At 36.6% G+C, this 144,179-nt stretch overlaps 1 protein-coding gene across 1 annotated transcript; it reads left to right on the forward strand.

Moving 5' to 3' along the window:
• Positions 1–9,516: 9,516 nt before the first annotated feature.
• On the forward strand, positions 9,517–82,593 carry LOC123869471 (zwei Ig domain protein zig-8-like). The gene is made up of 7 exons (XM_045912394.1): positions 9,517–9,870; positions 62,645–62,737; positions 69,101–69,309; positions 70,832–71,042; positions 76,326–76,453; positions 78,714–78,882; positions 81,354–82,593. The coding sequence occupies exons 2-7, from the start codon at positions 62,677–62,679 to the stop codon at positions 81,464–81,466; spliced, it is 891 nt and encodes a 296-aa protein (XP_045768350.1). The 5' UTR covers positions 9,517–9,870; positions 62,645–62,676; the 3' UTR covers positions 81,467–82,593.
• The last annotated feature ends 61,586 nt before the right edge of the window (positions 82,594–144,179 follow it).

Here is a 144,179-nt window from a genome sequence, read left to right on the forward strand (position 1 = left end):
TGCATACGTTTAATAAGGCAGGTTATAGCCCTCTATTTTTAATTTCCGATGTCTGTCTCCTAACTTTTCTTGTCAAAACAATTTATCTTCAACGGGTAAACCCACAGCTGTCACAAAATTACTTAAATATTCTAAAAGGGTCTCAACCATAACTTTCAATTATATTAGGAGGTGAATTTATCATCGCATCTCAAGCGTGAGACAGTCACTCAAGTTTATGAATCGCGGTTTTGCGTGCTTACTACACTACCCTTAAGGTCGATTCACACCACTTGCGTACACTTGACACGTACGTAGTGACGCGCGTAAACCCCTAACACACCGGGTTACGCATACGTCTACGCTTTACGCAAGCGGTGTGCAATGTTTCATACAGTTCCATACATTACAACGCAATGGTACGCGCTACGTCTACGCTTACGCAGCCTGTGTGACGAGCTATTAGGGTTGATTCCTACTGACAAAACGCAAAACGAACCAAAACGGCACAAGGTACATTTAATGCACTTTCTAGTTTCTACTAAGTAGGTACCATCGTTCGTACAAGAAACAACGATTTTTAGTTTTTTTTTAAATTGCTTGGTGTCCATTTTGATTTTTTTATTATTAATTGTTGTCATGGCGGCAATAGTAATACATACTCTGTGAAAATTTCAATTCTCTACCTATTACGGTTCATGAGATAGGCACAACCCGCTGAAAACAGACAGACAAACAGACGGACGGACAGATGGGCGTAGCGTTGTTCACCCCTCGGTTACGGAACCCTAAAAGATATTTACCTTTACCAATCGGTTCGATCACGTAACTTCGACGTATAACTGATTGAGGCAGATTAAAATGTCCGTAAAAAGGTTTATCTGATGTATACGTCTGCCGCATTCAATTCGTTAAATTACAACCGGGCGGATGTTTTGATTGAGAATTGAGTTAATGTCGTAAAAACTGATCGAAAATTCCCAAATATTTGGGCCAGAGGACAATAATAATTCTTCTCCCTATAATAATTTAATAACATCTTCAAAAATACAAGATATATACTATGTAGGTACTGAAACGCGTCAAGTATGTTGGCGCAAAACTAAGTTGTGAGCTGTTGTGAGTTACAACTTTGTAAAATTTTCCTTTAATTAGCAGATAAACACTTTTTAACCGACTTCCAAAAAAAGAGGAGGTTCTCAATTCGTCGGAATCTTTTTTTATGTATGTTCCCCGATTACTCAAAGACCCCTGGACCGATTTGGAATTTTTTTTTTTTTGTTTGAAAGGGTATACTGTGCAGGTGTCCCATATAAAGGCGAAGATCTGATGAATATCTTCGGAGATGGAGAACAGAACTCCTCAATGGATAAGAGCAAATTGCTCGCGATCAATGCAATAGCTTACTTAGTAAACACTAGGGTTTTAACTGGGCATAGAATATTAAGCTACAGTGGGGCCACTAAAAATTGTAAAATAAAAAAAAATCAAAAGAAAAAATTTTTTTGAAAATTTTTATAAGACTAGGAACTGTATAATTTTGAAAGAAATCCTCTAAACAAAGCTTTCCGCATTTACCTATTTATAAAACTAAACATGCTATTTCATGTGCTTCAAGTACCTATTACAGTTTTCTATTCTTCAGCAGGGTTTTAGATTACTTCGATGAATGGTTTCCCTTAGACCTAGGTCAGGGTAAAGTAACTATTACTTAGCACATACGACGACCCTTATTTGCATATTAATTTCCTCGCTTGTGACAGCGTGAGCAATATTGTGGTGAGACGTTGTCCTATTCATAATATTATACGTAGGTACATAGCTGACCGTGTGTAAGGCAAGGGATAATTGACCTTATATATTCTATTTACTTCATCATGTCAGCTTAAGGATGTCCATTATTGGGCATATAAAGATTTTCGTGTATCTAATTACACCTGACCTGGTCCTCAGTTTCCTAAACTCTACCTACTTAAGTTATATATCGATAACCCAAAGTAGTTGGAAATGGTTCTAGAAAGCACCCTATATCCTTTTCTCTGCTTTTCTAAATATACAAAAGAAAAACCTGAGTGACTGCCTGTCTATAAACTGAACAACAACATGTCTAAGCATGGTCTGCCCTTGGGCATAATTCCCAGATGCAAAAAGTTTTCTATCTATACATTCCCTCTTTAAGGGTCTGTACATCTCAAACTAGACTTAGTAGTCTGAATTGTTCGTTGATTTATTAGTCAGTCAGTTAGGTACTCCCTTTATACATATTATAGGTACTGAAACATGACAATCTAAACGAGAAAGCTCCGTTTTAATGGTTTCATGAGCGCAAAATACTTCAATGTGTCAGTGAAATAGGCCCAGTTTGTGTCAAACGCAGGATTTTAATCACTGCACGAGACAGCTTGCTGTAGCATATCCCACGTTTTGTAACTAGGCATTGGATACGGAACAATTATTCTGCTCAGTTAAACTGATACGAGCTTCGAGTACAGATAAGGCTGAAATAAACAGAAAGCGAAATGGCAGGAATTTCTGTAAAATTCAGATAGAAGCTGGCCCTTGACTGCAATCTCACCTGGTGGTAAGTATGATTGGTATAATGTAGTCTAAGATGTAAGCAGGCTAACCTAGAAGGGGTATGGCAGTTTTAATTAAATTCATACCCATTTGGTTTTTACACGGCATCTTACCGGAACGCTAGAAAAACTACAGACTATAACAACATAAATTCAGTGAACTGTTTTGCCTCCCAAAAAAACCGGACAAGTGCAAGTCAGACTCGCGCACTAAGGGTTCCGTACTCGGGTATTTTTTCCAACATTTTGCACGATAAATCAAAAACTATTATAAATAAAAATCTGTTATAGGATGTAAGGTAAAGCCCTTTCATATGATACCCCACTTGGTATAGTTATCTTATTTTGAAAATTGAAACACATTTTAATTTTTTTTTAATGATGTAATCACAAATTCGCGGTTTTCAGATTTATTCTTGTAGGTACCTACTTATGCTATAAGACTTACCTACCTACCGAATTTCATGATGCTAGGTCAACGGGAAGTATCCTTTAGTTTTCTTGACAGACAGACAGACAACAAAGTATAAGGGTTCCATTTTTCCTTTTGAGGTACGGAACCCTAAAAATTAATTATACTTTTTCTTATAAATCGACATAATTAAATAATAAGTCCAATTAAACAACAAGCAATTTATTTTCTGTCGCAGGGCTTAAAAATATACATCAGCGAGGGTGAAACGGAAAGTGCCTTGCCCTTTTAAAGCCCTAAGAAAGGCCTATCTAATTGAATTGTACGGAGAGTAGGGCCTTTCATCTCTTGAGTGAATTGGGCGAATTCTTAACGTAAGTTCGAGACTCAATTGTTTCTTATACCAATATTGTGTATTGATGAAACGTCGAAATGGAATTTCGGTGTATATTTTTCTACCGCTCATTATTTTGCAAATGTGCAGAATAATGTGGTTTCCTTTTAAGTTGAAGTGGGCTATAAATCTTTGTTTGCAATCCATACTTATACAATATACATACAATATATTATTTTATACCGGACTAGAGGAGGTCCGAGACTTCGTCCGCGAGGATATGGGATTTAATCTTGCGAGAACTATTTGATTTTCCAGCATAAAATGTAGCTTATGTGCTAACGGTGCAAACTATCTCTATACTAAGGGTGAAGGTAACAGTAATAACTAGAAAAGAGCTGATAACTTTCAAACGGCTGAACCGATTTTCTTGGATTATAGCTAAGAACACTTTCGATCAAGCCACCTTTCAAACAAAAAAACAAAATAAAATCGGTTCATTAGTTTAGGAGCTAAGATGCCACAGACAGATACACACGTCAAACTTATAACACCTCTCTTTTTTGGGTCGGGGGTTAAAAATAGGTAACTAGCTCGCCTTTCAGTATTCAAGTACGTACGCAAGTAGAATACCTTATATGTTACCAAGTTTATGTTGTTTATAAGAGAAACTCAGTAAATAGGTAAAGAGAATAAGTGGTGAACTACCTGTAAATGTGTCATTAGGGAGTGCTTACGGGGATTAACTAGGGCGGTTATTGCGAGACGACAAGCTTTATTACAATTTCTTTCGGGATAAAAGTATTCCAGGTATCCTTGGCAATTGGAGTTGTTCAAACGAGCGTTGAAAGATTAATAATCCCGTGGGAAGTCTTTGTTTTTCAGGGATAGCGAGTATTCCTTGTACATCACCTAGAAGGTCTATCCTACCTAGCTATCTAATTAGTTAGTTAGTTTTGACGACCTCCCTGGAAGAGTGGTGAGCGCCGTGATCTTACAAACGGCAGGTCCCGGTTCGATTCCTGGTAGGAGCTAAAAATCCCGAGGGAAATCTTTGATTTTCCGGGATAAACAGTAGCCTATGTTACTCTCATGGTTTTTAACTATACCCATGCAAAAAATCACGTTGATCCGTTGCTCCGTTGCGACGTGATTGAAGGACAAACCAATGAACCAACAAACAAATACAGATATGGGTAGTGATTAGTATGGATTCCTCATGATTATTAATGATCAAAGTAGTTTTGCTTCCGTACTTTCTTTATCTTCTGGATTTCAAGAAAATTAACTCAACCACTCAATATTTCTAGACTAGACAGTCAAACATTCAAAACTATCAAGTTATTCATATTATATCGGAAGCCACTTCATCTAACATTCATCACTAAACAATCAATACTGACCAGGCTAGCTGAATTGGCAGATGTCCAGAACGCGTTATCATACTACAAAACTAAGTATTGAACCTTCGTGAACTTCACTAAGGTCTATTAGACCCCTCTTCTATTCTAACATCATATCTGGAATTTCTATGAAAGATCTGGTATTAATCTGAAAAGTGTATCGGCTATTCTTTCGCCTTTGAAGAAAGTGGTAGGTTGGATTTTAATCTGTCTTGTTTTTAACAATTAAAAAAACCGGCCAAGTGCGAGTCAGACTCATGCACTGAGGGTTCCGTACTCGGGTATTTTTTCAAACATTTTGCACGATAAATTATTATACATAAAAACGTCCGCCGGGCGGACGGACGGACGGACGGACAGACAAACAGACAACAAAGTGATCCTATAAGAGTTCCATTTTTCCTTTTGAGGTACGGAACCCTAAAAATTAACTGTCTTATCATATCACAGAATACTTAAACGACCGTTGGACGCGTGGTTATTATATTTTAACTTGACAGATTTCCCGTACAAAAACTGTCAAAACATCGATTTTCCATACAAATACAATAAAAATGTCGATTTAGGCGTCTGTTTAACTTGTTTGTGGTAAGACGGTAATTCCGTCCGGTAGTTACCACAATCAATGAAACTAATTGATAACTAAATAGATGTTTTGACAGTTTTGGAATGGAAAATCAGTCAGGTTTATTCTAAACATGCGTTCAAGGAGGTAACATCGTTGTTTAATACAAGAAACTAGACAACTAAATTAATACCTAACCGACCATTACAATAACGTGCCTGGAGCAAACATACAAACCCATTACTTTAATATCGTGAAACTCCATTGTTTTAAAGTTCTCGTTTCATTTTAACAAAGCTTCCCTATTCATCACAGACTTCGTTCATATTAAATTTGATACGCTCATTATTACTCCGCGCGCTAAAGTGTGAAACACACAAAATGCGCGACGACACGGCGGTGTGAAGGAAAATATGCATTGTCTCCAAGAAGTTATATGTATAACAATCAAAAACTGTTTGCTTCAATTATTATGCAATGAGCTTAATTCAATGTCTTTTAAGCTTTTTTGAATTATTTTATCAAAGTACGTTTCAAATCAAAAATGAAGAGTTCCATAGGAGAACCAGAGTAACCGACATAGTTCAGCGGGTTCCGAAGCTAAAGTGGCAATAGACAGGACACATAGTGCGAAAAACCGATAGACGTCAATTAGACTTTTACAAGTACTTTTGAGTCGTCAAGAGCATCTACCACTGGTTCGGAATGTCTTTCCTACCGAGAAGAACCAGCAAGAAACTCGGCGGAAGAAAAAATTACAATCGCACAAAGTGTAATGTACAACAAAAAGAAGTGTACTTGTAGAAGTTAAAGTATGCGTCTGTTTAGTGTGACGTCGCGCATTGTGTGTATTTTGTGTGTATCTTACTAAAGATCGCGAGACACCATAAATAAATGATGTGTACCCATAAACAACAGCTGCTTTTCATATTCCTGCTTTAATCTTGACTTTAAATAAAATGTGAATAATTTAAGTTTTTAAGAAGATCCTTGAAATATCGTTCAGTGAGGCGACTTTTTCCTTTTATATAAGTAATATTAGTATGGATTTGAGTAGATTAGTATGTTCATAAGTACTTTACACCAAGCGTACCAACATTGTAACCAAGTATTAAATATCGTACAAACGTGAGTTACAAACAACTGCAAACGCCAGCAGTTGGATGCGAATAATTGATATTCAGGGAGCGTGGAGCCGCAAACGAGACCACGTGTGAAACTGTGCGGAAAACAAACTATTGTTTTTGCTAATAGATGCCTTCTTCCTTGTTATTGGTGAGGAATTGGTTTGCGTAGTATTTGCTCATTACTTAAGTTCGTGACCGTAAAAGGTTATTTTAATAACTAGCTTATGCCTACGGCTTCGTCCGCGTGGACTATACATTTTTCAACCCCTATTTTACCTCCTTAGTGCTTGAATTTTCAAAAATCCTTTCTTAGCAAATGTATACGCCATTTAATAGCTATATGCAAGGCTCGATAGCTCAACAGGTTAAGGAGTGGACTGAATTCCGAAAGGTTGGCGGTTCGAACCCCACCCGTTGTACTATTGTCGTACCCACTCCTGGCAAAAGCTTTACTCTTAATTGGAGGGGAAAGGGGAGTATAATTAGTCATGATTAGCATGGCTAATATACTTTATTTGAAAAAAAAAAATTCAGCCCGATCCGTCCAATAGATTAGGCTGTGCTGTGCGTTAATAGATCATTCAGTCAGTCATTCAGTCAGCATTCCTTTTTTAAACGTGAGTTCCAATAATTGATACTCAGGGAGCGTGGAGCCGCAAACGAGACCACGTGTGAAACTGTGCGGAAAACAAACTATTGTTTTTGCTAATAGATGCCTTCTTCGCTGTTATTGGTGAGGAATTGGTTGGCGAATAATATTTACTCATTGCTGAAGGTTGTAACATGTGATCCTTTCCAATAATGGTAATGATTTTCTTGGGATAATAATGCGGGTGTTGCCAGATTATTTTACATTCGACTGGATTAAGTACGATATCGACTTTTAACCCCCGACCCAAAAAGAGGGGTGTTATAAGTTTGATGTGTGTATCTGTGTATCTGTCTGTCGCATCGTAGCTCCTAAACTAATGAACCGATTTTAATTTAGTTTTTTTTGTTTGAAAGGTGGCTTGATCGAGAGTGTTCTTAGCTATAATCCAAGAAAATCGGTTCAGCCGTTTGAAAGTTATCAGCTCTTTTCTAGTTACTGTAACCTTCACTTGTCGGGGGTGTTATAAATTATTAATTTATACTTGTTAAATTATGAAACTACAACAGGACTGTTGTGTCCAGGACAGTCTGAGTTTGTTTGTTTTGAAATAGAAGACTATCTAAATAAAAGGACAATACCCATTTTTAACCCCCGACCCAAAAAGAGGGGTGTTATAAGTTTGACGTGTGTATCTGTGTATCGGTGTATCTGTGTATCTGTCTGTGGCATCGTAGCTCTTAAACTAATGAACCGATTTTAATTTAGTTTTTTTTGTTTGAAAGGTGGCTTGATCGAGAGTGTTCTTAGCTATCATCCAAGAAAATCGGTTCAGCCGTTTGAAAGTTATCAGCTTTTTTCTAGTTACTGTAACTTTCACTTGTCGGGGGTGTTATAAATTTTTAATTTACACTTGTAACTTATAAGATTATCCTTAGTACTTATCCGTACACAATATTTTCCCTTTTCCGTTTTGTATGGATAAAAAACTTGTCTTTTCAGAATAACATGCCAAAAAATTGGCCAGTAAAAAGAGGTTTAGCATTACGAAGATAATCATTATCTTTGACTAGGACCCTTCGGGTCTATAAAGCCCTTACTTTGGTTCTTTGTAATAGAAAGAAAAAAAGATTTCAGAGTAACGAGAGGCCAAACCGTCCGTAAAGACCCGTTCGATCCGACCATTGGACCATGATTATTAAGGTACTTTACACTAGTCTCTACTAAACTTACTAGCAAAGAATTTAGCCCAAATTTCAAAAATTGGAAAATTTTTGACCGAACCGAATTCTTGGTTCGTAATTTTGATAAGTTTGTTATTTTTTGGCTGCACAAATATCAGTAAACCGGCGTTTAAATCTTCTAATGAGCTTCTCTCAGTTCATCTTGAAGTTTAAACCAACAATGTGAAAGGGCTTTTATTACTCCACCAACCTTTATTAATCTTTATCGTCAACGCCTTTGAAATGAAATGAAATGAAATGAAATGATTCTTTATTTTGACCGAAAAATGTTGGTCTAGAACTGTCCTGAAAGTCTTAAGCACTTTAACGATTCAGCTATTAAAGACAGTTTTGTCGGCAATCAAAAACTTTGTGCGAATCTACTTCTGTATCACAATGGATTGCTAACTTTGGTTGTTATAAGTTGTGAATTGAATGTCACATATTATATTGCTGTAATCTAAACAACTTACCGATCTATACTGATATTATAAATGTGAAAGTAATAGACTGGTAGTCCGTCTTTTAGACGCCGTTTCAGCCGATTTTGAAATTTGGTACAGAGTCGGCTTGCATCCCTCCTCTGCCGTATCAGCTATTTTACTAAATGCTTAATTGTAAACAAGTGTAAATTAAAAATTAATAACACCCCCGACAAGTGAAGGTTACAGTAATTAGAAAAGAGCTGATAACTTTCAAACGGCTGAACCGATTTTCTTGGATTATAGCTAAGAACACACTCGACCAAGCCACCTTTCAATCAAAAAAAAACTAAACTAAGATCGGTTCATTCGTTTAGGAGCTACGATGCCATAGACAGATACACAGGTACACACGACAAACTCCCCTCTTTTTGGGTCGGGGGTTAACTAGCCAACATGACTGGATTGACAACACGGGTGGGCCTAAATATTCTGTAGACCGAATATGTTTTTATTGACTACGGCTTAGCCTTCCTCATTCTAAGAGGGAAGTTAGCTTAGAGGTTTATATCCAGGTATTCATATTATTATACTTGAACGTAAATTAAACTGTTTCAACATTACGACACCATCCTAACACTCTAGCTGTAATTACGTTGTAGCTCATAAAATGATTCCTGTCTGTACAGGTGTCTTATAGCTACACAATGCAATATATTTTATACTACAAAATTTAATTCCGCCACCATACCAGGTTAACACTTGGAAATGTAATTGAGTATAGAGCAGGGATTAATTGAAGCAGAAATGTATCATGGGTGCAGATATACCCCGCGGTAGAAATTTACGCAGGCGCGTTTCATACCAATCTCACAGTACCGTACCTCCTAGCACTAGAGACGCCCGTTCTTATCACGGCAAACTCTATCTCCGAACGCTTATCGCAAAAAGTGACACTTCGTAATAAAAATAAACAATGGTAAAACGCGTTCAGAAATTCGAGTAAAGACCGAACAAGAAAAGTGAAGTGACTTCGACGTTTTTTTTTTGTTTACTTTGGGGTCTATTTGTGCCAAGTGTATTGTTTCTGAGTGTTGAAAAGTGTACGAGAAATTAAATGGGACACCGAGTGATTAATTTGCCGAGTTGCGAAGTTGAAAACAGTTTTTGCAGTGCAGAATGCTTTTGTAAAGAACTTGAGTTGGGGATTTTTGTTGAAAGCACGAGGAAAGATTATCCGGTAAGCTTGTTTTTTTGGGAAACTCTAGTTTTGGTTGCATTTTAGCTTTATTTGTATTATACTGTGTCTGTTTGTCTTTACCTTCATTCCGAGGGTCGTAACTCCTGTCTATCATATCTATAATTAATCACATAATGATAGGAGTTTGGGGACAATAATGCAGTGGACTCCTGTACACAGATGCTTAACATTATCCTTAAGACTGCTTAGTACCTATTTAAGTTATTTAAAGGTATGTTTTTGAAATTAAATGAATGAATGTGTTATTTTGTACTCTATGTAAAGTACACCTAGGGGCTAGGAGTATCTATAATCTGTTACCTATCTATGCACATAAAAGACGTCCTGAGTCCTGACTGCCTGAGCGATCTATCAAATCGCTAGGGTTAGAAATTTGAACTTTTGACAGTTAGTTTTTTTATACCTAATGCGCTTACGAAACGATATTTGGCAGTTCAAAGAGAGTTAAAGAGGAGAAGAAGAGGAGATGATTTTTTTGATAAGTCGTAATTTTTCATGTTAGGATCATAAAGTATGTATTAATTACTATTTTTGGAAATTCCATCCTTAAGAGGATCATTGTCAACGATCCCCCGTCGATTTCCTACGTATGATATTATTGTTCTCATCTCTATCTGCCCTGGTTCGTGTATTCTCGGTTCCTAGATCGGTGCATTTGTGATAACCAATTCTAATTGCTGTGATTGGCTGAATTTACCATGTTCTTGCTGCGACAGTGAGTTTGAGCCACTAGCGGAACAATGTTAGCCGGTCAGAAATGATTGCAATTAGTCAACCTGTATGACGTCCGTGTTCTGTTTTTGATTACAAAAAAGAAAAAATTGTTGTTGCAATCATCAATTTTAGCAAATAGTGAAAGAGAGTCGACCAATCAGAGGTCACAACTACCGTCACACTTTCTGTGAAACTATGGCAGTAGGCTTACCGAGTAATGAAAACAATTTTTCATTCTGTAATGTCATGTGGCAAGTAGGGTTGCCACCTGCCTCTTTTTGATTTACAGGCTACCACCATCAAAAATACGGGGTTTAGATTTGAAGAAATTTAAAAATTTGAAGTATTTGAAGAAATAGGCGGTGGTTCTCTCTGAAATGCATGGAAAGCCTATTTAGATATTTCAGTTTATTTGTAAGTTTTGTATTTTTTCTCTGTATGTTGCCGTGTCTTGATTGGTGAACTGTGTTTGCAATGTGATTTTAAATAAAAGATTTATTTATTTAAATAGCTTTTAAAAACTCTAGTTTTGTAAAGCAAAATGTTATACATTTCATGCATACAATCTTTGCATTTTAACTTAAATTTACATTTAACTTGTAATTCCACCTTCACAGTACCAATACTATGGCCGTAGCCAGGAATCGATTTCGGGAGAGGTTTTATCAGGGCCGGAACTGAATCCTGTCATGAGGAAAAAAACATTCGCTCAACTTTATGGGCTAATTACCTGGTTAGTGGAATATCGCCTTTCAATTTGACAGTGAGATAAAATACAACAATAAAAAAGCGCGAGCGCAGTGAGCGTAAGTGTTTTTGGTTCAATTACAGAAAGAATTAAAGTGAAAGGGAAACGAGTTTAGCCATAGCAAGATTTTATTTTTAAAGCTCCCTATCCATACTAATATTACAAATACGACAGTATATCTATTTGCCTATCTATTTGTTACCCTTTCACGGCCCATCTTCTTTACCAAAATTTTGGTACTTACTATTCAGAGGTAACTTGCATCCCAGACATAAACTTTTTAGCCCGGAAAATCCCCCACGGAATTTTTAAAACTCTAAATTCATGCAAACGAAATTGCGGGGCTTACACCAAGTAATACAAATTCAAAGCGCGAGTGAAGTGAGCGCTAAATGTTTGATATATTTCCAAAAAAAAAATTGGTAAGCAAATGCAAGAAATAGTGTAAGTATTATTTTAGGCTTAGGTTTTTGACGGCTTCCCAGGCGCAGTCGCCATTTCAAAATTTCTGGTCTGGTGGGAGGCTTCGGTCATGGCTAGTTATATGGTTAGTATGGCCCTAACGGCCAAGAAATTAGACTGCATCATCACTTACCACTAGAAAAGATTAAAGTCACGGGCTAACTTGTATAAAAAAAAATAAAACCGACTTCAAAAACGACAAACACTAAAAAGTAAAAAATAACTTTTGTTTAGCTACACGTGTAATGCACCTAGGTATGAAGTCGAGCGAGCATATTAAAACAAAATTAGAAATCCAAGAGTGAAGCTCGCCCGACTTCATACCTAGGTGCATTACACGTGTAGCTAAACAAAAGTTATTTTTTACTTTTTAGTGTTTGTCGTTTTTGAAGTCGGTTTTATTTTTCTTTTGAAAATTTTTTATTTCACAATTTTTAGTGGCCCCACTGTACTATAATATGCTGTGCCCAGTTAAAACCCTACTGTTTACTAAGCTATTACACTGATCGCGAGCAATTTGCTCCTATCCATTGAGGAGTTCTGTTCTTCATCTCCGAAGATATTCATCAGATCTTCACCAAATTTATATGGGACCACCTGCACAGTATACCCTTTCAAACAAAAAAAAAAATTTCCAAATCGGTCCAGGGGTCTTTGAGTGATCGGGGAACATACATAAAAAATATAAAAAAAAAAAAAAAAAAAAAAAAAAAAAAGATCCCGACGAATTGAGAACCTCCTCCTTTTTTGGAAGTCGGTTAAAAAGGCTAACATCCTCAAACCAAGCCCCGCCGCCTTGGCTACGACCATGATCAATATCGAGTGGGTTTCGGCTACGCATTGCCGCAAAAGGAAAATATTCTTTCTACTGGACATAACGTCAGTGTTCGGTTTCGCCAGCCAAGTGCGAGTCAGACTCACGCACCGAGGGTTCCGATCCGGGTATTTTTTTCGACATTTTACACGAGAAATCAAAAACTGTTATGCATTAAAAAAAATATGCATAAAAATAAATAAAAATCTGTTTTAGAATGAACAGGTAAAGCCCTTTCATATGATAACCCACTTGATATATGTAGTTATCTTACTTTGAAAATTGAAAATACTAATATTTGTTCATGAACACATGACAGACGGATAGAAGGACAGATGGACAGACGGACAGACGGAAAGACAGACAGACTGATAGACAACGAAGTGATCCTATAAGAGTTCTTTTTGCTTTTGAGTTACGGAACCCTAAAAATATTTAGTTTTATTTGCCCCGTATTTTATTTTCATAATTACCGGTTTCTCTATCCTGACATACGGGGTAATCAGTAAAATACGGGGCCTCTGGCAACCCTATTCGGAAAACACTGTCACATTCAAGTTAATGTCAAATATTTTGTTTTCAATTACAGAAAGCTGCATCAATCATTATTACAATATTTTCTTTGTTGTGATTGGCTGAATTTTTGAGTTTCAGCCAATAAACAGACTGTTTGCCAATTAAACGTCATAACAATATAAATGCCAGAAAGTTTAACCAAATAAAACAAACTTAATGAGAACCTAGTGAGAATGCAAACGGCACACAATTTATAATACATATTATGTTAGTCGTATATAATAGACTAGTTTTTGCTCGGTGCGCGAGCTGCTAAAGCAGCTCACGTGACGTGGTAAGGTTAACTTTATTATATAAAACCAAATTGATTTATTAAGATACATAATTCACCCCGAAAACCCCCATAAAATGACAGGCATTTCTATCTTTTGTAGAAAATGTAAGTCCGCCATCTTGGATTTGAAAATAAATGTCATTATCAAAATCAGCACCCTGGAAAACCCTGAAAACGATATCCATATTATTTTTTTGTAAATTAGGATAATAATTTAGTAGGGTGCGTGGGTGCGCGGACCACTAAAGTGGTCCGCGAGCATGCAGAGTTTGTTTCACCGAGTAGACCTTCGGACCCTGATCATCTTTTGCCAAGAAACCACTCTTCCATCTTTTATAGCCTCCGAGATAGACACCTACGAAATTTGTACGGCGGCCATCTTGTTTTTCCAAAATTTTCCACTTTTTCTATTAATCGTTTACTACATTCTTCAAAGATTGCGAGTTTCAACGAAATCGGTTGGAAAACAAAAGAGTTGCAAAAATCATATAGGCCGCCATCTTGTTTTTCTGAAATGTCATAATTTTTCCCTACTCATATTGCGCACCAAAACATATCTCCCCTACATTATCGTATCGTTATCCGTCTCTTTCTAGGAGAATGAGGCATTCAATATTCGCCATACAAAATGTATGGAAAAATAAATTCCGCCATTTTGATTTTTTTTTCTATTCATCGAGTAAACCTTTGGATCCTGATCCTCTTTTGCCAAGAAACCGCACCTCCATCTTTTATACCCTCCGAGCTGGACGCCGGCGAAATTTGTATGGCGGCCATCTTTTCTTCGCCATTTTGAATTTTTTTTCAGCTTTTTGGCAATTGGATGATGTCATGAATGACATTTGGTCGAGCACCCCCCACCTATCTTCAATACCTTGAGCGGACCCTTCACCCGTCTCCGACATCCTCGATCATCAGCTATTTCCAAATTTTTCCTCGATTTTTTTTTTGTTTTCTATACGAAACCATCAGTGGAAAAAAAAATTTCATACAAAATTTTACAGGAGGAGTTTTTGGGGAGAATCTCGAAAATCTCCCCAAATGTGGCAACACTGTTTACATATTTCGATACTGCTGGTTGAGTCACACAATCGATTCATACATACTGACTTTCCAAAATGTTGCCAACTGCCTCAAAAACGTGGTCAAAATTTCGAAAACTAAAAAAAAATACAAAATGGCCGCCAACTCGTTTCACAGAAAGATTTTACACGGTTTCATAATTTTCCTATTAACTACAGGATATACCGCGCCCGATGACGTTTCAATCTTTCCTCTCGCTCGCACCCACGCGAAAGGGGATACCGTGAAAAAGACCGTGTCGAAAATCACTTTTACTTTGATAAATTCCAGTGTTGCCAGTCTCCGGCAACAAAAATACCCAAATGTCATTTGTACGAGCAAAACACGTAATCGCTCATACTCGGATTTTTCAAAAAGCCCGTATTTCGATTTTTTACAATTTCCCGAAAATCTTGAAATTTCCCTGAAAAATGGGGTAATTTTTTTCCTCCAATCTATACCTCGAGCCTATACGTACAATCGCTTCATAGAAGCCGAATCGCTCCGATGTTGCCAACTTTGAGATATTTAACTTTTAAAATTGCGTTTTTTCATACCTCTAACATAACGGCCGCCATGACAGCCGCCATCTTGAATTTTTAAAAATCACTCCCATTCTGTCAAAATACAGGATAATTGTGGGCGAAACACGAAAAAATAATTATCCTCGACTACCCCGTCTCGGATCTGTGGCGCCGCGGTTCGGGGTCGAAAAATCAAAATTTTCAAAACGCTGCGGCTCGGCCGCCATCTTGTTTTTCCAATTTTTTCTACATTTTCTATTAACCGTTTACTACTTTCTTCAAAGTTTGCAAAATTCAACGAAATCGGTTGGAAAACAACGGAGGTGCAAAAATCACATCGGCCGCCATCTTGTTTTTCTGAAATGTCATAATTTTTCCCCAGAGGGTTCCCGAATCCAAACACAACTCCCCTACATCATTATATCATTTTCCGTCTCTTTCTAGGAGAACAATTATGTCAATGAGTCAGTGAGTCAGTGAGTGGTAATCGAGCTATATATAGTATAATAACTAGTTTTTCGCTCGGTGCGCGAGCTGCTAAAGCAGCTCGCGTGACGTGGTAATGTTTAGCTTTATTGTATTAAACCGAATCGAGTTATTAAGATACAAAATTCACCGCGAAAACACCATAAAACGACACCCATATCGATTTTTTTCTTAAAAAAGGCATGTCCGCCATCTTGGATTTCAAAATAAATGTCTTTATCAAAATCAGCACCCTGGAAAACTCTGAAAACGACATCCATATCATTTTTTGTAAAAACGGGGTAGTTGAGGGTAATAAAGTAGGGTGCGTGGGTGCGCGGACCACTAAAGTGGTCCGCGAGCATGCAGAGTTTGTTCCACCGAGTAGACCTTCGGACCCTGATCATCTTTTGCCAAGAAACCACTCTTCCATCTTTTATAGTCTCCGAGATAGACACCGACGAAATTTGTACGGCGGCCATCTTGTTTTTCCAAAATTTTCCACTTTTTCTATTAATCGTTTACTACATTCTTCAAAGATTGCGAGTTTCAACGAAATCGGTTGGAAAACAAAAGAGTTGCAAAAATCATATAGGCCGCCATCTTGTTTTTCTGAAATGTCATAATTTTTCCCTACTCATATCGCGCTTCAAAACATATCTCCCCTACATTATCGTATCGTTTTTAGTCTCTTTCTAGGAGAATGAGACATTCAATATTCGCCATACAAAATGTATGGGAAAATAAATTCCGCCATTTTGAATTTTTTTTCTATTCATCGAGTAGACCTTTGGATCCTGATCCTCTTTTGCCAAGAAACCACACCTGCATCTTTTATACCCTCCGAGCTGGACGCCGGCGAAATTTGTATGGCGGCCATCTTTTCTTCGCCATTTTGAATTTTTTTTCAGCTTTTTGGCAATTGGATGATGTCATGAATGACATTTGGTCGAGCACCCCCCACCTATCTTCAATACCTTGAGCGGACCCTTCACCCGTCTCCGAAACCCTCAATCATCAGCTCTCTCCATAATTTTGGCTTACTAAGTTTTTGTTTTCTATACGACACCATCAGTGAAAAAAAATTTTTTCATACAAAATTTTACAGGAGTTTTCTAGTTGAAAATCTCGAAAATCTCCCCAAAAGTGGCAACACCGGTTGCATATCTTCATACTGCCAGCCGAGATACACAATCGATTCATACATACTGACTTTCCAAAATGTTGCCAACTGCCTCAAAAACGTGATCAAAATTTCGAAAAATTAAAAAAAATACAAAATGGCCGCCAACTCGTTTTGCAGAAATAAATTACATCGTTGTACAACTTTTCCAATAACTACAGGATATACCGCTCCCGATGACGTTTCAATCTCTCCTCTCGCTCACACCCACGCGAAACGATCGCCCCTAAAAAAAGACCACGTCGAAAATCATTTTTTCTTTGATAAATTCCAGTGTTGCCAGTCTCCGGCGACAAAAATACCCAAATGTCATTTGTATGATCAAAACACATAATCGGTCATACTCGAATTTTGCGAAAAGTCCGTATTTCGATTTTTTTCAATTTCCTGAAAATCTTGAAATTCCCCAAAAAATGGGGTAATTTCTTTCCTCCAATCTATACCTCGAGCCTATACGTACAATCGCTTCATAGAAGCCGAATCGCTCCGATGTTGCCAACTTTGAGATATTTAACTTTTAAAATTGCGTTTTTTCGTACCTCTAACATAATGGCCGCCACGACAGCCGCCATCTTGAATTTTTAAAAACCACTCCCATTCCGTCAAAATTCAGGATAATCATAGACGAAACCAGAAAAAAATAATTATTATCGATTTCCCGTTTCGGATCTGTGGCGCCGCGGTTCGGGGTCGAAAAATCAAAATTTTGAAAACGCTACGGTTCGGCCGCCATCTTGTTTTTCCAATTTTTTCCACATTTTCTGTTAACCGTTTATTACATTCTTTAATAGTTGCGAGTTTGAACGGAATCCCTTAAAAATCAAAGGAGCTGCAAAAATCACCTCGGCCGCCATCTTGTTTTTCCGAAATGTCATAATTTTTCCCCAGTCGAATTCCCCACCCAAACACATTTCCCCTACATCATTATATCATTTTCCGTCTCTTTCTAGGAGAACAATTATGTCAATGAGTCAGTGAGTGAGTGAGTGGTAATCGAGCTATATATAGTATAATATTATAGTAGTCGTTCACTTTGGTAATAGTCAGATTGTCATCAGTAAAATTGATATTGGTCGATGTATCGTAAATTATTGTTTCGGTGACAAATATTTTTATTATCTATTTATCTTTGAACAGAATGGAAAAGAATGAAATGGAATGGAATACAATGATAAATTTTTATTCCTGTAAACTTTTAGGTAAACTTCAAAGTGTTTTTGGATGGTCAGAAAAATTTACCACTGGTTCGGAATGCCGTTCCTACGTTTTCTAGGGTTTCGTACCTCAAAATGAAAAACGGAACTCTTATAGGATCACTTTGTTGTCTATCTCTCTGTCTGTCGTGTGTGTCAAGAAAACCTCTAGGGTACTTCCCGTTGACTCAAAACCATGAAATTTGGCAGGTAACCTAACTGCGTAATTTTGGGTAGTTTTTTTAATCGATAAAGAAAGTTTGCGACATTGTTCAATAAAAAATTTGGATTCCAACTCCTCAATCCTGATGTTGCAGGGGACCTGACTACTAAAGCTAATGGGATTTAAAAAGTGTCGATTATTAATTGATATTGAAGGTATCTATACCAAGTAAATACTTTGTCGTTGACCTCAACCCTGATGCTGTAAGAAATTGCATTCCTAAATCCTGGTGATCCCTCGGGATTTGAAAAGGATCATCTGTTTAAATGTTCTTACGTGATACAGAAACAAGTTGCATCCCGGGGACGGGCTATTACGGAGAGGCAACTTTTGCTCTGGGAAATGAAAGGATCGGGATTTTTAAAAACCTAAATCCACGCGAGCGAAGCTGCGGGCATTAGCTAGTTGTAAATATGTTTAGAAGCTACTATAAGATAATAGATAAGGTACTTATTTCCTTATATTTTTAATGTATGGCAGCGCGCGGTTTTAAATTATAAATTGCACGTCCTGTCCTTTTCTGTAATACATTTTTTTCTCAATATCTACCGCTTTATCTCATAGCAAGAGTCTGTAAGACATAATACAGTGAAAATAGTCAAAATATACAATTTTTGCAGTTTCCACGTCAGTACCTGTCGAATTTTTCTAACAGTGTAAGCAGCAGAGCTGAGTTTACCATCAAGTGTTGATATGTGGGTGTTCCATAGAAGCTTTGCATCTAACATTATACTGAGAAACACGGGGTTCTCCTTTATTTTCAACATATGATTATTTATCAATGAATTTATGTCATTTAAGGTCCTGGTATTGGGCAGTGTGAATTCAACACACTTAGATTTCTTTGCATTTGGAAGTAAATTGTTAGCAATAAATCAGAGAGTGACCTGTGATATGGCATTACATATAGTATACATTGTCAAAAATTATAATATTAAAGCTGTGCGTATTGCGTGAGGAATAGGTTGCAAGAGAGTTGCAACTTGCAGGGTTTGATGCATACGCTATATATATTTATCTACAGGCAACGTCTGAGTAGGTAACGCATACGTCTAACGCAAGTTGAAATGTATTTAGTTAGACCTATCGACAAGTTTGGAGTCGGGTGCAGTCTAAATGTGGCCCGTGTGTTTAGACTGTCCGTTTCTGTCAGTTTCACGTGTCGTCCCCCGCACTTCACCACCCCGCTTGCACAAATCGAGACAGCACGAAATTTTCAAGATTTCTGGATGTAATTTCTGGTTTTCGTAGTTCCCACATAATTATAACAATATAAAATATATAACGATAATTTTTTTACTACATAATATTCATTAAATTTTCTAGGTCTGTGGTTTTTCCAAATTTCATTAAATTGCTTCGTTGTCTAGAAAAACGAGCACAAAGTTGGGCCTTTTTTTAAAGAAAAATACAAATCTTTGAGCCCCTGTAATTTTAAAACTACATATTTTTAGAAAAATCTAAAACACCACAGACACAGATATTAGTTTCTAGACTATGTCTGCAAAATTTCATGGACTTTGGTTGCTTAATATTCAAATGAAATGGGAACTACGATTGTATGGAGTAAGTGACGGAGAGAGCTCTGTTAAGAGGGTTCGGTAAAGCAAATTGATAGCTAGTTGGGCTTTCGGTCAAAAATTAAAAATTTCAGGATTTTCGGAAATTCCACTTCTCGCCAACTTTCAAAAATCCACTCGAGCAAAGCCAGAGTGGGTTAGTTAGTAATTAATATGGTAACAGATATCCATAGGTACTTACTTAATATTATAAATGCGAAAGTGTGCCTTAGCCCATCCACTGAACCGATTTTGACGTTTGGTAGTCTATAGGTTGAATTGTAGGGAGAAGGGTTGAACATAGGCTTTTTATGCCGGAAAAACAAAGAGTTCCCACAGGATTTTTTGAAAACCTAAATCCATGCGGATGAAGTTAGTTATAGATATTAAGTAGGGTCAGCAACAAATCTAAGTTTGCACCCGCCAAGTTTTTGCAAGTTTGTTTTTGCCTAAAACGAGACAATGTAAATACTTAGAAATAATTTTGTACTTAGATGTTACTTAACTATTCCCCAAGACTTTCTGATCTCTTTGTTTAAAAATACATCTTTTTATCATTTTCTTTTTCTTTTTCGTAATTTTAAAGACTTCTTCTTTAAGTACTTAAAACGTTACTCGACTATTCCCCAAAACTTTCTCTTCTCTTTGTTTAAAAATACATCTTCGTAACATATTTTTTTTCGTGAAAAATAAAGCCCTGTTTACGCACTGATCAGCATTAAAACTTGGTCTAAAAATTGTAGGTAAAACATTTTATACTCTAACAATAAGAATTCAAAAGAACTTCTTTCTCGGAACAAATCGGATTATATTTTGTTCTCATACAAAATTCCTTTTGCGACAGCGCAGCCTTCTAGCAGCGTGCATTGTAGCATGAAATTGACTTTTGTCTCTTTATTTATGACATGTTGGAAGTAACAAACATGCACTGGTTAGTAGCAAGAAGTAGTAGATAAGCAATTAAATATTAACTTTAACAGGGCTCTCTCCGTCACTTACTCCATACAATCGTAGTTCCAATTTCATTTGAATATTAAGCAACCAAAGTCCATGAAATTTTGCAGACATATTCTAGAAACTAATATCTGTGCTTGTGGTGTTTTAGATTTTTCTAAAAATATGTAGTTTTAAAATTACAGGGGCTCAAAGATTTGTATGTGAATTTTTTAGACCGCGTAACTTTGAAACAACTAATATTTTAACAGAAATCTGGAAAACCACATTCATAGATATTAGTTTCTAGAATATGTCTACATTTCATGGACTTTGGTTGCTTAATATTCAAATGAAATTGGAACTACGTTTGTATGGAGCGAGTGATGGAGAGACCCCTCTTAACGGTGAAGGAAAACATTATGAGAAAACCTGCATGCCTCCATAATATCAGAGTGAACTACGACAGTTAGGGAACTTGTAACAAAACGTTGAAGCTTCGACGTCACTGGCAGGCGTCAAATGTTACCTACCTTTGAGGCTAGGTAGGCTATGAAATGACTAAATTTTTCTTTGATTTCACGTCACCCATAGCCACCTGATTCAGGATATAACAGAGAGTTTCCTAATTGTTTTAAAGAATACCTATTTGTAGGAATATCTACTCATGTGTTTGTAGGATATAAAATTACAAGCGCATATATTCAGCTGGTAGGTACATAACTTTTTTTAATTAGGAATTAAATTATCTGCTTTGTGTTTTGAATGGGCGTGAAAAAGCTGCCGATATTTTAATTTTATTCTGACATCATGACGTCAGTATATTCTATTTTGGGATCGACTCGTGACATTCATGACGGATAAAGCTGATATTGGATTTTCAAAAGCTCTGAAGGGAGTTTGGTGATTTGCATTATTGGCGTGTTAGCTTAGTAAATTGGGAGGTTGGTAAACAAAAACGGCCCTCCCTTCATGTTTACCGAGAATAGAAGGTAAGGAAGGATGTTGGTACCTAAGGATATCTAAGATCTAAATAACCCAAGGACTCCGTCTGTGTTGGTGTTTGCTGGCGCGCGTGCTCTGCCATTTGGAGTGTTTTTTTTTTGCTAAAAGTGGCCCGGTTTTGTGGTTTACTGGTGTTTTTGGTGTTGGAACTGACTGAGAAGCACTCTAAAGGGGCGCTACGCGTGTGTTGGCGAGCGCCGCGCCGGCACAGACGAAGTCCATGGACTTATATAGTTTTCCTAACTTGTAAATAAGTACAATCTTGACATTGGCTAATCTTTGTAAAGCCAGACGAGAGAGAAAAAAAAATAACCCAATGCTTATCTCAATTCTCAAGAAACCCCCCACCATTATCAATCAATGGAAGAAAAAAATGGTCACATGACTAATGCATGACCCACAATAATGAAGTTCACGACATAGGTCATAGACAGAAACGGTTGGGTTTTCTGAATCTTTCGAGCAAGGTTTTGACTTTTGGGTTAGAGATGGCATTAGGCGTAGGTAAATCTCTATGGTGCACTCAATCCATTAAATAAAACTAATTTCTTTTCGGACAATAGTGTAAAGCGATTGTTAAAAAGATTTTTTTTTTCAAAAGACGGTTAAAGAATGGAATTTCTTAATATAAATTATCGCAATTAGTGCGATAGTTAACAATTCTAAATTAAGATCGTTAATTCGGAAGAATTAAAGTATGAAGAAAAAAGAAAAAGTAAGGCACATCTATCTCGAGCAAACACTACCATGCTTCAAATTGATATTTACACAAGTGTAAATTAAAATTTTATAACACCCCCGACAAGTGAAGGTTACAGTAACTAGAAAAGAGCTGATAACTTTCAAACGGCTGAACCGATTTTCTTGGATTACAGCTAAGAACACTCTCGATCAAGCCACCTTTCAAACAAAAATAACTAAATTAAAATCAGTTCATTAGTTTCGGAGCTACGATGCCACAGACAGATATACACGTCAAACTTATAACACCCTTCTTTTTGGGCCGAGGGTTTAAAAACAATTAAATATGCACTTGGCCAGCATGATAAGCTATGGTCAAGCCCTTCTCATTCTGAGAGATGATTCGTGTTCAATAGTGAGCTGGCGATGATGATGAAACAATCTTTAAACAAAATTGATTATTTAAGTATAAGTACATAGAAAATGGGGCCTGAGTTTATTTTTATCAGCAAAATAAGTATAACACTGCTGCGAAGTACCTAGTAAACCACACGACTCTTCAATACATACGCTTCAGTTAACCCGCTCGAACGATATCTTACTCGAATAGTAACATAAATAAACTGGAGAGTGACATATTGCATCGTCTGGCGTCCGTGAAATAAAATTCACATTTAAAAATACATTTTCACTTTAGAATTTTTTAACTCCGACTTCACTAGCTTTTTTAACTAGAAGAATGTTACATTTCACTTACAATTTTATTTTATTCAACGTAATTACTACTTTTCATATTCAGTAATGAGCGTACTTGCATAACTCAGCATATTTTTCATAGATCGCGTAGATTAGATAGATGTGCATTTGAATAGGAAACTTTCCCATTGTAGCTCTCTTCTCAAGCAAAGTATCGTAATATTTTACTCCCTAATCATTTTCAGTTCGAAAGTGATAGTTCTTCCAATCAATTTTTAAGTTTTGTCGTAGGTACTGTCACCGTAACCACTATTTTTACCTAAATTGAGAAAAACAATAATAATATATAACAACAAAAATAATAATTTTATGAAATACATATATTGGAGTGGAGAAAACTTCATTATGTTTCACCCACAGTCACTAATATATCAGATTCTTGCATCAATGGTTACCAATATTCTTATACTTAACAAAAATTTAATAGTTCTATCTTCAAAATTTGCATTTTCAAAATCTTAATGGTATCTCAGAAAAAGTTCATTTAAATCATAGTTGTTAACCTCGTAAATTTTATATTATGCACTCCTATGAGAAAAAGTAATGTACAAAAATTATGCCATCATTAAAACGTGCTTCACAATATTCTTCCATATAATGTTCAGAACCTCTATTTCAGGCGACTTTAATTTTATACTCACGTTTTAAATTAACGAGATAAAAATAGACGGTTATTTAAATTAGATTATAATGCATAAAGTAGAAATTATAGGAGTCAGTCTCATAGGAGTTCCGTATTATATAAAACAAAGAAAGCTTCAATTTTCAATTTTCAACGAGTGACGGAGAGAGCCCTCTTAAAAGGGCTCTCTCCGTCACTCGTTTCATACAATCGTAGTTCCAATTTCATTTGAATATTAAGCAACCAAAGTCCATGAAATTTTGCAGACATATTCTAGAAACTAATATCTATGTCTGTGGTTTTCCAGATTTCTGTTAAAATATTCGGTTTCAAACTTACGCGGTCTTAAAAATTTTCATACAAATCTTTGAGCCCCTGTAATTTTAAAACTACATATTTTTAGAAAAATCTAAAACACCACAGACACAGATATTAGTTTCTAGAATATGTCTGCAAAATTTCATGGACTTTGGTTGCTTAATATTCAAATGAAATTGGAACTACGATTGTATGAAACGAGTGACGGAGAGAGCCCTGTTAAAACAAGCTACAAGCAATCCATAACGCTGGCTGCATTATGAATAAATCAGATGTTAAAGTATAAAATATATTGTTGTTTTTCACACTCCTTACATTCATTGTGGATGGGGTGGTATCAGAGACAATGTTACATTAGTATTAAACGTGTTATGTTTGTGACAACATTAATGGATATATGATTTTTCTCTCTTTTCTGTCTTTCTTTCGCTCTTTATAATAACACTATAATTATAAATATTTCTTTCCTTGAAATCGTCGCTTTAAATGCTCAAATCTCATAAGTATTGTACGAATTTTCACTTTTGGTTTCACTAATAAGTATAGAACGTATATATCAACATCTTAATCCATAAAACCACCATTACGAAGCCAAGGCTATAAATCTATTTAAATATATTATACAAGTGTAAATTAAAAATTTATAACACCCCCGACAAGTGAAGGTTACAGTAACTAGAAAAGAGCTGATAACTTTCAAACGGCTAAACCGATTTTCTTGGATTATAGCTAAGAACACTCTTGATCAAGCCACCTTTCGAACAAAAAAAAACTAAATTAAAATCGGTTCATTCGTTTAGGAGCTACGATGCCACAGACAGATACACGCGTCAAAGTTATAACACGCCTCTTTTAGGGTCGGGGGTTAAAAAGGAAAAGATGACTGACTGATTGATCTATCAACGCACAGCTCAAACTACTCGATGGACAGGGCAGCTGGGCATGCAGATAGCCATTATATGACGTAGACATCCGCTAAGAAAATTTATATCCACGCGGGCGAAGTCACGGGCATGAGCTAGTAAAAAATAAAACAGTGAAAAGCTCCGCTTCAAAATAATGGTTAAAAAAATAAAATTGCAAACTCAAACGTTTTAACATAAAGACTCTGTAATGGAAGATCTAAGCCAAGAAAGGACCAACATGCAGCCAATATTTGCTTTGTTCAGGTTTTGGCATCCATCTCGGGGAAATGTCCATGCCAATAAAGACTTTCTAAAGAATGGGTGTAGCTATCAAGTTAGATTTGGCACGCTTCACTTGCATACAATATGGATGGGAAGGATGGAAACCGGGAGAACGTGAAGAAAAATTGAATATTTAGATCTTTGGTGTTTGTGAGGCGTCGATGCGTCGATCTAAATAGAATTTGAATAAAGTATTACCTACTTTACAGCTTTAGTGCTTTATTGTGCGTATAGAGATAAAAAACTGGCCAAGTGCAAGTCAGACTCGCGCACCGAGGGTTCCTTACTCGGGTATTTTTCCAACATTTTGCACGATAAATCAAATAGGCATAAAAATAAAAAAAATCTGTTTTAGAATGTACAGGTAAAGCCCTTTCATATAATGCACCACTTGGTATCTTATTTTGAAAATTCAAAATATTAGTTATTTTTAAATGAACACATTTTTGTTTTTTGTGGTGTAAACACAAATTCACGGTTTTTAGGTTTTCCTTTTTAAGTGTGCTATAAGACCTACCTACCTGCCAAATTTCATAATTCCAGGTCAACTAGGTCAACCCTATGGGTTTCTTGACAGATAACGAAGTGATCCTATAAGGGTTCCTTTTTCCTTTTGAGGTACGGAACCCTAAAAACTGATTAATTATTTTTATTACTATGCAAATTCGCAATAACTAAGCTGTTTGAAGCCTGCGGACTGATTTTATAGAGATCTGAAAGGACAAGTTGAAATGGTGATGAATCATTGTCATCCAATTATTATTTTCTCAAAATGCTCTCATATATTACAAAATGCATCAAAATACAACGGCGACTAAAAGCTAGTTATTTTAAAAATGCACAAATATTCAAGAACGTGTACATCTCAAGAAAATCGTTCAAAATACCGATACCACGGAAGTGGTTCTCGAGGTCTATCGAGAGATGATTGATCGCCATCGGAGCGATGCCGCTTTATGCGATGAGTGGTTATTACAAGGCTTAGGTACACGTACTTTGCTCGCTCTAGCACTAATAAGATGTGTGAAGAATCGATTAAACGCGCATTGGAAATTGGAATAGAATGAAGTTCGAAGCCTCAGTTGAATCAATGGTTAGAGAAAGAATAATAGAAAGGTATCAAAGCCCACCCTTAGAAAGAAACGTTTAGAAAGAAAGAAAAACATTTATTTACTAAATTACCTATGCCACACATCTCTTGTTTTATCTATGTGATGAGTGGTTATCACAAGGCTTAGATAGACGTACTTTGCTCGCTCTAGCACTAATAAGATGTGTGAAGAATCGATTAAAGGCGAATTGGAAATTGGAATAGAATAAAGTTCGAAGAATCAGTTGAATCAACGGTTAGAGAAGCTAAGGAAGATTCAAAATCATCAAAACCACCCATTAGAAACAAACGTTTAGAAAGAAAGAAAAACATTTATTACTTAAATTACCTATGCCACACATCACATGTTATAACAGCTAAGAGTTGGTTATCCCGGCATTTCCTCCACTTGAGCTTTAAAACCACATTAAAGCCAACATGCCTCTAGCAAAGAAGCGCTGGGGTAAACTGTGTCATGAGTGTGAGGCGCAACACGAAAAAGATTCATAATAATTATTATAACTTATAGTTACTTCTAGCACAAGTTTTACGTTTAGTTAGAGGAGTAAGCTGTATGTTTACAAGTGTAAATTAAAAATTTATAACACCCCCGACAAGTGAATGTTACAGTAACTAGAAAAGAGCTGATAACTGTCAAACGGCTGAACCGATTTTCTTCGCTTACAGCTAAGAACTCTCTGGCTCAAGCCACCTTTCAAATAAAAAAAACTAAACTAAAATCGGTTCATTCGTTTAGGAACTACGATGCCACAGACAGATACACAGATATACAGATACACACGTCAAACTTATAATACCCCTATTTTCGGGTCGGGGGTTAAAAATGATATAAGTATATGAAATGATAAGTATTTGAAGTTTTTTAACATTGACAGATTCATCTCGCCAAAACCTTGGTACTTTAACAATTGGCCAAATGTTAAAGAAATTCATTCTATTTTTTTTGGTGGCAAGTTACCAGTTAACTCTGATCTTATCAGCTAGGTAGTTAACATGGAAGTTGTCATTATCATATTGTGATAATCGTTAAATAGAAGAAAATTTGTATGGATGAGTAATGAGGAGAAATAAATAAATTCATTCATTCATAGATAACTCAAGTACTATTATTAGTAGCCAATATTATGTGACTAGTTCTGTAAAGTAGGCTATGTCAACTTCATTACGATAAAAGGTCTAGGAAAGAAGACAGGGGCCATAAAATCGGTTTTATAAGCCGTTTTGTATCCGTTTACTTTACGAGCTATGTACAGGGTGTTACAGCTATCTTATGTTTTATGTGGTCATTGCTGTGTCCTTGGCTTCGGAGGCTGTAATACTATAGATTAGTGTAATAAGTATTTTATGGATCTCGTATAATTAGCTATCTGCTTTCGCTTATTGTCTTAATCTGAAGTAGCATGTTAGGAGTTTGAATAAGATGAAGTGAACCTGACTACTATGAATTAGAACTCTGACTGATACCAGTTGCATAAGGGTTTATTGATTTAGGAAATCTGCTTGATAATTACTTTCCTATGTGTTAGATAATAATTAATGATTGCGATAACAGTATTATTATCAAGGGGCATATTTATCTCGATAATTTCCGTCCCTGGTAGGTGCATAATTTTATTCTGTACCTATTATTATATAAACAGTAGGTACCTTCTATCGTATAGGGTAAGTACCTACTATTCTATGTTCTGTGGTAGGTACCTACTACGTTTTACCTACACCCTACTGGCAAAGCCGTACCGCCAAGCGATTTAGCGTACCGGTACGATGCCGAGTAGAAACCAAAGGAGAATTACCAGGTTAGCCCGCTTCCATCTTAGACTGCATCCTCACTTAGGTACCACCAGGTGAGATTGCAGTCAAGGATTAACTTGTATCTGAATTAAAAAAAAACATATGATGTTATCTTTTATAACCAGACCGCAGCACACCTCCAATGCGAAATAAGATAAACAGCCACCATAAAAGTCGCCATAAAATTAAGATAAATACCATAATAGCCATATTTCCCCTGAAATATTCAACAGACACGCAACCTGCGCACTACGGAATGCGAAATGGTACCATTGCCTATATTATGCAAAAATGTGCCAATGGCATTGCCACATTCCTGCATATAATATAGGCACCCACTGTATTAAAAAGGTTAGTACTTAAGGCGCTTACAGACTACCAATATTTCTGCTCGTGTTGAACTCATCATTATCTTCCTTTGAAATTGAAAATACTAATTTATTTCTTCATGAATACATTTTTTTTACAAATTCACGGTTTTCGGAGTTTTCCGTTTACTTGTGCTATAAGACCTACCTACCCGTCAAATGTCATGATTCTAGGACAACGGGAAGTACCCTATAGATTTTCTTGACAGACATGACAGACGAACAGACAGACAGATAGACAGACAGACAACAAAGTGATCCTATAAGGGTTCCGCTTTTCCTTTTGAGGTACGCAACCCTAAAATTTAACAACAGTGATCGGAACATCGTATAAAGTCAAAATATAAGATTTTCTCTTTTTATTTTATTTATCTTTGGAAAACTGTATTGCACACATAAACATATATGTACAGAAAACATTAGAACTTGGAAGAAACTTTACTCTTTTTCTTAGGATCATTCCAAAATGTTAGTAAAGTTGGCAAGTTTTTTCTTCAACAGTTGATTAATTATACTCTGAGAAATAACGTGCTTCCTTACTTTGAGACTGAAATTTCCTCTGTGCAATCATAACAACACAGTACATTTAGCGCAAACTCAAGCTTCTACGACCTTCCGTGATTTTGTAAACTTTTGCCGGACTTTTGCGCATAAATTTACATAAAAGAGCAAATGAAACTTCAGTAAGGATAATAATTAACCACTCATTAACCTTAAAATAACTTGGGTTCTTTTAATACCGATTTGGATTTCATTTGGTAATTTTTCTGGACTAAAAAATGCTTGTTTTATTAACTGTAAAAGTTTTGTAGTAGGAACAGAAAAACAATTCATTGTGTTTAGATTTTTTCCATATTGAGTCATAATATGAAAAAGATATTTTGCGTGGCATAAAGTTGAACTCTACATATTATCGTTAAAATTAGAAAGATAAAATTAAAAGAAATGAATATAAGACTATCATATTGCATATCAGATGGTTAAAGCTACGTTATGGTTACTAATAAATTTTGTCCAGCAGAAAAAGCAGTAAATCATAATGCATAAGCCATATTCGTACTCCATGATAAAGGTTTTATGGTCTAAAGCTCCCAAGCAGAAGCGCCGGAATAACAGTTTCGTTAATGACACACCAGAAAAAAGTCCCAGCTTATTATAATGCTGTATGGCCCTTGAACCAACACAAAAACATTCAGCTCTGATTTTCAGCTGCACCCTCCGTTGGCGCCACGGAATTTCACGAATTATCAATATCAAAGCTAATATTTCAAGTTTACAAATATTTATCACAGTAGATATTCATTAATAACTTGCAGTAACTGAGCATTGCAAGTATGATGAATCGTTAAAGAACCCATCACTCTTGTTTACGTTCCGGCAAATTGGTTCATCCGCGCGCAACGGGACGTAATGGCGCCCATATTTTATGCAAGTCCGCTGAAATGCCAGGTAGCTGGAATATGAATTAATGTTATTGCACTTCTTGAACACTATTCTTACGATGAACCATTTGTACCGACTTTTGATGTAGGAACAAGATTCGGAATTAAAAATAAGATGGACTGTTGCAACTGCACCCCGAACTTTACGAATCTATGTGCGTTTGAATTACTTGCTTTACCGGTGAAGGAAAACATCGTGAGAAAAACTGCATGCCTAATAAGTTCTCCATAATGGTCTCAAAGGCAATCAATCTTCACTTAACCAGCGTGATAAACTATAGCGAAAATGTTAATGAAATGATCTTTGAAACTGTAAGACTACAATAATGTTAAGCATAGTAGACTATCTGTTCCTGAAAATAAATAGTCCGTGTGGGCAGAAAATAAAACAAGCTAGATAAATTGAGTCTAGAATTTAGATAAAGAAAATGTTGCGGTTGTGATCGAAGGCTCTTAAACTGGGTCAGGAATTCAAATCTTTTCAAAATTATTCTGTTCAGATTAGGTCAGATTTTTAATCATCATCATAGATGTCCACGGCTGAACATAAGTCTCTTGTAAGGACTTCCACATGCCACGGTCTTACGCTAACTTAATCCAGCCATTTAGTGAGAGGTCTTCCAGTGCTGCGCTTTCAGGTGCGCGGTCGTTATTTCAGCCTCTTGGGACCCTCATCGGTTTCTGAACCATGTGCCCTGCCCATTGCCACTCCAACGTCATAACCCACTCAGCTATATTGGTCTGGTTCTCCTATGGATCTCCTCATTTCTGATTTGATCACGTAGAGAAACTCCAAGTATAGCTCTCTCCATCGCCTGCTGAGTGACAAGTTGAGCTTTCTTATGAGTACCATAGTTTTTTTTTTTTTTTTAAAGAATATTAGCCATGTTAAATGACTAATATTCCCCTTTCCTCTCCAACTAAGCGTCAGGCTTGTGCCAGGAGTAGGTACGACAATTATAGTGCAACGGGCGGGGTTTGAACCGTTGACCTTCCGGTTTTCAGTCCACTCCTTTACCGGTTGAGCTATTGAGGCTCTCAATTAGCGAATTAAATAGTTAGCGACCATGTCCTGGATAAATTCCATATGGTATCACTGAGAACAGGCACTGTTCGAAGACTTTAGTCTCCAAGCAGGAATTTTGGATGAGAAGATTTTTTTAATACAATAATAGTATGGTTAATGAACTGCAAGTTACGGGGTCGATTAGAGCGTCACAAGTATGATGAATCGTTAGGGAAGCCAACAGTCTTATTCGTGTTCCGACAAATTTGATAATTCCCGTGGCAAGGTCTAATTGCGGCCATGTTTTATGCCAGTCTACTAAAACGCCAGTTAGCTAAAATGTAGTAATTTTTAAATATAATTTATACCATCGACATACTTTAAAGTTTACATAAATCTTCATCTCAGATCAACCCACTAGAAGAAACAAAATTAAAATATCTTGTGATATTCTTAGAATTTGGAAATAATTAAAAGTAACACTAATCCTTTTAGTTTAGAACAAATATCCTCAGCTTGAAACCTTGCTCATAATAAATCTATAAGTAATAGTTTACGATACTTTTCATACAAAACAAAATTAAACTGCGATTACGTTAAACCACCGCTAAGCTGTGCTGAAACTGTAAGTTTATCGGTCGATTCTGTAACTGGAGCAGAAAGATCTTAGCTCTAAGTTTATGGCAACATTAGTGTACCAACTTAACCTACTTTGTTTGTGACTGGCAAAGATACTTTCTCAGAAGTTTTGGCATCGACGGGTCGATAAATCGTGGTACTAGGTTCGACGGTTAAGCATGCCGGACGCCGGTATTAATAATTTTTAATATCATCGCCATCGTCATCAGCTGATAGAAGTCCACTGCTGGACATAATATGTGTCTAGGTAAGTAGGTAAGTCTTGCACCCCTGTATCCAATGGCTCCGTGCGACTCGTTTATTGCTGTTTGCCCACCTAATGACTAGGGGGTCTGCTAATGCTGTGCTCTCCGGTGCAAGGTTCTATAACAGCAACTTGAGACCACAACGACTACCGGTTCTTTGAACTATGTGCCCCGCCCATTGCTACTTCAGCTTTTTGAAAATATGAACTTACCTATTTAAAATTGAAAAAAAAATTGGCAGCCTTCCATTCTTCAACCTATAACATATTATGTCAACTTCGCAGCTCGTTGAGAATCTCCACATTTTTAATTTGATCACGACTTCGATTATGGCTCTGAGTGACTCTGAACTTTCTTATTAGGTAGATCAACATAGCGACCTTATATCGGAGCTGTAAAGGCTGTTTTTCACTCTGGAGCAACAACATGCTACAAATGGCCATTTTACGCATTTGGACCCTAGTAGCTTTAGTTTCAAGTTTACGTAATTGATTATCAGTATTACATAAATTATCTCACAAATTCGACAATAATTGACAATCAAAGAGTGAATCATAATGGATTTTTTTTTTTTTTTTTGTTGACGCTGGGGAATGCATTTACGCATCCCCCCCGGAGGGAGGGTATGTGGGACTCGCCGGCCGAGAGGCGACCGGAATACCCACTAAACCCCAGCGGCGCTACTGCGCGTCGCCTGGCGACTGGGTCACGGGAACGGCCGAAGCAAACGACCGCGACCCAGCCAGCGACGTCTGCTAAGGCAGACCCTCCACCGGGGACCTGCTCGGTCCCCATCGACGCACCTCCGGGACGCACCAACGAAGTGCGTCCCCCGACCTTGGGACGCGCACGTCGCCCGCGTCCCATCCTCCGCTTCATCCACTGTGCCCTCTGCTAGTCAGAGGGACACGCGGAGAAACCTCCCCCCCTGCCAGGTCATTAGCCATAGCCAACAATATCTCCGAAGAGAAATTATTAGCCATGTTACCGGGGCGCACCGGCCCGAACACTGCTCTTCCCCTCGGACGCATCCAAAAGGGACCAGCAGCATCCAGGCACACTGGGAGGTTACCTGGCTGGCGCCCCGAATCATAATGGATACTACTAATTGATGGTACATTGAATAAATGATTACTTTGAATATAATATGACTGAAATATATCCAGATTGATGAAAATTATTCATATACCTACCTATCAGGTATACGAAAAATTCTCGTCCAATTATATTGTGTAGCCTTCATCCAGCGCAGGAAAACATGTCAAAGCATTTTATCAATGACATGACGTTAACGCCTGACTACGCTCTTGCACAACGTAGTGACATAATTCGACGTTTGTTTCATAAATCTTTCATATAACTTTTATGGATGAAGGCGAAATATGCACAAAGTTAAGCTGTATATCACGATAACTTACCTGAAAGTTGACAGCTCCTTGTTTGCATTTTGCGTAAGTTTATCCATATAAAATCGTTAAAGCAGAAATTGTTTGTCCTGACAAATATCACTTTGAAACTACTGGAAATACTACGAAATAAATCACAAAGGCAGCCGCGGTTTTGAAAATTGTCATACAAGTTTTATTAAAAACATGGTGATGTTGCGTTTTCTATCGGTTCACATAAATGTTGGACATACTTTACATATACCTAAACCAAAAATCTGTTAGAATTTTGAGTGGCAGTAACGATAAATCGTTAAAGTGACATTATTTAATTGCTTAATTAATACAACAATTTTTGTAATTGGACCTGTTGGAAGTTAATTAATAAATATTAGGCTCATAGATGTCTAGGAGAGAAAACTTAGTAAAATCCTACGTACTTGTAGGTACGATTATAATAAGCTTTGGGAATTGAGCGCCGCAGCCAATTACCTCTTCTGATGTCAGGAAGAGCTGGTCCATTTGTTGCGCAAAGAACTAGCCTGGCTGTTCAGCGCGGAAGTGCAGCCAGAATTCAAGATAGGTATAACATATTTAGTAGTGGGGTAATGTTTAGATTATACTAACTATACACCTATTCTTACGTGTTGGGTACTGTAGCTACTGCAACTTTTTCAAAATTTTGTTTTAACGATTTCGAATACCTATTTCAATGAATATGGAAACTACGCTTGGATACAGAATATACTTCGTAGCGTTGTTACAAAACGTTTCCACACAATAACTCAAACCGAATAAATCGCTTACAAAGTTTTACCGCTCCGGTTAAAGCGGTAGATAGAATTCTATAGGAATTCCTATAGAACGCTCTGAGCGCAGTTTACAATGTAGAACTTTAGTGTAAAGCTCTATTTTTTATTAACAAGTTTGCGCATGTTCCAGTGGGTTTCACTTTGGCCCAAGGCATAAGTAATCGTATCGTAGAAGGCGTAAGTATCGTAGAATCAAAGTGACCATTTCTAACAAGTTTTTTTCCCTGGTACTTTTCACTGTCTGACGTGTTGGCCGGAGACTTATAAAATGTTTCAAAACAGAATGAACTAACTTGTTAGCTACCCTATTTACGCACATAAGTTTTTTTCTTTGTTCAAAATATTTTTTTAAAGTATAGTTAGAGAGAGCGCACACTGCAGTGCGGCGAGTTGCGGTGCGTTTTACAACCCGTACAGATTAATCCGGAGTGCGCGCGTAGTTCTATAGTTCACAGATTTTGCGGAAAAAAACGTACGGAAATTCACCGTGGTGCCCTAAAAGTAGCACTAAAAGTATAAAAAACTGAATTAGTCGGATTTATAAACAGCTTAGAAAACACTTAAATCAAAAACAGCTTAAAATTGAAAAAAAAAATTAAAACAAAAAAATGTATTGTAAGTATTTTAATAAAATAAATAAGAATGTTTGAAATGTGTATGTGTAACTAACCAATTTTATGGTCGTAATAAAAAGTAATAAAGTAGTCAGTGTCATCAACAGTAATTTCATTTGATAGCTCAACGGTTGAGGAGCGGATTGAATTCCGAAAGGTCGGCGGTTCAAACCCCACCCGTTGCACTATTGTCGTACCCACTCCTGGCACAAGCTTTACGCTTAATTGGAGGGGAAGGGGGAGTATTAGTCATGATTAGCTTGGCTAATATTCTTAAAAAAAAAAAAAACAAAAAAAAATTATCTACTTGTTGTATTTAGGAAGGTAGAGTACGTATTGTAAGGAATCTAAACCAAAGTAGCCTAGCTATGCCATTACACTCTCTACGCGCTTACATAGCGTTTCTGTAATGCAGTTAGCTTTGTTTTAAATTTAATATTGTGCACTGCTAACCCTAGTTTACTAAGCTTCATAACGTTTTGTAACTGTACAAAGTTTGTTTCACTCGCTCAAAGAAACTTCGAGGCAACGCGCAAACAACCACTCTCCTGACTTTTTTCAGTATTTTTTCAAGATTTATTAAAATATGTTTTTAACTAACTTCAGGAGATTACCCTGTATAACAGTCTACACCCAAAAACCACTTAACGAAATATTAAAGTTATAGTATTTATAGTTTTCTAATAGAAAACTTTCAAAAGACGCATGCATAGACGAACTGTTTATACAATATTACTTACCTAACTTATTTCAAATTCTGTGATTATTATTTAAATTTATTATGTAAGTCATTAGGTAAAATTTACTAATAAGTATTAATTAAATCCAAACTTTACGATAGGCATTAGATAAATTTTGAAAACAGAACTTCGCCAATTAAGTCGTACAACTTTTAATAAATCTCTAAGGAGCTATACCAATTTATTGTTGCGCAACTTATATTAAAGGTACTTTTTTAGGGTTCCGTACCCAGACGGTGCCAACGGGACCCTATAACTTAGAATCCGCTGTCCTTCCGTCCGTCCGCCCGTCTGTCTGTCTTGAACCGGGTGGTCTGTATCTCATGAACCTTATATAAATGAGTTGAAATTTTCACGGAGTATGTGTTTCTATTGCCACTATCACAACAATTTTTTTTTTAAATAACCGCCATAGGTATTTAAAAAATTAAAAAGTAGATAGCACTATATTTATGGTACAATACGGAACCCTTCGTATGTGAGACCGATTCACTCTGGGCCGGTTTTTGCTACTTCAATATTGTAGAAAGGTTCCCAGGTGGAAAAACTTTCACACCTAAAATATTTTCCTTAAAGTCTTGCTCTTTAAATGGAAGGGCATTTTCCGTGAACTTGGTGTTAAGAGTAAAACTTCTAGGCGTTTCCCTGTACACTGTTACACTAGCAGCTTTACGGTCTTTATAAATGTTGTATTTTATTCCACCGACATAATATCTATAATAAAACACTTTCTTATTTCATTTTTAGGGCTCCGCACCTCAAAAGGAAAAACGGAACCCCTATAGGATCACGTCCGTCTTTCCGTCTGTCCGTCTGTCCGTCTGTCCTTCTGTCCGTCTGTCCGTCTGTCGTATCTATCTAGAAAACTTATAGGGTACTTATCCGTTTACTTAACTGATTTTTATTCATTTTTATGTATAGTAAATAGTTTTTGATTTATCGTGCAAAATTTTGAAAAAAGTACTAGTACGAAACCCTCGGTGCGCGAGTCTGCCTCGCACTTGGTCGGTTTTTTTTAATATTTTTGAGATATTTTCCTTACGAACAAGGGTCGGAATAAGATATCCAATTAAAGCTGGAAATACCTTAGGTATTATAGGTAGATACTTACATTTTACTCTTCTTAAGACGATTATATAGGTCTCATAATTAATTTTTATTATACTAGATGATGTCCGCGACTTCGTCCACTTAGATTTAAGTTTTTAAATCTTGTGGGAACTCTTTGCTTTTCCGGGATAAAAAGAGCCTAGCTATCTCTGAACCAATTTTCGTCAAAATCGGTTACGCAACAGATGTCTCGTGAAAATCTGACAGAGAGACAGACACACTTTTGCTTTGTAATATTAGTACATATAAGTACCTAAATAGATATATATGTTAAATCACTACCCATATTAGGTATACATATAATATGCAAAAGTGTGTTTGAAGAAAGAAGAAGTGATTAGCTTGATTTACTATGTTTGTTTGTTAGTTCGTCATCTTTGGCATGGTTCTAGTTAAAGACATGACAAGTGTAAATTAAAAATTTAAAACACCCCCGACAAGTGAAGGTTACAGTAACTAGAAAAGAGCTGATAACTTTCAAACGGCTGAACCGATTTTTTTGAATTATAGCTAAGAACATTCTCGATCAAGCCACTTTTCAAACAAACAAAACTAAATTAAAATCAGTTCATTAGTTTAGGAGCTACGATGCCACAGACAGATACACAGATACACCGATACACAGATACACAGATACACACGTCAAACTTATAACACCCCTCTTTTTTGGGTCGGGGGTTAAAAAATAAATTCCGCCATTTTGATTTTTTTTTCTATTCATCGAGTAAACCTTTGGATCCTGATCCTCTTTTGCCAAGAAACCGCACCTCCATCTTTTATACCCTCCGAGCTGGACGCCGGCGAAATTTGTATGGCGGCCATCTTTTCTTCGCCATTTTGAATTTTTTTTCAGCTTTTTGGCAATTGGATGATGTCATGAATGACATTTGGTCGAGCACCCCCCACCTATCTTCAATACCTTGAGCGGACCCTTCACCCGTCTCCGACATCCTCGATCATCAGCTATTTCCAAATTTTTCCTCGATTTTTTTTTTGTTTTCTATACGAAACCATCAGTGGAAAAAAAAATTTCATACAAAATTTTACAGGAGGAGTTTTTGGGGAGAATCTCGAAAATCTCCCCAAATGTGGCAACACTGTTTACATATTTCGATACTGCTGGTTGAGTCACACAATCGATTCATACATACTGACTTTCCAAAATGTTGCCAACTGCCTCAAAAACGTGGTCAAAATTTCGAAAACTAAAAAAAAATACAAAATGGCCGCCAACTCGTTTCACAGAAAGATTTTACACGGTTTCATAATTTTCCTATTAACTACAGGATATACCGCGCCCGATGACGTTTCAATCTTTCCTCTCGCTCGCACCCACGCGAAAGGGGATACCGTGAAAAAGACCGTGTCGAAAATCACTTTTACTTTGATAAATTCCAGTGTTGCCAGTCTCCGGCAACAAAAATACCCAAATGTCATTTGTACGAGCAAAACACGTAATCGCTCATACTCGGATTTTTCAAAAAGCCCGTATTTCGATTTTTTACAATTTCCCGAAAATCTTGAAATTTCCCTGAAAAATGGGGTAATTTTTTTCCTCCAATCTATACCTCGAGCCTATACGTACAATCGCTTCATAGAAGCCGAATCGCTCCGATGTTGCCAACTTTGAGATATTTAACTTTTAAAATTGCGTTTTTTCATACCTCTAACATAACGGCCGCCATGACAGCCGCCATCTTGAATTTTTAAAAATCACTCCCATTCTGTCAAAATACAGGATAATTGTGGGCGAAACACGAAAAAATAATTATCCTCGACTACCCCGTCTCGGATCTGTGGCGCCGCGGTTCGGGGTCGAAAAATCAAAATTTTCAAAACGCTGCGGCTCGGCCGCCATCTTGTTTTTCCAATTTTTTCTACATTTTCTATTAACCGTTTACTACTTTCTTCAAAGTTTGCAAAATTCAACGAAATCGGTTGGAAAACAACGGAGGTGCAAAAATCACATCGGCCGCCATCTTGTTTTTCTGAAATGTCATAATTTTTCCCCAGAGGGTTCCCGAATCCAAACACAACTCCCCTACATCATTATATCATTTTCCGTCTCTTTCTAGGAGAACAATTATGTCAATGAGTCAGTGAGTCAGTGAGTGGTAATCGAGCTATATATAGTATAATAACTAGTTTTTCGCTCGGTGCGCGAGCTGCTAAAGCAGCTCGCGTGACGTGGTAATGTTTAGCTTTATTGTATTAAACCGAATCGAGTTATTAAGATACAAAATTCACCGCGAAAACACCATAAAACGACACCCATATCGATTTTTTTCTTAAAAAAGGCATGTCCGCCATCTTGGATTTCAAAATAAATGTCTTTATCAAAATCAGCACCCTGGAAAACTCTGAAAACGACATCCATATCATTTTTTGTAAAAACGGGGTAGTTGAGGGTAATAAAGTAGGGTGCGTGGGTGCGCGGACCACTAAAGTGGTCCGCGAGCATGCAGAGTTTGTTCCACCGAGTAGACCTTCGGACCCTGATCATCTTTTGCCAAGAAACCACTCTTCCATCTTTTATAGTCTCCGAGATAGACACCGACGAAATTTGTACGGCGGCCATCTTGTTTTTCCAAAATTTTCCACTTTTTCTATTAATCGTTTACTACATTCTTCAAAGATTGCGAGTTTCAACGAAATCGGTTGGAAAACAAAAGAGTTGCAAAAATCATATAGGCCGCCATCTTGTTTTTCTGAAATGTCATAATTTTTCCCTACTCATATCGCGCTTCAAAACATATCTCCCCTACATTATCGTATCGTTTTTAGTCTCTTTCTAGGAGAATGAGACATTCAATATTCGCCATACAAAATGTATGGGAAAATAAATTCCGCCATTTTGAATTTTTTTTCTATTCATCGAGTAGACCTTTGGATCCTGATCCTCTTTTGCCAAGAAACCACACCTGCATCTTTTATACCCTCCGAGCTGGACGCCGGCGAAATTTGTATGGCGGCCATCTTTTCTTCGCCATTTTGAATTTTTTTTCAGCTTTTTGGCAATTGGATGATGTCATGAATGACATTTGGTCGAGCACCCCCCACCTATCTTCAATACCTTGAGCGGACCCTTCACCCGTCTCCGAAACCCTCAATCATCAGCTCTCTCCATAATTTTGGCTTACTAAGTTTTTGTTTTCTATACGACACCATCAGTGAAAAAAAATTTTTTCATACAAAATTTTACAGGAGTTTTCTAGTTGAAAATCTCGAAAATCTCCCCAAAAGTGGCAACACCGGTTGCATATCTTCATACTGCCAGCCGAGATACACAATCGATTCATACATACTGACTTTCCAAAATGTTGCCAACTGCCTCAAAAACGTGATCAAAATTTCGAAAAATTAAAAAAAATACAAAATGGCCGCCAACTCGTTTTGCAGAAATAAATTACATCGTTGTACAACTTTTCCAATAACTACAGGATATACCGCTCCCGATGACGTTTCAATCTCTCCTCTCGCTCACACCCACGCGAAACGATCGCCCCTAAAAAAAGACCACGTCGAAAATCATTTTTTCTTTGATAAATTCCAGTGTTGCCAGTCTCCGGCGACAAAAATACCCAAATGTCATTTGTATGATCAAAACACATAATCGGTCATACTCGAATTTTGCGAAAAGTCCGTATTTCGATTTTTTTCAATTTCCTGAAAATCTTGAAATTCCCCAAAAAATGGGGTAATTTCTTTCCTCCAATCTATACCTCGAGCCTATACGTACAATCGCTTCATAGAAGCCGAATCGCTCCGATGTTGCCAACTTTGAGATATTTAACTTTTAAAATTGCGTTTTTTCGTACCTCTAACATAATGGCCGCCACGACAGCCGCCATCTTGAATTTTTAAAAACCACTCCCATTCCGTCAAAATTCAGGATAATCATAGACGAAACCAGAAAAAAATAATTATTATCGATTTCCCGTTTCGGATCTGTGGCGCCGCGGTTCGGGGTCGAAAAATCAAAATTTTGAAAACGCTACGGTTCGGCCGCCATCTTGTTTTTCCAATTTTTTCCACATTTTCTGTTAACCGTTTATTACATTCTTTAATAGTTGCGAGTTTGAACGGAATCCCTTAAAAATCAAAGGAGCTGCAAAAATCACCTCGGCCGCCATCTTGTTTTTCCGAAATGTCATAATTTTTCCCCAGTCGAATTCCCCACCCAAACACATTTCCCCTACATCATTATATCATTTTCCGTCTCTTTCTAGGAGAACAATTATGTCAATGAGTCAGTGAGTGAGTGAGTGGTAATCGAGCTATATATAGTATAATATTATAGTAGTCGTTCACTTTGGTAATAGTCAGATTGTCATCAGTAAAATTGATATTGGTCGATGTATCGTAAATTATTGTTTCGGTGACAAATATTTTTATTATCTATTTATCTTTGAACAGAATGGAAAAGAATGAAATGGAATGGAATACAATGATAAATTTTTATTCCTGTAAACTTTTAGGTAAACTTCAAAGTGTTTTTGGATGGTCAGAAAAATTTACCACTGGTTCGGAATGCCGTTCCTACGTTTTCTAGGGTTTCGTACCTCAAAATGAAAAACGGAACTCTTATAGGATCACTTTGTTGTCTATCTCTCTGTCTGTCGTGTGTGTCAAGAAAACCTCTAGGGTACTTCCCGTTGACTCAAAACCATGAAATTTGGCAGGTAACCTAACTGCGTAATTTTGGGTAGTTTTTTTAATCGATAAAGAAAGTTTGCGACATTGTTCAATAAAAAATTTGGATTCCAACTCCTCAATCCTGATGTTGCAGGGGACCTGACTACTAAAGCTAATGGGATTTAAAAAGTGTCGATTATTAATTGATATTGAAGGTATCTATACCAAGTAAATACTTTGTCGTTGACCTCAACCCTGATGCTGTAAGAAATTGCATTCCTAAATCCTGGTGATCCCTCGGGATTTGAAAAGGATCATCTGTTTAAATGTTCTTACGTGATACAGAAACAAGTTGCATCCCGGGGACGGGCTATTACGGAGAGGCAACTTTTGCTCTGGGAAATGAAAGGATCGGGATTTTTAAAAACCTAAATCCACGCGAGCGAAGCTGCGGGCATTAGCTAGTTGTAAATATGTTTAGAAGCTACTATAAGATAATAGATAAGGTACTTATTTCCTTATATTTTTAATGTATGGCAGCGCGCGGTTTTAAATTATAAATTGCACGTCCTGTCCTTTTCTGTAATACATTTTTTTCTCAATATCTACCGCTTTATCTCATAGCAAGAGTCTGTAAGACATAATACAGTGAAAATAGTCAAAATATACAATTTTTGCAGTTTCCACGTCAGTACCTGTCGAATTTTTCTAACAGTGTAAGCAGCAGAGCTGAGTTTACCATCAAGTGTTGATATGTGGGTGTTCCATAGAAGCTTTGCATCTAACATTATACTGAGAAACACGGGGTTCTCCTTTATTTTCAACATATGATTATTTATCAATGAATTTATGTCATTTAAGGTCCTGGTATTGGGCAGTGTGAATTCAACACACTTAGATTTCTTTGCATTTGGAAGTAAATTGTTAGCAATAAATCAGAGAGTGACCTGTGATATGGCATTACATATAGTATACATTGTCAAAAATTATAATATTAAAGCTGTGCGTATTGCGTGAGGAATAGGTTGCAAGAGAGTTGCAACTTGCAGGGTTTGATGCATACGCTATATATATTTATCTACAGGCAACGTCTGAGTAGGTAACGCATACGTCTAACGCAAGTTGAAATGTATTTAGTTAGACCTATCGACAAGTTTGGAGTCGGGTGCAGTCTAAATGTGGCCCGTGTGTTTAGACTGTCCGTTTCTGTCAGTTTCACGTGTCGTCCCCCGCACTTCACCACCCCGCTTGCACAAATCGAGACAGCACGAAATTTTCAAGATTTCTGGATGTAATTTCTGGTTTTCGTAGTTCCCACATAATTATAACAATATAAAATATATAACGATAATTTTTTTACTACATAATATTCATTAAATTTTCTAGGTCTGTGGTTTTTCCAAATTTCATTAAATTGCTTCGTTGTCTAGAAAAACGAGCACAAAGTTGGGCCTTTTTTTAAAGAAAAATACAAATCTTTGAGCCCCTGTAATTTTAAAACTACATATTTTTAGAAAAATCTAAAACACCACAGACACAGATATTAGTTTCTAGACTATGTCTGCAAAATTTCATGGACTTTGGTTGCTTAATATTCAAATGAAATGGGAACTACGATTGTATGGAGTAAGTGACGGAGAGAGCTCTGTTAAGAGGGTTCGGTAAAGCAAATTGATAGCTAGTTGGGCTTTCGGTCAAAAATTAAAAATTTCAGGATTTTCGGAAATTCCACTTCTCGCCAACTTTCAAAAATCCACTCGAGCAAAGCCAGAGTGGGTTAGTTAGTAATTAATATGGTAACAGATATCCATAGGTACTTACTTAATATTATAAATGCGAAAGTGTGCCTTAGCCCATCCACTGAACCGATTTTGACGTTTGGTAGTCTATAGGTTGAATTGTAGGGAGAAGGGTTGAACATAGGCTTTTTATGCCGGAAAAACAAAGAGTTCCCACAGGATTTTTTGAAAACCTAAATCCATGCGGATGAAGTTAGTTATAGATATTAAGTAGGGTCAGCAACAAATCTAAGTTTGCACCCGCCAAGTTTTTGCAAGTTTGTTTTTGCCTAAAACGAGACAATGTAAATACTTAGAAATAATTTTGTACTTAGATGTTACTTAACTATTCCCCAAGACTTTCTGATCTCTTTGTTTAAAAATACATCTTTTTATCATTTTCTTTTTCTTTTTCGTAATTTTAAAGACTTCTTCTTTAAGTACTTAAAACGTTACTCGACTATTCCCCAAAACTTTCTCTTCTCTTTGTTTAAAAATACATCTTCGTAACATATTTTTTTTCGTGAAAAATAAAGCCCTGTTTACGCACTGATCAGCATTAAAACTTGGTCTAAAAATTGTAGGTAAAACATTTTATACTCTAACAATAAGAATTCAAAAGAACTTCTTTCTCGGAACAAATCGGATTATATTTTGTTCTCATACAAAATTCCTTTTGCGACAGCGCAGCCTTCTAGCAGCGTGCATTGTAGCATGAAATTGACTTTTGTCTCTTTATTTATGACATGTTGGAAGTAACAAACATGCACTGGTTAGTAGCAAGAAGTAGTAGATAAGCAATTAAATATTAACTTTAACAGGGCTCTCTCCGTCACTTACTCCATACAATCGTAGTTCCAATTTCATTTGAATATTAAGCAACCAAAGTCCATGAAATTTTGCAGACATATTCTAGAAACTAATATCTGTGCTTGTGGTGTTTTAGATTTTTCTAAAAATATGTAGTTTTAAAATTACAGGGGCTCAAAGATTTGTATGTGAATTTTTTAGACCGCGTAACTTTGAAACAACTAATATTTTAACAGAAATCTGGAAAACCACATTCATAGATATTAGTTTCTAGAATATGTCTACATTTCATGGACTTTGGTTGCTTAATATTCAAATGAAATTGGAACTACGTTTGTATGGAGCGAGTGATGGAGAGACCCCTCTTAACGGTGAAGGAAAACATTATGAGAAAACCTGCATGCCTCCATAATATCAGAGTGAACTACGACAGTTAGGGAACTTGTAACAAAACGTTGAAGCTTCGACGTCACTGGCAGGCGTCAAATGTTACCTACCTTTGAGGCTAGGTAGGCTATGAAATGACTAAATTTTTCTTTGATTTCACGTCACCCATAGCCACCTGATTCAGGATATAACAGAGAGTTTCCTAATTGTTTTAAAGAATACCTATTTGTAGGAATATCTACTCATGTGTTTGTAGGATATAAAATTACAAGCGCATATATTCAGCTGGTAGGTACATAACTTTTTTTAATTAGGAATTAAATTATCTGCTTTGTGTTTTGAATGGGCGTGAAAAAGCTGCCGATATTTTAATTTTATTCTGACATCATGACGTCAGTATATTCTATTTTGGGATCGACTCGTGACATTCATGACGGATAAAGCTGATATTGGATTTTCAAAAGCTCTGAAGGGAGTTTGGTGATTTGCATTATTGGCGTGTTAGCTTAGTAAATTGGGAGGTTGGTAAACAAAAACGGCCCTCCCTTCATGTTTACCGAGAATAGAAGGTAAGGAAGGATGTTGGTACCTAAGGATATCTAAGATCTAAATAACCCAAGGACTCCGTCTGTGTTGGTGTTTGCTGGCGCGCGTGCTCTGCCATTTGGAGTGTTTTTTTTTTGCTAAAAGTGGCCCGGTTTTGTGGTTTACTGGTGTTTTTGGTGTTGGAACTGACTGAGAAGCACTCTAAAGGGGCGCTACGCGTGTGTTGGCGAGCGCCGCGCCGGCACAGACGAAGTCCATGGACTTATATAGTTTTCCTAACTTGTAAATAAGTACAATCTTGACATTGGCTAATCTTTGTAAAGCCAGACGAGAGAGAAAAAAAAATAACCCAATGCTTATCTCAATTCTCAAGAAACCCCCCACCATTATCAATCAATGGAAGAAAAAAATGGTCACATGACTAATGCATGACCCACAATAATGAAGTTCACGACATAGGTCATAGACAGAAACGGTTGGGTTTTCTGAATCTTTCGAGCAAGGTTTTGACTTTTGGGTTAGAGATGGCATTAGGCGTAGGTAAATCTCTATGGTGCACTCAATCCATTAAATAAAACTAATTTCTTTTCGGACAATAGTGTAAAGCGATTGTTAAAAAGATTTTTTTTTTCAAAAGACGGTTAAAGAATGGAATTTCTTAATATAAATTATCGCAATTAGTGCGATAGTTAACAATTCTAAATTAAGATCGTTAATTCGGAAGAATTAAAGTATGAAGAAAAAAGAAAAAGTAAGGCACATCTATCTCGAGCAAACACTACCATGCTTCAAATTGATATTTACACAAGTGTAAATTAAAATTTTATAACACCCCCGACAAGTGAAGGTTACAGTAACTAGAAAAGAGCTGATAACTTTCAAACGGCTGAACCGATTTTCTTGGATTACAGCTAAGAACACTCTCGATCAAGCCACCTTTCAAACAAAAATAACTAAATTAAAATCAGTTCATTAGTTTCGGAGCTACGATGCCACAGACAGATATACACGTCAAACTTATAACACCCTTCTTTTTGGGCCGAGGGTTTAAAAACAATTAAATATGCACTTGGCCAGCATGATAAGCTATGGTCAAGCCCTTCTCATTCTGAGAGATGATTCGTGTTCAATAGTGAGCTGGCGATGATGATGAAACAATCTTTAAACAAAATTGATTATTTAAGTATAAGTACATAGAAAATGGGGCCTGAGTTTATTTTTATCAGCAAAATAAGTATAACACTGCTGCGAAGTACCTAGTAAACCACACGACTCTTCAATACATACGCTTCAGTTAACCCGCTCGAACGATATCTTACTCGAATAGTAACATAAATAAACTGGAGAGTGACATATTGCATCGTCTGGCGTCCGTGAAATAAAATTCACATTTAAAAATACATTTTCACTTTAGAATTTTTTAACTCCGACTTCACTAGCTTTTTTAACTAGAAGAATGTTACATTTCACTTACAATTTTATTTTATTCAACGTAATTACTACTTTTCATATTCAGTAATGAGCGTACTTGCATAACTCAGCATATTTTTCATAGATCGCGTAGATTAGATAGATGTGCATTTGAATAGGAAACTTTCCCATTGTAGCTCTCTTCTCAAGCAAAGTATCGTAATATTTTACTCCCTAATCATTTTCAGTTCGAAAGTGATAGTTCTTCCAATCAATTTTTAAGTTTTGTCGTAGGTACTGTCACCGTAACCACTATTTTTACCTAAATTGAGAAAAACAATAATAATATATAACAACAAAAATAATAATTTTATGAAATACATATATTGGAGTGGAGAAAACTTCATTATGTTTCACCCACAGTCACTAATATATCAGATTCTTGCATCAATGGTTACCAATATTCTTATACTTAACAAAAATTTAATAGTTCTATCTTCAAAATTTGCATTTTCAAAATCTTAATGGTATCTCAGAAAAAGTTCATTTAAATCATAGTTGTTAACCTCGTAAATTTTATATTATGCACTCCTATGAGAAAAAGTAATGTACAAAAATTATGCCATCATTAAAACGTGCTTCACAATATTCTTCCATATAATGTTCAGAACCTCTATTTCAGGCGACTTTAATTTTATACTCACGTTTTAAATTAACGAGATAAAAATAGACGGTTATTTAAATTAGATTATAATGCATAAAGTAGAAATTATAGGAGTCAGTCTCATAGGAGTTCCGTATTATATAAAACAAAGAAAGCTTCAATTTTCAATTTTCAACGAGTGACGGAGAGAGCCCTCTTAAAAGGGCTCTCTCCGTCACTCGTTTCATACAATCGTAGTTCCAATTTCATTTGAATATTAAGCAACCAAAGTCCATGAAATTTTGCAGACATATTCTAGAAACTAATATCTATGTCTGTGGTTTTCCAGATTTCTGTTAAAATATTCGGTTTCAAACTTACGCGGTCTTAAAAATTTTCATACAAATCTTTGAGCCCCTGTAATTTTAAAACTACATATTTTTAGAAAAATCTAAAACACCACAGACACAGATATTAGTTTCTAGAATATGTCTGCAAAATTTCATGGACTTTGGTTGCTTAATATTCAAATGAAATTGGAACTACGATTGTATGAAACGAGTGACGGAGAGAGCCCTGTTAAAACAAGCTACAAGCAATCCATAACGCTGGCTGCATTATGAATAAATCAGATGTTAAAGTATAAAATATATTGTTGTTTTTCACACTCCTTACATTCATTGTGGATGGGGTGGTATCAGAGACAATGTTACATTAGTATTAAACGTGTTATGTTTGTGACAACATTAATGGATATATGATTTTTCTCTCTTTTCTGTCTTTCTTTCGCTCTTTATAATAACACTATAATTATAAATATTTCTTTCCTTGAAATCGTCGCTTTAAATGCTCAAATCTCATAAGTATTGTACGAATTTTCACTTTTGGTTTCACTAATAAGTATAGAACGTATATATCAACATCTTAATCCATAAAACCACCATTACGAAGCCAAGGCTATAAATCTATTTAAATATATTATACAAGTGTAAATTAAAAATTTATAACACCCCCGACAAGTGAAGGTTACAGTAACTAGAAAAGAGCTGATAACTTTCAAACGGCTAAACCGATTTTCTTGGATTATAGCTAAGAACACTCTTGATCAAGCCACCTTTCGAACAAAAAAAAACTAAATTAAAATCGGTTCATTCGTTTAGGAGCTACGATGCCACAGACAGATACACGCGTCAAAGTTATAACACGCCTCTTTTAGGGTCGGGGGTTAAAAAGGAAAAGATGACTGACTGATTGATCTATCAACGCACAGCTCAAACTACTCGATGGACAGGGCAGCTGGGCATGCAGATAGCCATTATATGACGTAGACATCCGCTAAGAAAATTTATATCCACGCGGGCGAAGTCACGGGCATGAGCTAGTAAAAAATAAAACAGTGAAAAGCTCCGCTTCAAAATAATGGTTAAAAAAATAAAATTGCAAACTCAAACGTTTTAACATAAAGACTCTGTAATGGAAGATCTAAGCCAAGAAAGGACCAACATGCAGCCAATATTTGCTTTGTTCAGGTTTTGGCATCCATCTCGGGGAAATGTCCATGCCAATAAAGACTTTCTAAAGAATGGGTGTAGCTATCAAGTTAGATTTGGCACGCTTCACTTGCATACAATATGGATGGGAAGGATGGAAACCGGGAGAACGTGAAGAAAAATTGAATATTTAGATCTTTGGTGTTTGTGAGGCGTCGATGCGTCGATCTAAATAGAATTTGAATAAAGTATTACCTACTTTACAGCTTTAGTGCTTTATTGTGCGTATAGAGATAAAAAACTGGCCAAGTGCAAGTCAGACTCGCGCACCGAGGGTTCCTTACTCGGGTATTTTTCCAACATTTTGCACGATAAATCAAATAGGCATAAAAATAAAAAAAATCTGTTTTAGAATGTACAGGTAAAGCCCTTTCATATAATGCACCACTTGGTATCTTATTTTGAAAATTCAAAATATTAGTTATTTTTAAATGAACACATTTTTGTTTTTTGTGGTGTAAACACAAATTCACGGTTTTTAGGTTTTCCTTTTTAAGTGTGCTATAAGACCTACCTACCTGCCAAATTTCATAATTCCAGGTCAACTAGGTCAACCCTATGGGTTTCTTGACAGATAACGAAGTGATCCTATAAGGGTTCCTTTTTCCTTTTGAGGTACGGAACCCTAAAAACTGATTAATTATTTTTATTACTATGCAAATTCGCAATAACTAAGCTGTTTGAAGCCTGCGGACTGATTTTATAGAGATCTGAAAGGACAAGTTGAAATGGTGATGAATCATTGTCATCCAATTATTATTTTCTCAAAATGCTCTCATATATTACAAAATGCATCAAAATACAACGGCGACTAAAAGCTAGTTATTTTAAAAATGCACAAATATTCAAGAACGTGTACATCTCAAGAAAATCGTTCAAAATACCGATACCACGGAAGTGGTTCTCGAGGTCTATCGAGAGATGATTGATCGCCATCGGAGCGATGCCGCTTTATGCGATGAGTGGTTATTACAAGGCTTAGGTACACGTACTTTGCTCGCTCTAGCACTAATAAGATGTGTGAAGAATCGATTAAACGCGCATTGGAAATTGGAATAGAATGAAGTTCGAAGCCTCAGTTGAATCAATGGTTAGAGAAAGAATAATAGAAAGGTATCAAAGCCCACCCTTAGAAAGAAACGTTTAGAAAGAAAGAAAAACATTTATTTACTAAATTACCTATGCCACACATCTCTTGTTTTATCTATGTGATGAGTGGTTATCACAAGGCTTAGATAGACGTACTTTGCTCGCTCTAGCACTAATAAGATGTGTGAAGAATCGATTAAAGGCGAATTGGAAATTGGAATAGAATAAAGTTCGAAGAATCAGTTGAATCAACGGTTAGAGAAGCTAAGGAAGATTCAAAATCATCAAAACCACCCATTAGAAACAAACGTTTAGAAAGAAAGAAAAACATTTATTACTTAAATTACCTATGCCACACATCACATGTTATAACAGCTAAGAGTTGGTTATCCCGGCATTTCCTCCACTTGAGCTTTAAAACCACATTAAAGCCAACATGCCTCTAGCAAAGAAGCGCTGGGGTAAACTGTGTCATGAGTGTGAGGCGCAACACGAAAAAGATTCATAATAATTATTATAACTTATAGTTACTTCTAGCACAAGTTTTACGTTTAGTTAGAGGAGTAAGCTGTATGTTTACAAGTGTAAATTAAAAATTTATAACACCCCCGACAAGTGAATGTTACAGTAACTAGAAAAGAGCTGATAACTGTCAAACGGCTGAACCGATTTTCTTCGCTTACAGCTAAGAACTCTCTGGCTCAAGCCACCTTTCAAATAAAAAAAACTAAACTAAAATCGGTTCATTCGTTTAGGAACTACGATGCCACAGACAGATACACAGATATACAGATACACACGTCAAACTTATAATACCCCTATTTTCGGGTCGGGGGTTAAAAATGATATAAGTATATGAAATGATAAGTATTTGAAGTTTTTTAACATTGACAGATTCATCTCGCCAAAACCTTGGTACTTTAACAATTGGCCAAATGTTAAAGAAATTCATTCTATTTTTTTTGGTGGCAAGTTACCAGTTAACTCTGATCTTATCAGCTAGGTAGTTAACATGGAAGTTGTCATTATCATATTGTGATAATCGTTAAATAGAAGAAAATTTGTATGGATGAGTAATGAGGAGAAATAAATAAATTCATTCATTCATAGATAACTCAAGTACTATTATTAGTAGCCAATATTATGTGACTAGTTCTGTAAAGTAGGCTATGTCAACTTCATTACGATAAAAGGTCTAGGAAAGAAGACAGGGGCCATAAAATCGGTTTTATAAGCCGTTTTGTATCCGTTTACTTTACGAGCTATGTACAGGGTGTTACAGCTATCTTATGTTTTATGTGGTCATTGCTGTGTCCTTGGCTTCGGAGGCTGTAATACTATAGATTAGTGTAATAAGTATTTTATGGATCTCGTATAATTAGCTATCTGCTTTCGCTTATTGTCTTAATCTGAAGTAGCATGTTAGGAGTTTGAATAAGATGAAGTGAACCTGACTACTATGAATTAGAACTCTGACTGATACCAGTTGCATAAGGGTTTATTGATTTAGGAAATCTGCTTGATAATTACTTTCCTATGTGTTAGATAATAATTAATGATTGCGATAACAGTATTATTATCAAGGGGCATATTTATCTCGATAATTTCCGTCCCTGGTAGGTGCATAATTTTATTCTGTACCTATTATTATATAAACAGTAGGTACCTTCTATCGTATAGGGTAAGTACCTACTATTCTATGTTCTGTGGTAGGTACCTACTACGTTTTACCTACACCCTACTGGCAAAGCCGTACCGCCAAGCGATTTAGCGTACCGGTACGATGCCGAGTAGAAACCAAAGGAGAATTACCAGGTTAGCCCGCTTCCATCTTAGACTGCATCCTCACTTAGGTACCACCAGGTGAGATTGCAGTCAAGGATTAACTTGTATCTGAATTAAAAAAAAACATATGATGTTATCTTTTATAACCAGACCGCAGCACACCTCCAATGCGAAATAAGATAAACAGCCACCATAAAAGTCGCCATAAAATTAAGATAAATACCATAATAGCCATATTTCCCCTGAAATATTCAACAGACACGCAACCTGCGCACTACGGAATGCGAAATGGTACCATTGCCTATATTATGCAAAAATGTGCCAATGGCATTGCCACATTCCTGCATATAATATAGGCACCCACTGTATTAAAAAGGTTAGTACTTAAGGCGCTTACAGACTACCAATATTTCTGCTCGTGTTGAACTCATCATTATCTTCCTTTGAAATTGAAAATACTAATTTATTTCTTCATGAATACATTTTTTTTACAAATTCACGGTTTTCGGAGTTTTCCGTTTACTTGTGCTATAAGACCTACCTACCCGTCAAATGTCATGATTCTAGGACAACGGGAAGTACCCTATAGATTTTCTTGACAGACATGACAGACGAACAGACAGACAGATAGACAGACAGACAACAAAGTGATCCTATAAGGGTTCCGCTTTTCCTTTTGAGGTACGCAACCCTAAAATTTAACAACAGTGATCGGAACATCGTATAAAGTCAAAATATAAGATTTTCTCTTTTTATTTTATTTATCTTTGGAAAACTGTATTGCACACATAAACATATATGTACAGAAAACATTAGAACTTGGAAGAAACTTTACTCTTTTTCTTAGGATCATTCCAAAATGTTAGTAAAGTTGGCAAGTTTTTTCTTCAACAGTTGATTAATTATACTCTGAGAAATAACGTGCTTCCTTACTTTGAGACTGAAATTTCCTCTGTGCAATCATAACAACACAGTACATTTAGCGCAAACTCAAGCTTCTACGACCTTCCGTGATTTTGTAAACTTTTGCCGGACTTTTGCGCATAAATTTACATAAAAGAGCAAATGAAACTTCAGTAAGGATAATAATTAACCACTCATTAACCTTAAAATAACTTGGGTTCTTTTAATACCGATTTGGATTTCATTTGGTAATTTTTCTGGACTAAAAAATGCTTGTTTTATTAACTGTAAAAGTTTTGTAGTAGGAACAGAAAAACAATTCATTGTGTTTAGATTTTTTCCATATTGAGTCATAATATGAAAAAGATATTTTGCGTGGCATAAAGTTGAACTCTACATATTATCGTTAAAATTAGAAAGATAAAATTAAAAGAAATGAATATAAGACTATCATATTGCATATCAGATGGTTAAAGCTACGTTATGGTTACTAATAAATTTTGTCCAGCAGAAAAAGCAGTAAATCATAATGCATAAGCCATATTCGTACTCCATGATAAAGGTTTTATGGTCTAAAGCTCCCAAGCAGAAGCGCCGGAATAACAGTTTCGTTAATGACACACCAGAAAAAAGTCCCAGCTTATTATAATGCTGTATGGCCCTTGAACCAACACAAAAACATTCAGCTCTGATTTTCAGCTGCACCCTCCGTTGGCGCCACGGAATTTCACGAATTATCAATATCAAAGCTAATATTTCAAGTTTACAAATATTTATCACAGTAGATATTCATTAATAACTTGCAGTAACTGAGCATTGCAAGTATGATGAATCGTTAAAGAACCCATCACTCTTGTTTACGTTCCGGCAAATTGGTTCATCCGCGCGCAACGGGACGTAATGGCGCCCATATTTTATGCAAGTCCGCTGAAATGCCAGGTAGCTGGAATATGAATTAATGTTATTGCACTTCTTGAACACTATTCTTACGATGAACCATTTGTACCGACTTTTGATGTAGGAACAAGATTCGGAATTAAAAATAAGATGGACTGTTGCAACTGCACCCCGAACTTTACGAATCTATGTGCGTTTGAATTACTTGCTTTACCGGTGAAGGAAAACATCGTGAGAAAAACTGCATGCCTAATAAGTTCTCCATAATGGTCTCAAAGGCAATCAATCTTCACTTAACCAGCGTGATAAACTATAGCGAAAATGTTAATGAAATGATCTTTGAAACTGTAAGACTACAATAATGTTAAGCATAGTAGACTATCTGTTCCTGAAAATAAATAGTCCGTGTGGGCAGAAAATAAAACAAGCTAGATAAATTGAGTCTAGAATTTAGATAAAGAAAATGTTGCGGTTGTGATCGAAGGCTCTTAAACTGGGTCAGGAATTCAAATCTTTTCAAAATTATTCTGTTCAGATTAGGTCAGATTTTTAATCATCATCATAGATGTCCACGGCTGAACATAAGTCTCTTGTAAGGACTTCCACATGCCACGGTCTTACGCTAACTTAATCCAGCCATTTAGTGAGAGGTCTTCCAGTGCTGCGCTTTCAGGTGCGCGGTCGTTATTTCAGCCTCTTGGGACCCTCATCGGTTTCTGAACCATGTGCCCTGCCCATTGCCACTCCAACGTCATAACCCACTCAGCTATATTGGTCTGGTTCTCCTATGGATCTCCTCATTTCTGATTTGATCACGTAGAGAAACTCCAAGTATAGCTCTCTCCATCGCCTGCTGAGTGACAAGTTGAGCTTTCTTATGAGTACCATAGTTTTTTTTTTTTTTTTAAAGAATATTAGCCATGTTAAATGACTAATATTCCCCTTTCCTCTCCAACTAAGCGTCAGGCTTGTGCCAGGAGTAGGTACGACAATTATAGTGCAACGGGCGGGGTTTGAACCGTTGACCTTCCGGTTTTCAGTCCACTCCTTTACCGGTTGAGCTATTGAGGCTCTCAATTAGCGAATTAAATAGTTAGCGACCATGTCCTGGATAAATTCCATATGGTATCACTGAGAACAGGCACTGTTCGAAGACTTTAGTCTCCAAGCAGGAATTTTGGATGAGAAGATTTTTTTAATACAATAATAGTATGGTTAATGAACTGCAAGTTACGGGGTCGATTAGAGCGTCACAAGTATGATGAATCGTTAGGGAAGCCAACAGTCTTATTCGTGTTCCGACAAATTTGATAATTCCCGTGGCAAGGTCTAATTGCGGCCATGTTTTATGCCAGTCTACTAAAACGCCAGTTAGCTAAAATGTAGTAATTTTTAAATATAATTTATACCATCGACATACTTTAAAGTTTACATAAATCTTCATCTCAGATCAACCCACTAGAAGAAACAAAATTAAAATATCTTGTGATATTCTTAGAATTTGGAAATAATTAAAAGTAACACTAATCCTTTTAGTTTAGAACAAATATCCTCAGCTTGAAACCTTGCTCATAATAAATCTATAAGTAATAGTTTACGATACTTTTCATACAAAACAAAATTAAACTGCGATTACGTTAAACCACCGCTAAGCTGTGCTGAAACTGTAAGTTTATCGGTCGATTCTGTAACTGGAGCAGAAAGATCTTAGCTCTAAGTTTATGGCAACATTAGTGTACCAACTTAACCTACTTTGTTTGTGACTGGCAAAGATACTTTCTCAGAAGTTTTGGCATCGACGGGTCGATAAATCGTGGTACTAGGTTCGACGGTTAAGCATGCCGGACGCCGGTATTAATAATTTTTAATATCATCGCCATCGTCATCAGCTGATAGAAGTCCACTGCTGGACATAATATGTGTCTAGGTAAGTAGGTAAGTCTTGCACCCCTGTATCCAATGGCTCCGTGCGACTCGTTTATTGCTGTTTGCCCACCTAATGACTAGGGGGTCTGCTAATGCTGTGCTCTCCGGTGCAAGGTTCTATAACAGCAACTTGAGACCACAACGACTACCGGTTCTTTGAACTATGTGCCCCGCCCATTGCTACTTCAGCTTTTTGAAAATATGAACTTACCTATTTAAAATTGAAAAAAAAATTGGCAGCCTTCCATTCTTCAACCTATAACATATTATGTCAACTTCGCAGCTCGTTGAGAATCTCCACATTTTTAATTTGATCACGACTTCGATTATGGCTCTGAGTGACTCTGAACTTTCTTATTAGGTAGATCAACATAGCGACCTTATATCGGAGCTGTAAAGGCTGTTTTTCACTCTGGAGCAACAACATGCTACAAATGGCCATTTTACGCATTTGGACCCTAGTAGCTTTAGTTTCAAGTTTACGTAATTGATTATCAGTATTACATAAATTATCTCACAAATTCGACAATAATTGACAATCAAAGAGTGAATCATAATGGATTTTTTTTTTTTTTTTTGTTGACGCTGGGGAATGCATTTACGCATCCCCCCCGGAGGGAGGGTATGTGGGACTCGCCGGCCGAGAGGCGACCGGAATACCCACTAAACCCCAGCGGCGCTACTGCGCGTCGCCTGGCGACTGGGTCACGGGAACGGCCGAAGCAAACGACCGCGACCCAGCCAGCGACGTCTGCTAAGGCAGACCCTCCACCGGGGACCTGCTCGGTCCCCATCGACGCACCTCCGGGACGCACCAACGAAGTGCGTCCCCCGACCTTGGGACGCGCACGTCGCCCGCGTCCCATCCTCCGCTTCATCCACTGTGCCCTCTGCTAGTCAGAGGGACACGCGGAGAAACCTCCCCCCCTGCCAGGTCATTAGCCATAGCCAACAATATCTCCGAAGAGAAATTATTAGCCATGTTACCGGGGCGCACCGGCCCGAACACTGCTCTTCCCCTCGGACGCATCCAAAAGGGACCAGCAGCATCCAGGCACACTGGGAGGTTACCTGGCTGGCGCCCCGAATCATAATGGATACTACTAATTGATGGTACATTGAATAAATGATTACTTTGAATATAATATGACTGAAATATATCCAGATTGATGAAAATTATTCATATACCTACCTATCAGGTATACGAAAAATTCTCGTCCAATTATATTGTGTAGCCTTCATCCAGCGCAGGAAAACATGTCAAAGCATTTTATCAATGACATGACGTTAACGCCTGACTACGCTCTTGCACAACGTAGTGACATAATTCGACGTTTGTTTCATAAATCTTTCATATAACTTTTATGGATGAAGGCGAAATATGCACAAAGTTAAGCTGTATATCACGATAACTTACCTGAAAGTTGACAGCTCCTTGTTTGCATTTTGCGTAAGTTTATCCATATAAAATCGTTAAAGCAGAAATTGTTTGTCCTGACAAATATCACTTTGAAACTACTGGAAATACTACGAAATAAATCACAAAGGCAGCCGCGGTTTTGAAAATTGTCATACAAGTTTTATTAAAAACATGGTGATGTTGCGTTTTCTATCGGTTCACATAAATGTTGGACATACTTTACATATACCTAAACCAAAAATCTGTTAGAATTTTGAGTGGCAGTAACGATAAATCGTTAAAGTGACATTATTTAATTGCTTAATTAATACAACAATTTTTGTAATTGGACCTGTTGGAAGTTAATTAATAAATATTAGGCTCATAGATGTCTAGGAGAGAAAACTTAGTAAAATCCTACGTACTTGTAGGTACGATTATAATAAGCTTTGGGAATTGAGCGCCGCAGCCAATTACCTCTTCTGATGTCAGGAAGAGCTGGTCCATTTGTTGCGCAAAGAACTAGCCTGGCTGTTCAGCGCGGAAGTGCAGCCAGAATTCAAGATAGGTATAACATATTTAGTAGTGGGGTAATGTTTAGATTATACTAACTATACACCTATTCTTACGTGTTGGGTACTGTAGCTACTGCAACTTTTTCAAAATTTTGTTTTAACGATTTCGAATACCTATTTCAATGAATATGGAAACTACGCTTGGATACAGAATATACTTCGTAGCGTTGTTACAAAACGTTTCCACACAATAACTCAAACCGAATAAATCGCTTACAAAGTTTTACCGCTCCGGTTAAAGCGGTAGATAGAATTCTATAGGAATTCCTATAGAACGCTCTGAGCGCAGTTTACAATGTAGAACTTTAGTGTAAAGCTCTATTTTTTATTAACAAGTTTGCGCATGTTCCAGTGGGTTTCACTTTGGCCCAAGGCATAAGTAATCGTATCGTAGAAGGCGTAAGTATCGTAGAATCAAAGTGACCATTTCTAACAAGTTTTTTTCCCTGGTACTTTTCACTGTCTGACGTGTTGGCCGGAGACTTATAAAATGTTTCAAAACAGAATGAACTAACTTGTTAGCTACCCTATTTACGCACATAAGTTTTTTTCTTTGTTCAAAATATTTTTTTAAAGTATAGTTAGAGAGAGCGCACACTGCAGTGCGGCGAGTTGCGGTCCGTTTTACAACCCGTACAGATTAATCCGGAGTGCGCGCGTAGTTCTATAGTTCACAGATTTTGCGGAAAAAAACGTACGGAAATTCACCGTGGTGCCCTAAAAGTAGCACTAAAAGTATAAAAAACTGAATTAGTCGGATTTATAAACAGCTTAGAAAACACTTAAATCAAAAACAGCTTAAAATTGAAAAAAAAAATTAAAACAAAAAAATGTATTGTAAGTATTTTAATAAAATAAATAAGAATGTTTGAAATGTGTATGTGTAACTAACCAATTTTATGGTCGTAATAAAAAGTAATAAAGTAGTCAGTGTCATCAACAGTAATTTCATTTGATAGCTCAACGGTTGAGGAGCGGATTGAATTCCGAAAGGTCGGCGGTTCAAACCCCACCCGTTGCACTATTGTCGTACCCACTCCTGGCACAAGCTTTACGCTTAATTGGAGGGGAAGGGGGAGTATTAGTCATGATTAGCTTGGCTAATATTCTTAAAAAAAAAAAAAACAAAAAAAAATTATCTACTTGTTGTATTTAGGAAGGTAGAGTACGTATTGTAAGGAATCTAAACCAAAGTAGCCTAGCTATGCCATTACACTCTCTACGCGCTTACATAGCGTTTCTGTAATGCAGTTAGCTTTGTTTTAAATTTAATATTGTGCACTGCTAACCCTAGTTTACTAAGCTTCATAACGTTTTGTAACTGTACAAAGTTTGTTTCACTCGCTCAAAGAAACTTCGAGGCAACGCGCAAACAACCACTCTCCTGACTTTTTTCAGTATTTTTTCAAGATTTATTAAAATATGTTTTTAACTAACTTCAGGAGATTACCCTGTATAACAGTCTACACCCAAAAACCACTTAACGAAATATTAAAGTTATAGTATTTATAGTTTTCTAATAGAAAACTTTCAAAAGACGCATGCATAGACGAACTGTTTATACAATATTACTTACCTAACTTATTTCAAATTCTGTGATTATTATTTAAATTTATTATGTAAGTCATTAGGTAAAATTTACTAATAAGTATTAATTAAATCCAAACTTTACGATAGGCATTAGATAAATTTTGAAAACAGAACTTCGCCAATTAAGTCGTACAACTTTTAATAAATCTCTAAGGAGCTATACCAATTTATTGTTGCGCAACTTATATTAAAGGTACTTTTTTAGGGTTCCGTACCCAGACGGTGCCAACGGGACCCTATAACTTAGAATCCGCTGTCCTTCCGTCCGTCCGCCCGTCTGTCTGTCTTGAACCGGGTGGTCTGTATCTCATGAACCTTATATAAATGAGTTGAAATTTTCACGGAGTATGTGTTTCTATTGCCACTATCACAACAATTTTTTTTTTAAATAACCGCCATAGGTATTTAAAAAATTAAAAAGTAGATAGCACTATATTTATGGTACAATACGGAACCCTTCGTATGTGAGACCGATTCACTCTGGGCCGGTTTTTGCTACTTCAATATTGTAGAAAGGTTCCCAGGTGGAAAAACTTTCACACCTAAAATATTTTCCTTAAAGTCTTGCTCTTTAAATGGAAGGGCATTTTCCGTGAACTTGGTGTTAAGAGTAAAACTTCTAGGCGTTTCCCTGTACACTGTTACACTAGCAGCTTTACGGTCTTTATAAATGTTGTATTTTATTCCACCGACATAATATCTATAATAAAACACTTTCTTATTTCATTTTTAGGGCTCCGCACCTCAAAAGGAAAAACGGAACCCCTATAGGATCACGTCCGTCTTTCCGTCTGTCCGTCTGTCCGTCTGTCCTTCTGTCCGTCTGTCCGTCTGTCGTATCTATCTAGAAAACTTATAGGGTACTTATCCGTTTACTTAACTGATTTTTATTCATTTTTATGTATAGTAAATAGTTTTTGATTTATCGTGCAAAATTTTGAAAAAAGTACTAGTACGAAACCCTCGGTGCGCGAGTCTGCCTCGCACTTGGTCGGTTTTTTTTAATATTTTTGAGATATTTTCCTTACGAACAAGGGTCGGAATAAGATATCCAATTAAAGCTGGAAATACCTTAGGTATTATAGGTAGATACTTACATTTTACTCTTCTTAAGACGATTATATAGGTCTCATAATTAATTTTTATTATACTAGATGATGTCCGCGACTTCGTCCACTTAGATTTAAGTTTTTAAATCTTGTGGGAACTCTTTGCTTTTCCGGGATAAAAAGAGCCTAGCTATCTCTGAACCAATTTTCGTCAAAATCGGTTACGCAACAGATGTCTCGTGAAAATCTGACAGAGAGACAGACACACTTTTGCTTTGTAATATTAGTACATATAAGTACCTAAATAGATATATATGTTAAATCACTACCCATATTAGGTATACATATAATATGCAAAAGTGTGTTTGAAGAAAGAAGAAGTGATTAGCTTGATTTACTATGTTTGTTTGTTAGTTCGTCATCTTTGGCATGGTTCTAGTTAAAGACATGACAAGTGTAAATTAAAAATTTAAAACACCCCCGACAAGTGAAGGTTACAGTAACTAGAAAAGAGCTGATAACTTTCAAACGGCTGAACCGATTTTTTTGAATTATAGCTAAGAACATTCTCGATCAAGCCACTTTTCAAACAAACAAAACTAAATTAAAATCAGTTCATTAGTTTAGGAGCTACGATGCCACAGACAGATACACAGATACACCGATACACAGATACACAGATACACACGTCAAACTTATAACACCCCTCTTTTTTGGGTCGGGGGTTAAAAAGTGCCATGAAGCCACGTTTTATGTCAAAAATCAAGAGTTACCACAAGATTTTTAAAAACCTAAATCCACGCGGATGAAGTCGCGATGCATTAGCTAGTAAACTTTGTATTTTTATCCCTGTTGTTAATTAGTTCAAGATATACCTAGATGTATTTTTCTAAAAGAATAGCTTTGACTAGTGCAATCTGCAATCGTTTACCCGGGATGATCTACATTCAGCTCGGAGTCTACTTTATTTACTGAGAACAAAAGGCCAGATGGTCCCTTTGAGCAGTTATTAACGCTGGCTTTGTTCCACCGACGATGACCCCTGGCCCCGGGGGCTTGTGAGCGATGACGGGGACCCAGACCTCTTAACGGTCCATTTTCTTTCTCATACGTTATTTTTCAAGAAAATTTGGTATTTTTCTATAAAAAATCCATAGGTAGGTAATAACTAATAACTTCCAAACTTAATAATATTTTAAATGCGAAAGTGTAGTTTCTGTTTGTCTTGTCTTTGTATCTGCTAGATTTCACGGCCCATCCGTTCAACGGATTTTGACGAAATTTTGTAAGATAGCTTGCATCCCGGGGATGAACATGGGCTACTTTTCATCCCGGAAAATCAAAGACTTCCGCAAGCCAAGTCTTACATCGCCTGAATTCAGCAGCTCGCTGCCTATATATCAAGGTCAAAATCGAATTTCAAAGTTACATCACTCATAAATGCTTTTGGTCAGTCAGTTGCACCTTGGCATATCCAATGGGATATACAGGGTGGTCAAAAAGTCGTGGATCAAACGCAATAGGGAGATAGAAGAGGTCATTTTCAGCAAAAAAGTTTTCTACAGCATGGCCATATTTAAATTGCCCTAAGAGTTATGAATATTTTTGGGTTTTTTAACAAAATACCAGATTCTCTTACAATTAGACTAATTTAAAAAAAATGAGATAAATAACAATAAAACAAATGATGTTGTGTCATTACTAGATAATGTATCAGCACTACAAACCTTCTACTGAGGCTCTGGCTATCAAATTACAAGAGCAATTAATTTTTTTCCAAAACTTTTAAAGCGTTACCAAAAATTAAGTGTCACTTTAAAAGCGCACTGTGAAAAAAAAATGTACTACGGAAAAGTGACCCTGTATCAGAAAAACTTGCAGATTTAATGCCAATTTAAATGAGGTATAACACATTACTCTTTGTTTCGTAATTCTGGTATTATAATCGTTTTTTTATATCAAGGTGCAAATTTCAGTAGATTAGTTTAATGCAAAATAATTTTGAAGATTATCATGCTGCTAGTTAAACTGCTAGTTTTTTGTACGTTGGAATGCTAGAAACATCACTGTGCTTGTCACACTTAAAATTTGTGAAAAGAACAGAAACTCTTCACTACCACCACATGCCAGAACTACCCAGAACGACCGTCTTGCAAGTAGTTCATCTTTTCTAGGAAACAAAAGGATAAAGAAACTATGCCTCTCGTTCACACTAATCATCCTTTCTATTTGCATTGTTGGAATAAGGAAGGATGTGAAAGAGAGGCATAGTTTTTTTTTATCCTTTTGTTTCCTAGAAAAGAAGGCGTTCTGGGTAGTTCTGGCACGTGGTGGTAGTGAAGAGTTTCTGTTCTTTTCACAAAAAGTGTGACAAGCACAGTGATGTTTCTAGCATTCCAACGTACAAAAAACTAGCAGTTTAACTAGCAGCATGATAATCTTCAAAATTATTTTGAATTAAACTAATCTACTGAAATTTGCACCTTGATATGAAAAAACGATTATAATACCAGAATTACGAAACAAAGAGTAATGTGTTATACCTCATTTAAATTGGCATTAAATCTGCAAGTTTTTCTGATACAGGGTCACTTTTTCGTAGTACATTTTTTTTTTCACAGTGCGCTTTTAAAGTGACACTTAATTTTTGGTAACGCTTTAAAAGTTTTGGAAAAAAATTAATTGCTCTTGTAATTTGATAGCCAGAGCCTCAATAGAAGGTTTGTAGTGCTGATACATTATCTAGTAATGACACAACATCGTTTGTTTTATTGTTTTTTATCTCATTTTTTTTTTAATTAGTCTAATTGTAAGAGAATCTGGTATTTTGTTAAAAAAACCCAAAAATATTCATAACTCTTAGGGCAATTTAAATATGGCCATGCTGTAGAAAACTTTTTTGCTGGAAATGACCTCCTCTATCTCCCTATTTCGTTTGATCCACGACTTTTTGACCACCCTGTATATGGGAATTATTTATGGGAATTAGTGACTAGATAAACCGAAGATTGCCAATGGGCACTCTTCGGTTTATCGGTATTTAGAAACGTCATAAAGCAAGGTATAAATATTGCTGTAAACCAAAGAGGTTGTCGAAAATAATCTCTCTAACGTTACTGCGACCTACATAATGCACTCTATTCGGCGTCTTGTTTATTTAGTCGAAACAAAAGACCAAAAGGTGTCTTTGAGGAGTTATTAACGTGGTCTTTGTTTCAGGAACGATGAACCCTTTCCCCGAGGGGCTGTGAATGATGGCGCGTGCTCCAGCCGCCTGCCTCTTTACGGTCCATTTTCTCTCGTGCATTATTGGTGAGTTATACGCACTTTACCCTCGTTTCCGAGAACCGCCGCGAGCAATTTTGTATCTTATGTACTCTTTTATGCAACGCCCCTGTACGTAAGGAACATGAGAATTTATGTGCAAATTTTCGGTGAACGTGCCCTGTACGTGGAGATTATTTTAGTTTATTAAATTTAATAGACCGTAACGTGAAAGTGACTAGTAGGTGACCCTACTAGTTACTTGATTTTCAGGGTTCCGTACCCGAAGGGTGCCAATGGGACTCTAAACATCCGTCCGTCTGTCTGTCAGCGGGCTGTATCTCGTGAACCATAATTTAGAGTAGAGAGTTGAAATTTCCACAGAATGTGTATTTCTATTGCCGCTATAACAACAAATATTAAACATTTCAAAATGGCCGCCCTGAAAATCAAATAAAATTAAAAAAGTTATTTCTTGTACGATGGTACGGAACCCTTTGCGTGTGAGTGCGACTCGCACTTGACCGGGTTTTCCTCCATTTGTTGTAACAAAAGTGTAATGTTTACGTTCGCGACTTGTCACAGATTGCGCATGTCGTAAACCGTCACTCCACGCCCGTCTCCGCCGAGGATCATAAATTAAAATTTAACACTTAATCAAGCTTGTGACAATCCAGGGATTTACGTTCCGCCAAATATCATCCATTTTCCGTGTTTTCTTCCCACATTTTAAGATTCTACTATCTACAGCTCTTTTTAGAGTTCTGAACCCGAAGAGTGCCGACGCGGACGGTGCTCTACTGTCCCTCCGGCCGTCCGTCTGTCTGTCAGCGGGCTGTATCTTGTGAACCGTAATAGGTAGAGAGTTGAAATTTTCACAGAATGTGTATTTTTATTTCCGCTATGACAAAAATAATCAATATTTCAAATTGGCTGCCATGAAAATTAAAAAATTGTTCTTGTACGATGATACGGAACCCTTTGTGTGCGAGTGCGAATCGCACTCGACCGTTTTTTTCTCTCTGCAAAATAGGTTTGTGAGCATCGTGATCTGTTCTGTTAATTACATGATGGTGAAAATTTTCTTGGAAAAATAATACCTACTGTTCTGCTTACAGCTACTTATGGGCTTTCGAGTAAAAATGAAGAAGTAGATACTTAAGTACTTAAATATTTCAGGTTTTTGAAAATTCCATCCCTTAACATCGATTTTCATAAATTCCACTTGAGCGAAGCCAGGGTAAAAAGCTGTGATAGCCTAGTGGTTAGAACATCCGCCTCCTAATCGGAGGTCGGGGGTTCGATCCCGGGCACGCACAACTAACTTTTCAGTTATGTGCGTTTTAAGCAATTAAATTTCACATGCTTTAACGGTGAAGGAAAACATCGCGAGGAAACCTGCATGCCTGAGAGTTCCCCATGTTCTCAAAGGTGTGTAAAGTCTGCCAATCCGCATTGGGCCAGCGTGGCAGACTATGGCCTAAACCCTTCTCATTCTGAGAGGAGACCCGTACTCAGTAGTGGGGCGGAAATGGGTTGATCATGATGAAGCCAGGGTGGTTCAGCTAGTAAAGACAAAAGGTCTGTGTCCAGTACTTTGACCATGAAAAAGTAACCAACAGAAAGACAACGCTTCTAGAGTTACGATGTAAGTTGACGTGGTGTTGACATCCGTTGAACACTTCGTGAAATCCTCGCCTCACATCACTGCAAAGTATCACTTCGCAGGAATTATGATTTAAAATTTAACGCTTAATCAAACCGATGACAATCTCCGGATTTACGTCTCCCTGGGGATCGTCTATTTTCCACGTCGCCTCTTTCCATCTTTACTGTAACATGATTAATTTTATTCAAGCTCAAATACCTAGTAATGTAAGTAATAAGTTTATGACCCTGACGATTAATTTATTATCATCCGATTTTGACATAATAATCTATTACCTATTATATAGTTCTAAGTATATATTTTAACCCCCGACCCAAAAAGAGGGGTGTTATAAATGTGACGTATGTATCTGTGTACCTATCTGTCTGTGGCATCGTAGGTAGCTCCTAAACTAATGAACCGATTTTAATTTAGTTTATTTTTGTTTGCAAGGTGGCTTGATCAAGAGTGTTCTTAGCTATAATCCAAGAAAATCGGTTGAGCCGTTTGAAAGTAATCAGCTCTTTTCTAGTTACTGTAACCTTCACTTGTCGGAGGTGTTAAAATTTTTTAATTAACACTTGTTGGTATCAACACTAATCGATAAATCGACAGTGTTTGTAATCGATAAAATCTGAAACCAATTTTAATCATTTTTTCACCACTAGGTAGCAACTTTATCTTAAAATAACATAACGTATGACTTCACTAAGAAGGGAGGAATTCAAAGACACAAGAAAAAACTACCAAAATCATAGAACATCGTGGGCAAAGGCTTGACAAATAAATTGAGCATTTGGATACAAAATATTTATTTAAAAGACTAATAAGGGAGGTATTTATTAACGTCCAGTCTAACTTGTTCTCTGAAAATTTGTAGGGATGAATGTTTATTTTGTTTGAACATTATTTGTAGTAAAGCCTTATTAATTCGGGACCCATGTAGCTTATAAAATAAAATGAGAGGATCCTTTGTTCGGTTACGATTTTAATGGCGAACATTATTACGATAATATTTTATGAATACCCTCTTTTTTAGGGAGTGGTAGCTCTTGTTAAAGAAGTGATTAGATTTGTTGTTGTGGACTGTTATCCATACTATCCATACTAATATTATAAATGCAAAAGTGTGCCTGTCTGTCTGACTGTCTGTCTGTCTGTCTACTACCTTTTCACGGCCCAACAGTTTAACCGATTCTGATGAAATTTGGTACAGGGTTAGCTTATATCCCGGGGACGGACAAAGGCTACTTTTTATCGAGGAAAATCAAAGAGTTCCCACGGGATTCCTAAAGACCCATCTGCTTAACCGATTTATATGAAATTCTGTACCGAGGTAGCTTGCGTCCCTGTGATTGATATAGGCAACTTTTTATCCCGGAAAATCTAACAGTTCCCACGGGATCTTTAAAAACCTAAATCCACGCAGACAAAGTCGCGGGCATTCTCTAATGTTCAATAAATAAATAGCGTTTATTATGGGTAATCAAAAAGCGGTGACAGCCTAGTGGTAAAGTGGTTAAGACGCGTCGGCCTCTTAGTCTTAGGAAGTGTCCGGGGTTCCATCCATTTTTCGGAGTTACGTCCGTTTTAATGCAATTAAGTACTGTAACTGAACTAACGGGGTCCTAAAAAACTCTACCCTATTTTTCCTTCGGATCTTTCTAAAGATTACATTTTAAAACAATTTCTTTAAAGTGGCACGTGTATCGTATAGCGGTAGGACCCTTTGTGATGTTGTGTCCATAGTAAACCAAGAACTTTTAGAGCGTCGGAAATAATGAGTTCATCAGACTTAAACGACTTTACGGAGTTCAAGTATTGAAAATGTGTGATTGCGTATAATATCTCCCATGCATTCGGTCCTGTAAGACTATCGCCAGTGCTAACTGAGTTCGAGTATTGAAAATGTGTTGTTTGTGTATGAATACTTATTTAGTATTTGGTCTGATAAGACAAATGCTGGTTCGAGAATTAAAATATGTGTTCCGCATAGGAACGCATTAAAATATGAAAGGATCATGAGACAGCTCTTACAAGACAACACTTCATATAGAGCCCTACTTATTAGACGTGTGTGTGTGAGTGTGCTTCTTCCTTCGAAAGGAAGAAGTTGTGTGCGGCATCATTCGCTCCAGTTGGCGTAAAAGGGGTTTAGAGTGAATGATGGTACGTAGCTCCACCACGCCACGTACGGTGAGCTTCTGCCTTCCCTTGGTATCCCATCGTCATACTGGGACCCTCGATAAATCAAGAGATCAATATGGCACATAAAATACCAATGAACAGTAGCTCCCCCCCCCACACACGTCATCATCCATATAAACAGCGCAGCGTATGCAAGCATACTATAGGAAGTGGTGCGTGCCACTTATGATCCCACGTTGCAGCCAAAGCTGAAATAGCATTTTTATAGTGGTGCCCTCCCACTACAGACCTGTAATAGGTTTCAAGGACGGGTCAGACTCACTGCGGGAATATCCACAGGCCTTAACCCAACCTTCAGTATATATGCATTAGCGTTATTTTGTATGGGTATGTTATTGATATTGGGTAACCACCACAAGGCGGTTAAGTATTCCAACAAATGTCAGAATACAAACAGAACAGCAGCATTACCTGCCCTCTGTGGTCAGTCTGTTATTAAAGCACATTAGAATCATCTCAGCAAAGGTTTCACAAAGCGCCCAAGACACTAGGGCTCTCCTTAGTTAGGATTGACAAAGCATCAAAGGCACCAGGGTACTCCCTCGCATAAGTTTCTTCCAACGCGCTCTGTCATATGTCAGATAGTTAGTTAATATCACCGAAAGCCATCTCAAGCAAAGATCACCGAACATCCGGAGGACACGCGGTTCTCCCCGCCTGAGCAGCCACGTCGTCAACAGTTCAAACATAAATCGCTTTTAGATCTTAGGAGGTATCGCCCCTATATAACAAATATATCTGTGTAATTAAAGTGGTCCCTTCTATTCGAGTGTTTGCTTAGAATGTTTCTCTCCAAACACTAACTTGGTCCGAGTCTCAACTCAGTATTCTTTAATATAAACTTTATGTATCGCCCCAGTACAGAATTTAAACAAATTAATTATCTCCGCGCATTACGACGTCCGCGCAGGCACCGCCCGCCGACGCAAATGCACGCGGTCCCGCTGTGCGAGCTACTTCGTTCACGTTCTGATTTCGACTCTGCTCCGAGCGCTACGACGCCCGCGCACACATCACTCGCCAACGCAATTCGACCGCGGTCGATCGCGTCTCTGCATCACCGACATGCGAAACGGTGTTTGCCTCTTTTCGAAAATTCAAAAATTAATATTATGTTCATATGTGTAAGTACATGTCTACAAGTATTCACTGACCTGATTTTGATAAAATTGAAGTAAAAATAAATTTTAATTTTTTTTTTTTTTTTTTAAATATTATTTTGTAACACTTTGGTGTAAAATGTAGGGTCGTTACAGTACTTAGAAAACATCGTAAAGAAACCTGCATACGTGTCAGTTTTCCATGAATTGTTATCCAAGGTGTTGAAGTCTGCCAATCCGCACTTGACCAGTGAGGTGATCTTTCAACATATTACGGTTCACGAGCTAAAACCTGCTGCCAGACAGGCAGACAGACGGCCGCTAAGCGAATCCATAGAATTCCATTAGCATCTTTCGGGTAAGGAAACCCAAAAAGGTGTTCACAATCAAAATGTTGAATCGAATACTTTGTACCCATTATAGGTATCTATACAATAACGTAGTTCACAATACAGCTCTTCCAGAAAGAAGCAGATTTCACCCATAAGTCATCTGGCATACGGCGTCATGACCTGCCCAGTCTCATTTAAGTAAAGTGGGTTCTTACTGTATTATATTAGTATAGTTGCTTTCATTACACTTCAATCTACACTAGCGGCCTAGCAGGACAAAGTTATGACGAGGGTGACCTATTATTATTCCTTTGAGGGCGACAAAGTTTTGATAGGTTTCTAATATGTAGGATGTGTTTGTGACCAGGCTGTCAATGTAATTACGATAAAGTTAATGAATTCCTAGTAATTACGAAAGTAACCTTTACTTACTTAATTATTTTAAACTCAGATACAGTCAAAATGCAATATCACCTAGTGGTAGGTATGTGATAATGCAGTTTAAAATGGAAACGGGTTAACCTAACTGGAAGGGACATGGAAATTTAGTCCTTACCCCTAAAACCCTGGGGAGATGGCTACAGCAAAGACCTCAGAGCCTCCAAGAGGTGCTGCAATCGTGGACACACACACACACACAGTAATATTATAAAGGTGAAAGTTTGTGTGTATGTCTGTAGGTTTGGTTACTCTTTCACGCAAAAACTACTGGACGGATTTGGCCGAAACTTAGAATGGAGATAGATCATACCCTGGATTAACACATAGGCTACTTTTTATCCCGGAAAACTAGAGTTCCTACGGGATTTTTAAAAACCTATATCCACACGAACGAAGTCGCGGGCATCAGCTAGTGTTTAATCCATACTTAATAATATTATAAAGCGCGAAAGTGTGTCTGTCTGTCTGTCTGTCTATCCGTCTGCTACCTTTTCACGGCCCAACAGTGTAACCGATTCTGAGGAAATTTGGTACAGGGTTAGCTTATATCCCGGGGACGGACATAGGCTACTTTTTATCCCAGAAAATCACACAGTTCCCACGGGATCTATAAAAATCTAAATTCACGCAGACGAAGTCGTCAGGCATCCTCTAGTAATGCATAATTTTTCACTTGTTGCAGTATGTCGTCAGGACAGCGGTAGCAATCGGCCGCGGGACCAGAGCACGGTCTCCGAGTCCTCCCGCCGGTTCCGTACAGAGTTCTTAGAGGACTGGCCGCAGACCCCCGGGGCGCCATACTTCGACCCTAGCACGCCGGACAACGTGACCGGCCTAGTTGGACACCCCGTCACTTTGTTATGCAAAGTGAAGAATCTTCAGAATCGTACTGTTAGTTCATTTACTGTTACCAAGCTTTTTTCATATTGACGGCACCTCTGACGCATTTTGCCATCTTTTTTAAAGAATATGCATACTCTTTTTAACACCTTAGAGATGGAATTTCCAAAAATTAATTCTTGGTAGGCCTAATTTTGATTTGTGGAAAAGAATTTTAATTTTTTAAAAGGAAAAAGACTTAATTTGTGGAAGCAATAATATAATATTATTCGTACACAATTGGACTTCGAATACGCTTCCGAGTATAATAAACAAAAATTGTTATCTCTGATAGGTATGCCACTCAGACCTGAGAAATAACGTCAATTTAAAAATATATTCCACCAATATGCCGATTACGGGTAACCTCGCAAAATGATATTTTACAAATTCTTTTTACGGTTATAATAAATGTTTCAAAGGATATGGAAATGGCGAATATTCCCGTATGATATTCTATTATGCATTTTCAGTCGAAATTTGGCAGCTGTGCTCTCTTCCCCATTTCGTATGCAGCAAACCTACGATATATTATTTTAATACATAAGTAAGCTATGAACATAAATATGTTATAGAAAATTCGATATGTAGGAACATTTTTCGTATTTTATTTGGTACAAGGGTACAAGCATGCTTATGTTCGCAACTTTGGCGGCGAGGATAACAAAAACTTTCAACAATCCCATTGGAACCCTTTGCTCTCTCGAGATTAAAAGTATCATCCACTCCTTGCTAGTTCTTTACTTGTCTGAGACAGTTCCATCAAAATCTTTTCAGCCATCTCACACAAAACAAATTGAATTGTGAAAAATGGTTATTTATGAAATTAAAGAAAAAAGTAAACCGTCTTCGAAAGCACTGAATATATTTTGATAATGTCAGGGCTTCTTAAAAAAGTTTTATTCACAATATAGAATGATGTACGTATACCAGTAGGTAGGTATAGCATGAAATACATAGCTCAGGCCTCAGCCATCACGGATTCCAATCACAATCTCCAGATAGCAAGCACCGAGAGCCCTTTGTTGTGAAGTGAAACATTAAATAGGCTTTACATACGAGTAGGTAGACGCTTCACGGCTTTGCATGATATCCCGCTGCGCCGTGTGGCTTTGTGTGGGCCACAGAAATACTTGCGGCTTTAGTTTAATTGGTAAGCTTGGTTAGCCTGTGAAAACCTAGCAGACATACAGAGTACAGACAAACGCTTTCGCATTTATGATATTAGAAATAGATCGATTTGAATGTGTTACACTTTGATTAGGTCAAAAAGATCAGCTCCCTGCAATGGCTCCGTGAATATATCGTGCGTGCATTTTGAGAACGCACACACCATAATATTTGCTCTATATGTCAAATGTCATGTCAAAAGTACGATTTTAGTCCTTAATCCCGTACTTTTGACATGACAGTTGACACATCAAGCTAAATGGCGATTGCGTTCTCAAAATATATGCATTTTACTACTACTTAGTACTACTTATGAAACTACTACTACTACTTATGCTACTACTTATCAAATTTTTCTGTTCAGGTCTCATGGGTGCGACACCGTGACATCCACCTACTGACAGTGGGACGGTACACGTATACATCAGACCAGCGCTTCGAAGCGCAGCACAAGCCTCGCTCCGAAGAGTGGGCGCTGAGGATCCGAAGCCCACAGAAGAGAGACTCCGGGCAGTACGAGTGCCAGATCTCAACCACACCGCCTATAGGGCACGCGGTGTATCTTAATATAGTAGGTAAGTGGTAAACCTCATGATGGATGCTTCTGCTCTTCAGACACCTGGCAAAAAGTTTAGCACCTCCTGAATGAGTGCCATCGCTTTAAGCTCGTAGCTTAGGTTTGAGCTCAAGTTCGATGTTGACGCAGAAATCAAAACCTCGAACGGGAATTTCCTCTTATGTGGTTGGTCATTATAAGTTAAGTCTTTCGGACGATATACACGGGGAATCTATCGTCCTAAAAGAATCCAGTCCTCGAGTAGGCAGGCGCACCTTTGGTCCATTGGTCCTCTGAGGGGGGGTTATGTTCTACTTAATATTAGGTATATAAACACCGGTCGAGTGCAAGTCATACTCACACAAGGGTTCTGTAGCATTGTACAAAAAATAACACTCATAATGTTTTTGTGATATAACCACAAAACGATTTTCAGTTTTTTGCTTTATTTGTGCTATAAGACAAAGCTATCTGCCTAATTTCATGGTTCTAGGTCAACGGGAAGTACCCTATAGGCTCCCTACACGGTTCTTGACAGACGCGACAGTCGGACATACGAACAGACAAACAAGTGATCCGGTAAGGGTTCCTTTTCTTTTTGAGGTACGACGCTAAAAACGAAGACCTAGAGCGAAAAACGATCTAAAAGAATTATAAAAGCAAAATTCTTCGTCCATTTATACGAGTACCTTTGAAGTCAACTGGCTCAAATAACCAATATGGGAAGTGGTTACAAAAAATCTGCGACAAATTCTATTTTATCACAGCGTAATAAAAATTCCATTCCACGCTTCCATTACTCTGATTAAGTACTTACCTCCCTATTTACTTATTGTGAAAGCAAGTATTTCATAGACAGGAAGGTACCTACATAGGTTCGATATTAGCTTAATTACAGTAGTTACCTTCAAGACACCGAAGAATTATGATGGATGTCATTGTCAGTTTATCATTTTAAATACATGGCCAAACCATTTACTTACCTAATATTACCAATATATCAATATCTACTTACCTACTAATATTACAAATACGAAAGTGTGTCTGTCTGTCTGTCTGTATGTCTGCTAGCTTTTAACGGCCCAACAGTTTAACCGATTTTGATGAAATTTGGTATAGAAGGAGAGGTTTGATGAAATTTGGCTGTAAGGGCTTACATCCCGGGGACCCAAACCCAGAAACCCAAAAAGTTCCCACGGGACTCTTCGAACCCCGTCCGTTTAAAGGATTTCTATGGGCACAAGGTAGCTTGCGTCCCGGAAATTGATATAGGAAAGTTTTTATCCCGGAAATCAAAGTGCTCACACAGGATTTTTAAAAAACCAAAATCCACGCGAACGAAATCGTAGGCATAATCCAATTATACCTACCTACCTACTATATTTTTATTTTTTTTGAAAAAAGAATATTAGCCATGTTAAATGACTAATATTCCCCTTTCCTCTCCAACTAAGCGTCAGGCTTGTGCTAGGAGTAGGTACGACAATAGTGCAACGGGCGGGGTTTGAACCGTCGACCTTTCGGTTTTCAGTCCACTCCTTTACCGGTTGAGCTATTGAGGCTCAAAATTGACGATTTACACCCGAAATTAATATAAAATCAATCTTTTGGCATCTTCGAAAAGTTGCTTAGCAAGATTCCTTGTTATTTTATCGAAGTATAGTACGCGACGGGTCGAGATGGCAATTGGGGTATGAGGTGGGGGGACGCCCCACACAGCCGCACGTCACCCGCGCTATCCCGCACCGAGTTAGCACGAGGGATGTGCGGGGTGTCACCTCCCCGATTGCCATCTCGACCTGTCGCGAATTATACACACACATACAAATTTTTAATAAATAACAATGTTGCTAAGTAATAATTTATCGACATTTATCGATCTCTTTCTCGAAATAAAATACAGCCTATGTGCCTCAGGAATAATGCAGCTTTCTACTGGTGAAAGAATTTTCAAAATCGGTTCAGTAGGTAGTTCCAGAAATTACCCCCTACAAACATTCTTACAAACTTTACCTCTTTATTATATTAATTACTTATAGATAACAGACAGGAATAATAATAATCAATGTTATCTGTAATTGTCTGTCGGTCCCGTTGGCACCATTCTGGTACGGAACTCTAAAAAATATAATATCCATATTGATGTAAGAGGAATGGTTTTACCTTTACCTATCTCCGAACATACCAAATAGGCCAGCAGGCTAATTAGTGTAAAATTTTACACCTCACCAACGTTGATAGAATTCGAGCGTCGAAATTCAACGAGCGAATTCAACGTTCAAATAAAATCAAACTCACGTCCCTTGTTTTAAGGTTTAAGTTCGCCCATACATCTACAGCCAGCGGAAACCATCGGAAACCAAATTAAATCAGTTGTGGAAGGAACCTTATTATTTCAGATCAAGGTCCATTATAGGTTTATTTTAATATTGTAAGTTGTGACGATGTGTTTCCACGAATACGAATTTTATCAACGTTGGCGAAACGTAAAATCCCTTACGCACTCTAGAAAGAATTGGTATTATTTGTTTTCCCTCTCGTCATCCGAAAAAAATCCTTTATTTACCTTCGAGCGATGTCAAAGAGCTAATCTCATAGCAAATATTGGCTACTTACCCAATAGAAAATCTTTTCAATATTCTCTTAGGCGCAATGCCCATCTGCAGAGCAGAATGTTGTTGAAGCAACCCAAAGTAAGCTTTATTTTCAGCAAAAAGGCCTTTATTATTTTGAACACAATAACTAACTCGGATGCTAAATGTTATGTCCCACTAAAGTCAGCACTCGGTCCATACCTAATACACCCATCCATGTACAGACTTGTGTTAAAGTTACTTAATCAATGCAATCTATTGCTATTATGCGCTGGCGCAACTGATACACCACGCGTAATTTTTAGACTAGTAGGTATGACCAAGAACCAAAAAAATAATATTAGGTAAAATTCTTGCTTGAAAAAACTTGCTTCTTTTTTAAAGTCGGTTAAAAAATATTACTTTATTAAAACTTTATGTAGATATTTTAATTTAAATGACTAATGTTAAAATTAATAAATTTATTTAATTTGGTTTACATAAAATAAATAAACGTCACCAGATTCAACAATGTGTTTATAAAATTACCAAAAAGTAATTAAAGAATCCATTTTTATGTTTTTTTCACAACAAACTCAATTTACTATTACAATTCCGTAAACGATGAAAAAAACAGAATCTAAAAAACTTTAATAAATAACATTTTATTAGCAAAAGTCCTAACTCGCGCTATGGAAGTTTTTACAAGTTTGTGATATATATACGCTCGTTTATCTTAAGTGTTCGGGGAGTCCGTTTCTACACAGTACGGCAGTGATGACGGAGCGCTGCGCTAATCTCCGTATTCGGTATCGCGCAGTTTGCGGTTGCTGCACGCGATTATTCGTTGCATTAGTCTCTGGAGTTCAAGTCTCTGGCTATGCAGTCTCGGCACCAGACGTTGGTGATCATTGAACGCCCCGAGTGGCTCTTTGTGTTAACGCCCAGTATGGGTCAGGCCCCGAGTGGCTCTTGTGTTAACGCCTAGTATGGCGCAGTATAGTATGCCCACAGCGGCACTATGTCATTGCAGGAAAATTGTTCCTCGCCCCCACTGTTGTAGAAGATTTGACTCCCTTTTGTTATTTTTTTTTAAAGTACTAGAGGATGCCCGCAATTTCGTCTGCGTGGGAATTTAGGTTTTGTAAAAATTTGATTTTCTGGTATTAAAAATTAATGTTCGGTATGAAAGTTATCTTTTTACTATTACTTGATGCCCGCGACTTCGTCCACCTGGATTTAGGTTTTTTAAAAATCCCGTGGAATCTGTTTGATTTTTCGTGTCAAAAAGTAAGTAGCCTATCGTCGTCGGTGGGAATAAGCTAACTCTGTACCACATCAAAATCGGTTGAACGGATGGACCGACACCGTGAAAAGGTAGCAGACAGACAGACACACTTTTGCATTTGCGGAAACACTTGCGTGTGTTTATAAACGATTTTAACCCATATGGTCATATAGATAAGGTGTAACATCGCTTGTAGCAGTGGGACACTTTGATAATAATAATTATAATCAGTCTCATGGCCAATACCAAGTGTCACATTCTGAATCTCGTTCAGCCGTCTCGTCAATGCATATTTTTCTGATGACGTCACAGTCAAACGAGTTTGTGTGCGCAGACGCCTTTATCACGTTGACGACGTCACCCTTATCTAATGGAACACTCACTCATACGAAACACACAGATTCCGTAGTTCAATAAGTAGGATACTACACAAACAAGAAGTTACTTTGTATCTATGTAAAATAAGGTCGATATTTAAATATCCGCAGATATTATGGCCGTTATATTTTACAATTTTGTCTTTGCTATACATATTATTATAACTAGCTGTACCCGCGACTTGGTTCGCGTGGAATAGTGACTTTTCGGGCAGCATATTTTTTAAATTGACATAACTTTTTTATTTATGAACCGATTTACATGAAATAAACACTAAATGTTAAGTGAAGCTTACTACAATATACCTATTAGTGAAAACCGTATCTAAATCGAATAAGCCGTTTCTGATATTAACGTGCACAAACACACAGACAAACAGACAAACAGACAAAAAAAAAATTAATTACAATTTCGGGTTCGGCATCGATATAATAACAACCCTTGCTACTTTTTTTATATATATTTCCATTGTACAGACACCACTTTTCTACAATTTTATTATATGTATAGATATCATTCTTATGTGTTGTGTTGCGTTTATACGCATCAGTCATCACGTCACCTGCTGCAAAGTAAGAATACTATGCCCCTAAACACTCGATGTACCTATTTACTTGTAAGTAAATATATGCCAAAGGGTGCTGGTTTTCTTCTTCGAGTTACTAAGTGCGTACATATTCGTACTATAGGGGTTCCTATAAGGGTTCCGTTTTTTCCTTTTGAGGAACCCTAAGAAACTGTTTAGGTCAAAAACATGGATATTTAGACGCTGTAACTTTAACATAAGCAATATTTCTTTAAAATTAAAACGTACGAGCATAGTACTTCATTATATCTACATTTCTAAAAATTATGAAAATTGGACTACATTAACGGGAAGGAAATCGCTTTTTGTATGAAAATTTACAACTAGACGATCATCTTAAAGCAAGTAATATAATTTAATTACATCCCGTTTTCCCGAATAAATGGCGGCTATCTTTCACGGCTCTAAACATAACAATGTGAAGTTATACCCACCTAAGTATTTTTCTCTTAAAGTAACATTTTTTTTTTCCAACAGAACCAGAAACCGAAATAATGGGTGGTCCAGATCTATTCATCTACGCCGGATCAACGATAAACCTGACATGTATAGTGAGGCACACGCCTGAGCCGCCCAGTACCATTAATTGGACGCATCGAGGAAAGGTATGCAAATTTTATCATAATTAAGTAAGTATTGGTTGTGAAGCTGAAGTGGCAATAGTTAGGGTACATAGTTGGAAAAACATACACACATATAATATACATATACATACATACATAGACTGCTAAAATCATAACCCTTCCTTTCGGATTTGCCGTAGTCGGGTAAAAACCGATAGAGGATGGGGTCCCAAGGTACTATAATGGAGATATTTAATAACGTTCTATACATAAACATCTCAATTACTTAAATTAAATGTGTGCCACCCCGCGGATTTTTTTTTGTAATATTTTTAAAATGTGAAGGAAAAATGTAAGAATGGGCATTCCATTTCATATCCGAAATAATGGTTTATTGTGCGAACTATGTGGAGCGGAGCCGGCCTAAAAGTCCAAGATAATAATATGCAAATGCATTACCATAATCATGCGAGATTGTGATATTTCAGAAGTATTTTTTTTTTTGTTTTAACTTGCAACTTTTGTCATGCTGCATGTAATCGAGAGTAGGTGCGTTAGATACAGTAAGCCGAAGATTCAGTAATATTCCTGGTGAATTGACATTGAAGGCACAATGAGTAGATATTGTATTGTAGGTATCAAGGAAGGAATTCCTGATTGAAGTCCAAGACATCAACCCTGATGATGCTACAGTACTCCTAACAGGTAGATGTTCAGGAACTGTTAATCGCGAAATAATATTTTAGGTGCTGAACCTTAACTTAGACGACCTATAGTTTTTCACAAGCACAAAATATTAGAACGAAAGTTTAAGCACCCTTTTCTTGAAGCTGCCTTTTCCAGCTTTTCGGACTTGCCTACTGCCCCTCAGTAAGTAGGTATTGCAGTAATAACTAGCAGACCTGCTCGGCTATGCATTTCCGCGCTGGAAAGTCAGGCTGATCCTATGCGTATCAAATGAGGCCACGGTGAAATATCTCATAAGATATTTTTGTAACTCTCGATAAGAGAGGCATACTTGCACCTTTTCAGCTTTGCTTTGCTGTAAAACTGAGGTACCTAAAGTCTGTATACCCCTAGGTTCTAAACTGGTAAATTAGAAGTTTATTTGTAAGCGTTTTCTCCGATCGACTCAAAATAGGATCATTACGTACATTTACAGCCGGAAGTCGAGCATGCTGTACACAATTGTGTTTCTACGAGTCACAATAGCATGTAAATTCGATGATTTCAGAGTAACCCACGGTTATTGGACCGCCATTAGATATTCCGTTTTCACCGAATAGTTACGCCATGTTAGAATAAGAGCTTGTCAATAGTTTCTTGCAAATATTTGATACAAAAATCCGGACTTGTCAAATTATATTCTTGTACAATCCGAAAAATTCCTGCAATTTAAAAAGAAAAATCATATTGTAGCAGTCATTTTTAGGTTAACATAATACTAAGTTATGATATCGTCCGCGTGGATTTAAGTTTAAAAATGACGTGGGAATTCTTAGATTTTTCTAGGATAAAAACTACTCTCCAGGACTTTAACTACCTAACTATATCCACGCAAAAAATCATTTTGACCTGATACTCCCATATCTATGGATACTCTATTGCGGCGTTATTTTTCCAAGTAATTCCTCAACATCTCTATAACTTTGACATCTCAACCTATCGTTGTCGATCCACTACTGAGCATTGAACACGTATCTTCTCTCACAGTAGGAAGTGTTTAGGTCATAGTCATCTGAATATTACGGAGAACTCTCAGGCATGAAGCTTTCCTCACGATGTTTTCCTTCGTCGTTAAAGTAGTCTAATTTTACAAATACACCGAAGATATCGTATTCTATTATATCCAAATATTGCTAAAGTTTAGACTATCTGTGTAGCATTGTATGCAAAAGTCAAAATTCAAACTCATGAATATGTAGTAGTATGTAGAGCGGTTCGTAACTCCGTCTCCGCGATAATGCTTGACAGCACACGAAGTTTACACATTATTTCGACACGTGTTGTATTCACAGTTTACAATGTTCATAGGTACCTTACATTACAATATGATAATGGTATCTGTGAATCGCCTGTGAACAAAATGCTGGCATGACAATAAATGTCATGAAAATATTATTATTAATTTGTACCGTTATATTAACGTTAAAACGTAACGATAAAAAAAAAACGATGTACAAAACGCAATGCATTGCATCGGTTCGCATTGCAGTTGGAGGAGCTTGTTGAAATTTTTTTAAATTACTTATGTTTTCACCTTATGTGAAAATATATTCATAAAACTATTTTTTGTCCTTAGACGATAAACTTCGACTCAACACGCGGTGGCATTTCACTGGTCACCGAAAAGGGGATACACAGTAGCAGTAGACTCCTTGTCCAAGCGGCGCGCACCTCGGACGCGGGCGCGTACCAGTGCGTGCCTGACAACGCGCAATCAGCGACGGCGCGCGTACACGTGCTCACTGGTAAGATAAACTCATGATTGCTAGGTAAGAGACGCTTAATGCAAGTGGTGCGCACGTCGAACGCTTATCAGTGCGTGGCGGACAACGTGCAACAAGTGATGGCGCGCGTATCCGTGTTCACCAATAAGATAAGTTCAAGATTTATAACTATAGCGTGGTAAGAGAAACCTTACAAGCGGTGCGCAAGTCGGACGCGGGCGCATGCCAGTGCGTGCCGGAAAACGCGCAATTAGCGACAGCGCGCGTACACGTGCTCACTGGTAAGATAGTTTACAATTCATAATGTAGCCTAGCAAGAGAACTCGTGTCGCGTGGACGCGTATTAGTGCGAACAACGCGCAAGACACAAGCGGGTAGGTCATCAGTGCGTACCTGATAGATCAGCGGCTCGTATCAGACACTTTTTGAAAAAAACTCTTCGTACGAGCTGGTTATGACACGACCACGACACGACAGATGCCAATGCTCACGGTTTGTCGCTGTTTAATCGTAGAACAGTAGATAGAATATTGAAGGAGAAACTATCGACAGAGGCTGACATCGATGAGATTCTACAACATTTTACTAAATTCGCAATAAACGACGATATCATGCATGTAAATATCACCCGCTTATCCATACTTAACATTATAAATGCGAAAGTGTGTCTGTCTGTCTGTCTGTCTGCTACCTTTTCACGGCCCAACAGTTTAACCGATTCCGACGAAATCTGGTACAGGGTTAGCGTATATCCCGGGGACGGACATAGGCTATTTTTTATCCCGGAAAATCAAAGAGTTCCCACGGGATTCCCAAAAACCCATCCGCTTAACCGATTTGTGTGAAATTTGGTACCGAGGTGCGTCCCTGTAATTGACATAGGCAACTTTTCATCCCGGAAAATCAAACAGTTCCCACGGGATCTTTAAATCCACGCGGACGAAGTAGCGGGCATTCTCTAATGTACTGATAAATTAAATTAATTTTTGAACTTTTAAACTTCATTAGAACGTGTATGAATTTTAATTAAAACGCTTTTCATTTTGTTTAAACGTCAACTAACTAAGTACTTACTTACTCTAAAATGTCAGATGAATTTTGTAATAACTATTAACTAGGATAATGAGATAAAGTGAACGTAGACTAACACTAGCTAGATTTCTGAATTTTAGTTAAAAACTGGTTATTAGATTCGAGCTTTAATTAAGCTAGAACATCATGGTAGGTATGTACTGCAAATGTTCATGGAAGGCGGTAATCAATCTGGTATCAATATGGTAATCTTCTGGTAATGCATGATTTTAGTATAACTCTCTACTATCTTCCTTTAGATAGATACCTATTTTATCTTTCACAGAAATTTAATCACGTACTCACGCACTTTACATAAAAAATTGTACTCGTACGTTACAAATTAGAATATTTTTGCTTGCTTTATTTTAATCATAACATACGAGTACTAATTTTTATGTAAATAAGTGGACCTACGTGATTAAATTCCTTTGAAAGACTAACTCTGTAAAGTAAATTGTACTGAATAAAAAATGCGTGACTGAATTTCATAAAGTGAAATTAATTTCTACACAACCTGTTATTACACCTAAATGAAACTTTGTTTCACATTATTTTCATTTATACGTTAGCTCACATTTTTATTTGTTCAAAAGTGGTTTATTATTAGCTTTTATGTGGTTTTCCTTTTGAAGGCTTTGTTTACTTAGCGGCGAGGTTGTTACACTATCTTTATTGCTATTTTAATTCGAATAAATTTATCACGTGAAATTGTAAATAGAATTTTCCTAGAAAACTTACTATGGTGAATAAATAGGTCATTGATAAAAATAATGACTTCATAATATTGTGTTGAAATAGAAACTTGGATAAAAGTGTCTGATAATACATAATTGGTGTATAGGTACGAATTAATTATAGTAAAATGTACTTGCGTTGGTCATAACAGGCTTACATAATGACTTTTTCATAAAAAAATATGAACGAGACGTAATTATAACTTTCATGTACTTACCTATCTAGTAATTTATGCTAGACCATGTCGTCTTCGTAGTTCGTACCCAGTCCAAACGCTTATTCTTTAAAAAAAATATTATAGTCCGGCCATAGTACAGCATGCCTCATGCCATTGATGTATCCAGCTATCTGTGTGGCTTAGGAACGAAACTCATTACCGCGACGCGTCTTAAAAACCCGTGACGTGAGTCGCGTCGCAATACCATCTACTCGTGTGGGAATACGCTTCGCTCGGGCAGCAAGATGCCTTGTGGCGCGAAATCGCGAAGCACGATTTTACGCACTACGCTTTGTGGATTTACTCGTGGTTTTGAGTTAAGGCCCCTATCGAGACTTAAATACCTACCTGGTAGTAAGCCAGGTAAAATTACAACAAAATGAATAATAATTCACACCTTATCAATACTCGTGGCGCGTCTTGTTATATAAATAGAAATACTCATCTAATTTTTTTTTGTCAACAGGAGAAACTCCAGCTGCCATGCAGGGCAACGCACACTGTGCAAGAAGCCTGACATTACCTTCGGTGTTGTGTGTCACCAGCATTATATTATATTTAGCCATTTTTGTGATATAAAAGAGAGAGTAACGCAAATTAATATCGAAAACATAATATTATATCAACCGATCTCTCTTTGTAAAATATATTTTATAGTAATTAATTAAGTTTGAAATGGATACGAGAATGCAGGTTTTATTAAAAATATTGTATAGTAGAGCTCGAAGGAATTTACCATGTTATTTCAACATATTACATGACAGTTTAATTGGGTGATTTTATTAATAACTGGCCCTCTTCGACTTCACTGAAGTGGAAACGCCGAGAAACCTTTCTCAGTAGGGATTTACGCTTTAGAGAAACACTTTACACACATAATATGTTTCCACTTTCTAGACCTCAGTACGTAGACAATTATATCAGTCAATCAATTATTTTTTATAATCTTACTGCCAGAGAGTAAGTTTTACAAACTACTCTGTCTCGGGGTGAAAAATGTTTTTATGAGCAAATTGACCCTATAACCACTCTAAGCTGCCTTCAAATTACTTAGTACGCGTTGTAAAAACATATTCGCAATAATACCTTTAGAGGTATTTCTCGCAGTGACTAGTTAAAACACTTAGGCTAAAGGCATATTGGGACAGAATTTAGTAACGCGTATTTTCTTAAATATTCCAAATTATATAGCTTCTTTATTGTAATATTATTATCAAGTACTTATCAACGTTATATACAGTATGTACCTATAACAAAATGAAAGACTTTGAAAAGGATAAATAATAATTAGTTCCATACACTTATTATTACATTATTTTAGTAGAAAGTTCAAGTTTATGCAGGGGAAGACCGATATGCTTTTGGCCTTAGTGGCACTAAACTGGTAATAGTCTGATATGATTTTAAGTTGATCATCGTACTTAGAACAATAGTTTGCGTGTTAAAATCGCTTTATTATTTTGTATGCGATTTGTGAACTCTGTAAAACAATTGACTATGATATACGAATACGTTATTTGATAAATTTTAAAAAGTAATGTAAATATTTATAAAATAATTACCTACTATAAAATTTGAAATGTTTGTTTACGGTTGAGAGTTTATTTATATTGTAAAAGTGTGTGTTGTAAATAAAATTGAGATAAAGTCGTAGTTGTGTACTAGACAACCAATGTAACTAAATAGATGCATTATTTTATTAACAAATGAGTTAGGTGTCACTAAAAAGTGTTTTGTACACATGAATGCACGCGCAACGACACTTAATTTCTTAAATGTTTTATGGATAAAGATTTTAGAAAATAGGCCGGCTGCGCTTCTCTCACCAATATGGCTTGAGCCTTAGATGCTAATTGTACGATTCTTAAGTTCTCCTTAGGATAAGAACAAACTGCTCAAGAATCGTCGCACATTTCTCTGACAGATAATTAAATATCGTCCTTATCCAATTAGAGTTATAAATTAGAAAATAAGAATTTGTTTCATCTTTCATAATTGGTTCTGTCTTGCATAGCATTTCCGAGGGAAAGACGTCAGAAAATAATAAGATGGTTTTCGCAAATCCTAGCTTTTGTAGGAAGAAGAAAAAAATATAATGATATTCAATGTTAAACTTTTACAGTGTAAAAAAATACCAGAGAGAGCAACATTGTATTGTCCTCCATAATATTCTTCTTATTATTATCCTTCTTGTTATTAATAACGTCACTCGATCCATTTATCTAGTTACATTGGTCTAAGGTTGGGTGCACACCCGCTGTTATTGTCTGAGCGGTCGTTTCTTTTCAGCAGCTAAGCGTGTGTTGTTTAGCAGCTAGCTTAGTCGGACATACAAACTGAAGCTTTAAGGGTCAGTTAATTTAAACCATTGATTTTATCATAACGTGCGTTGGTTAAAATTTAATAAATCAATAATTTTTCATTAACAGTTCGTTAGCGCCATGTCACTGGTAAAATATTATACATTAGTAATAGTATTAGTATTACCTATTGATACAACTGGCCCTCAGTATATCAGCTGTCAAGAGGAAGCTTGAGCTGAAATTTTAGATGCGATTACGTTCCGACTCTAGCAGCCAACTTACAGAATATTTCGTAGAAGTGCAACTGATTTTGTTACTGAAATGCCGTAAAGTTTTTAAAGTCTCGTTAATTAAAGATGTAAGACATCGAATTAAATATTATATTATAATAATTATAATAAAAGGCATCTGTGCCAACTGTCGTTTAGGGTAATCCATTATATCCTAAGTACCAGGGTAAAAGTGGTTAAAAGATTATTCGATCTAATCTTAGGCTATCTGCACATTAGCTACTATAACTTGAGTCATATACCCCGTAGTTCAGATATTTTTTTGCGATCAACCATCGCACAGTTATATTTGAGAAAGGTTAAACGATCGCATCTAAACTGAGTGGTTGCTCAAGCCATAGACGATAGAATTCGTCTGTGGCTCAATCCAAAATAAATTTATGGTTGATTTATCATTGTGATCAAGGAATCTTCTAGGCAAGCGCGATCTTTCTCAGACTGCAATTGCAAGCAGGTTTGATTGCAGCTAAGCACTAGGTAATAAAGTAATAAAAAGTTACATTAACGATATTGTACTGTTTGATTTCCTTGGAATAATTATTATTATTTATCTAAAAAAAACAACAAAATTGGTCATGCTGGTGTCTTTATAGAAGCGAAAACTATCTAGACAAAATGCAATCGCTCCTGTACGGAGCCTATAAAAAATAAAATAAAATGGTTACTAATAGCTCAAGTGATATAGTAGCCAATGTGCGGCCAGCGTTATAATATACATTGGAATATTTCTAATGTTAAATTCAATTCCATTGTTGTATTATATTAAAATAGTACCTATTAATAATTACGTAGTACGATTTAAGGCATAATTTAGCAACATTGTTTTTAAAACTTGACGTTGATTTAAATAAAAGACCATTTTTTTAATACTCGTTGTTTCATTTATATTTCTTTAGCAAATCGTTTGGATGGATTCACTTTACGATTCAAAGCCAAGATGCTTTTACATTGACGGTGCTTTTACAAAAACCACGAAGGACATGGGAACTTTCTAATGGCATTATGATAGGATAGTCATACTTGCATTATAATTTTTTTTGTAGAAATATTTATTGCACACACATAAATACAAGAAAACTAGCAACTGCAAAAGTGACCTTAGGGCCGGCGCACATAATATGGCGGAGCGCAGCGCAGAGCATGCCCGCGAAGTTTTCTAATCGCGTGAATTTGTACCAGACAAATGCGCAAACACGCGCGGGACTGCGCGCGGCTGCGCGAGTATCCGCACGGATGCACAATTGATTTTAGATATTTTTTCTATGAGGATAATGTCGATAATATTTTGACTGTGAAAAATGCTCTGCGCTGCGCTTCGCCATATTATGTGCCCCGGCCCTTATTGTTATGTCGTGTTTTCGTCGTTATTTATTTTTATTTTATTTATTATTTATTTATTTTATTAATTAATTTCAATTAATTCATAGCTAATTTCAAGCCTTTTTAGAACATTTAATAGTTTTACTTTTAACTTAGCCTACTTCAAAAAGTTAAAAATGTGTATATTTAAGTAAATAACTTCTAAATCTATTGATTAAAGTATTAGGGCCGGTAAAATAGCCGCTATTATAATTATTAATCGGAGGTACATTAAGCTAATGCTTGGGGTAATTAATGCCGGCGTTTAGACCGGTAACCGCAAATACGCGTCTATTCGATCCTGCGGTGTTTAACGGTTAATCTTATATATCACTAGAGGATGCCCGCGACTTCGTACGCGTGGATTTAGGTTTTTTAAGGTCCCGTGGGAACTGTTTGATTCCGGGATAAAAAGTTGCCTATGTCAATTACAGGGACGCAAGCTACCTCGGTACCGAATTTCATACAAATCGGTTGAGCGGATGGGTTTTTGGGAATCCCGTGGGAGCTCTTTGATTTTCCGGGATAAAAAGTAGCCTATGTTCGTCCCCGGAATATAAGCTAACCCTGTACCAAATTTCGTCAGAATCGGTTAAACTGTGGCCGTGAAAAGGTAGCAGACAGACAGACAGACAGACGCACTTTCGCATTTATAATATTAGTATGGAGTATGGATTACGGCACCATGTTAGTTATTATATTGTAGTAGTAGTATAAGTATATGAAGTGAAAACTTTTATAGTTTAGACGTTGTCATATTGTGATCTACAGAAACTGTGCATTTTTATTTCAATAATTTATAGCCTATTAGCGACACGCCCCGGTTTCGCGCGGTCATTTAGAGTTGTAATTTTTAACCGACGTCAAAAAAAAGAGGAGGTTCTCAAGTCGTCGGAATCTTTTTTATACTTAATGAAACAAAACAACATTAAAGTATAAGTAAGTATAACTCTGTCCCCTCTGTCCCCGACATGCAAGCTATATCTGTACCTTTCGTCAAAATCGGTTAAACAGATGATGAAATTCTAGCAGACAGACACACTTCCGCATTTATAGTATTAGCACAGGTATTAGAATGGATTGTTATGAATAGGATGGATAACACTCCAGCTCTCGCCATTGTGCAAGGGAGATTGGCTATTTTTAATGTACATTTTTATGTTTCAACAAGGACATTGAAGCGGTGAGCCGGTGGAGTGCCTATTTATCATTTTAATATTGTCAAGTCAGCCGCAAGAAAGAATATAACACAATACCTTTTGTAGACAAGGCGGCTATTGTATAGTGAGGTATTTAAGGTAAGTATATTTTACCGCAGGCCTTTTATACGCAGGTAAATAATATTAATAATGGATAAAAAAAACAAAAATAAAATAAAAACCGACTTCAATAGCCACAAACACTAAAAAGCAAAAAGCAATTTAATTTATTATTGGGTAGGTATATTATGGACATACAAAAGTTAATATAGTTTCATACATTTTTTGAAGCCGGTGCCAATTTGCCGCACGAACCATTTATGTGGTGAGTACTTCATATTATTGTTTGTGACTCCACATTGGCACCTCATTGGCACTTTATTTGTAAAATGACTGTAGGTAACAGACAGACAGACGGACAGATGGACAGGTGGACTGGATAAAAGTATCCTATGGTGTTTCATAACCTTATCGTAATCAAGATTTTTAATACTATAGGTACTATACCTATTACCTACTCTACATTTATTAATACAATCTATCCATCATGATAAGAGTATAAAGCCAGCTTATGTTGAGAAAGGATTAAAATAAGCTCAAAATAATAATGACCTAATCCTTCAAACCACTCAAGGGGAACCGAATCGAAGTACTTAAGTATTGATAATGTAATCTAGCAGACCTCAATCCATCCGACCTCACACTGGGCACGTAGCGAGGGAATAATGCCATGGGAAAATCGCTAACACAACAAGTTAAGGAAAGAAAATACTTTCAGTTTCAGCAGGATATTAGGTATATTTTATTTGGCGTTTTACTACTGGGTTCTACTAGGGTACCAATGTGTTTTAGGGTTCCGTAGTAGGTAAAAGAAAGAACGCTTACATTCGTCCAGTCCATCTGTCTGTCTGTCTATCATAGCCATTTGATTGAGAATATATTAAAGAGAAAATCCAAGCATCCTTTTTCAGAATCAGAAAAAGGATAGATAGATAGATAGACAGAAGTCTGTATTGCACACAAAAACACATGTAAAGGAACACAACACAGAAAAAAGAAAACAAAAAACACGCGTCAATGCCACGTCGTAGGTGGTGTATTGACCCGAGTTTTGCACACTCTACAATGTGCGTTTGAAAAATACTAAATGACTAAAACTCCAAGACAAGTCAAATGGTTATTGGCATTGGATTGTATTGAGGTAGTATAATAATAAAACTAAGTTTTGCTAGCGTTCTGGTTACCCTGTATAAAAATCCGCCTAGTTCGTTCGTTTTCCCCGAACCTTTTACAGGTTTGAGGGTGGCAACTACAAAGGTCCTGAGGCCTTGCCGGAGGCAGGACGCGGATGAATAGAGCTAATCGAGACCCAGTCAATGGAAAAGTGCTTCGGGGAGCTGTCAATGGCTCGAGTTTCAATAGTGTAACCTCCTGTGTGCTTACGAGGGTAAAACGTTGGGACTTGGGGCGTTGGAGTTTTGCTGTTTATTTTCTGTTTGTTTATAGCACACTACACAAAGTACACTAGCTGCCCGCTTTAGCATCGCTCCAGTAGAATTTCTAAAAATATTTCGTTACTATAGGAGTCATCATTTAATTTTTTTTTAGTTATCACAATTTTTTTACAGTGAAAATATCATGCTAATCGTTAATTAATGCTAATTTTAGCTTTCTAATCATGACGAATATTCCCTGTTTCGCTCGAACTAGGTGTAAGCTTGTACTAAGAGTAGGTACGACAATAGTGCAACTGGTGGGGTTTGAACCGCCGACCTTTCGGAACTCAGTCCGCTCCTCAACCGTTGAGCTATTGAGGCTATTATTTTGATACAATCAATGAAATGTTACTATTAAGTTAATAATGTAAAATTGTTAGATATAAAGTCGATAAAGCTTCCTAACTACTCTATCATACATCGACACCTCCCACGTAAGTTGTTGTATCCCCAAAACTACAACTTTTCAGTAGAGCGTTTTAAAGATATAAATTGAAATTAAAGCTCCATTTTTCAATATATTTTTGTGAAATTCGGTATTTAGTTATAGTTTACAGTACTTTCACATATTCTGAAAGATAATTTATAGAAATACTTCACATTTCTGAGATTTTGTTCATACAACATTTTACGGCGTGTTTCATCTTTGTAAAATGTTGTATAAGATACTTACAACAAATTACGCTGGACAAAACGGGTTGAGTGTCATCGTATGTGTTAAATACAACAGTGTACGTTGCTTAAAATTTAAAAAAAATGTAGTATGTGTAGTCCGATTCATCATTTCCCCCCAATGGATGTCCACTACTGGACATAGGTCTCTTGTAGGGACTTCTATATGCCACGGTCTTGCACCACCTGAATCCAGTGGCTCCTTGTGACTCGTTTGATGTCCTCTGTGCACCTAGTGAGAGTCTGTCAACGCTGCGCCTTACAGTGCGAGGTTCCAGCACCTTGGGACCTCAACGTCTATGGGTCGTTCGAATTATGTGCCCCGGCCATTTACACTTCAGCTTCGCAACCCATTTATGCCAGTTACTCTGATTTTCCAACCGATATCCACATTCCAGATTCGATCACGTAGAGAAACTTCAAATATAGCTCTCTAATTGCCCGCTTAGTGACTCTGAACTTTCTTATGAATTCCATTATAATATGTGACCATATTCTCTCGGATCCATAATATGTCATCATTGGTAACACGCACTGTTCGAAGACTAATTTAGTTTCCGTACGCTGCCGCCGCGTCGGATTCTTTGGCTGACCTGTTTCTTGAAATTGCACCTACCTACCTGGTCCAGGTACCTGTTCCAGACTTAAACACTTTTCTATAATTTCGAGTGCAGAGCCCTCAACGATTACTGGGTGGGCCGAGACATAAGAATTAGACATAATTTTCGTCTTACTCATGTTCATTTTCAGGCCCATCTGTTGTGAAACTTTGCAAAGGTCATTGAGCTGTAAATGTAGAAACTCTGAGAAACCTAATGAGGTTTCCCAGAGTTTCTGCGATAGTGACTATGTCATCGACAAATCGAAGGTGAATTTCTTTTGATGTTAATGTCAAGTTCATTCCAATCCAAGCTTAAAGATAAGGACGTCTTCCAAAGTAGCGGTAAAGAGTTTCAGAGAATTACGTCTCAATGTGCACTCTGTCACTGCAATTGGACTGGCCTAGTCTGGTCCTATATGTCGACTGACATGATGTTTTCGTACAGGATTCTATTTCAGCATTTGTATGAACAAGCAATTGTTTCAGCATCTCAATAGCGACCTTAATACAGCCCCAGTTTCCACCAAATCAAAAACTTTCTCATAGTTTACAAACGCTTAGCAAAGAGGCAGATTATTATAATAGTCTTCAGTTATAATATGCATAACATATCGCAGCTTATGAATGTGACCTATAGTGCTTAAGCTTTTTCAGAATCAAGCTTGTTAGGGATGCTGAAAGTCATCGAACTTATTGTTGTGACGATTCATAATGACTTACGATAACAACAGCTTATAGACATGGCTTAGCAGCGAGATGAGTCTATGACTCTTCTTGAGTAATGTTTGTAACTTTGTAATTTCGTTATGCAATGAACTAGATTAATTTGAATATAAGATTCACTAACCTTTTGTGCCCACATTGCAACAAATAAACCATTACTTATTATTTATTACGGCATTATCGCCATGACGGGATTGAAAATCCCGTCATGGCGATTGGAAAATCGCTGAAAGACCTTAAGTACTGGTTTTCCACCCGCTTTCAGGAATTCTACTGTGATTCTGATATCACCGAGCGAATTTTTATCCTTGAGTTGTTTGAGAGCCATACTTATCTCGTATAAACTGGCATCTGGGATATCTTGGGTATAGTGTCCCGTCAATTTAGCTCTGGGGTCTTTAGCCAAATCTTCAACAAGTCTTTGTATTGTGGTGTATAACTGTCCATAGAACTTCTCCACTTATTTCAAGAGCTCAAGTTTAGCTGAAATGAGGTGTGGTCAGTTTTTGTCGTATGAGCAGGCCCTGTTTAGTAGACAGATCTTTCGTGAATACTTTTGAGTTCCTGTTCCGCTCTATGGTATCTTTAAAACGAAATTAAAGATCCATAAGTCACGTGTTTGTACAATAGAGATCTGCCAGTAAGTAGGTGCATCTGCTGAAGACTACAGTATAATTTCTGGCCTTTTTCTGGCCATGAGCTTTAAAATCATAAAAAATATTTGTTATTTTTGGACGGTAGGCCGTAAAGAAATTGGACTCCACCATCTGGCAGGTTCTACCAACCTATTTATTGGAAAGGTAGGCTCTGAAATAATATATTGTAGTAGTGATTTTTTTGTTAATTATATGGTAACCTAGTGGTATGATGAGCCGATTAGTTATTTCATTGACTATCATAGGTTTACGTCGCCATCAAACTAAATTTTTACATAGTTTTATTGTATACAATGTCGTATGTAAGAAAAAAAACAATGTCATAGCAACGTAAAATATAGCATGTAATCATACAACAAAATTTTGAGAAATAAATGCCGAAGTAAAATGTTGTATGTATCACTTAATACAAAATTTATTATAATTCTGCAACGTAAACGGTTGTATGTCATCATACAATACTGTTTTTGGGTGTCCTTAACGACGTAAATTGTTGTATGTAATCTATACAATGGTTTAGCTTGGCATCACTATTAAATTACTAAAATACGATAATGAAATAAAAAAATGCAAACACAACCGTGACATATCAGTGTCTTGAGTTACAAACATTTCATTTGAAGTCCGGCGTGATCTGTTGTATCTGTTACATACGAGGCGCAAACGTGCGACTTCACCCCACATAAAACGTTGTAAAGGTCGATATAATATTTTACGTCGTCCTCGTTTGAAAAATACAACATTATACGCCTCATAAGTACTTTAAAAAACAACATTTTTAGGATTTTTTTTAATTGAACATATCGACACCTCCCACGTAAGTTGTTGTAAGCCACAAAATTGCGATTTTGCGTTTTTTACATAACAATGTCTATTTTTATCTATTTTATATGTTCAATTAAAAAAAATCCTAAAAATGTTGTTTTTTAAAGTACTTATGAGGCGTATAATGTTGTATTTTTCAAACGAGGACGACGTAAAATATCATATCGACCTTTACAACGTTTTATGTGGGGTGAAGTCGCACGTTTGCGCCTCGTATGTAACAGATACAACAGATCACGCCGGACTTCAAATGAAATAATTGTAACTCAAGACACTGATATGTCACGGTTGTGTTTGCATTTTTTTATTTCATTATCGTATTTTAGTAATTTAATAGTGATGCCAAGCTAAACTATTGTATAGGTTACATACAACAATTTACGTCGTTGAGGACACCCAAAAACAGTATTGTATGATGACATAGAACCGTTTACGTTGCAGAATTATAGTAAATTTTGTGTTAAGTGATACATACAACATTTTACTTCGGCATTCATTTCTCAAAATTTTGTTGTATGATTACATGCTATATTTTACGTTGCTATGACATTGTTTTTTTTCTTACATACGACTTTGTATACAATAAAACTATGTTAAAATTTAGTTCGATGGCGACGTAAACTTATGATAGTCAATGAAATAACTAATCGGCTCATCATACCACTAGGTCACCATATAATTAACAAAAAAATCACTACTACAATATATTATTTCAGAGCCTACCTTTCCAATAAATAGGTTGGTAGAACCTGCCAGGTGGTGGAGTCCAATTTCTTTACGGCCTATCGTCCAAAAATAACAAATATTTTTTTATGATTTTAAAGCTCATGGCCAGAAAAAGGCCAGAAATAATACTGTAGTCTTCAGCAGAGGCACCTACCTACTGGCAGATCATTGTACAAACACGTAACTTATGGATCTTTAATTTCGTTTTAAAGATACCATAGAGCGGAACAGGAGCTCAAAAGTATTCACGAAAGATCTGTCTACTAAACAGGGCCTAACTAACTGCTAGTGATACGACAAAAAACTGACAACACCTCATTTCAGCTAAACTTGAGCTCTTGAAATAAGTGGAGAAGTTCTATGGACAGTTATACACCACAATACAAAGACTTGTTGAAGATTTGGCTAAAGATCCCAGAGCTAAATTGACGGGATACTATACCCAAGATATCCCAGATGCCAGTTTATACGAGATAATAAGTATGGCTCTCAAACAACTCAAGGATAAAAATTCGCTCGGTGATATCAGAATCACAATAGAATTCATGAAAGCGGGTGGCAAACCAGTACTTAAGGTACATGACGGGATTTTCAATCCCGTCATGGCGATAATGCCGTAATAAATAATAAGTAATGGTTTATTCGTTGCAATGTGGGCACAAAAGGTTAGTGAATCTTATATTCAAATTAATCTAGTTCATTGCATAACGAAATTACAAAGTTACAAACATTACTCAAGAAGACTCTATAAGCTGTTGTTATCGTAAGTCATTATGAATAGTCACAATAAGTTCGATGACTTTCAGCATCCCTAACAAGCTTGATTCTGAAGCTTAAGCACTATAGGTCACATTCATAAGCTGCGACTTGTTATGCATAATATAACTAAAGGCTATTATAATCTGCCTCTTTGCTAAGCGTTTGTAAACTATGAGAAAGTTTTTGATTTGGTGGAAACTGGGGCTGTATTAAGGTCGCTATTGAGATGCTGAAACAACTGCCTGTTCATACAAATGCAGAAATAGAATCCTGTACGAAAACACCATGTCAGTCGACATATAGGACCAGACTAGGCCAGTCCAATTGCAGTGACAGAGTGCACATTGAGACGTAATTCTCTGAAACTCTTTACCGCTGCTCTGGAAGACGTCCTTATCTTTAAGCTTGGATTGGAATGAACTTGACATTAACATCAAAAGAAATTCACCTTCGATTTGTCGATGACATAGTCACTATCGCAGAAACTTTGGGAAACCTCATTAGGTTTCCCAGAGTTTCTACATTTACAGCTCAATGACCTTTGCAAAGTTTCACAACAGATGGGCCTGAAAATGAATATGAGTAAGACGAAAATTATGTCTAATTCTTATGTCTCGGCCTACCCAGTAATCGTTGAGGGCTCTGCACTTGAAATTATAGAAAAGTGTGTAAGCCTGGAACAGGTACCTGGACCAGGTAGGTAAGTGCAATTTCAAGAAACAGGTCAGCCAACGAATCCGACTCGGCGGCAGCGTACGGAAACTAAATTAGTCTTCGAACAGTGCGTGTTACCAGTGATGACATATTATGGATCCGAGATAATATGGTCACATATTATAATGGAATTCATAAGAAAGTTCAGAGTCACTAAGCGGGCAATTAGAGAGCTATATTTGAAGATTCTCTACGTGATTGAATCTGGAATGTGGATATCGGTAGGAAAATCAGAGTAACCGGCATAAATGGGTTGCGAAGCTGAAGTGTAAATGGCCGGGGCACAAAATTCGAAGGACCCATAGACGTTGAGGTCCCAAGGTGCTGGAATCTCGCACTGTAAGGCACAGCGTTGACAGACTCCCACTAGGTGCACAGACGACATCAAACGAGTCACAAGGAGCCACTGGATTCAGGTGGTGCAAGCCCGTGGCATATAGAAGTCCCTACAAGAGACCTATGTCCAGTAGTGGACATCCATTGGTTGGAAATGATGAATCGGACTATACATACTACATTTTTTTTAAATTTTAAACGACGTACACAGTTGTATGTAACACATACGATGACACTCAACCCGTTTTTCCCAGCGTAATTTGTTGTAAGTATCTTATACAACATTTTACAAAGTTGAAACACGCCGTAAAATGTTGTATGAACAAAATCTCAGAAATGTGAAGTATTTCTATAAATTATCTTTCAGAATATGTGAAAGTACTGTAAACTATAACTAAATACCGAATTTCACAAAAATATATTGAAAAATGGAGCTTTAATTTCAATTTATATCTTCAAAACGCTCTACTGAAAAGTTGTAGTTTGGGGATACAACAACTTACGTGGGAGGTGTCGATATAAAATAGATAAAAATAGACATTGTTATGTAAAAAACGCAAAATGGCAATTTTGTGGCTTACAACAACTTACGTGGGAGGTGTCGACATAAGTATGCCAATTATTTCTTACTTGACTTGCTGCATCTAGAAATTCTCAGTTCTCTCTAACGGAGACCTCAAACGTTTGATACATCGATCTAATTAGTTTAATAAATGCATAGCGTTGCCAGTTCATTAGTAACAGTAACCTAGCTACGAAGTTATTTTCCTAGGTTCAAAGCATTTCTGTATACGGTGACCTAATTTATTTGCTTTGATATTATTATACGGAATGAACATAGTGGTATAATTATTATTAGCAATCATACGGTTCGGTAACAAATTTTGATTGCAGCAGACTATCGCTTGAGTGTTGCTTGCAGTTGCATCTATGTATAACCCTTTACCTATATAAAAATGAGTGCATCTTTGTTTGTTTGTCCCTCATGCACTCCTGCGCATGCATCTGATTGCGATGAAACTTTGTATAGATGTTGAGGCTTGCAAGAGGGTTCGGGTTTAGTACCAACAGCGTACAAAAACTGGCGCAAGTGTCATTTAAACAAATAATTGGTATTGCAACGCATGTCAGGTAACTTAATAATCCCTTAAAATAAGAGAGTTTTTGAAACACTCTTATTTTAGGGTCACTGCAACTGACTTTTAATGTGAAAATGGCATATCAGCAGGTACCTACTCTACGCATTCTTATACAACTGCTTGATTTCTAGACTGTTGCATCACTTCATACTTTTTCTTCAACTTCTTAAACGGAATGGTGTCCAACAAAAATGTTAAAGCTATCCATACTAATATTATAAATGCGAAAGTGTGTCTGTCATCTGTCTGTCTGTCTGCTGCGTTTTTACGGCCTAACTGCTGAACCGATTTTAATGAAATTTGGCACAGAGTTGGGGTACATCCTGGGGAAGGACATAGGCTACTTTCTATCCCGGAAAATCAAAGAGTTCCTACAGGATTATAAAAAACGAATTCCACGCGGGCTAAGGCGCGGGCATCCTCTAGTTATAAATAATAGAGTTCTTTTAATGCCACGTTAAAAGAAACCGTGATTAATGTCCAGAAATTATAATTATTATCTTACTAATATTATATTCTCGACTTAATCGCAATAATTTATAGTAATTGTGTTTTGGCACGCCATCTATGGAGATAAAGAAATTGGTTAACTAGTCTGGCATGCAATAGCTTAATTAGTGATAAAAATAATAAGTAAAAATTGTTATTAATTTATATTTCTCAGAATGATTTCAATATAATATTAGATCTATATATAGATCATACTCAATATTATTATAAATGGAAAAGTGTGTCTGTCTGTTTATTTGTCGGATAGCTTTTCACGGCCCAACAGTTAAACTGATTTTGATGAGATTTGTTACAGAGGTTTGCGTCTCAGAAATTGACAAAGGATTTTTATCCCGGAAAAGCAAAGATTTTCCGCGGGATTGTAAAGAACCTAAATCCACGCGGACGAATCTATCATCATCTAGAAGGTACGACGTAACCGGGGATTTCACGCTACCACCACCATGCGCGCTGCACCTCTTATAGTCTGTCTTGTATACCGTCACTCGCCGCACCTCGACTCCACTCGTCGTCATTCAGCGCACTCGGTCTGCGCTGACCCTTACAGATTTAAAAAACAATCCAGTGACTTACAATTTTTACAGAACCATAGTGATATAACAATCGTCTTCATTACTGCCCTTGGACTGTAATCGACGATTTATGTGCCGGAGGGTGAACGTTTAGCACCCCATTTGCAGCCACTTCCTTTCAAAGGAAATCAGACTAGATTAATCCAGTCCATTGGATATTTGCCCAATTTCATTTGATTCACCTTGTGATCAAACGGCTTTTGAATTGACTAGCCTAATAGATTTACCACAACTTATGTGCCTACAAGTCATAACAAGGCTTATTATTATTCATACGGCTGATATTAGTTTTGACTTTTTTATCTATTACCTACCGCTTATAATAAAGTTTAGTTTTAAGTATGATAATATTATATGTACCAGGTACCTACTAAAAGCTAGGCGAAAGCGTTGTATCTATGTAGGTATACCATGCTCCATGTATTCCCTGTGTACAAGGAAATAGGTCTGAGGCGATGACGATGTGGGCATATTTTTCAAAGAGAGGAGGAAAATGCTGCTCAAGTTAGCTTTCTTATGGCAGCCTGTTGGTCGAACGAGACCTGGTTGACTCCACAACTGTGCCCTATTGAAGTGAGATCATGTCAAGGCAGTAGCCTAAGACAGGGTAGGATGGAAAACAACTGCGGCAGCCCTAAGTTCCACGGGGAAATAAAATGACTCTTCACTATCTTCATCATCATCATGGTAGGTATGTGATATTTTATTGTACAGAACGAAACAATCATAACAACAACAATAATGTTGTGTACTAAAACTAAACAAAGCTGGAACAAACAACAATAAACAATTATAGTTTTGCTAGTTTGTGTTTGTCGTCAAACCTCACGCAAGTCGCTGCAGTTGAAGACAACAATATTCAACTGCCGCCAACTTGGGCAACTTTGCATGCAATTCCGCTGTTATCCTTGATTACTCCTAACTGAAGTTTCAAACGGATTTATGGATTGTCCAGAATATAGATAATCTTATCGTTAATTCTTTGAACGATTTGCTACTGCAAATTTAAATCTGTCAGATGTCAGTCAGTCAGGATTTCAATTTAAACGTACAGTGCGACAATGATCTTTTGGCGCGTGGCCGACATTGGAACTAACGCCGCCATCTTGTGAAGTGTCACGCTGTCCCTTTGTATGTGGTGTTGCTAATCAAAAAATCTGAATTTCACTGTTTTTTTAAATATCAGAGCCATTCCATATACCTGCACGATAAATTATATCCTGGTAATTAATACAGCATAAAACATGTGTCTGCATCTTATAGCTCTATTTAGCTCTAGGTAAGTGAAGTATTTGAGCAAGTAAACATGATAGGTTGCAAGTCTATGGCCTATCAATGGTTCCTATAATTTTTTCCATAGGTATGTGGAAACAGAGACGGTTTTCCTAATTTCTCATTCAGTTAAAATGAGATAAAAGTCGATTTTCAATATTGACATTTTCAACATAGGTAATATTATTCCTTAAAATTGAGGAGATTCTAATTGCTGACAGCCTTTGTTCTAGGTACAACTACCCCACCCTGTCAATGTCATTCAAGTGCCAAGGGATCCTTGTCGGACTGTAACAACAAAATGTACAGTAGGCAAAACTGTTACCTATATGGAGAAGAAGTAGATAATCCTAATTAATTATGTGCACACGACTGTATATCACTATCGAACGTGAAGCTTTGGTTAACAAGGCAAGTTGGAGTTCAATACCTCAATAATTCAACACAAGTAATCCCACAACGTTCCTCCATACCTCAGGAAGAGTCATCATTTACTCTTGTCTGATAGCCTTTTTTTACAATCTTGGCTTAAAAAATCAACGCAGCACCAAGGCAATTTGAATTTGTGCGTTTGCGAAAACAACACCTAATTCCTTAGATAAAATTCTAAAACCGTAGCTAAAGAACGATAGATTTTTCCTGTCTAGGCCACGAATAAATGATCAAAGAATTTCATTTATACCTGGACCACGGCGGGACCATAATGTAAAATGTAGTGTAAGATGATGCTCTAACTGTTTAAGGACGAGTCGGTTTTGAAGTCATATTACCTACATACTTGAACGGCAAAATAATTGAAGTTTGTTGTACTAACTTTTGCCGGTCGTGCAATCCCTTCCAGGTTTTGCCCCTTTGTCCCCACAGGATTGTTCTGCTCAGACATCTCCATCGACCGACTGTATGAAGTATATATGCTGTGGCTGATCAGAGCTTATCGAGTTCCAGTCAACACAAAAGTGCTCCAGGGAATCCCTAAGTTTGCGCAGTGTAAAGTTGTTTAATCGAATACTATTGGACCAATCGTACACTAATTGAATTTGGAAGTTTTAGGGATGTTTGCTTATCACAGGAAAACTTTGAAAGAAACTTTGTTAAATCAGATTTACAAGCTTAACACTTTCCCAGTTTTGTGAAAGGTACACAGTTATCTGATACCTCTAATAGATAGGTAGAAGTCTTTATTACATACAAAACAAGAAAAATCAAGAAGAAACACAAGGAAAGTAAAAATTTATACAATTTTATTGTATGCAAAGGCGGCTTTGTTCCTTACTAAAGCAATCTGCACCAGGCAAAAATATGTTAACAAAGACTATATCGCCGTCATTCCGTCGGGCCACATTATCCAAGTGTTAAATTGTTTGAGTACTGAAAGCCGAAATTGGGATCACGTCGTTAAATTTAATCTAAATTCTGAACCATTTACGATAGCCAGCTTTCCAGGGATCATCCGGGATTAAACCAAAGTGGCGCTAATTTTGATGGAGGCTCTAAATATTGGATAGTGTTGGCAACTAGCCCCATCAGTAGATAATAGGTTATAGATTTTCATCGCATGAGATTGTTTTAAAGTAGATATACAATAATGATATAATGATGATATCCTTTTCTTTTAATTTATAGACTGCTTTGTATTTATTCTAATTTGAATCACAATGATATGGAACGTCTTTCCGGCGTCATTTTTCCCTTGCACTGTTACCAAGGTGCTAGAGTGAATAGGCATCTATGCATCATCACTTACCACCAGGTGAGCTCACAGTCAAGGGCAAATTTTTATCTAATGGAATTTAAAAATGTAGGTATAACTTGCATATCAACATAACTCTAGTGTCACAATTCCAAATTTAAAAAAAAAACCGAGGGTTCCGTACTCGGGTATTTTTTCCAACATTTTGAACGAGAAATCAAAAACTATTATACATAAAAATAAATAAAAATCTCTTTAAGGATGTAAAGGTAAAGAAAGCCCTTTCATATGATACCCCACTTGGTATACTTATCTTATTTAGAAAATTGAAACACATTTTATTATATATAATATATATATTTATTATATATTATAAATCCCGCCCCCCCCCCCAGAAAACAGTAAAAAGACTCCATAATTTCAACAGGATAACTAAGGTATTAATGTTCAGTTAAGGCGCAGCTTAAACCGCCGCTGTCGTCCCGTCGCGCCATATTATTCCAGTATTAAATTGTTTGAACACTGAAACCCGAAATTGGAAGCATGTCGTTAAATGTAATCTATATTCTGAGCCCTTCGGGACAGTAAGCTTTGCAGGGATTGTCCTGGACAAGTGCAAAGTGGAGCTAATTAAACTTAAGGCGATGGCAGGCAATGGGAACTGTGACAGTTATAATTTTGTTGTGGTCCCAGATACAAGTCCAGGGTCAGATCGTTTTTTTTAGACCTTATGTCGATTCGATGGCATTACGATGGTCATGTACTGAATAAATCAACCGAGTTTATATTTACAACATACTCGTAATAAAACTAATAAACATTTGTTGTAAACAATTAATTAATAAATATAATAAATAAATAAATAACTGTGCGTTCTTGACTGCAACCTTACCTATAGTGATAAGTGCGATCTTATCTGGTTGTAGGTGATGATGGAAGATAAGATGAAAGTGGGCTAACTTGTAAGGGGTATATATAGCAGTTTCATGAAATTCATACCTCTGATCGGTTTCTAAGCGCATTGTAACGAACGCTAAATCGCTTGGCGGCCTTGCCGGTAAGGTGGTTACTAGCCACGGCCAAAGCTAAAAACCAGGTAAGACCAGAGACAATTTAGAAATTATAAATTCCCAAATTGCCACTACCAGGAACCAAATCCGCGACACAGTTCTAACCTGTGCGTATTGTTTGTGCGTATCTTTTTCTGAATAAACCGTTTAGACTTTAGACTCACGAGGGATAAAATAACCTGAAAAAAAATTCTTAAAAAACCCCCGAAATTCAAAACCTGTTTTACAAAAGTCTGACAAAGATATTTATTACTTCCTTGGACCTTATTAGAACTTGAGAATTTTCATTAAATCAAACAAGTTGTAACGAGATTTAGGTGCACGCAGTACCTTTTGAGGAGAGCGACAACTGAATTAAAACTTTTTCGATTTATTCATGAAAAACAAATAAAAGAGAGCCACCTTTTTAATGGATCAAGTAGATGTCCGAAGTAAACATGAATTTATTGGCACAGATAATAAGGCCAGACACGCCCAGAAGTTATAGTCCGTATAAACGTAATCAAAATTATTTTACTCTTTACTCTCATTTATTTATTATTCTCATATTACCATTTAACACATATTAAAAAAAATGCAGTTATCAAATTATTACAACATGCAACAATGCAACATGCTACAAATTAATTATTATTAAGGAAGCGAAAAGCATTCTAAATTATCTTTATTATTTATTTTATTACTTATATTAATTTCATTGTAATTTTATTTTATTTTACTTTATTATTTTATTATTTTCATTTTATTGTCTTTAAACGATTGTACGTAGGTACTTGTATTTACAGTTATGTTTTATGTATGTATTTATATAATGTGTTCAAATTGCCTGAAATAAATGATTATTTATTTATTTATTTTATACAACCTATATTTATTTACTTAGTAAGAATAATGTCACAATATGCAATTACATCTAATTGGTATAAATTAAAAATTAATAATTATAAATAGAATTACTACGAGTTATAGTCGTCAAAAAGACCACCCCTGGTTGCCCCTTGACCAAAAGTGCCCATCAAGCTGGCAGCATTGCCCCGCTGAATGGCGATGGACAACCTTTGGACCAGGTAGGCCCCAGAGCGTGGATCGCAGCCTCTTTCTCTTAGACGACGGCCAATGTCGCGCACAAAGCTCCGCGCCTCCTCACCCCAGCAGCCCATCGTCTCCACGTTTATTTTATTATGCTTAGTATTAAGTCCTTTTTCATAGGTAGGTAGACACTCATTATTATGAATAAGTAATTGCTTCAATTTACCTACTTATTGTATTAATTAGTTTAGCTACTCGTAATTAGACGGCATTGTAGTAGTAATGTCTTCTGTTTGAACAGTATTTCTATACCAACTAGGTACAATTGCTGTGAATACTCGTAGGTTATGCAAATATTTTATCCAAACGTGTAAACAGTATATTCTCCGTAGAATAATATTAGTGTTGGAACAATATACGGCTAATATAGTCAAGCTAACTTAACGCTGTTCAGGGTAGTTAATACGGTAATTCCTTGTTTATTAACATACTAAATAATCTACGTGTGGTAGAAATTGAATAGCCCCTACTGGATCATAATCATCACGATCAACCCATCACCGGCCCAATACTGGGTCTCCTCTCGTAATGAGAAGGGCTTAGGTCATAGTCCGCCACGCTGGCCTGGTGTGAATTGGCAGACTTCACACATCCTGCAGCTTAGGTTAACTATGTTATAAGTTATGATAGGACTGTCATATACTTTATTGTATAAAAGCCTTTAAAATAAATAAAAGTACTTAATAAAAAAAAATAGAGAACTCTTAGGCATGCACGTTTCCTCACGATGTTTTCCTTTACCGTTAAATAGCGAGTGATATTTAGTTGCCTCAAAAAACGCACCCGCTTTGAAAAGCTAGAGATGCGTTCCCGGAATCGAAATCTGAACCCCTCGAATAGGAGGCCGAGTTTTGACTACTAGGTTATCACTGCGCTGCCTTCTGGAATATCTCCTTCAAACATATCTAGACCTACCAGTTTAGGTAATGCGTCGTCTTTCAATCAGTCTTGGACCTACGTACTGTCCTAAAACCGATTCACACCAAGCACGTACACGTGACACTTGCGTAGTGACGCGCGTGAATCCGTAGACATAACTGCACGCATTACGTCTACGCGAACGTTCACGCCACGCAAGCGGTATGCCATGTTTCATATAGTTCCATACATTACAACACAATGGTACGCGCTATGTCTACGCTTACGCGACGCATACGTGGCCTGTGTTGCCGGCGCTTTATAGAATTCGTACTTCTCCGTAAACCATCTCACAAGCTCTCTAGTGATGCCATTTTTGTTCCGCTAATAACTATCAAAAGATGTTCCAATCAATTCTCAGAATCCTATTTCCACTGACCTAATTTCTGGGATCGGATATGAAGAAATAATACTCCATGTCACTCAGTCCTCGAGATGACATGAAGAGAATAGTTGTTATTAATGAGCTTAAGGAAATAAATGTGAGCTCATTTCTTTTGTAGCAATATTATTTCAAGGCGAATCCAAAAATGGTAGCATCTAATAATTACAATATTTTTTCCGTGATATAACATCTGATATTATGTTTGTCTGGTGGGAGGCTTCGGCCGTGGCTAGTTACCACCCTGCCGGTAAAGCCTTGCCGCTAAGCGATTTAGCGTTCCGGTACGATGCAGTTTAGAAACCAAAGGGAGAACTGCCATACCCCTTCCAGGTTAGCTCGCTTCCATCTTAGACTGCATCATTACTTACCACCAAGTGAGATTGCAGTCAAGGGCTAACTTGTACCTAAATAAAAAATAATTAAACAAGTGTATTAAATTAAAAATTTATAACACCCCCGGACAAGTGAAGGTTACAGTAAGAACTAGAAAAAAGCAGATAACTTTCAAACGGCTGAATCGATTTTCTTGGATTACAACTAAGAACACTCTCGATCAAGCCACGTTCAAACAAAAAAAACTAAATTAAAATCGGTTCATTAGTTTAGGAGCTAAGATGCCACAGACAGATACACAGATACACAGATACACAGATACTCACGTCAAACTTATAACACCCCTCTTTCTTCGAGAGTTAAAAAGAAACACCGCCAGCAACCGTGAACAATACTCCCTCGCGCTGTCGTAGAAGCAAGACGCAAGATTTGACTAAACTAGGATCTAAAATAATGTTACAATCCATTGCTATCCAATTAACAACACCTAATTAATACGAAAACAATACGAAAGGTGTGAAATTAAAACCGGTCATTGAGAATATGTCGGCAAATTGTAATTAACTTTGATATGAATGAAATGAACACGAAAAAGGAGTTTTCCTAGCAAAAGTAATAAGGTCCAACTGGTATTTTATTTAATACCTAAAAATTACTTGAACAAAATATTACATTCTGACTTGTATTTAACAGGGCTCTCTCCGTCACTCGTTTCCACTCGTTTCATACAATCGTAGTTCCAATTTCATTTGAATATTAAGCAAGCAAAGTCCATGAAATTTTGCAGACATATTCTAGAAACTAATATCTGTGTCTGTGGTGTTTTAGATTTTTCTAAAAATATGTAGTTTTAAAATTACAGGGGCTCCAAGATTTGTATGAAAATTTTAAGACCGCGTAACTTTGAAACCGAATATTTTAACAGAAATCTGGAAAACCACAGACATAGATATTAGTTTCTAGAATATGTCTGCAAAATTTCATGAACTTAGGTTGCTTAATATTCAAATGAAATTGCAACTACGATTGTATGAAACGAGTGGAAACGAGTGACGGAGAGAGCCCTCTTAAGACCATTTTCTTACCTATTATTTCAACGTTAAAAAAGAATTCATTTAAATGTGTGAAATTTTTTTAACATGCGATATCCAAATTAGAACTCATATCACTGCCTTTCCAAAAATAATTAAAACACGCAATACAAGCCACGGATAACCGCTAATTTTGTTATAATTATACGTTTTAAGTAAGTCAAGGGAGTTAATAAAACGATTTAACCAATTTTCTCACTTTACCATAACTTGATTATAATACTAGAGGGTGACTGGATTAATCTACATAGTCATAGAAGTCCCTAAATAAAATATAAGAAAAAATTTGGTGTGGAAAACTATACAAGTAGTCATTTAACTATTGACTAATACTTGTAACCATTAATTTAGAACTCTCGTAGCTTCTATTCAAATTAGCAAATATAAATAATAATACTTAATTATAAAATATTAATGGTAATATTGCTAATGTATATTGTATATATATGTATGTATATATTGTATTGTAAATTGGTATATTATTAATGGTATCCATGCTTACATTAAAAACATAGTGACTTTAGCAAAATGCCAATACAGTGTTACCTATGAAAAGATAAACTGATAGATTAACATAATCAACACACAGATAAACTTGTCATTTAGCGTGTAAGTTTTTTTTTATAACTTAGGACCCCAATTAAGAAAATATTTTTAGGAATTCCAATTTTGAAATATTATAAAATCTTTGATTCTGTAATAAATTGACAAAATATTAGCACTTAGCCTACTAACACCAACTGACTGCTGCAAAAGAGGTCTAAACCCATATTTTTCGTTAATTAACTTATTAAGACTAACAAAGCTACAACCAGAACGCAAATGGAAACGAAACATCTGTTTATAGCGTTGACCCTCAAATAAACAAACTCCTATATAAGGACGGGAACGAGTCCCAAGCCACTCTTTACTTAGGTATTTAATATAATTTGTATTAGCTATGGGATAATTGGACTCAATCTGTAATGATCTTTATTAATTAATTAAAATAAACTGGTTGAGTGTGTGTCAGAATACGAAAGCTGGGGTTCCGTAGTTGCTAAATACTTTAACGTTGTTAATAACTTTGAAAACAGTTATTTTTTTCATAAAACTCCTTAAGAATTTCAGAAGACTTCACACACCTTTTTATGGAGAAATCTCAAAGAAACACGATGTTTTCCTTTATCCTTAAAACAAGTGAAGTTTAGATGCTTAAAACGCACATACCTACTTAGGACTCCGAAAAGTAAGAGATGCATGTCCGGAATCGAACCCCGAGGGCCGACGCCTTAAAGCATTAGGCTATCGAGGCTCTAATAATAATTATTATGGTAGGTAGGTAGGTACGTAATAAAGCACGTTTTTGTCCTGGCTGGTATTACAAACAGCTAAACCACTTTCATAGGCTATGCACGGAGTAATGTAGGCTTACCTACTTAGTAACTTGGGAAAACCAAAAATTATGGGTTACTAAGTAGGATTTTCAAATGCCTAAATCCATGCGGATGAAGTTGCTAAAAGCTAGTCTAAAAAACAATTTTGTGTTGTCAATTTATATTCTGTAGGTACCGCCTTTGAATGCTGGATAATAATATTATTCTGTAAGGATAGTAAAAACAAAAGCTTTTAAATAGGTAGGTACAAGGTACAGCGTTTTACTAAAACCTAATTCATGTAAACTTGACAAAGTTTTGGAATAAAGAGGCGTCTCTCTTTATTTCGCAGGTACTAAATTGCTTTAATCCATATCCATACTAATATTATAAATGTGAAAGTGTGTCTGTCTGTCTGTCTGCTACCTTTTCACGGCCCAACAGTTTAACCGATTTTGACGAAAGGTACAGAGTTAGGTATATCCTGGGGATGGACATAGGCTACTTTTTATCCCGGAAAACCAATGAGTTCCCACGGGATCTTTCAAAACCTTAATCCTCGCGGACGAAGTCGCGGGCATCCTCTAGTGCAAAATAAATGACACCAAATAATTAAGCTCAAACAACGACTGAAATTTCACTTAAGCAAACTCAATTAAGTCGCTATTCTGTTGGGCTCATAATATTTTTCGTAGTAAATTAAAACAAGCGTACGAAAGACACAATGGGGTAAACAATGAACGGGCATAATCAATTTCGCTACAAAATGATGATCACGCGGCGACGCCGTGGGCGACTGCACTAGCTCTACGAAATAGGCATAGGTATGTAATAGGTATACCACTGCTCCCATTTGGTAACGCGTTTGGAAAAGTCAGTAGTTTTGAGTTAACATTGTTCACCAAACGCGCTTATTAGTTGAGTAACTTACATGTACTTGGAAGAAAAAGTAGATATTCTCATATTATATAAGTATCCCACATAATATAAACACATGCAAGTAAAGTTACGAGAAAAATGTTTTACTTTAATTCCAATGTAAAATAAATGACACCAAATAAATAATTAAGCTGAAACAACCACTTAAGCTAACTCAATTAAGTCGCTATTCTGTTGGGCTCATAATATTTTTCGTAGTAAATTAAAACAAGCGTACGAAAGACACAATGGGGTAAACAATGGACGGGCATAATCATCTCGCTACAAATGAAGATCACGCGATGCCCTGTGGCGTCAGCAAGCTCTACGAAATAGGTACACCACTGCTCCTATTTCCTAACGTGCGTTTGGACAAGTCTTGCTTTTTAAGCAACTAGCACTGGCTGGACAGAAAGTGAATATTTTCATAAAGTTTTATAAAACCAGTAGGTAAAGATTTAACTTTGTTGGGAAATATTGAATTTATAGGAAAAATATCAGTAAAAAGAAAAGTTTGGACGTCCTGTTTGAGATATATATTTGAAGTGTGAGATAAAAAGTCATCGAACGTAAAACAAAAGGATTTTAGAAAAAGAATAAGAATAAGAATAAGTTTAAATATAAACAATTTAGTTTACAGCCAGTTCCAACAAACTTTGACTACTTACCTATCTACCTAGTAAAAGTGAACTTTTTAAATTATTTTGAAATTTCGGGCCGTTTTATTTATTTTAGTTTAATAATTTAATTAATAACTTATTATTTAATAAATAACTTGATTAGGTTACAAATTATTGTGTATTTTTCGTGGAATTTTATTTATTTAAACTAAATTAAAATTGTTATGTGATTTCGAATTGAGTTTAATTTAGCTAAATTAAAATAACTAATTGTGCAATTTCGAGCTAGGTTTTTTAATTATTTTTACTTAATTTTTGTTATAAGTAAAGGATATAATTTGTTTTGGGAATCCTTGGTGAACTCGGCCAATTTTAGTATTTGCAAGACATCAATAAATACCATGTTATATACCAGTCATATAATAAATCGGCATACGAAAAAAATATGACAGATTTCTAATAAAGTAGGTACAACACCTACTCAAAAACCGTATTCTCAATAGAATTATCCTGAGACTCGATAAAGTAAGACCAGAGAAATAAAAAATCATCCCTGATTTCGTATTCAGGCATTGTTGCCGGCCTGTCTGCGATTGCTATCCCCAGGGATACCCTCGAAGAAATTTTTACAAGAATGTTATATTACCTTATTTATGAGATAGCATTTTTTCTACAGTTAAAGCGAGTTTTCTGCCAAGTTAATTGTGATGCCACTGAATTCAGAATGAGCATAGAAGAGGTACAGAAGCGTGAGTTTACCGCCGCGCAGATTTCTAGCGGGACATCACTGAGCACAATTGTAGTAAAAACAAACGTATTTACATTTCTAGACCAATGGATAGGGCTGGGCGTTGATGAATCGATCCGTAAGTCTTTTGATGATTCTTAAAACATCTTAACACAATATAATGTAGTTTTACAAATTAATAAATTCAAATTAAACAATTTAAATATAAACTAGCATGACACATGCGTAATACGAAATACATTTGCTTGCAATCCGTTTCCATGTTAATGAAATGCCTTTAATTTGGCGCTCAGTCCATTAGCATAACAAATTATTATGTTATACATTATTAATTATTGCAAAACATTTTCACACCGTATGCTTCGTGTGATGAAATTTTACACTTAATTATTTTACGCCTTAACGAACGGTGTGTCGTTAACATAATAAAATGTAGAAGATCATCATCTCAACCCATCGTCGATGCGCTACTAAACACTGGTCTCCTTTCAAAATGAAATGGGTTGAGCCATAGTACACCACGCTGGGGCGCCAGCCAGGTAACCTCCCAGTGTACCTGGATGCTGCTGGTCCCTTTTGGATGCGTCCGAGGGGAAGAGCTGTATTGAAGAGCTGGTGAAAGCCTAAATGAAGATTGAAAGTCAATGACGTCGGCCTGCTATCAGGCGCTCCGGGGACGGGTGTTTGATTCGGGAACGCACCTTTTGGTGCTGTATACACTTGCTTTAACGGTGAAAGAGACCCACATATCTGAGTGTCCCTCCATAATGTTCTCAAAAGTGTGTGAAAGCCAATCTGCAATTGGCCAGTACAGCGTGGTGGATGACGAATGATGACAATTAAAATGTACGATCAGCTTATAATATACTGACCATCAGACGTAACACAGTCACATATTTTAACAGTTAACTCATGAATATTTAAACACAAAAGAATTGTTTGGAAATCATTGAAACAACATTTTCATCACAAATACAAATATTTTCAGTTCCCATCATTGAAAATAAACTGATTTATTATTTTACTAGCCGATGCCCGCGACTTCGCCCGCGTGGATTTAGGTTTTTCGAAATCCTGTGGGAACTCTTTGGTTTTCCGGGATAAAAAGTAGCCTATGTGCTAATCCAGGATCTTATCTATCTCCATTCCGAATTTCAACCAAATCGGTCCAGTAGTTTTTGCGTGAAGGAGTAACAAACATACACACACACACACACACACACACACACACACACACACACACACACACACACACACACACATACAAACTTTCGCCTTTATAATATTAGTGTGATTGAACTGCACTCAAAAGTGTATTCTAAACGCTCGAGCGATTAAAAACGGGAAATGGCACGTTTTTGATAAAATAAATTTTGTTATAGGCATTTTAACTCGTTTATTCTATTCCATTTTTTATCAAAAAAAAATGTCCCAACGTGTACAGGATTTTATTTGATTTTGCGTTTAAAATTTTATTAGCGGGAGACATGTCGGGTACAAACTTAGAAAGGGAAATCGTGGCCGCCTTAATAGTTATAGCTTAAGCCCTTCTTATTCTGAGAGGAGACCTGTGCTCAGTAGTTGGGTGAATCATGAGGATGATGGTTGATCCACTTTAAGGTACTTAAATGCTTTTACTCGCATCAATAGACCAAAGAAGTCGTGCTCTAGTTTAACGGTAGAATTACAGATAAACATAGCTCTAAAACTCTAAACTAACACCGCACTAGCAAGCTGAGCGGGAAAGTTGGTAAAATAACTTTGAAAATTGCGGAGACGCCAGTACGGTAGCACGGCTCAGTGGAATTGCGCAATTACTGCTCTTGACATGTTTCATGCCGTTGCTTAATACGTGAATGACAAGTTAATCGCGAATCGGTACGAGCTTTTTAAAAAATAAAACACTACTAATAGTTTATGCTGTTTTCTGTCCTGTATTTTTCTATCATCTGTGTTTTTTTGCCGTGACAGATGATTGAGAGAGCTATTGGCTTGGAGTCTCAAGTGATAAAATCAGAAATGAGGAGACGTTAGAACCAGAGTAACAAACATAGCTCAACGGATTGCGATGCTGAACTGCCAATAGGCAGGATACATAATTCGAAAAACCGATAGAGGTTAGGGTCCCAAGATGCTGGCATGGCGACATGGGTAATCACTTAACATCACGTGACCCGCCTGCTTGTTTGCTTGCTATTATTATAAAAAACATTTAGTTATCTCAAAGTTCATAAAGCTCACTTCTAAGTAGTTATAAAATACTTTATTCTCTTGGTGTATTTCGTCGGTCCACAGTCCTTATTTCATTTCAAAAGCGTTAATATAATTTATACCATTCCACATTACTACCACGAAAAGTAAGTTCTGAAATTTCAGAGCCCCAAAACTGTATGAGGCTACTTGGTATGCGTTACTTTCACCAAATCTGCGTGCGATCCTCCTCATTCTAATTCCGACTCGCACCTGTGCTTGTCCTGAAAGCGTGACTTTACAGTAACTATTTACCATTCCCGTAGCTTGATTTTCAAATTACAATCTTAGTGCTATTATATTAAAGTATACTCTTCCATGATGGTGAACATGTGTGTTCTGAAGGCTTTTTGGCATACCACCAAATTGAGGCTAGCTTGTAATTAAATGCTTACTGCCAGTACTCATCGGAATGAGATTTTAAAAGCACTGCATAGGCTCAAACTAGCCAAAAAGATAAATGGATGGAAGGAAAAACTCTTCAGTTTTGACGATGCGGCACACACAGTTGCTAAAAGCTCTAATTCTTTTAAGAAATACAGAAAGAACGTTTATTTTGTAAGTTGTGGCACACATCACAATATGCTATTATCTAAAGGTTGGCTATCCCAGCTACTAGCTAGGTAGGTACCTCCGTGTGTGTGTGTGTGTGTGTGTGCGTCTTTGTGTGTGTGTGTGTGTGTTTGTGTGTGATTTGAGTGAGAGCATCTATATTTTTATGTCCTTACTTAGGTACCTATTAATTAACAATTTTTTACGACGCGATGCTTGTTTACTATATCCTTTCCAACTGAGTTCTATATAGAAGAAATATAATAAATAAAACTTAGAGTAATTATTATTTGTTACGAGTATACCTATACTTACCAGGCGCGGAATTATGGAATTTCGGTTAGGTACAATTTGTGTTGGATATGGGAACATGCAAGTTGTCACGGATAAGACTGATTTGAACATTATTTAGATTGTCCGGGCCTAGATGGAAATGGTCCGAGCTGGACAGCCGCGGACAGCTTAATTACAAGCGATAGCATCCACGCTCGAGCTCGACGAAGGCTCCATTTCTATGCTAATGCGCCACACTGAACTGCACACGACTGGATTAACGGTTAACTTCAAATTGTTCCGCAGCATTAACTTACTTTGAATACGTACGAAGTGTGGTCTAAAATTTTCGGCAACAGAACGGGTGCCAGTTTTAGAACTCGAACTTGTTGTGAATGTGTTGGTATCGCACGGAAGCGACTTTACAATACTAGTATTCAGTTAATAGCTTAGTCTGCGAAGTTTTGAGTGTACAACCTAAAAAAAATTGGCAGTCACCTCTGCCGATGAAGTAATAACTTAAACTCCTATTACCAAAATCATATTTGCGTTTAAATATTGAACCTGTTGTTTGTTGTGTTACCATGTTTGTGACGCGATTTTGAAGTATTTTATCCGTCCTAAAATCGGCCAACGAGCTTAAAGAAATTTTACTTCAAAAAAAGTATATAAGAAAAATGCGATTTCGGTAAATTTTTGATTAGAGGCATTTATCCATGGATTGTTTTATCATATCTTTAAAATAACTTTATAATAAAGAGTATAGATCCATTCATCAAACGGTAGAATATGCATCACTCAATATAAGTTAATCATGCAATAATAGCATAGATGATTGAACTACTCAATACAATAATTTTTCACGCAAATATATAGCTTCTTATCAATCATCGTTAGCAAATACCTTTGGCAAAACTGACAGCAGCTTTGTAAATGAACACCCAGTTGTAAAAATACCTACGCTGGAACAAGAAAATAAGCTTTTGGATCGAAAACACAGAATGGAAAATATCGTAAAAGGTCTGTTTGAATCTCTCAAAGCTCTCTGTTATATATGTATTTACAATCCACTAGTAGCCAAGCACTGTCCATGGCTCTCAGTTAATTACTGAACCCGAGTTCCTAATAAAGTTCTAATTAAATAGAGCCATTGCCCGTGTTCTTTGTTGATTTTAAAAATACATCCTTCTGACCTCTTCCTGGAATATTGTGACAAAAAATGCTCTTTAGGAAATTATGCTATATTGATGAGAGAAACGATATGTGTAACGATAAATTAGTAAGTGCGCAAACTATATTAGATACTAGCGGATACCTGGCATGTGCTACTACTTTAAAAACACTCTAAAACCATCTTCTCATTATTGCCTTTCTAATGAAACCGGTTTGGGGCACACCGTTGGATGGTTTTATTACTACCCCGCACATATTATTTTTTGTGTTTCATAAGACTGTCATAGAACTATTGAAGATTGTCTATAACCACAGCTATAACGTTTGGGACTTGGACAGCACTACAGGCAGACCAGTCTAGCCTATCGGCCGTCGGTTCTGCGACTGACATGGCCTGCTCACTACCATTTCAGCTAGCTAAACTTTTGAGCTATGTCGTTTCGCTTTTGTTCTTCTAAGGATTTCCCCATTACAGATTTTATTCCTGAGAAAGATACCTAACATAGCTTGCACCATTGCTCACTGAGTGAGTTTTAATATTTTGTGGACGAGGCCAATTTTACGTGTCCAAGTTACCAATGCATGATCACAGCAACCTATAATAGAGGTTTGGAATAGCTAATCATTCGAATTTGCATGCAAAGGGAGTACACAACGCTAACGACTCGAGCAATCTCGAAACTGCAGTTAGGAGCATAAAGAAGTGATGGATGGACTTTGAATATTCTTTACTAGTAGCAAATCGATACTTCCATACAAAATCGTGTAACGTCGTGATATTTTGCAAAATAACTAAATATTAATGGAGCAATTTATTCATATATAGGAATACCTACTTAACTTTTAACTACTTAACTTTATAATAGCCACTGAACAGGTTTTCTTCACAGACACGACGGACGGACGGACGGACAGACAGACAGACAATAAAGTAGATCCTATAAGGGTTCCGTTTTTCCTTTTGAATCCTAAAAATATATTTGAAATTCAGTCTACTTCTCTTATTGCTATGAGTTCAATTTTGTTCATTTAATAAACACATATGCCGTACATTAATATTTTATAGTGCTAAAAGTTACGGGCCTCGAGTCTGAATAAATGAAGAATTTTCTAGAATTAATTTTCTATTTTAACACAAAACAATTCAAAGTAAACATTTCAAGTTATTTCATAAATTAATTTAACGCTAGAATAAAAGTACAGGGCTTTATTCAGAAACTCGGACCTTTCCCGTAAGAGTACATTTAGACATGCCACATCCACAAACACATAACAGCAGTGAAAATGTCGCTAGGCAAAATTTTACATGAAAACTAGTAGTTCCATTCACACGTACTAAAATTTGCATTTGAGTTTAACGGCTGTTAAAACTGACCCCAATGAGGTTGGTACCTGTTGACCACACTTATCGTACCATAAATCTTAATGAAGTCATATCCTTGCGGCCACTAAAGCAGAGCAGAGCGTCTCCACTCTGCTTTAGTGGAAACGGGCCCTAAGCCTTTTTATTTCTGAGAAATTAGACCCTAACAAGTGTAAATTTAAAATTTATAACACCGTAATTATAATTATAATAAAATATATATTATAATAAAAGTTAATTACAGTAACTAGAAAAGAGCTGATAACTTTCAAACGGCTGAACCAATTTTTTTTGATTATAGCTAAGAACACTCTCGATCAAGCCACCTTTCAAACAAAAAAAACTAAATTAAAATCGGTTCATTCGTTTAGGCGCTACGATGCCACAGACAGATACACAGATACACAGACACACAGATACACACGTCAAACTTATAACACCCCTCTTTTTGGGTCGGGGGTTAAAAACTTATATAAGTTTGCTATGGGGTTGCTTTCAAACATAAATTAACAACATAAAAATGTACGAGTGGCTCGTACTTTGACCTTTTGGGAAGTAAAATTGAGCTTATTGCTGGAAAATCACTGATTATTTTATTCGAAAAAAATAGTGACTACATCGACCTATAGATGATAGGTCCCACACTGTGTTAAAATTAATATTGATGTTCAAAGTAAATAAAGCCTCTGTATAACTGTAGAAACGATAACAGTACCAATGTTTGTTAGATTAAGCAAAGGCTTTTAGATTTCAGTTACCAACAAAGGCTTCACACAACTGGGTACAGTATTAAACCATGGAATATTAATGGAAACAATCATCACTTGAAATTTAGACCGCACAATACAAATCTAGTTTCCATTCATAATTGATGTAGATACAGTGGAAATGCCAGAGTGAAATTTACACCTGTAAACAGTTGAGTAATTTGCAGAATGGTGACTAAATAGAGCTACCAAAATGAATAAGGGCCTCTAATTTGAACGAATCTATGTACATATTAATACTATAATTTAAGCGAAAGTGGGTCTGTCTATTGTGTTGGTGGGTACATTTTTAAGGCACAAGCGATGAACCACTCATGACCAAAGATACAGTGGTAGCTTGCTATATGGAGACAAACATGATACAATATTTTTTAATTAAGAGCCTCAATAGCTCAACCGGTAAAGGAGTGGACTGAAAACCGAAAGGTCGACGGTTTAAACCCCGCCCGTTGCACTATTGTCGTACCTACTCCTAGCACAAGCCTGACGCTTAGTTGGAGAGGAAAGGGGAATATTAGTCATTTAACATGGCTAATATTCTTTAAAAAAAAAACATCTCGTAGAATCAAAGGATTTCTTTGATTTTTTGAGATTAAATCAACACAGACGAAGGTTTAACTTTTTGATACATTTTTACATTTATAATATTAAGTATGCAAGGGACCAAAAAAAGGCCGGCAACTTTTATGTACTTACCTAGTAGGTACATAAAAGCTTCCGCATAAGCAGCTAGTAGCTGATGCCCGCGACTTCATCTGCGTGGATTTGTTTTTTTTTAAATCCCGTGGGAATTCTTTGATTTTCCGGGATAAAATATAGCCTATCTTATCTATAATATTTTTAATTATTCGAAATCAATGGCTTTGATGCCATCTGGCGCAAGAAAACAGCCTCACTATTATTAAGAGTCCGTGGAAGCAGCAACAGCATCCTGCGCATGATTAATGATAAGATGGATGGTCCTCTGATGGGGAAACTCATGCAGGGTACTAAATCCCTTCCAGTTATTAAGTACTAACATAGTGATTAATTAAGTGTTGTTACTATAATACTAAGTGTTTAAGTACTAACATAGTTATTAAGTCTTTATTGTTATTAACACTAAAATGGATAGATAGATAGATAGAAGTCTTTATTGCACACAAAAACACATGTAAAGGAACACAATACAGAAAGAAGAAAACAGAAGAAAAAATTGTGTGCAAAGGCGGCCTTATTGCTTATGGATCTTGTTGTCCGATAAATAAATGAATTGAATTGAAAACCGAAAGTGAATAAAGCTATGTAACACAACTATTCGGTTAGGTGCGAGCTTTTAAACAAAGTGTAAGCGGAATGTGACCAAAATACATCAGAATCCGTAGAAACACCGGACGAAAATGGCGAAGGCAAATAGAGTAAAAACAATTCGGAAAAAGCTCAAATTTTGTGTCGTGTGAATTTACTAGGAGCTGGGGACGTGAGAATTTTGCATAATTCGAGCTCGAATTACCTTCCTTTGAGAGGCTGGTTTGGAGTCGTGCCACATTCTAAACTATGGCTACTAGGTAGGTACTTATTGGCAAAATGTCCATTGCCTGACTACTAATCTATAGGTAATAATAAAATACTAGAGGATACCCGCGATTTCATCCGCGTGGATATAGGTTTTTTAATCCCGCGGGAACTCTTCGATTTTCTGGGATAAAAAGTAGCCTATATATTATATATGTAGCCAGTAGTGGCGTGCACAGGATTTGAAGCCAGGGTAGGCATTACATGATACATATATGTAGGTAGCAACCTCTTTGCTGGCACGATGTAATGAAAAATATACAACTGAGTAAGCTGTGCATTTATGCCTCTATGACCTGCACGCCACTGGTAGCCTGGGTATAAGCTATCTCCATTCCTTTCAGCCAAATTCGTCCAGTAGCTTTGTGTGAAAGAGTGAACAAAAATACACACCTACACATACAAACTTGCGCCTTTATAATATTAGTGTGATAAAGACTAAAGTTGTTCTAAGCAACCAGCAAGAAACTCGGCGGTTGCTCTTTCATGCTGCTCATTTGACGCCTGCTAGTGACATCAAAGCCTCTGACGTGTTGATAAAAGATCCACTGTCGTGAACTGTGGAAAAGTTTTCATAAGTTTTATAATTTACAAGTGTAAATTAAAAATTTATAACACCCCCGACAAGTGAAGGTTACAGTAACTAGAACAGAGTTGATAACTTTCAAACGGCTGAACCGATTTTCTTGAATTAAAGCTAAGAACACTCTCGATCAAGCCACCTTACAAACAAAAAAAAACTAAATTAAAATCGGTTCATTAGTTTAGGAGCTACGATGCCACAGACAGATACACAGATACACACGTCAAACTTATAACACTCTTCTTTTTGGGTCGGGGGTTAAAAAACATTCTTGTATATAAAAATCGTATCTAGGTCTACGTCGCGGGCTGTGACCTTCATTTTGTAGCGAGGTCGTTCTACGTAGCGGGATGATTACACTTATTCATTGTTTTCAGCTTTCACTCCATTGTGCCGGCTGTTTGCGCGTTTGTTTTAATTTGCCAACCATAATACTCATTACGTAGAAACGGGAAAACGTTTTTAATTAAATTTAGTTACTGTTTTATATGGTTTTTGTAACTCGATTTAAATGAAGACCGCTGTAGGCTTAGTAATTTATAAGGTAACTTGCCGATGCCCGGGAGTTCGTCTGTGTGGATTTAGGTTTTAAAAATCTCGTAGGAACTCTTTGATTTTCTGGATTAAAAAAAATGATTCCGACAAATTGAGAACCTTCTCCTTTTTTGGAAGTCGCGGGTTAAAAAGTAGTTTTTGTTACTCTCCAGGGCTCTAACTGCAAAAAATAGTAATCCGTTGTTGCTCCGTTGCGACGTGGTAGAAGAATAAACCAACAAACAAACACACTTTCGCATTTATAATAAACTAGATGATAAACGCGACTTCGTCCGCGTAGATTTAAGTTTAAAAAAAATCCATGGGAATTCATTGCTTTTTCGGGATGAAAATTTGCCTATGTCAATTTTCGGGACGCAATCTAACTCTGGACCATACATCAAAATCAGGTAAATTATTTCTTTAAACTGTTAGGCTGTGAAAAGCTAGCAAACATACAAACAGACAGACTGACACACTTTCGCATTTATAATATTAAGTATGGAAGTATGGATGAGTAGGTGATAGCAAGCACTTATAACGCTATGATGATCTAAAATAACTATCTAAAATAACTATTTTGAGCATTTTGACCAAGTTGCATGGGTCGTGGTCACTTAAGCTTAGACGGGCAGTATTAAACTACCTGTTTTCTTCGCACGGCTGCACTGTAGGTTATATTAAGCAAAAAGCTGCTGATTCGCCCTGCTTCCTTAACACAGCCTAAAAATACTTCACACAGTCACAAAATATTTATATACCTACGTGGCATCATGTCACTATATTATTATGTTTACGGTGTGATCAATTGAGCATACCTATTTGTAGACTTCGGTAAACTTCTGACAACAGAACATGGTTAGCAAAATAGTTAAACACACGAGAATATTGCCGGGAAATGTAGCAAGCAAATGCATTCATTAAAAGTTGTAAATGTATCTATCTCCTATTAACGGAATCAGCAAAGGAATGAAACATTTCAGCAACTACGCAAGGAAACGTTTCATACAAGTGCAATTATTTCGAATGCATTCATTAAAAGTTATGCATGCATTAGGTAAGTAATTTGCTTCCGATAACGGAACGCCGACAGCAAAACTGAAACTTATCTTAGATATTGGTACTTATGTAAGGAAAGAGCAATCCTTCATGCTTCGGTATTCCGCGAACACTTTACATTTGACAATAACGGAGTTTTAGAACTTTATAGTATGTATAATTTTTATACAAACTACTACTTTTTAATCAAGTGGCGTAAATTTCTTTAAGGGCTACGTAAAAATTATTGTTTTAAACGTGTGCAATTGGATTTTTTTTAATTTTACAATAACAATGTTATTAAATTTTGTTTTGTTTGGACGTAGATACTGTTATATATTATTTACTTCGCTACGAATTATGAGATGGCATGGCAAGGCGTGCGTTGTATTTTGGCTGCTATTTTTTTTTTTGGATTTTTTGACTAACATCATTTTAACTTTTTGGTTTTTGATTTTAATTCTGACTAAGCAGTTTTAAGGGTAGTTAAAATTAGTGGTGGATTGGTTGTGCATAGAAACTTGAAAAACCTAATAAGAGCGCGCCAAAAAAACAAATGTGATACTTAATGGGAGGAGCATCAGCAATGCGTAAAGTAAACTTTAAAGTAGAAGTTACAATGTAAGTAGGTAAGTACCAGGATTTAACATTAATGAAACTTGTTTCATACAAATTTGAATACTATTGAATACATTCATTAAAAGTTATAAATCTAGTTATGAATAATTTGCAACCGATATAATGGAGCGCAGTCGGCGAAGCTATGAAACTTATCTTCGAGTAGATACCTACTATGAGTTTCAACTATGAATATCATTGGCAATATATACTTCGCTACTCTTGTACCATCATGCTTTTACGATCGTTTAACGATACTCAACTGATTTTGATGCTTGGTACAGAGTTAGCTTACATCCCAGCGATGGACATCTATTTTAATCCAGGAAAATCAAGCAGTTCCCACGGGACTCTTAAAGGCCCATCCGTTTAACCGATTTCTAAGTTTAGTACAAAAGTAGCATGCATCCCGGAAATTGACATGGCAACTTTTTATCCCGGAAAATGAACCTTTTCGCTAGGAACGGCATTCCGAACCAGTGGTAAATTATTTTCACGACTCAAAAGCACTTGTAAAAGTTTATTTGAATTAAAATCTATTCTATTCTATAATGATTATATACTATTCAATGATTTCGAAAACGTAAATCCACGGTAACGAAGTCGCGGGCATCATATTATCTAGTTTCCAATATGGCGATGGCCTTACCAGTTGAAACACCTAGTATGCAAGCAAATGTTTCACACACAGCACATTCGGAAACAGTCGCTGACGCGATGTAATTTATAGATAATCTGATATCCCGAATCCATAAACTTGCAACCCGAGAATGCACATTTCATACGTACTTGGAATGTTGCCAACTGACAAACTAGTACCGACGTACGAGTAAATGATTATTACTGTGAGATGCATCATGTAGGCTACATCCAAGTTTGCGAGGCCCGTGATTACATATCTCTGAAATGTTTGTATAAAGTTTCGTTGATTTGAATTATTGTAGAATGTTGTCGATGAAACCTATTTATTGTATGAATTCTTAAGTACGACGCATACCTACAAAGCAGAGTGGAGCAGAGTTGAGTGGAGAGAAATGATGCTACATCTCAAGGTAGTATCATTTCTGACAACAATTATTGAAACATAAGTATTTACTTTTATACATTTCAATTTTGCTTTAATATAATATATTATATTATATGACATAATATAGATGGCGGTGTTGCAAAAACTCGATTAGGCTTAATGAAAATCGGTATAGTAAAAACAAAACACGGTGGATATTTAAAGGGTGTTTCCGCCGTTATGTCAAAAAGTAAATAAAGCTTTCTTTGAGTTATTTATTTTATTTTGTCAACAAACAAAGATGCAGTATCTCGGCCTTACTTCTTAAGGTGTGCGTTGCGCTTTAAGATTTTTTTTAAATTCAGATACAATTATTAAACCCTTGACTGCAATCTCACCCGGTGGTAAGTGATGATGCAGTTTAAGATGGAAGCGGGTTAACCTGGAAGGGGAATGGCAGTTTTTATTAAATCCGTAACCCCTCTCGTATTCAGGTGAAAAGGACTAAATAACTATCATTATTTTTACGTTTGACATGAATTGATGATGCAGCGTTAGGTAGAGCACACTTGCCAAGAAGAAAATAATAACGTTATTCAGTTTGTCGTCCAAAGGTACAAGGAAAAACGGATGCCTGAAAGTTCCTACGTTTCAAAAGCGAGGAAGCAATTAAGCAGAATGGAACTACCATTCCAGGAACAAGAACGTAATTTATCGAAAGTTATTTCTGGAATGTCAATTAAACTCGTTGTATGATCTATACGCTTTGTAATTTCACCTTGCTTAAGGATCTATAAGATGATAAATTCTGTGTGGAAATGAAGAAAGCAAGCGATAGGGAATAGCGATAGGGATGAAGCCATGCCTAGAAGGTCGTACCCCCGTCTTGACCTAGATCAAAACTTACCTACCTACTCTACTCTGGTTTTGCAATAGACTTTCGGAGGACCTACCGTCTGTGATGAATGATGTTTGCATGACAAAAATCTGGTTTTTTTTTATTTTATTTTTTTATTCACTATAGGTAAGCGCTTGACCACAATCACATCTGATGGAAAGTGATGATGTGGTGTAAGATGGGACGCGTTTACCTAGAAGGTGCCTATTCACTCTTGTTTTCGAGATACCCGGATTGTAATTGGTAGGAAACACAGGTAGGTTGGTTAGTATCTTCTCCATTGCAGTCCTTTATCATATTTTAATAGGAGTCCATAGTAGTCCATAGTAAAGAATCGAAGGGTTCAACCATCGATTTTGGAGCGCCACCCTTAAATTCAAAATTCCTCGTAGTTCTATGATATTTAGTTATAACTAATTCCTAACTAACATTATGTATTCGCTAATGTGCAGTATTCGAATTCCATAAATTACCTTTGAACATAAATTGCAGAGAGAGTTTGATGAATTGCCTTTAACTGAAGCTAGGCGTTTGAAACGCATTAATTGCGATTCTGTGTAGTTTATTCGCTACGCGAGTGTATTAGTTCGTGAATACTTCATGTTTTTTTAACTAAATTGTTTGAACAAATGGGAACATTCCTTGTTGCTCGGTTTAAAAAAAAAAGAATATCAATGGTAAATGTTGCAGCAAAGCCACCGACTTTAAAATAATAGTCTAATGCAAAAACTACTTATTGTATGTGGAAGCATATCCACAGACGTAGAAGGCGTAAAAACTTGAATCACATTAAGTACCTACCTACTTCTACATAGGATAATAATATTATAACGTAAACATAAATAGATTTTGCACTTCCTTTATTTTGGTGTAGAACCAAACAATGGGTAGCCATTTAGTTCTGACCAAAAAATTCTGATGGACAAACTTAGGCTAAAAACGCGAGGTTAAATATTTATACTTATCTACTTATTTCATCGTGCATAAAGGTACTTTTCTTGTTTTCAAAATAGTAATAAAAAGAACAAAACCGAAGTATAATTAACCTCGATACGCGAGCCGTGAATAAATAGGGAACGAGTTTTATTCCCAAATCCCGGTTAGTATTTACTTATTTCGAATAGGAAAAATATGTTCGCCTTTATGCATTTGAACCTGTGCCAATTTGCAAGAACACGGTGCATATGGCTCCACAAAATGTGAAATGATTTACTGTACATCTCGGTAGAAATTTCAAAAACGGATGTGATAGGTATCTCATATGTATTTCATTGAAAATATTGTATGTTGTATTGAATTACTTTGCGGAAGGCCATGATATAAGTACAAGGAACCAAAAGATTAATTTGCTATTTGCTATGATCCGCTGAAACAGATAAATTTGTGTGATGCAACATACAGCATGCAAAATGCACCACCCGCCCTCCCACAGCTAAACATGCAGGAAAAGTCAGCTACCAAGCAAACAATACGTACCACCACCATACAACACCACACAAATCGCGAGATGTTGCTTGGTGGTTGGCTTTTCCAACATGTTTAGCTGTGGCGGGAGTGGGGGAGGGGGGGAAGGGGCATATCACATGCTGCATGTTGCACCATACAGATTTGTCTGCTCTCTCACACTCACATATCTACACACACTACAAACGCACCTACGAACATGCGTCACTTATTGTCACACACATTGTTTACCTAGATTTTCATATAATCTTTGGTAGGTAGGCGCTCTTATGTAAATAAATGCCAACTCAGATTTTAATATGCAACTTTTAAGTAACAATCTTTGCGGGGTAAAAAGAAAGTTTAGTGGGTAAGTTCTCATGAAGTAAGCTATCTAGTTCAAGAGTTAGATACTTCTCGCAAGGAAAAATGGGATGTCGGAGAGAAGCCATTTTATGAACAACTCATAAAGCGTCGCTAAAATATCTCAAAATATCTGACGCCTGCAACTTCATCTGCATGGTTTTACAAAATCAAATTCAAAATCAAAATCAAAACATTTTATTTGCTTAAATTACATTTTTAAGGTTCCGTATCTCAAAAAGAAAACCAAGGAACCCTTATATCAGACTAAAACTCTTTTATCAGAAATGCGGTCCATTGGAGTTCTAAAAAAAGTCGCGACCTCATTTTTTATGCCGCATATTTTGACACTCGCAAGTGAACCAAATGCTATACGGTAACAACTTCCCATTGACATAAATAATGAATGGTAAAATGCAAATTTTCATAGCAGAAGTATAAAATAAGATCCCAAAATCATTATTTTTTAGTTCTATCACATTTAGATAGAAATTATATTATAATAGAAAATTTTTGCGATTTCAAGCTTATACAATATTTTTTGAATTCGTGTGTTTTTTTATTTATTCACGCGCTTGACCACAATCACACTTGATGGAAAGTGATGATGTGGTCTAAGATGGGACGCGTTTACCTTGAAGGTGCCTATTCACTCTTGTTTTAAAGATACCCGGATTGTAATACCCGGATTGTTTAATATGAAACTCGGTTATACTTGTCGGTTATGCATGTACGGCTAAAACCCTACGGCGAATAAGCTCTTTCAAAATCAATGGCTAAAACCATCATGCAAACCCTATCGTGTATGGCCTCATAGATAATATATGCAGCAAAATAATTCAAAGTATCCTTACAGGATACCTACAGAACGGATACCTACAGAACACTCGGTGCGCGAGTCCAACTCGCACTTGACCTGTTTTTTTACTCCCATGGCAACTCTTTCGTTTATAAGCTGCTAGCGTATAATGTAGTTAGTAGTGTTATTTTGTTTTCATTTAAAACCGTTAGCTGAAACTTTCTGATAATCTACTTCCACGTTCCGATAAATTAATAGAGCGAATTTAGATTTAGCAAAGCTTCGGAATCTCTCTAATCTAATAGCAAAATCACGGCAACCAAAGCAACGTTGCATCTTTACCTATAATTACGTTTAAGTGAGGAAACCAGCGCAGAGAGAAGAAAGAAAGGCATAAAGTACCTACCAGAAGGTACCTACTAAGTAATGTGTTAATGTTAGAATGTTGGAATTTTTTTAGATGATGCCCGCTGTTAGTAATACCACATAACATAGAAATAATATAAATAAATATATTAACTCTTTCATATCTAAATAAATGAATGGAAAATCTGACTGACTGACTGAATGCTGACTGACTGATCTATCAACTATCACTAACTGATCGGGCTATTTGGCTTGCAGATACCTAGTTACCTGTTAAGTATACCTAATGTAAACATCTACTAAGAATGGATTTTTGAAAGTCGCAGACATATTAAGCTAGTCTATACTACTAATAAATAAAATTGAAGTGACGTGTCTGTTTGAACGGGCTAATCTTCGGAATGGCTAAACCTATTTTCACAGGGCTTTCACAGAAAAGTAGAGGGTTAACCAAGGAGTAATATAGGCTACTTTTTTATCCAACTTTGAAAAATGGAGTTGTGTTTTTCTGCCTATGCACACGGATATCTCCGAGATTTCTGAACCGATTTTTTTTTAATTGTTAAGGGAACTTTGCGACATTCCAACTCCTCAATCCTGATGCTGCAGGGGATCTGACCAATCCACGCCTGCGAAGCTGCGGGCATCATCTAGTTCTGGAATAAAAAGGTACCCTAATGTCCGTCCCCAAATGCAAGCTGTACCGCTGTACCAAATTAGAGGCAATATTTTTTGTTTGAATAAGTTCTCGTTGTTTTTGTCTTAAATGCCTGTTGATACTTTTATTAATATTCATAGTAGGCTGGTAAATTTTGCGGCGAGGCCGAGGAACAGACCTTCGTTATTTTATAAAAGCTGAAAGTTTATCTGCGTATTGTCCCAGGATGAACGATCCGCGACTATAAAGTTTGGATCATAGTAGCTTTGGCAGATAACAGGTCACAAAGGTGTAAAAAATCTTACATCAAAGTAGATATGTTTACTTAAAGTGTATTTTTTACAACTTAGCTTTTGTAGCTTCTATAAAATAACGAAGGTCTTGCCCTCACTCTCTAAAATACTTATTACAATCACAAAAGGTTTTACACAAATTACAGGCGAAAATTGCTAAGACAAATGGAGCAAAAACGAATCGTCGAAAAAAACTAAATTTCAGTGTTCCGCGAATTTACATCGGGCAGGGAACGTGAGAATTTTGCATAATTCCAACTCACATTACCCTGACTTTGAGAGCGTGGTATTGAATCGTGCTTGGAATTATGCCACGATTTGACCTAGCAATATTTAGCTACAACAACATTTTGCAATATACTATATTATAACTAGATGATTCGCCCCGGCTTGGCTAGAGTGGTTTTTAACCCCGACCCAAAAAGGGGGGTGTTATAAGTTTGACGTGTGTATCTATGTATCTGTGTATCTGTCTGTGGCATCGTAGCTCCTAAACTAATGAACCGATTTTAATTTAGTTTTTTTGTTTGAAAGGTGGCTTGATCGAGAGTGTTCTTAGCTATAATCCAAGAAAATCGGTTCAGCCGTTTGAAAGTTATCAGCTCTTTTCTAGTTACTGTAACCTTCACTTGTCGGGGGTGCTACAAATTTTTAATTTTTTTTAAATTATTCTGAAAATCCTTTCTGAGGCGTGTCTGAGACGTTATAATTTTATTTGCATACAAAAAAAACGAATGAGTTGTAGGTATGAGGATGTGATTCTGTCACTTGTAACTTCACAATTTGCATGGGGTTTTTTAAAATTCCATGGCAACTTTGATTTTGCGGGATGAAACGTAGCTTAGGTAAATTATTTACATACAGCTCAACCGCGTGGTTTAGAAACTTGTCAATTTTTTTTAAAGAATATTAGCCATGCTACTCATGACTCATACTCCCCTTTCCCCTCCAATTAAGCGTAAAGCTTGTGCTGGGAGTAGGTACGACAATAGTGCAATGGGTGGAGTTTGAACCGCCCGACTACTAGAGCTTGAGAGTTGAGTTATCGAGGCTCTTCATTTTTCACGTATATTTTATCCATACCTCCTCCCGCCCCACCCCACTTTAAGAAAATAAAGGAGAAAAAGTCGCAGCATAACTTTGTATTGACTAAACAAATCGAAGTAAAGGTAACCGTGTTTGCCCAGCATAATCCAGCAGTTCCTAATTCCAGCATTGTTTACTGTCCACAAGTTCGCAAACAAGGTCGTCGCCGACGGCTGCCAGTTAATTACGGATGCGACGCTCTTAATAAAGTTCCAGTTTGACCAAATTATTAGTTTATCCCACCAAGGAGCCCTGTGTTTTCGATATAATTAATTTTGTGAGAGAAAATCGGAAATTGTAGGAAAATACATGGACATACCTAAACATGGGACATGTTTAACCATCAATAATTTTTCTTTATACTCGTAAGTAAGGAAAATCCAAATCCATACTTATTGTAAACACGAAAGTTTGTTCGTCTGTTTGCTAGCTTTTTACGACGAACATAAGCTCCTTTTTAATTTATTTTAGGGTAATATTCAAACACCAGTTAGAGTGGTAAAGTGTATATGGCTCTTCCACTTTTATATCTATGGGTTCTTCAGACATTATTTCAACATATCGCCTACCTTACCTACATTTTATTGAATCAATCATTCATTCGTTCATTAATTCATCTCGGAAAACTAAAGAGTTCCTTTGGGGTTTTAAAACACCCAATCCACGTGGACAAAATCGTAGGCATCACCCAGTCTAGTTTATTATAAAACAATACGTTAAACTACCCTTTAAAAATCCCGGGTTTGATTTTCCGGCATAAAAAGTAGCCTTTGTCCGTCCCCGGGATGCGAGCTATCTCTGTAACAAACGTCAAAATCAGTTAAGTACGAATATGCAGTGAAAGGCTAACAGACAGACAGACACACTTTCGCATTTATAATATGGTGACTTCTCGTATTTACTAAGTAGCCTCGACTTATTTAAAAGTTGCTTCTCAAGTTGTTACGTTAGAACTTGAACTGAAAGGGATAAGAAGTTTTTGTAGCGGAATCGACACTGTAATTACGTCTTTGATGCTTAACTTACGCTTTAACGAGATACTTTAAGCGAGGAAACCTACTCAGAACTTGTTATTTTAGTTGAGAGACGAGGCTTCTAAGATAAGCATCACGATAATAATAGGTATATCAAAAGTAACCGTAGATAACCCGGTAGAAGGCGCACCCCTATTTAGATCACAAACGCTTGCTACTGGATAAAAATACTGCAGTACAACTACGTTAAAATGTTATGAAATTATTTTATACAATCCATAACTAATCCATACTTACTAGTATTATAAATGCAAAAGTGTGTCTGTCTGTCTGCTACCTTTTCACGGCCCAATAGTTTAACTGATTCTGACATTTGGTACAGAGTTGGCTTATATCCTGGGTACGGACATAGGCTACTTTTCATCCCGGAAAATCAAAGACTTCCCACGGGATTCCTAAAGATCCATCCGTTCAACCAAACATTTGGTACCGAGGGTAGCTTGTGTCCATTTTAGACACCTTTTTATCCCGGAAAAACAAACAGTTCCCATGGGATCTTCTAAAACCTAAATCCACGAGGACGAAATCGCGGGCATCCTCTAGTTGAATGTATTATAGTTTCATGGCTCTTAGTTACCAAAAACTCTCATTTTTTCTCTACTTGTGGATATGCGTTGCGTCCCCCTGGCCCAATAACCATCTCGACCTGTAACCGTACTACATTGCTGTCGCCAAAAATAAAGCAATTTACGGCATAGTAATATTGGTAGGACGCGGGCGAAGCCGAGCACTTCGGAAGTGATTTTAAAAGGACGAGGCGCCAGGCGAATCCTTTCGCTTAGCGAGTGCTTATTTAATTTTGTAACACACGGTTTGGATCCTAGAAACGTCGATTTCAATTTCCCTAAAAGGCTCTAAACTTGATTAAAACCAACCGACATACCAGTGTAACATTGACAGTCACACAATCAGGGAAATCGAGTGTGCGGAGCTGTGTGGATTATCCACTCTCGGTCCGAGTGTCCATATGGCGTGAGCTGCCATCAAGTGGTTTGACTAGTCACACGATACACTGTGGCTGGGGGAAATGTGGGCGCTTTGTTCTCCCATATTTCCACAGACTAGAGCTCGAGCGCTATCAGTGCGAGATATCTCTTGTGGCTTTTGCAACGCTTTGTCGATGAAATGCGATGCGGAAGGAACTAAGAACCCACCACATTACTATCCCAATAAAACTCCTACCATTATATGATTAGTGAAAAGTGTCATGACCTTCAGCAATGAGGAATACGTTGCAGAGAATGAGAGAGAGAGGCAGCCAAAAAGCCGCGTGAAATCATCGTCACGCCAATTGTGTTATTACTAAAAAACGTTGTTCCTCAAACAATCAGGGTGAAATCAGAGCGATTTTGTTTGGACTGCTGAATAGTTAAACCGGTTATTACTAATGCCTCTTTTCACTTTACTGCTCATTTATGAAGAGAGCAGTAAAAACGAATGTTCTTAATTGATGGAGAGATTTTCTCTACATGATCAAATCAAAAGTGAGAAGATCCATAGAAGATAATCAGAGTATCCGACACATCCCAACAGGTTAAAAAGCAGCGAAAGAACTTTGTCGCACTGATTGTGCTTGGGCTTACGTTTAATTTCACACTGCTCGTGTTGTACAAAGAGATTGTGGCAGGGTTAGATGCGTGTACATTTTTAAGTTCGTTCAAGCTAATTCGAACGTGTTGTCTGTTTGTAATAGCAAAGCAGATGATTGCGCCAAAGTAACATTCATCCAAGCAGGTAACTGGATGGGTGACCCGCTTTAATATTTTAAATTCCTAATTAATTGCTGATGCCCGCGGCTTTGTCCATGTGAATTAGGGGTTTTAGAAATCCTGTGCGAACTCTTTGATTTTTCAGGATAAACAATTGCCTATTAGGTATGTCTAATGTCAGTCTGCAGTTTCCAGGTCTTCGACTTTATCAATGCAAAAATAAGTCAACTTATTGCACCCATACATATCTATAATTGCACCATTGCGACTTGATTGAAGGAAAAACCAACAAACAAACAAACAAACTCCTTATATGGGTAATGGGTAGTGATTTCCAATACCATGCATCGTCAGGTTTGATGCACTTTTGGTTGATGCAAGATTGCATTAGAAATTCTCAAGGTTGTATATCAAGTAAGTTGTCTCGTTCAATTAAGGCTTTCTGTCTCCCCAAGTGAGTACTCCCCACAGAATATAGAATAGATATAGAAGTGGTAAGGAACTTCAATCGCCACGCAGATTTCTAGTGGAGCTACTGTGCAAGTTATTGTAATATTTTTTGGATAACTTGGATTCAATTTGGGGCACTTATGACATATTATATACCAAGGAGCTTCCAGGAAACAAAGCAGTTATTTGATTAAAATATTAGATAATTTAGACGCCACCTTTGTGAAAAAATACTTACATACATATATTACATTATACATACTTGTTACATACCAGATCAGACAGAAAAGATGTCACTTCGACTTTATTTTCTTTATAGCAGAACCAAAAGATAAAGTAGAAGAAAGAAAGAAGAAGGTTTAACTTAAATATTCACAGACACTTTTTGACGTCACACATACCTACAGCAATTTTTCATTGTTTTCTATACTAAAGATATTACGTTCTTTTTTAAATTATTTTTATATGAAAGAGTTGCTAACAATCTTCACAGCCTGCGTCCTAGTTTTAAATACAACAGATACTATTTCTGTTACCCTATCTTAGAATTCTGTGGTACTCCCTGACGCTATTAAAGCGGCCAATATAATCTACAAGCAGACAGCTGTCTCATGGAGGCAAGACATGGCTTCATTATTTTTCCGTTACATTATTCATCGTGTTGAAAGAATGAAGATCTTCCTTTGCACGATATTACAGCTACGAGCCAAAACCCACTTGGTTAGATCTTGAAGTTTTTAAAGTTACATGCAGAATAGTACCTCACATGGTACAAAAGCTTTCTCAAAAACGTTTACATAACTTAAAAAAATAGCATTCTTGTTACGACGCAATAAAGAACAGTTCAGCTGGCTCAGTAGTTGCTGTGGCTTAAAATTTAATAAACGCCTCTCTTTCGATACAGTAAACTCTTATCTTTCATCTCTCTCACTCTCAGAAGAGATAAGGCGCCGTAGACTTTCGTCAAAATTTTCATTTTTCTAATTCTTCTTATACATTTTCACAGAAAAATAATCTAGATTCTAGCTGTTATATCAAAGCTATAAACTGCAGCCGTTCTACCATGTAGGTACCTATAAATAGAAGTGTTAAAGGAGCTATTTTATGAATGTTAATAATGGATTTTTAATAAACTTTTGAGCCAAAATGACGATGAAAGTGTATAATTAGTTATCCTCTCAAAGTTTTATACTATTATTATTATATACCCGCGACTTCGTCTGCGTAGACTTCACGAATTTCAAACCTCTATTTTACCCCATTAGGGGTTAAAATTTCAAAAATCCCTTCTTAGTGGATGTCTACGTCATAACAGCTATCTGCATGCCTTTGAGGCCGATCCGTCCAGTAGTTTGAGCTGTGCGTTGATAAATCAGTCAGTGAGCTATTCCTTTTAAATATTTAGATAAAAACAGTATAATTTTAATTAAGTTTCTAAAAATGGGGCTGGCATATATGCGTCACTTACAAAAGCCCCTAAAATAGCCGTTAAAAAAAGGTCAGTCCGTGTGTGAGTTACGACTTTTCATACGTATGGAAAGCGAGTTGCTCAAAAGTGGGGTCACCTTAACCTGGTAATTCTATATACCTTATCTATGATTCTGTGACATCTACCTATATAAGCCCGGCAGTTAATATTTTTACGCTTTATCCTGTTTAAAATTTCGAGGGTAGTTGAAACTAACGTGCGCTTAACAATTTAAAGTTAACCGTTAAGCCAGCCGTGTGCGGTGGCTACATTAGCATAGAAATGGCGCCGCGGTTGAGCTCTGGCTTGAACGCTATCACTTGTAATTAAGCTATGCACGCCTGTCTAGCCTGAGGTCATTTCCAGTTAGCTCTGGACGGCCTAGAAGCACCATGAAATAAAATCAGGCATACCTTTAATTTTTAGCTGGAATTTTCACCTTGAGACTGTTTTCGGGTAGAGTTCAATCACTGAGTAAAAAATAAAGTTTCAACGAAGCTAGTCATCCATATTTTGTCTTGTTCGTAACTTCTTCTTTTTAAAAATTTTTCATTATTATTCTTGAGTGACATAGGCTATATTTTTTTTTTTTTCAAAAAATTAGAGATCCCAATGAAAATTGTGATACCCGTGGGTAAAATTTCTATACATTTCACATCTGAGGCTCCGGTGGCTCCGGTACGTAAAACGATTCAAAATGCATATTTAACGTATTCTTGGAAACTCACAAAGTTTGTTCTTGGAAGAACTAATAAACAGCTTGTCGCGTTAATCACGGCCATCGAGTTTTCTCAGTATTGCCAATAAACTTGCTAATTTATTCCTGACAGCCGTCTACGTCTTTTTGTGAAGCAAAGCGTTGTATTTTAACCCCCGACCCAAAAAGAGGGGTGTTATAAGTTTGACGGGTGTATCTGTGTATCTGTCTGTGGTATCGTAGCTCCTAAACTAATGAACCGATTTTAATTTAGTTTTTTGTTTGAAAGGTGGCTTAATCGAGAGTGTTCTTAGCTATAATCCAAGAAAATCGGTTCAGCCGTTTGAAAGTTATCAGCTCTTTTCTAGTTACTGTAACCTTCACTTGTCGGGGGCGTTATAAATTTTTAATTTACACTTGTTAGATACCAAGCAATATACTTTGTCATTGAAATAAAGTATCAACTCCTAATTACTGATGCTTTGAGTTTAGAGTATCTACCTACTTGTCTAAAATATTATAAGGAAAGAGGAATACCGAGAGTAGAATTTCCAATTATTATTGAAAACCGTAAAAACATGGCAGGTTCTCAACTTGAAAGATTGTAGTAAATATAAATTTAATTGTTTGATATTTCTCTTTGACTAAAATAATAAACTTACTCGTATTTACTTTGTAGCAACATCAACGGAAGTTTCTAGTCTCTCTTTACTTAAATCTGATACATTTTCTGTATATTTTAGTGTAAATACATCTGAGATTTTTCACTCAGAATACAGACGATGTTAGGTACATAATATGATGTTGGCCAAACAACAATATAGACGGCAAATTCTTGTAAATCAACGACCTCTAGAGGTCAGACCTCTGTAGTAGACGACTGGATATTCCGAATAAAAATTTTACCCGCTGCAACTCTTTTTTGCTTAACACTATGTTCAATGTCATTCTAATTTTCACTCTTCATAGAACACGTTCGTTCGAAAGAGAGAGAAGAAGAAAGAGAGAGAGAGAGGAAGAAAGTGAAAGCGAATGATAGCAAAATAAGCTTGTTGTTATATCACGGAATTTCGCGAAGTAAGGACTGGTTGTAGCCACGATTTCTAGTAAAATTATTTGGAAAGCAGCGCATATTATGTGTGAATCCTCATCACAAACATTTCGCCAGCTTCCATCGGCATATTTCTCTGTTCGGAGTAGCGAGAGCTACGCGCTGAATATTCAAGTTTTTAGGTCAACAAGACTCGCTTAAAAGATAAACATGAAATTATGGTAAGTGAACATGTGATATTTTATTTAACATGTACTGTGATAAGTATTTTATTCTGGTCTGGTGAGAGGCTGTGGGTAGTTACCACCTAGAATGTGCCAGAATAGGCACCTTATAGGTAAACGCGCCCCATCTTAGACCACATCATCACTTTCCATCAGGTGTGATTGTGGTCAAGCGCTTTCCAATAGTGAATTTAAAAAAAATCTCACTAGTAAAGTCATGCCGCAAACTATATAGCATTCCGGTACGATGCCATGTCGAAACCCATAAGGGGTACCTATGGGTCTAACAAAAATTACCGTACACCTTCCAAGTTAGTACGCTACCATCTAAGACATGCGTCGACAGGTGAGCTTAGTTTCAATTTACGAAACTCATTATAAAGGAAAATAATAAATATTTATTTAAAATTTATCTATGTCTAGTATATTTGGTCAAAATATGAAGGTACTTTATTCATTCATATTAAATAGAGACCATTGAACGAAAGAACGAGCAATTTATAGTTATAATCTTAACTCTCGTTGTCACCATCAACTGATAGATTTATGTAGGGATTTCAACATACCGTGGTCTTTTTTTACAGATTGCAAGTTAGCCTTTGAATGCAATTCCACCTGGTGGTAAGTGATGATGCAGTCTAAAATGGAAGCGGGCTAACCTAGAAGGGGTATAGCAGTTTTACCATTAAACCTTTGGTTTCTACACGGCATCATACAGGAACGCTAAATCGCTTGGTGGCATGGCTTTGCCGGTAGGGTGGTAACTAGCCACGGCCGAAGCCTCCCACTAGACCAGACCAGTGATTTAGAAATATTATAAAATTCCAAACCCTGCCGCAGGGAGATCGTCAAATTACTGTACTAAACAGAACATAGCGCTTTTATCTTCGTTTACCTACAATGCGATGTGATCAAGAGGATTCCTGGCACACCACCAAAATAAAGCAAGAGAATAATTAAAATGTGTTCGCGGCTACTATTCATCGAAACGCGAATTTAAAAGCAGTAGGTACATTAAATTAATGAGAGCGATCGGATTAAAATAAATCGCGATGAAATACTGTAGCTATGTACATCAGGTATACACATTAAACAACTATTTGCAAGGGACGAATTATTAAATAAAAGGGAAATGGTCAGGTGCGAGCCGGACTCACACACGAAGGGTTCTGTACCATCCTACAAGAAATATCACTTTTTAAGTTTTTTAAATTTTCATTTAAAATTTCATTATTTGTTGTTATAGCGGCAAATGAAATACACATTCTGTGAAAAATTCCCTATATATTGCGGTTCACGAGGTAGCCTGCTGACAGACAGACGGACGGACGGATAATAGGGTCCCGCTGGCACCCTTCGGGAACAGAACCCTAAAAAAGTACTTACCTGAATTTTTTAAATCTGATACAAGTTAAAGAGGGCTTAATTGTATGAAATTAAGTAAATACCCCTAGTCAGTTTGGTACTTGTACCGACCAGTACTCCAAATTGCTTGGTGGTATAACTTTGCCGGTAGGGTAGTAGCTACGGTTGAAGCCTTTCACCAGACCAAACCTGAGCTAATTTGCAAATTATATAATAGATTCCCAAATTGACCTGCCGGGGAAGCTAATCCGGGACCTCTTACTTATAAAACTAAAGTTACAGTCTTAAATCGGACAAATTCTTTCTACACCTAGTTTTTCAGTTAGTTGTTAGTTCAAAGTCTTATAGTTGAAGGCAGATCTTTGATCAATAATTTACTAGATGAGCTGTTGGTCGTCAAAAAGTAAAAACGGTTCTTAAAAGATTAGTTCTCGGTTTTGCGTCATCATTCCTCATACGCATGGCTAAGGTTTGGAATAGCCTTCCGCAATCTGTGTTTCTTACGAATTTCAATCCAGGTATCTTTTAAATAGGAGTGAATAGGCAGCCTCTAGATAAACGCGTCCCATCTTAGGCGAATCATCACTTTCCATCAGGTGTGATTGTGGTTAAGTGCTTGCCTATATTATAATGAATAAAAAAAAGTGAAACCTATTTTTACTAATTGAAGTCAGTGTTGTCTACACTGACTTCAATTAGTAAAAATAGGTTCTGCGATGCCACATACCTGAAACTATTATTTATTAATTATTCTGTGGCCGCAGTGTCGAAATATAATGTATCTACACTAAGAGAAATTTAGATATCTTATTTTTTCCTTTCAATAGTGTTTCCTTACAAAAGAGAGAACTTTTCCTTCCCAATAACGTACCAAATCGGAAACTTAAAAAAAATTCTATCAAAATCAGGAAAAAAAGTTTTTCTTTTTGAGAGGAAACGCTTTTGGAAGATGAAAATGGTGAAAATCAGAAGGAAATTTATCTTATTTTGCAAATGGATTTATGCGCTATGAAAAAATACCAATGTAATTAAAAATTTGAAGCGTAGGTACACTTTTTTTAATAAATTATACCTCATTGCTTCGTCCTTTGAGATTAGGTATACATTGTAGTAATACGTCAAAGTATTGCCTTTCTAACCACTTATTTGAAAGCAGAAAATCTGCAGTTCTATTTTTTGTATTTTTTGTTGGTATCACTGGAGCGTTCCCATCTCATTCGCGTTTTAGTGCCTCGCCGATCACCACGTTATTCAAGTTTTAAAAAACGTTACAAAAGCGTAGTCACCAAAACGATAGTGATTTATTTATTTATTTATTTGTTACATATTTTTATGTTATAAGGTTTTATTATAATAGTGTCTGGTGATATGATATCACTATGCAATTAATGTTTTGTACATTGCGATGTTACCTTGACATATGACAACATGGCGATGTTACTTTCACGTGATTTGGAATTCCGGACCATAAGGTATTTCAGTGAAGACGTGTTACCTAATTCTAAACATATTATGAATAGCTTCTGGGACTGTTTACGAATCAAACTAGTGATATGATATATATGATACGTCACTTGGAATCCCGAAATAAAAAGGTATTTACAGTGAAATGTTGCCTACTTCTAAGGATATTGTGAAAATTTGCTAGGATTATTTCCATATCACACTAATAAAATACGACATTACTTTCCTATTGTGTTGTGTACATCTTGTGGGGATGTGACCTTCACATCAATTAGAATCCCGGAACATGAAGGTGTTTACAGTGAAATGTTATTTATTTCTTGGGATATTGTGAATAGTTGCAAGGACTATTTCCGTATCACACTGAGAATATGACATCACTTTCCTATTGTGTTGTGTACATCTTGTGGGGATGTGACCTTCACGTTAATTGGAATCCCGGAGCATGAAGGTATTTAACAGTGAAATGCTGATATTGTGAATAGTTGCTAGAACTATTTCCGTATCACACTGGTGATGATATGACATCACTTTCCAATAGTGCTGTGTACATCTCATGGGGATGTAACCTTCACGTCATTTGGAAGCCCAGACCATGAAGGTATTTACAGTAAAACGTTACCTATCAGACTAATGGAATGATATCAATTTCCAATCGGTGTTGTGTACATCTCATGGGGATGTTACCTTCACATCATTTGGAATTCCGAAAGCTTTGAAAATATTATCGTGATGGAATACATTTAAAAAGGAATATTATTACCTTTACTTTGATTATTATTTGTGAATGAGATATCAAGTGCTATTATCGAGTAAAAATGAGATCATTTGAGATTTACGCATATTAAATACCTTCTTCATACCTTCATATAGTTTATACATTTATGTTGCGGTCTTCTAATAAGGATGTACCCTTTCGCTACTGATAGAAAAGTTAAGGGTAGATGGTTTAAAATACCTACACTTTTTTGTTTATAAATTATTATAATACCATTGTACAGACGGATTACAACTCGAACCCGAGTTAGTGCCAATGATTGTTGTCGAAACGCAGCCAAGCACGTCAACCATAAAATTAAGCCATCGTCAAGAAAAAACTAGTCTTCGCTTCGCTTTATCGGATATGCTCATGAGGAAGCTCTCACTCATTTTTTCTCTTTAGAATAAAGTGATCAGTCCGTAAATTAATTATTATTAAAGATCCAGCCAGACTGATGTGCGATACCCAGCACAACGAATCTATGACAAGAAAAAACTTCATATTCTTTTTTAATAAAGAAAAATATTAAAGATCAGCTCATACAGAAATAGACTGTGTCTTATACAGCGTGAAGCTAGCCGATACATTCGGGCTTGTAATATTATGATCCGGTGCCAAGATATGAATAATCCCACCCGCAAGAAAACCTCCTGCAACGCAGAAGCCGACACCGGCTCCTATCCAGACTTTAAACCAGGAGCATCCGCTCCCGGCAATACAACAAGCGAGAGCAACGATTATATACGAAGTACGAACCCACGAAGTCACCGCGCTCACGGCAGCTGTGACAGTCGCCGCGCCGCCGCGCCGGCGCGGGCAGTGTCACCGGGGACCCTCGTCGCTGCACCCGGTACGTTCCGCAGGAACGTTCATTCTACTTTTAGGACTAATGGCAATTAATTAATGACCCAGTCATACTATTGTGGGTAAGAGGATACGGGATTCCATTTCTAAAACCAGTATCTTAATCTCACGACCCAGCATGCCTCCTATCATCTGAATATAATATCATAGACTTTATGTTTAGTGAAGTTATACTTATCACAATGTGATTCGTGTGAAGGATCGTTTCCTTCTTTTCATTTTTTATTATAAATCCAATGGAAATAACAGACTTATAATAAGTCTAAAATTCTTAAACGAGTGGGTGCTTACATAACAACATTAAGGTCAATTACAACTACATCAATGAATAGTTGGATGGCCACGTTAGATTTATTTCTTAGGAGTTATAAAAGATTTTACTACCTATCTATAGAAAGTATCTACGATTTAAAATGAACGAGAATTATTCCAATTTAATGGTTTACTATTTTGGTCTGAATATACTTTCCGCCTCTCGTCTTTACAAAACTACGAGTACTAAAGCCGGTGATTTATGTATTTACTCAGATTTTTGGGTTACTTGTCAACTAGGTATATACATAACATATATTTACAAGATATAGTTGATTTTTAAAATTTATCAGGGTTATCTAAAATTATTTTACAAACAATAAATACTTTAGAGTTCTTAAGATTTATCATCAATGTAAAAAAGAGCTGTACAGCCCGAGTACCTACTGTGCGCAAATATTGCAATTACCTGATTTAAAAAAAAAAAAAAATACGTTGACCCGTCTGAAGAAAAATGATATTTAATCAATCAAGAGCTAAATTTACATACAAAACTCGTTGTTAATGACTTACTGCGACTTGCCCGCGATTTAGTAAGTAGATACGGTACACCTACAAAAACGGACAGAAAGATGTTTTAAATATCTTGTTGTGTAATGCAAATCACTAAGATAGCTCAGCATTGACACATCAGCATTCAGCACAGTCTTTGCAGGATTATTTACATAATGGTAAAAATCTATCGAAGTGACAGTCAATCCTATTTGACAAAATAGACTGTCTAGAATTATTTTATTTTTTTTCGGATCCTAACGATATAGGGTAGGGGCGACACGCTGTGAGAAGACCACCGATGGCCAGTGGATTCTGAGTTTAGTTTTGAATCTGTCAAACATATGAAGTAGCTAAAATTACTGACTGTTTTTTTTGGACTTTCAGGTTTTCAGAAAATGGAATCTATAAAAAAAAAAAAAGGCATTTTATTGCGTACGACAATAAAGTGCTCTCTTTCCTATTTAACTATATAGATGGAGTTAGATGTCCACTTCTTACGAGAATATCAAAATCTATAATTATGCTGTGAAGCTCACAGGAGATTTGTGTTCGCTTCATACATTAGTTTAAAAAACAACGGGAAACGGGAACTAGAAGAACATGTATTTAAATAAATAGTACCAGCCTTAGGGCAACCACATGTTGGTTTTTTTTTTTGCATCAAAAAAAAAAAAAAAACCCCTGGTTTCCACCATTTCAGAGCCTTCTCTGTTCGGTTCTAAATTCAATTTAGACATAATGATAATGCATTATCTGTTTCAGCCACCCTGTTGATTGCATATTATGTTGGTTGCATGGAAGTTATCAAGACGGTACTACTAGGTAGAGAGGAGCGTAGCACCGTCATCTTTGTATATATTATGATCAACTTCGCAAGATGGTGTTGGGTTAGTTTTTTGTAAAAAAAAAAAAAAAAAAAATAGGCGCACACGACAGAACGAACTCTGTGTCCTGAAATAAAGGTATTGTAAGCTTGGCCCATCTTAATTATCTATAAACGTATAGAAGTTACTGATTAGATAGTTGGCGCCACTCAAATCATAACAAATCATAACATCATATTAGAAGGCGTCATTGATTGGCTGAAGTTGTTCAACATCTGATCGATAAACGTACTGTATATAAAATTCTTATAGTTTTTAGTTGATGAATTGTAGCATAATAAAGGATAATATTTGTAATCAATATATAAGATGAAAACATCTTTATTACTTAGATGATTTGTTAAACGAGCTTGATGATTTGTATATTAGTCACTAAGTTTATTCATTGTACAATTTGGATTGGCCGATAACGATAAGATAAAAAGGGGAGTGGCTAATAAACGTGGAGAGGTTACCTGTAAGAGTGGTTTTAAAACGACGACATTCGGAAATATACTAACGTAAGAGGAACAACATTTATTTGACACAAATGTAAAAGTTAATAAATTTAAATATGAAATAAAAGTATAATAATTTATCATAAAGATTGTGTTTGTGATTTCGTCAGACCTTACCCAAAAGGTCAGAAGTGGGACATCAAGAAAATATAATATTTTCTTGTCACGCTCACGACTCAGAGAAACAAGTGGAAATATACAGAGGAACGAGAAAGAAGTGGAGGTCTAGTAGACCACAGACATTTTGGAGCACAAGGCCAATATTTGGGCCTCAATATATCAAAGTACCTAGTCATGGCATCAAAGGATTTCTGGATAAACGGGTAGGATCTTTCCATGATTTTATTTTTATTGATAGCTATTAATGGTAATTTTTTTTTATTTTTATTTGTGTGGGTTTTCGTTTTGTTTGTTCTACATTTAGTTATCATTTTGTTAAAAAGCTTTGCTCCGAGTTGGAATGGAAATTATATAACGTTATGATACCTAGAATTACCCACATGTTTATAATTCATCTTGTATATTGGTTATACAAATGCGATCGACCTTCAAATTGTGGTTTAAATAACATTGAGGTATTTAGAAGGCTTATTTTACAATGAAAAATGAAAAATGTTTATTTACAAAATACAGTCTTGTACAATTTTCCTGTTTCTGGTGGTACCCGCACTAGGTTATCCTGTATCGTGGGTACAATGGAATAGATAGTGAACATAGTGTTAAACAATATAAAAAGTGTGGTTTACTTAATGATGGGCGTTATTGTTACTTTTAAATAGTTTTCAGGATGTATCTACTATGTCCTGCCGGGGTTTTATTTCTCATTAAATGATTTCACAGGTGAATATCTCACGGAACGTGGTATTTCAATCTTCACACTTGTAATCGTGTGCCGAATTAGTTTGGTTAAGAGTTACGATAGGGATTTATTTTCACATACCTAGTGGTTTTGTTTTACGGAAGGTGAATTTCTGGATTTAGGTTCAATCGTTTGCTGCATTCATTGTATAGATAGATGTTTTCCTTTTTCTAGCACACAGTGACGCGATATTATCACACAGCACTCATTGGGCATCTTGAATGTTGTTTTGTGAAATTATTATTTTTTGTAAACCGCTTTGGGATAAGGTAGAAAAAGTTACATGAAATAGCTTTTCGTTTTACGCCTGCCAGTGAAATAATCCGCCTCTACTTGTAATGGTTACTGAGTGATTGGGGATATAAAATGTTAATTGATAAAAATGAAGGTGATCCGTTGTAATAAAGTAATAGTGACCAGGGTTAATAAATTGAGCATTTTGAGAAATATAAATCCTAAAATGGGTGTAAAAGTAGGTTTATCTTATCTGGTTATTCTTTAACTAAATTTAAAATTATGGTAGGTAGGTAGTCAGATAGTTTTAAATACGGGGTGCATAAATAAGTGTTTTTTTTTTACAAAAGTGAGGAGAAATGTTTTCATTTATCTATTTTTACCACTTGAAACGCGTAATGTTTGAGTTTCAAACATAACTTTGCTGATAACAGCTCACCATGAACAACCCATGGCCGGCCCACTACTGAGCAACAAGTGTCTCCTCACAGAATGAGAAGGGTTTAGGCCGTAGTCTACCACGCTAGATAACAGCTAATTTACTTTTAATACTGGCACAATAATTTGAGTACTACGAGTAGTAGGTAGGTATAGTATATGGGCAGCGGGGTTTTTTTTTTACCTGTATTCACGCAATTAACTGTGTACTGCCGCATTTAAATGCAATATGATTTTGTTTTTATTGGAATAACATCGCTTGGCGGGTTAAATTCCTGGCAAATGTTCTATTAAAATTAGAGTAAGTTTTTTTTTAATGGTAATATACCTACAGTACTGCCCTTAGGGCAGGGCGCGATAATAAGTACCTACTACCAAAATACTATTTTCTTTGTTGTACGCAAGAAATTTTAGGCAAATATCTTTGCACTACGCTCGCGTTTGTGGCATGACATTATCCCAGAAATATATTTAAAAAAAAAATTCACGCTCGCTTGACTCGCTTCGCGATAGTTCAGTTTCGATATGCATTTAGTTAACAAAACTCTCAGGAAACCACGTTTGTTGTGCTCTCGAAATTGATCAGTCTATTTGATAAAATCGAAATGCGGTGCCTTATAAATTTCGCTTAGGAGCGCCGGTAGTATCTCATGATAATAATATGAATATTGATCATAATTTTTTTTTTAGGATGATTAAGCATTGAAGGGTTTTCGGCTGGTCTGGCATTTCGCCTGATTTTATGTTTTTGCTTATTTAGCGCGTTCAGGAAAGCTTTGACAACGTTTTATAACATGAGTATATATTTTTTTTTGTTTTAGTTACCCAAACAGAAAAAAAAGCATTAAAGATGTGGGACCGAGGGATAAATCTAGTTTGATTTTTGGTTGGATTATGAAGTTGTAGTTAGGGTATTTAAAATAGAAAGATTTCAATTGTAGGAAATGATGTAAAACATGTTGAGGATAAGTTGTGTAATAAAGTCGATAATTCACTTGTTGGATGTCACGCGATCTATTGCGAGGAGGAATCTTTTTCTTGTCTCTGTTTTTATAAATACGGTGTTCTGACGGGTTTTTATTTACGTCTCGGATTATTGAATACTTTCGGTGTTTGATTGGACGGTTAGAGGTTGCAAAAGCAATCGCCCTCTAATTAAATCATTTATTTAGGCATTAGTTCAATTTGGATTAAATCTCGCGAAAAGCCACGGTGGCTGTCTCTCGCGCGTCTTGGAAAGACATTCCTAATGCCTGTTTTTCTGAGGGAGGGATGCATTATCAAGTGAGATGAGCTGCAATGTTTGCGGCTGATTATTTTGGAAAATTTGCAATCGTGGCAAGTGGAGTAAAGTTTGACTAAACGATTTAATGAACTAAGTATATAATGGATTTGGTGAATGGTTATGTTATATAACATTTTGATAAATGGATGAATTTGAAGAGTGTATGTATGTGGTTGATGCACATTTGTTTCATATTTTTACTTAAGTTATAAAGTATTACATTTGGTGAGTAGTTATTTATATTTGGTAGGGTAGGTTTGATAAACAGGTAGTTATCTTGATTAATAAGTGAGTTATCATTTTATAAATGCGTACTTTAATGTTTGATGGACTGGTATACTTGATAAATGTGCATATTTTCATACTTCAAAGACAAGTTGTACCTATTAGTTTCTTCAAGCTTTTAGTTGCTGATAATTATATTAACATTCTTTAGAGCGCATGTCCTATGGACGAAATCGTTTATACATACTTTCACTGTTTGAAATGTTACAATCATAAAGATATAGTTATGACTAGAGGAGGTCATAGCTTGTTGCCGCTCTTGTACATCCATGTGTCGACTAGGTATTGTTATCTCAGTATATTTCAGGGAACCTCCGTTCGGGTGAAAGCGATAGCTGTTGGATAAATGCTTGTTGGGTTATCAGAAGACCGTGTAGTCTTCGATGAGGTTACTTGTAAATATTATAGCGAAATAGTAAGTTTAAAAATAGAATGAGGCTAAACTAAAAAAATGAGACAAAGATAAAAATAATAACTTAAAGCATTGAAACAGCATAAAGTGAAATAGTAACTTACAAACTATACATACATATTTACGAATTATGTAGATAGATATAGTATTACTGGATTACGTATATCAAATAAGAATACTGTCAGCTCATGTTTTGTTTTCGGCGTGGTAATTTTACGCTTAAAACTCATAAGAGATATCATGAGGTTCGCTTTCTGTAAAAGTTATTAGCTTTAACAGTTAATTGATTTATTACATTATTTATTTATTATACACTCAACAAGTAAAAGTATTTTGTTTTGACAAAATCCAAAGAAGTACCTATTGGATTAATAAGGCAAGGTACGAAGCATTGGCTGGATTTTACAACATTTAAAGTTTCCTGTTCATTTTTATCATTGAGTTAATTTGAGGCGGAAGGATCCTCTTGAAAATTTTTAAGATTAAGTTATTAGTAAGAAAGTATATTTTGCTTAGGTTAGTTTAAAATGTACAGCCGGTAATTTAAAAAAAAAATATATATATTTAATTTTACATAATAGGTGAAGCTGGTTGATGCACCAAAAATCGAATTATCATAGGAATTTAATTAAGCTAACATTTTTATTTATTATCAACTTCAAATATACAGTAGCAAACTGATTAGTTGGAATACATGCAGTGATTGGAATATTTAAGTTCCGATAGAAGAATCTATATCGTGGCTTGTTCCTTTATGGACAAGAATATTTTTTTTGACTCGTGGGACCACTTACACAAAATATCAACGTTCGGTTTGGAGGTCTTCCATGGCTATTCCTACAGTTCCATGACGTATTGAAGAGGTTAACACTTTGTCGCTCATCACATCAACCAGCACGGCATTTGGGTATGATGGATGGATGTAGATAGGTACACATTTGATGGGGGGGGTTTAGTGGTTTGTATCAATAGGAACCAGGGGTTGAATGAGGAAGGCTGAGGACAGTACGTGTGGTGCTTACTAGGGAAGGTTTATGTTCAACAGTGACCTTATGATGATGACGATGTAGATGACGATGATGATGATGATGGACGTACGAGGATGAATCTTTTACGAAACGAATAAAGGGAAATCGAACAGATGCGGGTCATTACGGTTAACATATAAAATAATGTATAAGGTACCTACTTTCTTCTAATCTTTATGATCGATCAGCTTGTGATAGAGATTTTGATGTCGTAGAGAATAGAGATGTATCGAACGGAATATTTATTTCATTTTTTTCCTGCTATTATGTTGATATCGCTTTTCTCTATGAAAAGGAATTAATGATAAACTAATAGGTATCATTCGGCGGCGAGTCGCGACTGTGTCGTTCCCAGGGTCGAATTTGGTAGTTCTGCTTATGTTACTCGAAACGACAAAGTACGCCATATGGTGCATATTATGGCTAAAATAAAATATATAAGTATCATGTGAAATTATAAATCAAAGATTCTTTTTGCATGTAGATATTATATGGTTAAGAGGCACAAGTGACGCAACTACTGTACCCTGGCGTTTGTTTAACATTGTCCATTAGTACTTCAGAATGTGGATTTTGCTAGAAAAAAAAACAATAGGTAATTGTAAGAAATATGGGAAGCGTAATCTGCATTAAAAGAAAAAGTTTGAATTGGAAGCAACCAGGCATAGGATTTTCATACATCCGTAATCACGTTCCTTTCAACTCTCTATCTATCACGGTTCACGATACGCCGTTCGCGGTTCGGGCCGTGACGCACGTGCAGACGGACAGACGGACGGAGAGCAGAGGTTTAGAAAATAGGGTCTCGTAGGCACCCTTCGAGGGGTACGGAACTGGAGAAAACTAAATTATAATAATGATAATAGGTTTTCTAGGTTACCAAGTAAAATTACTTCTCTTAGGTCGGATTGTATTATGATGGATGCTTATGAAACAAAATTAAATGAACGGTCTACTCAAAGTGTTTTATGTTTGCAGGATCCAAGGATGTTGGAAATGAACAAATGAGGGAAAGGATGACCCAAAACTAGGTACGGGTCAGGGACACAAAGTCCCAAGGAAGGAAAGGATGGAAAAGCCCCGAGGTTACGGGCTATGGACAAAAAGTCCTATAGGAGGAAGGAGGTGGACCCTAGGATAAGGGTCATTAAAAATTTGGATCTGGAGGGAAAAGACCCTAGGATAAGGGTCATTAAAAATTTGGATCTGGAGGGAAATAAGGACAATCATATATGTATCCCGGTAGAAGAGAGACGCGCCAAGGCTCGGAATCCGCGATTTTCCAATAAGAAGGGAAGAAGAAAATATGTGCGTAAAACTATTGCGTTGAAAGTGTATGAAAATGTTTTGTGATTTAAATCGAGAACTGGCGGCGATTAACTTTAAGTTTAGAGAGTTTATTTTATCAAAAGGACAAGAAGTTCACTTACACATATTCATATTAAGAATCGCTCCCGATTCTAAATATAAATATAGAAGAAAACATAATCT

This window comes from Maniola jurtina, chromosome 11 (assembly GCF_905333055.1).
Source record: "Maniola jurtina chromosome 11, ilManJurt1.1, whole genome shotgun sequence".
In the NCBI taxonomy this organism is placed as follows: domain Eukaryota; kingdom Metazoa; phylum Arthropoda; class Insecta; order Lepidoptera; family Nymphalidae; genus Maniola; species Maniola jurtina.

Bases quoted from the DNA above. Each gene is read 5' to 3' on its own strand.
- LOC123869471 (XM_045912394.1), top strand. From the start codon at position 62,677: ATGATGGCGCGTGCTCCAGCCGCCTGCCTCTTTACGGTCCATTTTCTC. The intron at 76,454-78,713 runs GTATGCAAATTT...TTTTGTCCTTAG, and splicing joins ATTGGACGCATCGAGGAAAG to ACGATAAACTTCGACTCAAC. The intron at 78,883-81,353 runs GTAAGATAAACT...TTTTGTCAACAG, and splicing joins GCGCGTACACGTGCTCACTG to GAGAAACTCCAGCTGCCATG.